Genomic DNA, 144,179 nt, shown 5'->3' with positions numbered 1-144,179 from the left:
AAGTAGGTGAAACATAGAGAATTCTGAGGGCAGGGAAACTATCCTGTATGATACTGTGATGTGGATGCTTGACTCTGTATATTCACTCAAACCCATCACATGTACAACACCAAGAATGGATTCTAATATAAACTATGCACTCTGGGTGACAATGACATGTCACTGTAGGTTTGTCAATTGTAACGAATGTACCATTTTGCTGGGGGATTTTGATAATGGGGAAGGCCACGCATGTGTGGGGCAAGTGGTACATGGGTAATGTCTGTACCTGTTGCTCTATTTTGCTGTGAACCTATAGCTGCCCTAAAAACTAATGTCAATTTTTGAAATGCAACTGAAAGCATAATTTCTTGCTAGTCTCCTTTTATTGTTGTTGATGTGGACACTTAACATCTTCACCAGGGCCTGCTACTTTATTTAGAAATTTTAAGGCTAATTGTCTGGTTAAGATACAACAGTCTGAAAAAAAAAATCCCATGCTTTATCATAATCAATTCCTTATTTCCATTGCCTGAGGCAGAATCTGAATTAGATAAAACTTGGGGCTGACCCAGGGTGACATTTCTCACCTTGCCAAAGTAAAAGTTTCATCAGGAAGCAGATGCATCGGCATGTCATTTAGCAATAGGAAGAAGTGTTCCGAGTGATGTCAGAAAAATTATTCTTCTCAAATGAGCTCATAAGCCGAGTCCACACACCACAATGCCAAAACAACTCACTAAAAACTAAAAATTAAAATTGATCAAATTGATTTTTTTGGCATAACTAAAGGACATACCTGCCACCCAAAATAGATAATCCCTCAACTGAATTCAACTACCTTCTAATGAATTGATTGGACACACCAATTTTGTTTTTGTTTTTTTTATTGGACTTTAATTTGCCAACATATAGCATAACACCCAGTGCTCATCCCATCAAATGCCCCCCTCAGTGCCCGTCACCCAGTGGACACACCAATTTTGTACCTAGAGCACTCTTGGTAAACTTACCTGGAAACTTCAAGAAAGGAAATAGAAATCCTATAAATGCCTTAAAAAATATATTCCAGGTCCTTGGGTTACTAAGTCTATATCAATCCCCATAAAGTCACATAGTGGTTTGTCAAAATAATGAGTTGCCCAGAAATTATTGACACAATTTCTGGATATTTCAAGCAAATGATTTTTAGGCTTAGATTATCCTGATAATTACTTCAAAATGCATTTTAGTTTTCAAAAAAATACAGAAGTTCATCCTAACATCTAGTTTGAATTCAACCAATCATGATCTGTCTGTTTTATCCTCTTTGTAGGAAAACAAGGAATGTTATTTCTAACATCTTTTACTGCAAGGATCACTTTTTATATAATATCAGATTTCTAAGGAAGTAATTGATTCATTTTCCTATCATTTGTAACAGGTAAAAATATTCAATTTAGGCTGACTTCATCAGATCCTAAAAATATCTATTTTTTCCCAGAATTCTTTATGCAGAAATGTCCATACAATCTACCATGGTCTGATCTCCAGGTACTAGAAAAAAATAGCAACACAAAAATACCTACAACTGGATGACTACAGTGTATTCTTTTTTTCTTTAAGTTTTATGTATTTATTCAAGAGAAATACAGAGAGAGAGGCAGAGACACAGGCAGAGGGAGAAGCAGGCTTCCTGAGGGGAGCCCGATGTGCCACTTGATCCCAGGACCCCGGGATCATGACCTGCACCAAAGACAGATGCTCAACCACTGAGCCACCCAGGTGCCCACTACAGTTGTATTCTTCAGCTTAAGAAATTCCTAAAAGGCAAATGTCTTTGGAGAGAGACTTTTTTGAATTAGTGCTTTCAAAATTTATCATGCCTTACGTATACCTAAGAAATTTGATAACCTTCGGATTTCCAGGATATCCTGATGGAGTGAGAATGGAAATCTGTGTTTTCAGCAAGCCTCTCAAATAACTCTAATGTAGATTGCTGTGGGCTGCATTTTAAGAAATAAGACATAGTATAATTGAGATATGGGTCCATTCCTGATGGCCTTTCTTGGGGAAAAAAGTAGAGGGAGTACAGCATCTCTGTGTTCCTACAGAGAGGGGAGAAATGGAGCCAGTAAGACTGGACAATGATTCAAAATTCAGTCTGGAAGAATAAGTAGCACAAATTTTACCCACTTCATAAGCTTGCCTCATGCTGGCGACACCCACAAATGGAGACCATATCAAAACTCCAAGAGGCTGACCCTTAAGACTCTGATACTGTCTCTCACACCACACCCTTCATTTCAAATTTAAAAACCAGGACATCTTAAATGCCAAACAATCTAGCACCCAAATAAAAACTCTGCTAATAAAAGTCCAGAATTTATAATGGTTTGGCTTCTTACATTAGAGTTTAGCACTAAATACTTTCTAGAATCCTAAGAAGCTTCTTATTTATGAAGAAAAATATGGATAAACAGAGGGACCAAAGTTGTGGCCAAGACAGTCTGCAAGTAAGATTTGTTTATGGAAGAGGCCAAATCTGCCTAACTTATTGTCCTCCAAACGCAACAATATTTACAGCACTACTCATGTTTTGCAACTAATAAAAATGACCGAGAAAGCATCCTGCACAGAACCCTATATTAATGTAAAGTTATTGGTGAAAAGCAAAGTGTAAATGAGTTAAGAAACTCAGGACTAGACAATAGCTTCAACAACGCCTGGAACTCAAATATTTCGTCCCTTCTTTGGGTGGTTTTAGAAATATCTGGGCTTTGTACACAGAGAGATACCATATATCTTCTGCAGGTAATTGTGAATGATTGCCAAAGTAAAGCATAAATTCAGGGGAAGCCTGGCTGGTAGAAAGCAAGGATTGTAAATCTGAACTTCCTGACAACAAAGGTTGAATTCTCAGCCATTGTATTTCATAGATAATTTTATAAAGGAAGGGAGTTATTTTTTAAGTTTCTTTATTAAATACTTTAAAGTATTATAATAATACAGTAACTCTGTAGTCTAGCAACTTACTTAACCAAAAAAATACAAAATCAAAGGACACTAAGAATCTCAAAGAGCCAATTCAGGAATTCTTGTATGGATTTCTTCTATCAAAGATGAATGGTGTCCTGAAACAGGTGAGTCTGGAAACTAAACACAAAGGGTCTGCTTCATTAGTTAGCAAGCCACTGCAATAACATCTACTGGTGTGTCATTTGGTATGGGCAGCACTGAAGTTTCTAATGCAAAAATTAAAAGAGCTACTAGTTATCAAGACTTACTATTTGCCAAGTAAAGAACTAAGAGCTTGATAGGTTCTACCCTAATCTTTGCAACATCTCTAGAAGAAAGAAGGTACTATTATCTTCTTTTTCTATAGGAGAATACTGAACCTCTGAAAATGTAAGTAAAACTGGTCAGACACACAAATATACATATTTTTTATTTTTATATATTTTTATATATTGATATATATTATATTTATATTATATATATTATATATAATTTCATATTTTTATATATTTATATTTTATATATATTTATATACATATAAAATTATGCTTCCTCAGTTTAGGGAAGCCAATAGTGCAAGTTTCACAAGCCCTTTAAGTAAATGCTTGGGAGGAAGAGCAGAAGGGCAACAAAATGACCACAATAAATGAACTCATCAACAACTAAAAGCTGCATTTATACCTACAAACATTAAAATGTGAACTAAAGTGGGGCATCCTAACAGAACTATGGCCATTCTTCCTCACTGATTCAAGATTTTGATACTTTGCTAAAGTATTTAACTCATGCTCAGCCATCATTCTGAGTGATTTCATTGTCCAAATGGAAGGCCCCATGACTTCACTGTTACTCAACCTCTTGCTCCCCAGTGATGTCCTCCACCATGGGTCTTCAGCCAACCATTTGCATGGTCACACACACCCTTAACAGCTTCACTTCCAAAATTATCAACTCGAATACACCACTCTGATCTCACCTCTTCTCCATGTAGTTGCTTCTACTTCAGTCTCCAAAGCATTGACACCCGCCCCTGCTTCCTCTGATCCATAAACCCTCTTTTTATTTCACTTTCATCCCTCCCTAGCTTAGATCACATCACAGATCACTTTGATAACACCCTTGAGATGATCCTAAGTGCTCTGGTCCTCTGTCTTTTTCACTGCATTTATCTAACAAAAGTTCCAACCCCGGATGAACACAAGTACCCACTCTACCCGCACCTAGCCCAAGCATCTGAATGCTGCTGAGAAAGTTTCACAACAAGGGGGACCAATGCAAAATCACCCCACTCAAAGCAACCTCAGCTCTGCCTTTCAATCCTATGATGCTAGACTTCATATACCTATTTTTAAATTTCTTTGCTCCCTTCAAACCTCTGAACTCTCTCTCCTCAAGCTCTCCTTTTACTTTCAACATTTGACTCTGCTGCTTTATAGAGACATTAGAAGCCACGGCAAGAACTCACTCATCCTCCAATAGCAAATAGACAAACCAGCTACATATGCCCTCATCCTATCATTCTTTTTCCAGCCCCCATCCCACTTCCATTTGGATCTCCCTCTCACTTTCTCAGGAATATTTCTCATAATAATCCGTTTTCTCCTTTATACATTCAGCCTCTTCCTCCTCAACTAGATTTTTTTCCTCAATGGCTTTCAAATATTTCCTATTGTCTCCAGTTAAAGAAAACTCACTTGGACTATTATTCTTGCCCCCAGCCCCAGCTTTTATCTTTTCATTCCTCTTCAGGCCAAACTCTTAAAATAATTGTTAAGTATTCACAGTCTCTCTTTCGTCATCTCCCACCCACTCCTCAAACTACCCCATCAGGCGTCCAGTCCCATTATGCCACAGAAACAGCTCCACATAAGACTTTTCACTTAGCCCTTTACGAAGACCACACAAAGTTCACATAAATGCATGTTCTCATTTCCCAGGCTTCCAAACATTATTGCACTTCCTCTTTATTGAAACACTTCTCTTTTAACTAATATGACACAGTCTCTTGTACCTTTCCTCCTAAAGTTTTGACCAGCTTTTTCTATCTTCTTTTTTGATGCACACTCCTCTCCCTGACCAAAAAAAAGTACAAGAGTTCCTGAAGGATAGGTCCCAGGTCCTCCCTTCTCACTCTACATTTTTTCTCTCTGGGTGATCATATTCGTGCACATGGCCCAACATACCAACCTGTATGTAGACAGATGAGTCACTATCATATTTCTTTCCACCTCCAAAAAGTCTACTTTAAATCCCATTCTGTCCAATTGCCAACCGTTCACCTACACTTGAGTGCTTCAAAAGCACCTCAGACTCAGCTTTTTCAAAATGAAGGTCATGGCATATTCTCGATAATGTTTGTTGAATGAATGCTCAAAAATGACAACACCTGTGAAAAATTCTATCCATGCAAGAAAACTGAGCTGGGTGGCTGTGTCAGTTAAGTGACTGGCTCTTGATTTCAACTCAGGTCATGATCTCAGGGTCGTGAGAGCAATCTGGGCATGGAGTCTGCTTAGGATTCTCTCTCTCTCCCTCTGCTCCTCCCCCCACCCAGCCTCAGGCTGTCTCTCTAAAAATTAAGATAATAATAATTTTTAGAATTAAAATTTAAAAAGGAGGGAAAGAGCAAGTTGCAAGAATCAACTACCAAAGATCTACCAAAGCAGATCTCTGTGCACAAAGAAAGTTTTTAGACTAAACTGAGTGATGCATACACATCTCAATTTAACAAGAGCAATAAACTGATAATAAAAATGATGCAGATGAGGTAAAGGGGAAATGAAGGACTGAAAAAGAGACTGGATCTAGAGAAAAGAATAGTGTCCAGCTAAAGATGGGAAAGCTTATTGATATTTATCACCTGATAATCACAAATGAACTTCCAATTTATATTAATCAACTGATACTGGCATGACCTATGTTAATTTAAAATTATTTTCATGGGACACCTGAGTGGCTCAGTCAGTTAAGCATCCAACTCTTGTTTTTAGCTCAGGTCATGATCTTGGAGCATTAAGCTCCAAGCTCAGAACTCAGCAAGGAGTCTGCTTGCCCTTCTCCCTCTGCTCCTGCCCCTGCTCACTCTCTCTCTCTCTCTCTCTCTCTCTCTCCAATAAATAAATAAAATCTAAAAAAAAAAGGAAAGAAATTGTGTGGCATGTATCATACATCTGAAAACCACCAAATGAAAACACACACACACACACACACATACACAGACATGTATGTGCATGCATATCCATACCTATACTTCCAAGCTTTATCCCGTAAGAAGGCAAGAAGGAGTGACATCCCATTAGCAAAAAGCATGTCTCGCATGGTTTTAAAGATCATTCTCCACCAAAATGACCCAGGACTCCTTGAAGAAAGGATGGTTCTGGAGCTGAGGCAGGGGAAGGAAGTACAAAATGCTCCTGAAACATCTTTTTTGTAGAAGAAGGTAAGGAATTGCTCTAAGAAGGTTGGGGACTTTTCAAAAGGATGGAAATCTGGCAGCAAGGAGCTCCCACTAGCCAGATCTGGGATAATTTGAGGGTCAAAATAAAATAATGATAGTGACTGATTATAATTCATTGAATAAACTAGAAATGAGTATATAATGATACAGCCCTTCCTCATAGTAGGTTCCAAACTAATGACACTTTTTAACAGATACAGCTTATGAACTTTGCAATGGAGAAAACGTGAAAGACCCCATCCCCTGAGATGACACAGAATACATCCTTTCTGCAGAGCCCCTGACAAAAATGCATAATCTCACTCCTGAGGAAAAACATCAGATAAACCCAAATGAGGAACATTCTAGGATGTCCTTGACCAATACTCTTCAAAAAAGTCAAAACCATCATAGATAAGACTGAGGAACTGCCCCAAACTGCCTCTTAGTTAAGAGGCATTATCGCTAAATGGAATGTGTAACCCTGAGTAGGATCCTGGACACCATTAAGACAAGAGGAAAATTTTGAATGGGTTTATTGAATTAGATAATAGCAACGTATCAGTGTAACCGGTAATCTTGACGTCTGTGCAGCAGACAGTCCTTATAGAAATCTACCCTAAAGTATTCAGAAGTGACAAGCCGCACACTCACATGATTCGAGGAAAAGGAGAATAATGATACGTATACGTACTTACAGAGAGAGAGCCACAATATAAAGCCAAGTGGCAAAAAAAAATGGCAACAGTGGAGAATCCTAGTGAGGGGCATCCTTTCTGTAAGTCTGACTCTTTTTTAAAAAATTAAAACAGCCTGCAAAACTGATATGAACAGAAATGTCAACCTCCAGTTCACTCCAAGTGAGATGGTCCCATTCTTGACCAGATTGGGTTGAAACCTACTTTAAATGACAGGAGAGAGTTGGTGTGTGTCCCTGACATTTCATAGGAAGTGTGAATTTTAGGCAGGATCCTGATGCAAACCTATTTTCTTTTTTGTTGCTGTTGCTTTATGCATTTTTCTTTTAATTTTTTTCCTTTCCCTTTTTAAATTTTTTTACCTGAATATAGCTGACACACAGTGTTACCTGAACTTGATTTCTTTTTAATCATGGATAGATCTCTTCCTACCTAGATTTATTTTCAGGCAGAGTGGTAACGGTATTACTGTCATTAACATTTAAATGCTTACCCTTTCCAACTGTGAATCATAATTTGGAAAAAAAAAATTTCCTTTCACACATTTTCCACTTATTAACAGTTTAATTCTGTAGCAGAATATGCAACATGCTACAGACAGATGGAAAAGTCATTTTCACTGTGGGCAGAGAAAGCACCTAAACTTCTCTCATTTTTAGCAATGTTATCATTAAGATTTTTCTTCTCCTTTGAGGGGAAATAAATATGTTTCTGAAAAACAACCCAAAAAAATACACATGCCGCCAACTCCTGTATATCTTGATGATTTGCTAGAGTTTTCTCCTAATCATGTAGACAAATTTGTTCATTCTGCTTGCCAAAATAAAGGTTTATTATGACTTGCAATGTAGTAACTTTCCTCCAAAAAATTTTTACAGCCTTGCCCAACTATACATCTTTATGCACCGAGCAAAACACAAATCACTATCTTGGGAGTCACTACATAGAGATGTTAACACACCGGGTCACAGATACAATTGACTTAAGTATTTTTTTTTTATCTGCCTTGTAGATCCTGCCCTCTTTTTTATGCCCCTATATCTGCAAATCACGTTCCTATAAATTTCAAATCCTGACATACACTAAGGAATAAAATATACACACATGCAATTGTAATTCACTAGAATAGCATCTTGGAGGGGAGTATTTCTTTTTGTCAGTGTTATTGTTTTTATTATTATTCTTAAGCTGGTAACAATTAATATACACTAAAGTTTTGAGTACCTGGGTGGTTCAGTTGGTTAAGCATCTGCCTTCAGCTCAGGTCATAATCCTGGGGTCCTGGGATCGAGCAAGCCCCACGTCCAGCTCCCTGCTCAGCAGAGAGTCTGCTTCTCCCTCTTCTTCTGCCTCTGCCCCTCCTCCCTACTTGTGCTCTTCTCTCTTTCAAATAAATAAATAAAATCTGTTTAAAATATATTTATACACACACACACATATTCTGAAGCTTCTCTGTCCTTTAAACATTCTGCTCCCCCAGGGTCCCCAGTCCCAGCAAAACTTTTTAACCAGTTGCCCAAAAGAAACTTGGAAGTCATATATCTTCTTCCCTCTTGTCTATGGCCATGTCGTGAAAGGCTAATATCTGTTAATCTGTCTTCACAAGAGCTTTTTCATCTAGACTCTCTTCTTTATTCCCCATTGCCCTGATTTGGTGCAGACACTCATCATCTCAGCTCTGCATTAGCCACATGTCTCACCTCCGTCCCAGCTGTCTGCCCACCCTCCACATTAGGGTCAGATTTTCTGTATTCTATTGATCACCTCAGTCCCTTACTTAAACATTTGAAGGAAGGACCCCCTTTCTCTACAAACCACATACTCCTTACCTGATATAATCTTATTTCCATTTCCCTCTCCAATCCTGGTTCTTACTGTATACAAGACCTTAAAGCCGTATCCCCTATGCCCTATGTATGACCTCAGCCATAATGAATATCTTGCCTCTTCTTGAATATGCCCTTTCCATGCTGTTAGTGTGTCTGCAATGATACGTTTACTTTTTGTCTTAAGTCAGGCTGCTATGATAAAAGTACCATAAGTGGGGTAGCTTACAGAGAGAAAGAAAGAGAAAGAAAGAAAGAAGGAAAGAAGGAAAGAAAGAATAAAGAAGAAAGAAAGAAAGAAAGAACGAAACAGAAAGACGAAAGAAAGAATAAGAAATACTGAAGGAATTCAGTAATACGGGAACCCACCCGAAGGCCGGCCTCCCGGCCTTCCGTCTTGCCTATCCTTCCTGTTGGCCTGCCTGAATTAGAAAAGACAAACAAGAAAGAATTTTTTCTCACAGTTCCAGAGGCCAGAGGTTTAAGATCAGGATGCCAGCATGTTCGGGTTCCAGCAAGAACTCTATTCAGGCCTATACACTGCTATCTAACTATGTCCTCACATGGCAGAAAAAGGGTAAGAGAGCTCTCTGGGGTCCCTTCCATAAGCTACTAATCCCATTCATGAGGGCCCTACTCTCATGCCCCAGTTCCTTCCCAAATGCCCCACCTCCTAATACTATCACATTGGGAGTTAGGATTTCAATACATGAATTTTGGAACAGACACAAACATTCAATCCATTACACCCTTCATCACTAACCCCAGTCCATTTATATAGTTTTGTATTACACCATTTAGTCTACTTCATTGCACCTAGAAAGTAAAAGTATCTTATCATCACTTTTTAATCTTTACTACCGATAACAGTGCCTGGCATCTATTAGTCATTCAACACAGATATACCAAATCAATAAATTCTGGATCTCAAAGTCCAAGCTAAGCGTTCCCTAAGTGACACTAGTGCCAGGTGGGAATATAGAGAGTGGCCGTGTTGGAGGCACTAGAGGTGTTCAACCAAGATAACAACAGGACACCTCAGCCAGGAGTCGGGGCACCCAGGGATAACAACTGAGAAGTTTCAACTCGACAACAGAAGCCCAGAAATAGTAGCCAAGGACTTCGCCAGGCAGAAAATCAAATAAGAAAGCAAGTAAGATGCATGTAAAGGACAGAAGCCAAGGGATTGCACCAATCTGGGAGTACAGCCTAGACCACACCGAGCACGAGACAAAGCTATGAACTGTTTAAAGCCAAGAACCAGGAAACTGAGGGAGGGAGTTGTCCAGAGGCAGCAGAGGGGACAGAGAACCTAAAGACAAAGACTTCTTTTGAGGTGATGGCTCAGAACAGTCAATCCCACCCAATAACCCAGTTCAAAAAACCCTTCACCTCAGCTCTAGCTAAATTACCTTCAAAGTGAGGATTGGATCTTCACCCTTGGAAACTCTTCCTCCCTGACTTTGCCTGGGATTATAATATGCTGAGAAACAAAGGCTGAGTACTTACTATCACAAAGTGTTGTGCAAAGAAGCTTCCCCTTGGAGAGAAAAGACAGAAGTATAAATCTAGTTGGGGAGATAAGCCATACACTCCTACCTAAGGAGATTGCCCCACAAATTCCAACCAATAATGATGAACGACCATATCCATTACCTGTTGCCACAGTAATGATGCTGCACAAACCACCCCAGAGCACAGTGACTTTAAACAACCAGCATTTATATAGCTCCCAGAGCGCTGGTCAGCGATGTAGACTGGTCCCAGCTGGACTAACCCCCATGTGTGACCATCAGCCGCAGGTCAGCCATTCCAGGATGGCTCCTCTGGGATGACTGGGGCCCCCTGAGCCCCCTTCATGTACTGTCCTCCAGCAATTCTCATGAAGGGTGCAGGGGGTAGGGGACAGAAAATCAAGAGAGACCCCCAAAACACAATATGTGCCTTCTCAAGCTTCTATGAACATTCCATTTGCCAAAGCAAATCACACGACTGAGCTCAGATGGAAGGTAGGGAAATGGACTCCAGCTCTGTGGGAAAAGGTCTGCAACCTCATGTAGCAAAGGGCTCAGAGACAAGGAGGGAGACGAACCGAGGCCTCTGGGAGATCGATGCAGCCCAAGAGTCAATGGTGGCCACACTGGAATGTTTGAGCATTGTCAGTGCGCAGAGCTCTACCTAAGCAGCTCACATAGTCTCAAATAATTGTCAAAGCCATTCTATGAGTCAGCCGTCACTACCCCATTCTATCGATGAGGAAACAGGCCTGGAGAGGGTAATTTATGTAGCTGGGTTGATGATGAGGCAGTAAATGGCAGAGCGAGATTTAAACAAGGACATACCTGACTCCAATACTTTTCTCCCCCCTATTTGGGCTTTAGTGAAAATTATTTAAGAGAAAAATAAGAGGCTGCTTTGAAATTAAAAATAAGTTTGAAAGACTATGAAATTTTGTATAAATTCCCATCATAAGCTCTATATTTCAAGAAGATATTTCACAGCTATTCTGTGACAATATTTGATCAATAGACCAGCCATTGAGCATCTCTGTTGGATATAAATACATCACCTTATTTGCAAAACTCCTAATGAGGATTCATGAAAACAATAGTAAACCTAACCTAAATACCAGCCCTCGCTCGCTCGCTCTCTCTTTTTCTAGAAGCTAGAGACTTCCTTAAATTTTATGTTCTTGGCAAATGATTAAAAAGTACTTTGACAGGATGTGCTGTCTAGTATGGTTTTGCATGTTCAAATTCAAAAAGATATTACAATTTCTCTTTCTAAGCAAGAGCAAAGCTTCACGAGTGATTAGAACACCGCTGCGTTGAGTGGAGAAAACTGTAAGTGGGACAGTCACAAACCGTGTCATTTGCCAACACAGTCCATTACATTGTGCTCATTACTGCAGTGCATTTATTACCAAGAGTAATAAATCATGGAGAAGTCCAGGAAAATCTGGCCCCTGAAACAGAGGCAGCAGCAAGATTCAGCACAAGCTTTGATCGAGACCGTCTCCACAGCTAAGAAATTGTCACTCCCGTCAGCAAGAGTACACCTTGGCTTCCCTTCCAACCTTGTGTTCCTTGCAGCTCCTACCTGGGGTTGTCTCACTCGGATGCCCATCAGCGTCCACCCCCAGTCTACCTACCAGTGGGGGGAGGCGAGAAGAGGGAAATCTGAAGAGGCATGCATTCCTGGCCTGGTGAGGGGTGCTAGAGCCGGGCAGGGGCAGGCAGGACTTTCCAGAAAGGGAGTAGGGCACCGGCTCCCTGCTTGGACACCTGCTTAGGCAACAGCTCGGGTGAGGAGCGCAGCGTTTCGGACAGCAGGACAGGGGCAACTTGGCTGCGGAGCAACCAGCATGCCCAAGGTCTAGAAGAACCAGGACGAGGGTGCCCTTGGGCACGGTGGACAAAGTGGGTGCTCAGGGGTGACAGCCTGAGCCATCCTGTCAACACGCCACCCAAGAGGCCTGGGCGCCAGGCAGATGCCACAGAAACACCTACAGAGTAGACTGCGGCCTGGGGCACCCGACAGGCCACAGCCCGCTTCACTAAATCTCACGGAATCCCCCAACGACTCCCACCCTGGGCCTGAGGGAGCCGCCCAGGCAGACGGTGTGGAGCCAACACCCAACACAAGGCTGCACTCCGCTGACTGGTTAAGTAAACAAAAGAATGGGTCTCCATGCCCTCCTGCCACCTGTGACCCCAGGAGCCAGCTCCCCAGCGGAGGGAGGGGCGCAGGTGTCCTCGGGCCTGCGCTCCCTTCCCAGGTCCTGCCAAGCAAGCCCGGCCTGGGCCACAGGCAGAGCCGACCCACAGGTAAAGTGTGTTAAGATCACTTTAAACCAGCCGAGACTGGACGAAAGTTCCAGAAAGCCTGAAATGTGGCAGAGGGATGGGGACAGGAGCTCGGCCGGAGGCGGCGGCCAGAGGAAAAGAGAACTGCACGGCCAGCCCTTCCCAAAGGAGACTTTTCCGTATCCTGGTTCCTCTCCAGGCCAGACTTTTCTCCTCTGGTGTTGGGAACTTTCCAGTCCCAGGACGCTCTCGCAGCCACGCTCTCTCCACGAGGGGCTTTCATGCAAAAGGGGGAATTCCGACGCTCTGGGCCGTGGGTGCAAGAGCCACAATTCATTGCCCAACTGGGGCTCCGCTGCAGTCAACGAAGCCCCAGAACCCACGTCCAGAACCATCAGAAATGAGCCAAGAGCGTTGGGCAGTGTCTACATTGGGAGTGTGAGGCCCTCACCCAGGGGCCCACAGGATTACCCTTGGCCTTGCCTTAGAAAGGCTATCTCTTAGTTTCTTTTTCTCTCAAGTCAGGTCAATATATGTGGTCAGGCTTCTGACGGCTGTTTACCAGGTACAGGGACGTTTACGGTGCTCTGGTTAAGTCGCCAGTAATACTTGCTGGGCTGAGGGTTGCTGCGGGCCGTGTTTCCGGCCTTCGGTGGGAGGGAGCCCATGACAAGCCAGGTCTCCACGCGTCATGAACAGATTCTTGATGACTTTGGCCCTTGTTAACCAGAGGGGAGACCAACCATGAGAGACTCTTCCCTGTAGGAGACAAACTGAGGGTTTCTGGAGGGGAGGTTGGTGGGGGTTGGGGTGACTGGGTGCTGGGCACCAAGGAGGACGCTGATGTGATGAGCACTCGGAGCTCTACACAACTGTTGAATTACTGGACTCTACACCTGAAACTAATGATGTGCTAGATGTTGGCAGTTGAATTTAAATAAATGAATAAACAAACGGTGACAACAGAAATTCTGTTGAGTTCTGATGGGACCCTTTTACTGGTGGGAGCGTAGAGCTTTTCATGGAGAAGTCTAGCTAATGGAACAGTCAAATAAGTACACTCGTGGTTGCGATTTAAAGGAATCCCATGATGGGCACCTGAGTGGCTCAGGGGGTTAAGTGTCGGCCTTCAGCTCAGATCATTGTCCTGGGGTCCTGGGATGGAGCCCCATGAGCAGGGAGCCTGCTTCCCCCACTGCCCTCCACTTGTGCTCTCTCTCACTATCTCTCTCTCTTAAATAAATAAATGAAACACTTTTTTAAAAAATAGAAAATATAAGGAATTTCATATTAAATTATTTTATTTAAAAAATCCCTGGTTTATCTTCTTTTCATAAATTCTACTTCCCATTCATTAAGATGGCAAAAAAAAAAAAAAATTTAAGTTCAGCTGATTTTTTTTGGATGCACCATTCTTGATTGAGCTAAGACGCACCAGCACCTTAACTACAGAGGACATCGTTCTGCAGCAGGGGTGCCCCCCAGGCTCTGAGGGGCCTGAAACAAAGCACCCTGGAAGGGCAAGTCTGAACTGTGTTTGCTTTCCCAAACCTGAAGCCTAAGAGCTAAAAAAAAAAATTTTTTTAATAAAAATAAATAAATAAATAAAGCCTAAGAGCAGAGGAGAAGTTCATGACAGCTTGGAAGACAGAGTTCTTTCTTTAGAAGGTCAGTCTTGGAGCAAAAAGCATTGAAGGTCGTGGCCTTAATGAAATAGAATGATTCACTAGATGAGCCTCACGTCAGGGTAAGCATGAGAGTCTTACCAGGCTGCGTCACGGAGGGACTCAGAGAGCAGGGGAATAATCAGGCCCTCGTTTCCGCTCGATATATTGTGGCGCGTGAAACAGCCCAATTTGTACGGTGATCTAAATTTTTCTTCCTTAAAACTCCAATCTAAATTATGCTTGTTATTTAAGCGGACCTTGATTTACTTCTTGCCATTTAAGCAAGTGGTAATAGACTCTCAGTACATTTTTATTGAATGAACAGTTCACTCAGCCCTAGGACCTGGGCCAGAAAACTTCTGCAGTAGGAACTGGAAGAGGAAAGCTCTGTTTCTCACCTACTGGAGGGAGCGAGAGCCAGTCTCCCACATGCTTACCCCCTGCACTCTCAGGGAAAAATTCTCTTAACCCTCAAAGGTCAACTCCATCAAGGAATTCATGGGCCTCAGTGAGTTGCAAACATTTTCCAAACACGTAGCTAGGATAGGTAAATTTCTTAAAAGATGACATGTGCATGGTACTAGGCCCATGACTCAAGAAGCGTCCATTCAGGCACAGCAGGGGATTGAGAAAATCCTCCTCCCTGCATGTGACGTACCCTTTACTGCTATGAGCTCAAGGAGAACATTTCCATCCAGGAATACCAGAGGGTGTCCGCTCAAGGCTGTCCTCTTATTGTCTCTTTTTCAGTCTCCCTGGGTCACTCTGAATAGCTACTCGGAAAGTATTAGCACGGCATCCAGACCGTGATATCCAGGTGCTACTTTTCAATTACCTTAGTAGGTGAGGCTAAACCAATTGGAGGCAGTTGGCCAGAGAAGGGGGGGCAGGACGGCGGAGGAGGATACTGTAAACACAGAGAGAACCAAGGAGAGCTCATCCCCTTAAAAGTAAGATTCTAAGTGAGCAAGGCAACACCAGAGATCCTACGAACCAGAACCAGCGCAGCTACTGGATGTCCAGGGCAGTGGACTACGGCTTCCAGGACTGTGTTGCTAGACCAGAGGTTACCACTTGGGGTCACCCTTTTGCTCCAAATCTGGAAGGACAGCATCAAATGACCCTCGACCTACAGTTCTGGGGACTGTGGTTCTTGCCAGCCCGGAGTGGTGATAACCAGGCCTCCCCCACACACCATGGACACTTCGCCCTCATAGGCTTCTCACTTCCCAACATAGAAGCTTCCAGGCCATAACCACCCATCTCTACCAGAACATGTGCTCTCTGAGTGTGATGTAAAACCAATCTTCCAGGGGCACCTCACTGACTCAGTTGATAGAACATGCGACTCTTATCTCGGATGATGAGCTTGAGCCCCACATTGGGTGGAGAGTTTACTTTTTTTAAAAAAATGTAAGTTAACTTAGGGGTGCCTGGGTGTCTCAGTCGGTTGAACATCTGGATCTCGATCTCAGGGTTGTGAGTTCAAGTCCAGCGTTGGGCTCCATGCTGGGCATAGAACCTGCTCAAAATTTAAAAAATTAAAACTTTTTTTTAAAAAAACTAACTTAAAAAAATGATACTAACACCAATTTTCCAAAGCTTCTCGTTGATTTTTCAAAGTGAAACGCAAAAACATAAACAGTAAGCCCATCATCCAACACTGGTAATACATATCGGGAGTGTCACATCTAATCTGGGTAAAAGCCACACTTCAGCGGGATCTGGCTTGAGTGCCAACAAAACAGAGTTGAGTTTTATAGCTGGAGAGGACATCCTCATTCCTGTGAGTGAGAAGCCCGTGTCCCACAGGGGTAAAGAACGGTGTGTGCTGCAGGAGAACTGGAAGTCTGGTTTATGCTCCATCACCCCTAAATGCCTGCCACCATTCCTGGTTGGCTCCCCCTGTTCTCCTGTTGGATCACCCCCTTGTTGGTCGAGATGTCAGTCTGTCTCCTGAGCAACCTCGTCCTGCCCTGCAGTATATCCTGAAAGTCACATTATAGGGTCAATCCCTCCTTCTATGTCCCGTAGTCACATTTCCTTAAGACTGTACAGATCAGTGCCCATATGCTGAGAGAGGAAGGAATATATTTGATTTCAGCCCTCGTTCCTGACCTGGCCTCACCAGATTTTTCACAACTTCGTGATTTAGCAATACCTTCACAAAATTTTCTTTCATTATACTTCATCATGACCCTTGGGTTCAATGAATATGAACACTTATCCTGATTAGGTTGTCATTTCACATGATAGTAGGTCTCTCCAACTCATCTCAAGTTAATACTGTTCCCAGACTGACCTTGTTCCGGCCTTATCTACCCGACTTTTCTGGTCTGGTATTTTTTCTTGGCACCCCACCCAGGTCGCCTGGGTGTACCCAGGTAGACCTGCCGTCATCTGATACACCTGTCCTGAGCTGATCCCCCATCCTAGCTGCTGAGAGTATCGAAAACTAACAGCTCACACTTGTTCTTTGGATAATTACCCAGGAATAAGAGCCTATTCATCTAAGAGGTGAAAGGGGAAGGAGAAGAGGTCAGTCCAAAGCCAGTGACTGATCGATCCAGTGGGTGAGTAAGGTCAGCCTATGTACCCCAAGAAGGAACGATGGTGATGTGTGACTTGATTTATTTTCTCGGCCCTCTCCCCCACCATGACCATGTCAACACTAGACGTTGCCTTAGACCACATTTACACTAGGGGCCCCTCTCCTTCCCATCCTGCTCTCCTCCTTCCCCCATAGGCTCTTCCCTGAAGGGTTCTCCATCATTAAATCATTTGTCTCCAAATCCCATCCTGGACCCTGCACCAATGGATCTCAACCAAAGATACTTGGCCTTGAAAATCAGTGGCCTGCAGGGCCCACACATCATGGAGTGAGCCTGGGAGGGATTTAGGTTCAAATCCACTCTGGGATTTACTAGTTACCTAAAACCAGCCAAATTATTTAATCTTTGTAAGCTTCAATTTCTTCCTGTCTAGAAGCGGGTACTAGTGTAGAACTGTTGGGCAGTGAAAAGTTAAAATGTTGCTAAAGTCACCGCTGCAAAAATCCCTTGGCTAGTGTTGAACACATTGCCTCTAATATGTTAACTAATAATCGGAGCTAATATTTTTTGGACATTTACTATGTCCCAAGCTCTGTGTTTAGCACATTGCCTTTCTTCTTTTATCTAACACTTACATCAACCCTCTGAGATCATTCTGCTTTTACCCCCACTTTACAGATAAAGAAACTGAGACTGTAAATTGATCCACGTCTCCATTTTGTGAGTTGCAGAGCTCGGATTTGAACCCACGTGGTCTGAGTCCAAACTGCGGGCTGCCTTTTGTCATCAGCAGCTGTACATCTTCCCTCTTACTTCCATCCTAAGCCCCTCTACTCCTGCCTCCCTTATGACAGCCCCCCCCGCCAGCCGTGACATCTGTACCACTGGCAATTAAACACCCGCATGCTCTTGGCCTTCATTCTCCAACAAAGCTCAACACTCCTGCATTCTGTCCTGGATCAGCTGCCTCTGATGGTCCCAAGCTCGCAGCTAGTACACGACTGAGGACAATGGCTTTATGTATACACCAAGTTCAAATAACCTTCATGCTTTAGGCTCGCCCTTTGATGACATTGCCAGGAGACGTGCATAATGTCATAACGTCAGGCATCTTGGTGAGTCAGTTGGAAAAAAATATTTGTGGGCGGGAAGTGCATTCCCAATATCCCATAAACCCTCCCACAGTGGTGACTGCCACCTTCTCTCTCAAAAAGACCCAGAGCTGAACCCTGGTCTCAGAGGGATTCCACACGTGATCACTGGGGGATCAATTTTCTATTCGTACCACTGGACCGCTCCCATTCAGGCATTACTGCCATCACAAACACTATGTGTTCTTTTTATTTAGGCAGAAAACAAGTTCTTATTTCTGAAAAACACCAGGGTCAGCTGGAAAATGGAAAAGGGGAGAGAGAGAGAGAGAGAGATGGAAAATAAAGATTAGATAATAGCCTCCTCCTCCCTAATATGTCTCATTTTAGTTTAGTCCACTGGCCTGATGATCTAGATTATGCTTCAGCAGCAGAGCTTCCTTCTTTTGAATTTTCCTTGCAGACTTTTACACTACACAGAGGGAAGAAAGGTTAAGAAAAAGTTCCCCTGAACAAATGAGCCTTTAGATGAAACTTTTCATTAGGCACACAGCTCATTGAATCTAATCGGAGAGATTCAAACGAGGGTCACACTTGACCTCAGCCCTCCTCCACCGGGGTGGAGGGTGGGGGCTCAGCGTGGCCTTCAATTTCTGAATGTCAATTAGAGCAGAAACATCCGGAAGACGTGTTTACCTGGATTATGCATAATGAAATGGGGCCTTTAAATCTGTTTCTTTTTTCTTTTTCATCCCCACAGGGAACACAGCAAGTTTCCCTAATAATCAGAAAATACGCTGAGAATTCAAAAAAAAAAAAAAAAGCATTATAGGATCACATTTCAGACACAATGGCTGAAAAGCACTATAAATAAGCCCAAAAACAGGAGATGCAAAGTGAAACAAGAGAAAACAGACACTGAAAGTTAATCAGGTCATCACTTTAGATCATTAACTTAGGAAAAAAAAAGCAGGTACAAAACTTAGGGAAAAAAAAGCAGGTACAAAAAAAAAAGCAGGTACAAAAATATACTATATATATATATATATATAGTATCATCTCATTTTGGTTAAAAACTGCAGTATATACATATGCAGTTTTTTAAGATGAGAAAAATATAAGTGTTATCTGTGGTTATCTCTGAGCAGTAGGAATGTAGTTGCTATAGATTGAATCATCCCCAGGCAGATACGTTGAGATCCTAACCCCCAGGACTGCAGAATGTGATATTTGGAAACAGGGTCATTGAGGATGTAAGTAGTAAAGAAGTCGTCCTGGAGCAGGTGGGTCCGTCACCCAATATGCTGCTGTCTTTATAAGAAGTGAGAGGCACATGGGGCACCCGGGGGTGCTCAGCAGTTGAGCGTCTGCCTTGGGCTCAGGTCATGACCCTGGGGTCCCGGGATCGAGTCCCACATCAGGGTCCTCGTGGGGAGCCTGCCTCTCCCTCTGCCTGTGTCTCTGCCTCTCTCTCTCTCTCTCTCTGTGTGTGTGTGTGTGTGTGTGTGTGTGTGTCTCATGAATAAATAAACAAAATCTTTAAAAAAAAAAAAAAAAAGAAGTGAGAGACACTGAGGAGAGGTCATGTGAAGACACATAGAGGAAAAGCCGTATGTAAGGAAGGCAGCAGAGGTCACAGGGAGGTGGCTGCAGGCCCATGCACACCACGGGCCAGCAGCCACCAGCAGAAGCTGGACGAAGCAAAGAAAGATCCTCCCCTCCTGGTTGCGGAGGAACATCTTGCCCACACCTGGATGTTAGACTTGTAGCCTCTAGAACTGCGAGAAAATAAACTTCTATTGCTTTAAGCCACCCCGTGTGTGACGCTTTGTCACAGCAGCCTTGAACAGATAGGGTAACAAACACTGCTCAAACTTCTGCTTCACCTTGAGTTTTTACTTTTAACAAAGCATATATATTGATTTTGTAATTTTAAATGGTCATTTTAATAAAAGGAAGGCATGAAAAGGAAAAAATAAGAAAGAAAGAAAGAAAGAAAGAAAGAAAGAAAAAAGAAAGAAAGAAAGAAAAGAGAAAGAAGAAGAAGAAAGAAGAAAGAAAGAAAGAAAGAAAGAAAGAAGAAGAAAGAAAGAAGAAAGAAGCCGGCTCCGCCTCCCTTCCGCCGTCCTTCCGTCCCTCACTCCCTCGCCCTCCCCCCCCCCTCCCCCAACCCCTCCTCCCTCCACCTCCCTCCCCCTCCCTACCCAATCCCTCACCGCCCTCCCTCCCTCCCTCCCTCCACTACCCCCTCAAGAAAAGAAAGAAAGAAAGAAAGAGCGGGCAGTAGTGGGACTGATTTTTTTAATTGTTACCCCCCTTGGATGATGCCAGGGACTGTACTAGATAAAAAAAAAAATAAGAAAAGTGAAGGCTGTCGACAGGAACACTGAGAATCAGCAACGCAGTCCCTCTCTCTGCGTCCTTCAGTCACTCCACCCCCTGCTGCATGGGGGAGCCTTGGCTTCTATTAAATCCCCCACTGCTGGCAAGTGCCCCCCTTTTGCTACTTCCACCCGCTGTACCTCCACCCAGTGCGCCCTCTCCGCTCTCCCAGGGCCCGTTGCCCCAGGGCCCTTCTCTGGGTGCGACATCCTTTTACTTATTCGTTCATCAATCATTTATCGAACATTACTCCGGGCCTGGCGATGGACAGAAGATGTAAAAATAAATCAGAGTAGCCCTGGCCCAACAGTTTACAGAGTCTGGCGCAGAAAGACAAGGAATGGGGAGGAGGGTGGGGGGGGTGGTGACTGGGTGACGGGCACTGAGGGGGCCACTTGACAGGATGAGCACTGGGTGTTATTTTGTATGTTGGCAAATTGAACACTAATAAAAAATAAATTTATTATTAAAAAAAAAAGAAAGAAAGACAAGGAATGGGAGGTTGTGGGAGTGTGGGCAGGGCCATGGGGGGGGAGGCTTACAGGGGTGAGGGGAGACGTGTGCTGTGAGAACACAGGATAAAGCCCCTGCACCTGGACTCAGAAGGGGGTGGGGACGAGGGAAACAGCCTAATTTTGAAGCACATGTAAGGACCAGCCCAACAAAAAAGAAGAGGACTCAGCAAACACAGGAGGAAGCAATGCTACGCTGATTTGGAAGTGGGGGAGGCCCTCAGTCACCTTGCAGGAACCTTGGGGTTCACCCGGGCGTTGGTGGGGCTCGCTGCAGGAGCGGGGCCTGGGCCCATGGCCCACAGAGGCTCAGACGTGGCAAGATAGGGGCTCTTACTGGACTCTGCATTCCAGCAGGAAATAGGACGGAAGGTTAGCAGGAAGGGTTATATGATCAGGGTCCTAGTTTAGAAAGATTACCCAGGGACGGGGTGGGAGGCGGTTTGCAAATAGTAAGGCTGAAGACAGATGGGATCACCGGAAGGCAGGTGCGAGCCAGGAAGGCCTGTAGGAAACTAGGGGTGCAGGGAGGCCCAGGGCAGAGGATGGGCTGGAGAAGCTGCACGAAGCACAGTGGCTGAGAAAAGGGGTGGCCAGAGCACATCCAGGAATGACCCCTAGACCTCCCTTCTACTCGTCGTGCTAACTGGAGCAGTTATTTGACATCTTTGTGCCTCTGTGTTTTCACCTATAAAATCAGAGCAGTGTAGGATTTACCTCCTGGAGTTGTGACGTATTCTAAATGTGTCAAACGCCAGGAAATTGGGGCTGCCTGGCTGGCTCAGTCGGCTGAGCGTGTGGCTCTTGATTTCTGTTCAGGTCATGATCTTGGGGTCATGGGATCGAGCCCCGCATCGAGCTCTGAGCTCAGCACTCAGTAAGGTGTCTGCTTGCCCCTCTCCTTCTGCTCCTGCCCCTGCTCGCTTGCTGTCTCTCTCTCAAATAAACAAAATCTAAAAACAAAAAAAGAGCCAAGAAATTGTGCGGCATGTATTACACGTCTGTAAATATTACTGTTCTTATTCATTCATACACACCCACATACACACACACACCCCATATGTATCTGAGTCAACAAGCTTTGGGGATGCAGATGGGAAACAAGGGCTAAGGAGCAACACTCGCATAATGCCAAGTTTCAACCTAGGCACTGGAGTTTACCTGCCCTACTCCACTTTGAAGCTAACTTCATTCTGGTCTTATCTTATATGTGACTTTCTCTCGGAAGTCCTCCTGACTGCTCAGGCCTGGATTAATTAATCCTCCCGTGTATACTCCCAGGGCGCCATGCACTGCCCGACGCAGCACTGCCCGCGTGGTGCTGTAATGGCTCTTCCCCTGTCTGAATGCTCCACTGGTTTATCAGCTCCATGAGGACAGGGCCAAGCCCACGGTGTCTGTCACGGTGATCCTGGTGCTGCCATGGTACCAACATTGAGTATAATCATGATGCGGGTATGAGCGAGCGAGTCATTTAATTAATTAATTAATTAATCTAGACGAAGGGGAGAGGATGGTGAAGTCACATGGAAACAGGTCCAGATTGAGGTGCCTATAAGATATCCAGTTGAAATTACCCTATTGGCAATTGGATATGGGCTGTGGAGCTCAATTTCATGTGTCCAGACCGCAAATAGACCGTCTGCATTAGCAGCCTCTACAACAGAACAGAATAACGAGAGGGCCTAGGAGGGAGTCGTAGACGTATTTATTGGAAGAGGTTGAGTGAGTGGCAGTGGGTTGGTCTCACATCATTGCCCTCCCGATGTGTTGCCCTGACAATCAATAAAACCACAAACTCTCTTGGAGTTTTGTAGATGGAAATCTCTTGGAGCCCCTCAGAAAACACCATGTAGGTTGCCATATCCCCTCCTTGTACCTTAGCCTACTCTGGTAGCTAACACCGGCTGAGTGCTTACCACGCACCAGATATTATACTGAACGCTTTACTTGTATTATCTCATTTAACCCTCGCGAAAATACTATGCAGCAAATCTAATCATCCCCAATTGAGAGATGTAAAAACCAAGGCACTGAGAGCCAGTGCCTTAAACATTAATGGTAGCTCTCTGGGTACATTAGAAAAACCAAACAGCCTAGTTGCTAGAGCCCGCTGACCAGCAGATGAAGAAATTCCCCAAGTTGATAAGACCCATGTGGTTCGTGTAAAAGGTCTGAAGGTTTTATCCATTAAGAACAATGCCCTATCCTCCCTTGACAGAAATGCTCCTCTTGACTTTGTTTGCTGGCAAAGCCTCCCTGGCACTCATTCCTGGCAGTTGATTGAATACATTAAATCAGCCCACAGGATAAGTCAAACTCTATTAGTCACTCTGTAAAAATGCTAAGTCTATTTATTTATTATGAGTTATTCATAAACATCAAGACTAGACTCTATAATTTAATACCACCTGCAATGATTCCTGAAAGTGGCAATATTTTAACACCACGATCTGATTAATTGACCTGTTCAAACAGAGCTCCAAATCAAGCATAACTTCCCTTTGACAGAAGTGTATTCATCTTCATCTCAAAGCCAGCCTTCTCGACTCATCAGGGGAGAACAAAACAGCTCATCAAAGGGAATCAATTAAAATCATCTGAAATAATACGTACGTTCCACTAAAGAAATATTTATAAGTTCCTAATACTTCCTTTTTAAAAAGATAGACACAAGGGGGGGCACCTGGGTGGCTTAGTTAAGCGGCTGACTCCTCCTGATTTCGACTCAGGTCATGGTCTCAGGATCCTGGCATCTTGCCCTGAGTCAGGCTCCGGGCTCAGTGGGGAGTCCACTTGAGGATTCTCTCCCTCCCTCTCCCTCTGTCCCTCCCCCTACTCTCTCCTCAAATAAATAAGTAAATCTTAAAAAAAGAAAAAACACATATACAAGGAAGTACATACTTTAGGCTTTCAATTTTATAATGTTTGAAAAGACAGAAATGTAATATTTGGTATCAAAACACGGGACAATGGTTTTCCCTAGTGGCCAAGGTGGGGAGACCCAACACCTGGGATGGAGCATGAGTGGGGCCTCTAAGGAAGTGGACATGTCCTGGGTGTTGCTTTCATGCTTGTGGTCACTTTGTGAAGACCCATCATATGAATACTTTATTTCCACATGTTACACTTCTCTAAAATGTTTGCCAAAAACTAATTTTAAAAAGGAGTAACTCATACTTGGGCAGCAACATCAGCCAGAGATTGAACTAAAAATGATGCTATCCAAACCCTTCCACCTCGTAGATGCGTTGGTTGGGCAAGTCACATTAAATGAGCTTTGACTTGCTCCCTAGTAAAATAAGAATAATGTCCATTTTTTGGTGGGTTAAATAATTACTACATATATAAAACTATATGCATTTCTATTTATATATATATATATATATATAACGTCCATATGGACAAGGTGTCGGTTTGTAACTTGCTATGCACACTAAGTATTATTGTTATCATTATTATAATTATCACACAACCCTTACCTCCAACAATAATGCATGCCACTCCTCCTGACAAGGAGTCAACATGCTGATTTCATTTTTAACTCCTATTCGAGTCGTCCACTCAATCATAAGAGGGTTAAACTAATTAGATGTCACAATTTTGCTGTTGTCTACAAACCCTGAAATCCCACGGTCCGTGAAATTCCCAGGCAGGGCCAGGAATGAGTCAGCAGCCTCCTGTACAGGGGTCTTTGCCTCATGCCCTGAACTAAAATTCAAATGTGAGTTCTGCCTTTTTGTTTTTTGTTTTTCTTTTCTTTTTTATTTTTATTTTATTTTTTTTATAATAAATTTATTTTTTATAGGTGTTCAATTTACCAACATACAGAATAACACCCAGTGCTCATCCCGTCAAGTGCCCCCCTCAGTGCCCGTCACCCATTCACCCCCACCCCCCGCCCTCCTCCCCTTCCACCACCCCTAGCTCGTTTCCCAGAGTTAGGAGTCTTTCTTTATGTTCTGTCTCCCTTTCTGGTATTTCTGCCTTTGATTGACAGTAGAGAACACTGTTCATAACCCAGTTACCCCGAAGAGAGAATCCAGTAGACTATTCTCAGCCATCAACACCTTTTCTTAAAAGACCAACTTCTCCAGACACTTACCAGGGAAGCAGGATGCTGGGGGAAGGAAGCCTGGAAGGGCAGTCTCGTATCTCTAGGATATCAGACGCTCCACCGCTGAACGCGGGATGTGTAGGGACAAACACTGTGTCCTTTTCATTCTTAGCTCCTCTGTCCACAGGGACTCACATCCAGTCTTGATAGAGAACACTGTCAACTCCTAGGCTCTTGTTTCCCATCAGGAAAAAAAATCACACATTTAATGTGACATGAGTCAGTTCTCTTCCAAGGTGTCGCCAAGAAGGCCCCAGGTGAGGCAAGTGCTGCCGGCAAGGGGCCAGCACTTGGTGAAACACTAGGACCTTTGAAGATATCTAAGTGTGTCCCACATGAATGATTCTGGGAGACGCTGAAGTCCCTTGATGGGGACGACTCTTGGAGACATTGGTAGGATCTGAACCTCCATTTTGAAAAAACAGTAAATGGTTTCCAGGAGCGCCCTAGGGCGTTCCCCAGGCCTTGGGAGAAAGACTGGAAATAGGTAAAAACAGACACAAGCCTGAGGTAGACACTAAAAGGGAAGAAATCATATGGACAGTAACCCTTGCACTGCATGATTATCCCACTCACCCTTTACGTAGTCACACCAGAATCTAATGAGGCTCAGTACCAAATCAGGGCCATGGGGGCAGGAGGGGCGGAAAAGGCATCATATGAATTCAATATTTAATACAGCTGGTTGGCTTAACACATCCATCCCATACGGTGGAAGCATAAATATTCAAACCCCACATTCCTCTGCATTAAATTCCGATAGGAAGGTAGCCTTATGCTTGGGATTAGAAATGCTCAAAGGCCTAAAAGTCCTTCAGAGGGACATATGCCAAGGCAGTTTCATCACAGACAACTGCCTTTCGATTCGTTCTTTTTAATGATATGTTAATATAGTCAAATAGTTTACATTCAGCAACACTCATTGCACAAATAATTAGGAATATGTTTCAGTTGCTGAGGGCATAGTCGAAGAAAACCGGGAAGCTCCTACCCTCACTGGGCCTCCCGTCTAGAGGAGACTGTGAAGGGTGTCGCAGCCAGGTTAGGATGGTACCTACTGCGACTAATCCCCTGGTCAGAGCCTCACAATGTTCTACAGGAGTAAATAAACCCGTTCACTCTCTCACCACCACGTCTCAGTCTCACTGGATACATTTATCGTGGCATACCCATTAATTCTTCTTGACCCCAAGATGCAGCGATAGAGATTAAAATAGTGCCAAGAATTTAATAAGTAAAATAAGAGGGCGGTAAAGACAGTAATCGTCAGAAAGCCTGAGAGGAAATGAGGCTTGCCTTGGAAGGTGGTTCTTATTTTAAGACAAGCTTGCTCTCATTTAAGATGAGTTTTGAGGGCACCTGGGTGGCTCAGTCGGTTAAGCACTTGACTCTTGATCTCGGCTCAGGTCTTGATCTCAAGGTCATGATAGATTCAAGCCCCGCACTGGCCTCCACCCTGGGCATGGAGCCTACTTTAAAAGAGAGAGAGAGAGAGAGATGAACATGGTCTCTGGTCTGCTAAATACTCCAGGACAAACAAGCTTGGAACTTAGCTGGTTCCTCAAGAAGGTGCTTGACCCAAGTTCACCTGCATTAGAGAGTGACCATCTCTTAAATCTGCAGGGAGGCAGGAATCAGAAGGAGGAGGCTTGCCAAGGAGGAGGGGGAGATTATGCAAACAGGTATCCCCTACTCCATGACTCGCCCTGAATCTGGCCTGGAGGTCAGGGAGGCAGTCACTAAGGCATAGGATTCCAGAAGCTAATGGATTTCCCACCACACCTGAGATGCAGGAAATAGCCTTCTCCTCTAGTTGATTTTTTCAAATATGCTGGTGAGTCCCATTAAAGGAAGGAGCTATTCATTCACTTGAATGAATTTTCTTATTTAAGAGCAATTCCATGATCCCTCATTATTCTACGTAAGAGTTTTTCTATCTAACAAAGAAGACCTCACACACCATCTAGCCCCGTGTTTACGGAACTTTGATTGCAACCACCTAGGAGTGAAATCAATTCAGTAAGTTTCAATCAACATTTTTCTCTAAATGAAAGAGACTAGAATGGAATAGATAGAAAATATCGGGGCATCAGATAGAGCAAGAATATTTTTTTTACAAAATGTTTATGTTTAGGTATCTATGTATATATGTGTACTGGATAATAATGTAAAATGTATGCCTTACCGTGAGTTGTAACTGGAATTATTTAAAAGCTAGTTATTTTTAAATGCTAGTTATTATTTAAAAGCTAGTTATTATCAAAATGCAGCCTAATGCCTCCATTGTATGTATGTGTATATTGAAGCCCAGAGAAGTAAAGCCACTTGCCCAAAGACACACCGCCAGTGAGGGCCAAAGCCATACTTAGACCCCAGCAACTCTGAATCCTTGTTCAGTGCTCTTGGCACCAAGCCAACTAATTTTTGTTCAAAAGCAAAATTACGTCTCATCTCCACCTTTTCAAATGCACATCCCTGATGATAAGACCTCTTCAATGATGGATGTTCAATAACTTGCTGTTCATTGTCTTAAACAAAACTCTAAACAAAATCCTTACGTTGTGCTTCTCTGAGATCTATGCCAGACAGAAATGGAGCCTGAGGCAAAACCCGAAGGTGTTTAATTTTTTACCTTGTAAACTTCCTCACTAAATATGACAGACGGGCATATAGCCAGAAGCACTGTAAAATTCCCATTAAACAATGTATCTCTTAAACAGGTACTGCTTACAAAATAAAGCTTACTGTCCCATTTTCTCCTTATGATCTAATTTTCTTGTCAGCAGAGCTTAGGTATTTTTTTTCCCTGAAGAAGAAAAAGATTACTTCAGCTGCAGTAGTGACCTTACCCCCTAACCAATGAGAGCTTGTTATAAATAATAACAATGTGATCCTCAAGTTGTATAATAGCCTTTAAATTGCACAGCATACTCTCAAGGGATTTGGGTCAGGAAAAAAAAAAAACAGAAAACAGTATTTTCAATTAAGCTACATACTAGAAAAGTTGGTAAAGAGGAAGAAAATAGACATGAGTTTTCTTTGTTGTTGTTGTTGTTGTTTTTATCTTTTTCTTCTTTCCATCTTACAAGTAATAAGGCAAGGAACTTCAAGTTATTTACATTGAACTCTGAGCCTACCAAAAAAAAAAAAAAAAAAAAAAAATATATATATATATATATATATATATACTCATGCTTCTGAAGAGAATCCTCTAAAACAGTAACTGGCACATAGGAAAATACATGCTGACAGGTGTTTCAAAGACAACTTTTATTTTTGTTTTGTATTTTCCCTGCAGGGCGACTTTGCGAGCCATCATTTCTCTTGAAAGACTTCTCTCCCCGAGGTGTTCCACTATATACTATAATAATAAAACGAAACAGATGCAATTCAGAATGTATGTAAGAGAGAATGCGGACAGAATAGATCTTGTAGGATCCCATGGCACTGGCTTGAGTGATGGGGAGACTTTCCACTGAAATGCCCTAGTCCTCTGAGTTCATGTTATGTCCGGAGGAAAAAGAACTGTCCACCTACGCGTCTCTCCTGTACCAGTTTGTGGACCCACCAAGCAATTGGGTTACTTAATACGACAAGATGATTTTGTATAAGTCACTCATTAGGCCCTGACACAGCTCTGAGAAAGGCAAGTCCTGATTTACCAACATTCACCTTTCACATATTTGCCTTTTAGTTCAGCCAGGACCTCATTTTCCCATTTAAAAAAAAAAAAAAAAAAAAAAAACAACCCAGTATGGTGCTCCTTAATAATCATTGTAATAATAATTAATACATATTACTTTCTTTGTGTTGACCATTGTCCCAACTGATAAAATAGATGAATGTAAGTTCTAAGAAGGCAAGGATTTTTCTCTATTTGGGGTTCACTACCTTATCTCCACCATTTTAAATAGTTCTGGGCATATAGTAGATGCTCAGCTATTGCTGTTGGAAATCCCCATTACACAGATGAGAAAGTGAGGCATAGGAAAGGTTGCTCGTCCAAGGTCACAACAGGTAGGAAGTGGCAAAGCCTCGATGTAAAATGAGTCTGCGATACATATGTAATGGCTCACGGTGTTAGTTAGTGGTGGCTTGCTGCCAGTTAGTTATTTCTACATGCTGTGTTTTTCAGGGAATCATTGGTAATGATATTTGGGTTTTTCTAATTTGAAAGTTCTCATAGAAATTTTTTTAAATTCTGAAGATACAACAGAAAATTTTAAAAACTTGAACCCACTAATTGACAGGTAATCACTGTTAACATTGTGTTTTAAAATCTCTGATAAATTTCTATAGATGTAATTACTAGATTAAAAGATATCATCTGAAAAATGTATAGTCTGAGCTCAGAATTGAAATGACAAAGCATTCTACCCACATAAAAAAGGCAGGGATAGCCCTGCCCGGTGATGATGCAGAAGGTGTTCAGTTGCCAATAATTTGCTAAATGTACATGAGATATGGTATTGTAACAAGATATTATAATTATATAACAACACAGTGTCTTCATGTTATCATGTGTTCTGTCTTACGCAAGAAAAGGTATCCTCCCCTGTAGTCAGACTCGCTCTCCCCTCAACCATTCATGTGTAGAAGACATTTTTTTAAGATTATTTAGAATGGGAATACTTTGTTGACAAATTTAAATAATGTGAAAATGCTTTTTCAGTCTCTTGCCTAAAAGGACTGGGAAAATCCGATATATCAGCTGACACTTGGGTGCTTCTGACTCCAGACCCAGTATTCTTCCCACAATCTTGCTTTATTTTACTATCGGATTCACTAGTACACAAGTTATGGCACTTGGGAATGAGGCCCAGATACACTCTGATGGGTATCAAAGAAATCAAAAATGAGGTCTAGTGCTTTGAGATTTCCACAGTGACCAAAAACATGACAAAGACCTGGGAACGGCTGGAGTGATGAGGAGAGCAGGAAGGAGGGGGAGAAGCATTTTGCTCTAAGCGCTGATAGCCCTTAGCAGAGTCCCGAGTGTGCACAGCCAATGAGTAAGAAGCTAAGGGCAACTTTCAAAGGCAGAGATTAGCACCCATCCAGAATGTTCAACCTTCCATGACCCACCACACCAGGAGGAGCTAAAATTGGATGGCCAAGTAACTGGATTCAAGTTACAGGAAAACTGAATCCGTACAGAGATATGCACTGAAGTAAAGGAAATGCCTGAGAATGCTCAACACCAGATGGCCTGAGACAATGAGACCAGTGGCCTCTATTTTTCTTTATTTGTCACCATTACCAGGAAAGCAATTTAAATATCTACTTCGGGGAGCCTGGGTGGTTTAGTCAGTTAAGCATCTGCCTTCAGCTCAGGTCACGATTCCAGGGTCCTGGTATTGAGCCCCGCGTCGGGCTCTCTGCTTGGTGAGGAGCCTGCTTCTCCCTCTCCCTCTGCCAATTACCCCCGCTTGTGCTTTCTCTTTCTCTCTTGTTCTCTCTCAAGTAAATACATCAATTCTTAATAAATAAACATCTTCTAATAGAGGTACTTTTATTACAACTTGTGTGCATGTATCACTGTAGTCATATATCATAAACATTATAAACCATATGCAAAAAAAGGTGTTTTTAATGAAATAAAATTAATTTAAAAATAAATGTTCATATTCTTGTTCCACCCATCAGTGGATCATTTCACATCCTGAACTACATTCACTCTCCTATTTGGTAAGTTGACTGAGGCAGCCTATGTTTCTAATTATTGTGTCTTCTTCTTTTTTTTTTTTTCTTTTAGATTTATTTACTTATTTGAGAGAGAGAAAGAGGGAGCATGAGTGGGGGAGGGGTAGAGGGAGAGAACGAGAGGATCTTCAAGCAGATTCCCCAGTGAATGTGGAGCCTGACACAGGGCTCAATCCCAGAATGGTGAGACCATGACATGAGCCAAAATCAAAAATCAGACACTTAACTGACTGAGCCAACCAGGCACCCCAATGTACTTTTCTCTTTTTGACTTGCCATCTTTGTCTTAAGGGAGCCTTGCTCATGATGATAACTGAAGATTAATTTTTTTCCTGTTCACAATTTTGCCTTACCTAGATTTTTTTTCACATGATAGCCAATAAAAGATAGATAAAACCAAAAAAATAAAAATATATAAGTAAATAAAATAAAAAATAAAAAAAAAGATAGATAAACCCCCAAATGTTATGCTGGGTTTCACATCACAATCTCATTTCATGCCATTCCCCAAAGCCAGAAGAGATGAAGAAACTTCTCATTTCACAAAACAAATAAATAAATAATTAGTTACAGATATTAATAGGCAGTTCAAAAAAGAAAGAGAAATACTCCATGAAATCATGAAAAGAATAGCTAAAACAATCTTGAAAAAGAACAAAGTTGAAGGACTTGTATTTTCCAACTTCAAAACATACTACAAAGCTACAGTAATCAAAACACAGCAGGGGTGCCTGGTTGGCTTGGTTGGTAGAGCAGACAACTCTTGATTTGGGGGTCATGAGTTCAAGCCCCACATTGGGTGTAGAGATTACTATATATTAAAAAAAAAAAAGACAATATGGTACTGGCATAAAATGGAATAAGATTGATGTCCAGAAATAAACCCACACACTTACAGTCAATTGACTTTCAACAAGGGTGCTAAGAAAACTCAGTGAGAAAATAATAGTCCTCCCAAAAAATGGTGCTGGGACAATTGGATATTTACACCCCAAAGAACGAAGTCATATCCCTTCCTCACATCACATAGGATACAATCAAATTAAATTGGCCCTTAATGTAAGAACTAAAACCATAGAACTCTTAAAAATCATGGAAAGGTACTTAAAATCACTAATAATCAAAAAGTAAAAATTGAAGTAATTAGTAACTATTTTTCATTTCTCTAACTGATGAAAGATATTCTGAGTACAGACTAGGAGACTACAGACTAGGTTTGGAAGAAAAGTACCCTGATGCATTTTGATGATTACATAAATTGACACCTTCTAGAAAGGAGTTTGGTAACATAAATCATGTTAGACTGTATATACAGTTCACTCAGTAGTTCCACTCAAGGGACATCCTTTTGAGAAATCTAATAAGTATACACAGTTGTATGTGCAAAAATGCTTAGAAAGCATTGCAAAGAAGAGCGGAAAACTGGAAGTATAAATATAAAAATTTATATAAATATGTAAATGTCCATCAGATAGAGTTTGGTAAAAACATACACAACGAAATAACAAGCAGCCATTAAAATTGTTGATGGAAAAATAAAATTGTTGATGGATATGTATATTTTATTGACATAGAAAGACAGGGACAATTTATTATTAAGGCAAAGAAGAAAGTAGGCATCCCCAGGCCAGATGAGAAATACAGAAAAGGGAAATTAATACTCAAAGGGAATACCCAAAGTGCTAAGGTTAAATTTTGTGTTCCTCTCTGCTTTCTCATAGATCAGACCTGGCTGTATACTTCCTCCCATATGCTGAAGTTTGATTTTTCTCATATAAATATTTCCAAGAAGTACATCATGCATGCCAAACAGCTTCCTGGACAGAAACAATTTAGACATTGGAAATGGCAGTTATAGGCTAATGTAACAGTTGTAAATGGGCTAATAGATGTTGAGAAGCCTGGAAGCATCACGAGACAGCTTCTTCCAATGACTCTAGACAATGGCAAGAGGTTCTAATCTTTGGATAATTGGGATTGATAACTCTGAGTTACTGGATAATCCCCCAAGTTCCAAATCCTTTTATGCAAAAGAAACAATAACAGCCAGCATTCCCAACTAATTAGTAGCAATCTTTGTAGTATAAAACGTGAGTCTGAGGAATCCTTCCATCTTCACTCTTAGTTAGAACGCTCTGGGAAAAGGACCTGTCTGACCCTAAGGTGTATTTAATCTTCCCAACAAGTTTTCTGGGGACAAGCATCTTAAACCTAACCCATCCAAAATGGAGCGAAAGTCACCAGCTTTGCTTCCCAGCTCCTTCAAGATGGTGCTTACAGCATTATAACAGCCCATGAAAGACAAGAGTTCAACTGTTTTATCTCTTGTCAACTGCTTGAGCCACATTTCTTAACAATTGCGATCACACCGCCAATAACCACAAAAAAAGTTCCCTAGACACTCTATGTTATGCACAAGTCCATGGGACCAAGCAGTTTGTAAAGCCCAAGTGAGAAAATGCAGAGGACCCAGTCATGCCTCAAAAACTTCCCTTCCCTCGCTGGTCTCAGGCCACAGCTCACCTCTCATCAACTATCCATGCATCACCCACGCCAAAAGGAGATTGACATTCCAGGAAATCAATCAAGTGTGTATTCAATTTCACTTCTGAAATGCTCAGTGAAATGTGTCTGTAAGTCCTCAAAATTAAAAACAACGACAACAATCGAACAGGCTTGAGTAAAGTGAACGATTCCAGCAAGTCTCACATCTCTGAGCACTAGCTGCTTCCCAAGGAGGAGGACGAGGACTACCTGTTATGAAACTCCAAGAATCACTAAGGAAGAAACCTTAACTTTCTACTCTGTCCCATTCGCGAGAAATCTGGTGCTTCTAGACCAATGCTAACGCCAGCTCAATCGTACCCCCACTATATTTGATCTTCTTCTGCATTTTGCTCTTCTGCACTCTTGCCACCAACTTTATTTTTGAAATCCTGTGGGATCGGGATGTCTGGGTGGCTCAGTGGTTGAGCATCTGCCTTTGGCTCAGGTCATGATCCTGGAGTCCCAGGATCGAGTCCTGCATCAGGCTCCAGCGTGGAGCCTAATTCTCCCTCCACCTATGTCTCTGCCTCTCTCTGTGTGTCTCTCATAGATAGATAAATAAATAAATAAATAAATAAATAAATAAATAAATAAATAATAAAAATAAAATAAAATCTTTAAAAAAAAAGAAAGAAACCCAGTGGGATATTGGGTATGGTGTTTTTGAATAGAATCACTCCTTAGTTGCTATAATTGGGGGGGGGGGACATTTTAATGTCACATGGGAAGCACCTGGGCGTGTACATTTCTGCCCAAAAAGGGATCCATTTTGAGCTCTCACTCTGACCAGAAAGTTAATTTTCCTGTCAACAGTGGGAAATCATCTCCCTCTGAGCACTAAAGGGTAGATCATGGAAAACACAAGGGCAGATGGCCAAAGCCTGACAACAACTGGAGTAGAGGATGAGAAAGCTCTGGGAATAAACAACCCACATCCCATTCTTGGGAAAATAATAATTATCAAAAAATGACAGTTTTGCTGGAAGTAATAGGCTTCATGATGAATATAGTAGATAAATACTATAAATAAAATAATCTTTTGCTTCTTCTTTACAAAAAAAAAAAAAAAAAAAACGGGATGCCTGGGTGGCTCAGCAGTTGAGCATCTGCCTTTGGCTCAGGGCATGATCCTCGGGCTCCCTGTGAGGAGCCTGCTTCTCCCTCTGCCTGTGTCTCTGCCTCTCCCTGTGTGTCTCTCATGAATAAATAAATCTTAAAAAAAGAAAACAACAGTATTTTCAGCCAACTGGGGCCATGATAGAAACAAATCTCTGGCTACACCAATATGGAAAATTAGCACTATAAAAAAATATTTCAGATAGCCACAATTTATGTAATTGAAGAAGAGACATCCTACGAGACAGGAACAGGGCCCCTTCTGTTTACATCCACTCATCATTTCCTTAAGAGGAAGAATTATACCAGAACCTGATATCACCTTTAATCTGTTGTACATAATTATTTTTCTAAGTGTACAGAAAGTTTGTGTAATTTTCATCCCAAAGGATGAGTTCTATCATTCACAAATTTCTGAAATCAAGACCACCTCCAGATAGCATGGGAAGGAGAGATCTGAAAATGGTGGGTCCAAATGATGACAGCAGGCAGGACTCAAAAACCTGGCTGGGAAGTCACTGACTACACAAAGAACGGAACCCTGGAAGGCCACCTACCTTCTCATATGTCACCTCATCAGATTTCTCATGTGCCTGGAAGTACTCTTTGCATTTACTTTGCTACTTAAATGACAAACATGTGATTCTGATTCTTCTTCCTAAGCAAGACCTAGAAAAAAGGAGTCCTGGTTTTTTAAAACTTTATCTGTTTTTATTAACAAGCAAGGGAGGTTCCCAGCAGAGTTGACTTCTTTGTTCTGATCTAAGAAATGCCTCAGTTCACCAATAGGATTAGCCGGAGGTGTAAGAGGATAGTCAAGTTGTCAATGACATAGGAATAGTGTTCCCCCTCCCTGCCCCCCTCGCCCCTTACTTTTCCTTCTTTTCTTCTTCCTTCTCCTCCTGTTTCCTGTTGTCTTTTGGTGTTTCCAAAGCTTCATAGTTCTTATCATCCAAAAATAGCCACAGTTTCTAAGCCAAATACTAGTGTTTATTATCTACTATTTCAGATGAATCATGTTACTGCAGCCTTGGTGAAAAGAGGCAACTAACTGATCAGTATCTGCCCCACTTTCTATAGATACTGTATTCAGATGTCAAAATCTTGCTCTTTCTAAAAGTATCAGTAATCACGTAGTAGATTACTAAATCTTTCACTCAACACGCTTTCATGAAATACTATTATACGGTGGGCACTGGATACATAAAGGTGAAAAAAAAAGCAAAGCTTCTGCCCTCCAAAAACTCCTAGAGGAAAAATCAAAAACACAGCTCGCACTATAGAAACCTAAGTACAATTACAGAGATGTAAGCAAAGGCCATGAGAACACGAAGGACTTGGTGATTTGGGTCGTTGTTCCAATGTAGTTTACCAGTTGTCGATAATACCTTGGGGCCTGAGGAACATTTCCACGCTATTGCTCAGTGTTCTGCAGGAATGGATCCACTTGTCAGGGTTTTACTACCACAGAGGATCTTCCAGGCTCAGATCAAACACCGTACCACTATTACTATTCATCAGGCTAAAGGGTCATTTTTCCTTGGATTCATCTCTCGGTATCTTCTCCGCTAATTCAAGCTCAGTGGAGTCCTTGCTTCATAGGAAGGACTGTGAAGCAATTGAGTTACATATGAGTTGGTAGATGAATAAAAAGAAGTCATTCCTCATCGTAGACTTAGAGAAATTAGAATGAAATGGGAAAAAGAAATGAGGGGGGTAGTCAAGGGCTCTTCCAGAAATTTATTAATAATATGCCCAAAACTGCTATCTCTGCAATCGTGCCTCCATTTATGTATTATGTGCCATCTCAAAAATAGGATTGTGAATCAACATTCGAGTCAGATTCTATTTCACACGTATCCCAGAGCAATTTAAAGAAACAATTTAGTAAATTTCCTTGTAAAGCAGAGACTATTTTACAATGTGAATAATCACTCCCTTGTTTTATGTCTTGTAAGTTGGAGTTTTGTCAAAGTTCGCTTAATGCAAGGCAAGTATAGGTCCGCACCTTATACTGTATGCTAAAAGAAGTATAAAGAATGTTCAGTTAACCGGCAGACTTCATGTCCGTATGCATTCTAGTCGTCACGTTCATGACATCCGTGGTTCTGCTTTTGGATAACTTGCACTGGGTAGACCAGTATCCCAGCAAATAGGCAGAATGAGAAAGGGGCAACTTTGCTCTACAGCGCCCTGGTTAGAGAGAGAGAGAGAGAGGAGTGATAGATGATGATGATAGATGATTAGATAGATAGATAGATGATAGATAGATAGATGATAGATAGATAGATAGATAGATAGATAGATAGATAGATAGATAGACAGATGGACATCTAAGCCAACACTTCTCAGAGTTTAATGCGCACATGAGTCACCTGGATTTTTTCTTTTTAAATGCAGATTCTGATTCAGGAGGTCTAGGGTAAGGCACAGAAGCTCTGCATTCCTAACAAGTAGCTGGGTGATGCCAATGCTGCTGGTCCATGGACCGTGTTACATGGCAAGAATCTAAGTTCCTAAAATAGACGCTTAGAAGTATATCTTGCAGCATACGGTTTGTCAGCAACTTGAACATCCAGGCACAGCGTCTTTGAGGTCTCCAACCATATCAGGGAGGGGAAAAGACAGAGAAAGAGGAACCCCCCTGAGACAATATTTCCTGTTCCTCATGTTTCCTTCCAGCACAACACTCCCATCCACCTTCCACTTTTGCTTGGCAGGGAGGGGCACTGGGGAGGGGGTGGGGGTTCTGTTTGGTGCAGGGAGTCAGCCAGCATTACATTTTCGGCCGAGTCTTTGTTATTTCCTAACAGCAATGAAAAAGCAGGACATACTGGAGATGGTCAGAGGTTTTAGCTTTGATCTCAGGCAATACCGTTCCACTGAGCCACCCTATGTTCACCCTTTCAACAAAATTAACGTAATGCCTTTACTCTGGCTCCCTTCCTCTCTTGAGATGGTCCTGGAATAGTGTGGATATGTAAAGTTTTTCCTTTGAACTAAGGCAAAGGGAGTACATGAGCCCCAGAACACCTGTGGGCTCTGAGCACTGGATCAACTTTGAAACTAACTGTGAGACAACAGTTTGATATTTTTAGCAACACATATTTACCGAAAAATTATAGATAGGCCACTGCACCAACTTTTAAAAAGCAATGGCCCAAATAAAGGTATATAAAGAGCTTCTCTTTCGCGGGGCCTCGGGATAATTCCTACACCTTTTCTCAGCAGTCAGAGAGAAATCCATAATAGCACGTACCTCACATTGCCATTATAAGGCTCCCATTTCTATGTGGTTTAGAGAATTCCCTGGAACCACAAATTAGTCATAACATTCAGGATTCAACTCCTTTTCAGTTGGGGTAAATCAGCAAAAAGGATCCTCTAGTGCCACCTAGAAATTGCAGACAGCTCTTCTCCATCTGATAATAAAAATCCTGAAATAGAAATAGATCCGTATACCAGAACTGTTGTTTCAAAGACACATCAGACGAAAGTAGGATATGACATCAGAGGTTCTTGCAAAATGCCATGCCGTCCGTGCCAATTAATTCTACACTCATCTCTTCTCACAGTCTCCTTTGTGATGTATGGCTTATGCTTCCGAGGAAACCTGGCATAACGCGAAACACTTCCTCTTGCTAACTACCCTGTCCGTTCCATAAAACCACGATCAGTGAACGTTTAAGTTAAACCACTCACAACACACACACCCGCTTAGGACAGATAGCAACACTCTATACACCAACACGCCCCGTAGGCGCTTGTGGATATCAGGGATGTGCAGAGAAGGACACAGGAACATAATTTTTATGTCACCACTTGTACTAACGCGGTCTTCATTGTGAAACATGGCCTGAGTGTGTTTCAATAGACGTGACATATCTGCCCTCTGGTGGAAAGACGGCTCGAGCCTCTCCGGCCTCCCCGCTCTGCTTGCGGCCACAGAAAGCGGCCTGCAGCTTAGAGCAACGTCTTTGCTGAACTGGCAAGAGTATGGGTCCATCCTGATGGTGTTAAAGACACATCTGGGCGTGTGCTTCCAGGTAGTGGAGTCCCCTCCGCAGAGACGTGGTTACAGGAGACAAGCAGGAGCCCTGCGCAGGGGGCACCCGGGAAGCTGCGGGCCCAGCCTCTTGGCCCCACGGCCCCATCCGGGAATCCGGGGGTCCTTCACCCAGAGGGCCCCCGGCCCAAAGAGCTCCGGGCTGATGTTAGGGTTTTAGGAAGCCGATCACCACTTACAGACACCAGGTCTATTTTTTATTTCCATTGTTACTTTAGAAGCAGAAGGTCGCACTGCCTTGGAACCAAGGGGGGGTGACGCAAAACTGGGGGAAAGACCATCTCGTCTTCCAGGTCACCACGGCAGGCCACTGTCCCACAAAGGGAGCCAGGCAGCAGCTGGCTGCAGCACAATCGTGCCTTTAGCCCCAGGCTGAGGGCCCCGTGGGGTGGGGGGCACAACCTCGCAGCCTTGGCCAGGTGTGGGGGGGGGCATCAAGAGCAGCCCCCAGCAGCCGCGCTGGAACCAACAGCATCACCAAGAGCCTCAGCGGAAATTGCCAGAAGATGTTTGTCAGAGAAAAAGGAGCTGAGAATTGCCTTCCCTGCGGGGGCTGAAAGGGTTATTCTCGTGAGCAACTTGACATACTGTTGGAAGACTCTAGAAATAACCGGCTTCTGGAGATCCTCAAATTGGAGGACAGGAAAGAGCCAGAAGAAAGAGTATGTGTTGTCACAAGCATCTTCCTCAGCCCAAGCTGATGCGACCCGATCAGGATGGTTACATCAGTCTCGGGCACAGTCAGGAACCCTTAGACGGCGTCGGCGTCGTGGAATTAGGCCTGGTCACCCCTCATCAGGAGGCACCGTAGTGCTGCCAAACCAGCGACAGCTCTGATGAAGGAAGATAGACCGAGAGCTAAGGAAAGGGAAGAATGCTGGAGAAGCTGGTTTGGCGAAGAATGGAACAACCCGGGGGCGGGGGGGGCTCAGCGGGTGAGAGCCTGCCTTGGGCCCAGGGCCTGGTCCTGGAGACCCGGGATCGAGCCCCACGTCGGGCTCTTGCATGGAGCCTGCTTCTCCCTCTGCCTGGGTCTCGGCTTCTCTCTGTGTGTCTCTCATGAATAAATAAATAAAATATCTTTAAAAAAAAGAATGGAACAACCCAGACTCCACAGAGATTAAGCCCTCGAGGATCTTTGACTGTCTACATCTCAAAGACACAAGGAGCCTGTGAGCGCCTCACTGCCTTTTCTTACTCTGGGCCATGGAGCTCACGAGGGGCGCCCTGCAGGCGGCCTTTCCAGGGGGAGCTCACCTCTCTCTTCTCCAAACTCTGCACCACCACTCGCGTGAGGCTTGGTCATGGGTTTCCACCTGCGAATCTTTCCATGGCACTTTTAAATGCCACTTTCGGGGCGCCTGAGGGGCTCAGCTGAGGGTCAGACTCCTGGTTTCAGCTCAGGTCGTGATCTCAGGATGGTGACAGGAGGCTGGCCTGAGCCCCGCCCTTCCATGAGGAGTCTGCTTGAGCTTCTCCCCCCCCTTTTTTTTTTAGTTTTTAACTTTAATGTGCAAATAAATAGAAAAGGAAAAACTACATTCAAAACAGCTGCAAAGGAAGTACAAGCCCCAGAACAGAAATTCTTCAAAAACAGAAGAGATGCTCCCTAGAAGCATGCAGGGTGGGGCTCATTGGGGTGTGGCCCGCACCCCAGGGCCTCACGGAGGCACGGAAGGGGCCACGGGCTCCGGAGGATGGCGCTGGGAAGGTCTGGTTCAGGAATTCCGGTAAGTTCCCTTCTTATAAAACAAGGATGTGGACAAAGTGCCTGGTACACTTGAGCAAACATGGGCTAGAAGACCCTGGGCAGGGCACACTGGCCCTGGAATCGCCCAGACCCCGAGTCAAAGGCTTTGCAAACCTTGAGTTCCACAGGTAACTTCTAGAAACTTATCTCCAATCCCCAGAACTGCAGATTTGGCACAGCTCAGTTTTGGGAGGGTGAGGGCTGCTGCTGGGCAAAGGAGGCCGCATGGGGATGGTTCTGGAGCCCCTGTTGGTTGACCCCCTTCTGATGGTGCCAGGAGCCCGGCCAGGACTTTTCATGGTGCAGGAATTCTAGAGAGCTGGTCCCCCCCTTCCTCTGCCACACCCCCTCCCTGTGCACGTGTGTAATCACTCTGTCTCTCTCTTTCCAAACAAAAATGCCATTTCCTCCACAGTACCTGGCACCGAGTAAGCAACCCATAGTCTTTTTTTTTTTTTTTGCAACCAATAAGTCTTAAACATATTTTTATGAGTGACATATTGTCTAAAGCACAGAAGGCAAAACATTTGAAAAACTCGAACAGAAACCAGATCTCCCCTTCACCCCTCCTGCGGTTGCCATTTCTTCCTTCAGAATGAATACGCCATTGGGGACATCCCAGGAACAGGACATCAAAATCACAAGATGCCTAAATTCTTACCCATAATTTCTGCATCATCCGAGTTTTCTAAAATAAGTATGTGCCACTTTTGACATCAAAAACTAAAGGCAGGGCAGCCCGGGTGGCTCAGCGGTTTAGCGCCGCCTTCAGCCCAGGGTGTGATCCTTGAGACGCAGGATCGAGTCCCACATCAGGCTCCCTGCATGGAGCCTGCTTCTCCCTCTACCTGTGTCTCTGCTTCTCTCTCTTTCTCTCTCTCTCTTCTCTCTGTGTCTCTCATTAATAAATAAATATAAACAAATTTAAATTAAATTTAAAAACGTATTTATTTAAAAAAAAATAAGCTAAAGGCAAAAATATTTCAGTTTCCCCAAACCATTACCATCTACTTTTTGAGGGCGGCCACCTCCCAGTCACCCAGAGTCAAAGCCTCAAATTTTCTTGGATTCCCTTGTCCCCATATCTTGCCTCTCAAATGCAAACCTCCTCCAGGTTTCATTTGGGTTTCGACCCATCACCAAGCAAGTGGGTCTGTTCACAGTGATCTATACAAATTCTTAGATGTGCCACCATCACAGTCGTGCTCACTCCCTTTTCCTCACTGAACATATTCTCCTACCTCCTCTCACCACATCAAATCCTCCCCTTCCTTTGAGGCCTACATCAAGGCGCCCCTCTTCGGAGAGTCTCTCTCTGTGAACCCCCAGTTTCATAGTGATGACTTTCTTCCCTGAAACCAGGACATTTGTAGTCCATGGGACGTAGCTGACAGTCTTCATTAGTGTAACTATCTGTCCAGGTATCTGTGAGACAGTCCTGCTTTGCACCTACATACCTGGGGAAAAAGCATCTTCTTTCCCACTCAAAAACATCCCAGTCCGGATGATAAAATGAGATAACTCTACTTATTAAATCCACCGTTGCAAGAATCTCCCGCTACTTAGCTGACAGTAATGACCTAATGATGGCAACTTTGTCACATTCCTCTGTACCCATCTGCCCATGCTGCACGTTCACCTGTGGTAGCAACTCAGATAGCATTTGAACATCAACTGGTCTTATGATCTTTGACAGTGGGCAAGTGTGCAATATGCTTATCTTGCTTGTAAATAGTGTGCCCGACAGATACTTCTATGCGCAATTACCCATCCCACTGCCCAGCACCCTCCCCTGCACGCACAGAGTCTGACCAGAGTACTCATCCAAACTCTTCCACAGACACCACCTGTGCTGCTCATTCCAGGTGGGTGGAGCCAGGAGCAGGGCTCCCTTGTGCCTTGTAGCGCCCAGGACCACGCTTCTAGATTTTAAACGCTCTTACTAGGGACTGTCCTGAAGCAAAATTGTAACAAACAGTTTGTCATCGATGATGCTCATTTTTTTTAGCACATCCACGACCTCCTTCATTCACAAAAACCAGTAATGAGCATTTGCTATATCCTAGATTCCATGCGAGGTACTATGGACACCAAAAACAAGCAGACAGTCTTTCCCATAACACGTGCTATTTAGAAATGCATCATGCGCTAGGGGAGCACACAGCAGAGAGTATCTAATTCTAATTGGTCTACTTGCATGAGTTGGGGAAGTTTTCGCAGAAGTGACATTTGAGCTGAGTTAAGGAGGAAAGGTACACCTGGAAGATAATTGCGAGAAACGTGTCCTGGAAACTGGAACTAGTTCATTATGGGAAAAACATGCCCAGGCTAGGGAGCTGGATGTGGAGGGAGGAAGGACAATAAATATGGCTGGAAACATAGACTGGAACCAGAGCACCAGATAACATGCTTGGAGTTTGGGGCTTTATCTCATAGGCGAAGAGAAATAAGCAAAGGTTTGTTGGAGATGGTATGACTATATTTATGCTTCAGGAAGTTGCTCCTGGCAGAGGCACCAAAATTCACATGGAGGAGATTATGAGCCTCACTTTTCCCTAAAGAGGAGGTTTGATGGGGAAACTGTGTTTTCAGAGTAAATATGCCATTTATATTTAGTGTATGTTTACATGGGATGGCCGGATATGAGTGGTAGTTTAATAGAGATTATGAAGACACTAAAGTCTTCTCCACCGAGTAAGTGGTTCCACTCCTCTGGTGCTCCTCATCTGCACTCTCTGTCAGCGGTTGAATTTTGAGGGGAAAATGGTGGTGATGCAGGAGGTAGGAGTAGGAGGAGATTGCAAGAAAGGAAGAGAAGCTTCTAGCTTGAGCTGCTGGATGGATAGTGATGCCCCTAACAAAGTTAAAGAATACAGGAGACTCGGGTTTGGAGGGGTATAACGATGAGCTTGGTTCTAGACGTGTGACGTTCAAAGTGTTCCAGATGGAGAAATCTAATAGCTTACAGAACAATGGGTGTTGGAGATCAGGAGAAGACTGGTTCTGGAGCTAGAGACTTGGGTGTTTTTGGCATATAGTCCTCATCGGAGCTGTGGGAAGGAGGGTGTCATCCAGGGAGAGGATGGATGTCAAAATGAAATTCTTTTCATCGTAGGGAGAGGTGCAATGAAGGCAAGCTGGGCAAGAAGACATCCGTTGTGTCAACTTTGATCTGTCGGCAGTGCCTTTTGGGCTGGTGAGACTGGGGACCTCAAAACGGCCGACCCCAGGCCAGCAACCTCCCAATAAGGCCGTCTTGCTGCCCTACCCTAACTTAGCACACAGAGACCTGTAACCCTTGCCCTAATCAGAATGCCACTCTGCCCCCCATCTTCCCGCAGAAAACTCTTTATAGCCCCCCCCTGCGGTTTGCCTGGGCCCACTTCCCTGACTCAAACCCCTCCAAGTCTCAGAACCCCTCCTGGGAGCGCTCCCTATTAAGGCACCCTCGAACCTAGTGCCTGGCTCTGCCGTTTTTAATTTCTCCCCCGTTTATTTGGGAAAAACCTAACTGTGTCTACTCGGAGCCACCAAGGAAGATTCTAGGGCCACATTCGGGGAACCAGGATGGACCCGCAAGGTTGTCAGTGGAGGAAGAGAAGGTGTAGCCATAGTGGCATCAATACCATCTCAGATTTCCGATCCCGGGGGACCCAACGGTGCGAAACAACAGCAAAAAGCACATCAGAAAGGAATATTCGGGGGCACCTGGGCAGCTCAGTCGGTTAAGCATCTGCCCTCAGCCCAGGGCGTGATCCGGGGTCCCGGGATCGAGCCCCACATCGGGTTCCCTGCATGGAGCCTGCCTCTCCCTCTGCCTGCCGCTCCTGGCTTGCTCCTGCCGCAGTGGCCGAGGGCTCCCCAGGGCTCTCTAGCCAGGGTCCCCCACCTTGGTGAGCGCCTCCCCCCGTCCCCCCCTGCACACTCATCCTCCCCCGCACCAGGCCGCGGGCCTAACTATCCTTTGGTCACGTTATGAAATCGATTGGGACATTTCCCCTTTGGCAAAGGTCAGGAGGTCACCGGACCCGGAGGGCGCGGACCTGTGTCCCTGCGGGGCGGCCCCCCGGTCCCGGCGGAACAGGTGCGTCACCGCAGCGCATCCCCAGGCGGCCCCGGGTCAAGTTCGCTGACTGCAAACCTCAAACTCCTGTTAAGGAAACCGGTCGTCCAGGGGGCTGCGACCTGCGCGGGCTCCGCAGGGAGGGGTGGGGCTGGGACGGGGACAGAGGGGCGGCGTGGCGAGGAAAGCCGGCTCGGGCCCCGGGCTGCGTGGGGGGCGCTCCCCGGCGGCTTGGGGGTGCTCCCCGGCGTTTCCCTCGCACGCCGCCCCGGAGGCAGCCAGACCCGCCCTGCGCGCCCGCATCTACACCGCCCCTGTGTTCTCCGCCCGCTCCTCCGACCCAGGAGGTGGGGGTGCCGTCCCGCCAGTCACCCCGCGCGGTCTGGGGGGTGCCGAACTGTCCCACGAACCTTACCAACACCCTCCCCCACCCACCCCGCCCCGGCTGGAATTCCGTTTCCCGACTCGCGGGCCACCTGGGGTCCACCCCGGCCGTGGAGGATCCGGGACTGACTCTCGGGACCGTCGGTGCTGGGGGCGCCCTGCGGGGGCACGTGGGGGTCCGCCCACAGGGCCGTGGGGGCTCAGGGGCCCAGGGCGTGACCCTGGGGGCCCGGGATCGAGTCCCGCATCAGATTCCCCGCATCGGGCCTGCTGCTCCCTCAGCCTGGGTCTCTAACTCGCTCTCTGGGTCCCATGGGAAAACAAATAAAATATTTGGAAAAGAAAAAAAAGGAGGGGGGTCGAGCCCCCTAAAGGCAGCCGGTCCCGTCGGTGGAGCCAGGAGGGCTGGGCCGTGTCCTCGAAATCCAGTGATGCGCGGATTGGCCGGGAGATAGGCCGGGCGTCGCCAGAGGGACCCGGGACGATGGGGGCCTTTGGGGGCCGGAGGTCTAAACCCCGGCTCCAGCCTCCTTAACCCACCGGGGACGACCCTCCCCCTCGGAGGCCTGCCCTCCCGGCACCCAGGGTCCCAGGGGCTTCGCACCCGCCACCCACCTGGGCCCGGCCCCCCCACCGGCTGCAGCGAGCCTGTCCCCAGGGAAGGCGGGCGCCCCGGAGGGAGCACCCCGGGGGAGGCCTTCCCCCCCCCCCCCCCGCCCCATCGTTAGCTCCCCAGCACAGCAGCCTGTGCAGCCGCCGCCCAGCCGGGGGATGGAGCGCGGGGAGGGCAAGGGCCAGCGGGCAGAGGCGTGTCCCCGTGGCCCCCGGAGGATTCGGGGCTGAGCGCCTGGGGCAGTTGGTTCTTCCGCAGCCGCAGTGCTCGGGGTCGGGCCGGCCGGGAGCCAGGCTTTCCGACCTGGTCCCCTGACTTGGCCTCGGAAATGCAAACATGGGATGTCGTGAAACAAGCCGGGTCCCCCTTCCTGCTGGCCCCCACTGGTCTGGACACCCCTTTCCTGCACGGGCACCCCAACAGTCGTGGCACACGCGGGTGGCTTGGACCTTGCAGGTATCCCTTCTTCCCCCACGGGGATCTGAGCTTCGGAGGAGGAGCAGCCTCGCGGGCCGCCCAGGGCCCCACAGCCTCTGCAACACCCAGACCGCGCTCTGCAGATGCCCAGCGGTGCCATTATCCTGCTTTGCTGGGGCTGCTGTTCGTGAACATTCCACCGTGGCCCAGGGGCATGAGGCCTTCCTGCGCCCGGGCTCGGGGGAGACAGCAGAAGGCGGCAGCTACTCCCCCCAAAAGGCTGGGGGGGTGATGGGATGCTGCGGGGGGGGGGGGGGGGGGGGGCTCCGCCCCCGGAGTTTCCTGGTGGCATTGGACATGGGCCCCGTGTGCAGGGCCGGGCCGGGGGGCATGGCACTGCAGACGGCCGGTGGCAGCCGCCACAAGCAAGGACCTCTGTCTGAGGCCCGCCTGGCGCTCCCCAACAGCACACGTGGGCCCCGCCCGGGTCGTGTCACCACGCACAGCATGCCCATGACCTCACCCCGGGCTGCGACCCGGAGGTGACCGCTTCTGGAACGTTCACCCCAAGAACGGGAGTGGGCCAGGTGCCTCCCGTGCCTGGGTCCAGCCCCGGGGTCAACTGGGGACACGCGACCTGGTCCAGCAGTTTCACTTACAGGTGCCCGGCGCTGTTTGGATGTGCGACTGGGGACACACAACCTGTCCTCTAACAGGGGCGGAGGCCAGCGACACAGGGGCTGTCAAGAGGCCTCCACACACCACACAGGCAGTGGGCACCCCGAGACGCTCCCGGGGCGTGGGGTCAGGACGCGAGCTGTGTGCAGGGCTGCTAAGGCGCCGGCCGGGGCGCAGATGCCCCGCAGGAGAAGAGGCGCCCCCCACCCGGCCTGGGCCACTCACCTGGGCTGCTCACCTGGCGGCAGCCCCCCTGCAGGTGCCCCCATGCCGGGCCCCCCACCTGGGGCGCTCACCTGGGCGGCTCACCCGGCTGCCACCCCCCCTGCAGGCGCCCCCCCCCCCCGCCCCCATTGGTGGCACTTGCCTTCCGCAGCCCCAGCAAAGCGCCAGCAAAGCAACACTCGGGGTCGTGGGAGCGGCGAGGCCGCACGGAAGAGCTGGGAGGGTCGCAGAAGAGAGGAGGGACACTTATTTCTCGACCCTGATGTGCGGAGATTGAGACACTCGAGGAACAGCTGCCGGGCGGCGTCCGGGAGGCCTTGCTCCAGTGGCCGCCGCTCCTGAAATTCTCCACCTGCCGCGAGCGGCCGTCGGGGAGGCCCCGAAGAGGCAGCAGCAGACACAGAGCTTCCAGTCCCGCTGGATTCAGTCCCGCGGTGGGCGACAGGGACTCGAGGCAGGTGCCGCCCCGCTCGGATGATGGGGACGTGGGCTCGGCCGGGCCGGGGCTGGCGTCCTGTGCCGGAGACACTGGCCAGAGCGCAGGCGGCACCACACCGGGCCGTCGCCCTTCGTGACGGGGGCGGTGCCACGGCCGCTCCGCAGGTGGAGGGGACAGGGATGTGGACCCCAAATGCTGGTTCTGGGAAAACGGTAGCCCCATTCCGGGTGCCCCCCCGCCTGGTCTTCGTCCCTTAGGACAGGGCCTGAGGCAGCTCCGCGTGCGGTGACCCGGGGGGCAGGCGGGGCAGGAGCAGCCCAGCAGGAGCGGCTCCTCGACGTGACACACCCGACCCGGGGAGCAGAGGGACACGACTCCGAGGGGCCGGGCGACGAGAGCTTGCGCAGAGCTGTCCTAGGGACTCGCCCGGCTCTCAACACCGCCACGTGGCGCGCGTGTCAGCTGAAGCACGAGGGGGCCCAGGGGCTCAGGCGGCCAAGGCTCGTCGGGGAGTCTCCTCGAGGAAAGCCACTCGGGAGCAGCTGGCGAACATCTGGATCCTGCGGCTCGCAAGAACGTCGCATTCAGGCAGTCCGGGCAGTGGACGACTTGGTCCCAAGAGCAGGGAAAGCTCCCCGGTGACCCGGCCTGGCCCCCCGCGGCCCCCGCGGCCCATACCATCACCTGGCATCACTCACACCAAATGAAGGGGAGGAGGCCGCAGCCCCACCCACGGCCGGGGAAGGTGAGACGTCGAGCCAAGCATGCCATTCGGGCACACGTGCCTGTTGGCGCAGTATTTTCTAAAATACCTCTAAATGGGGCTTCTTTCCCCAGGGCGCTAGTGCCGTGACCTCCTCTTGGACTTTGACATGAAGCCTCTTCTTGGCATTTTCCGTCATCAGTCCCTGTCGTCCTCTCATGTGCACACATCCACTGCTTTCCAGAATGATGACGGTCCTTCCGGCTGCTCTTCCTGTGCATGTCCTGCTTGTCCCCATAGCCCGGCCAGGCGGGGCGGCTGTTGTCCCACCAGCAGCCGGCACCTGGCTCTGCCCGGGCCTGGTGTCCACCAGCTGAGCAGGTGCTGACGTCCTCTAGGACTGTGTTTTGTCCCCTGCGCACTGGGGACACTAATCCTTCTCCTGCAGGGGGACTGTGAGCCTGGGATGTGCCGGGGTACACGCCCGGCATCGTCGCCTATGGTACCGTGAGCTCCCCCTGGAAGTTGTGCCGTACAGCAGGAAGAACCGCTACGCTGGAAGTAAAAACAGACCGTAAGAGGACACAAAGGACCTATCCTGGAAATGATTGATCTGTGTCGCTTCTCTCTGCACTAGGAGAGAGTTCAAGACGGTGAAGTCCAGTCATTGCAGAGATCAAACCCCTTTTCTCTTGCGGCACCTTGATTAATGTGACCATAGCGGTGACCCTGGGTTTATGCCCCATGGATCCTTTCCCCTTGTCATTTGTATGTTTACACACAGTTGCCAAAGTAGATCGTCTGAAAGCACATCCCTAGGTCAGACTGTTAGCTATTTATTAAGTTCGCTAATCCGGCCAGCCAACTTTCTATTCTTTAACGTCATCATAGATGACGAAGTCAGGGATGTCTGGGGGGCTTCATAGTTGAGTGTGTTCAGCTCAGGTCGTGATCCTGGGGTCCTGGGATCGAGTCCCACTTCGGGCTCCCTGCATGCAGCCTTGCTTCTCCCTCTGCCTGTGTCTCTGCCTCTCTCTCTCTCTCTCTCTCTGTCTTTCATAAATAAATAAAATATTAAAGAAAGAAGAAGAAGAAGAAGAAGAAGAAGAAGAAGAAGAAGAAGAAGAAGAAGAAGAAGAAATCAGATGTCAGCATTTTTTCTTCAGAAATTAACCAAAATCTGTCATCAATACCATCCAACGAAACAATGAGTCAGCCACCAAGGAAGGAAAGAAATGGAAAAAACTGAAATTTACCATAAGGAAGATGCTACAGTAGCAGAAGATCCACATTTGACCAACGCTGACCGAGATCTGCCCCTGCAAAGCCTCGGGAGGCTCACACCCTGATAAAGGACAGGGGCAGCACCCCCGTTCCCCGACGTATCAGCCGGATCCGTTCTGTGCATCAGCAGGTAGATGCTGCAGCCCAAGCTGCATGTTTGCATGCATGTTTGTTTAATCCATGTTTGTTTAATGCTACGAGAGCTAAAGAAATTCTCATCACTAAGGGTGAAATAGTTGAGTGTGTTTCCCAAAAGGCAAGAAAGAAGTTGTTCAAAATACTAAAGAGCAGTTCAAAGGAATGTCAGGATTCAGCTATGAATCCATAAGAATATCATCAATATTATATGATAGCATTTTCCTCTTCCACTGATGGTGACAACCACGCAAACAGCATTGCCACATGACCCTGGAGTAGGCCAGAGGACAAAGATGACGCCTGACTCACGCGTTTCATTTGGGGAGTGGTCTGTATTTGCATTAGTGTGTCCAGCACACCCCTGAGCATGTATTCAGGCGAAGGAATACAACTCTCTGAAGCAAAATACGGAAGGATCAAAAACGGAGCGGTTGCTTCATGTATGTATCTGACTCATATTGAATTTAGAGCTTAGCGATGCACGGAACACGAGGCTACTCTTTTGTTTGATCCTCTCAACAGTAAACAAATCCTTTACTGTGCTAAGTTTTTTTTTTTTAAAGATGTGTAGGGATCCCTGGGTGGCGCAGCGGTTTGGCGCCTGCCTTTGGCCCAGGGCGCGATCCTGGAGACCCGGGATCGAATCCCACATCAGGCTCCCGGTGCATGGAGCCTGCTTCTCCCTCTGCCTATGTCTCTGCCTCTCTCTCTCTGTGACTATCATAAATAAATAAAAAAATTAAAAAAGAAAAAAAATCCAAATTCCTAGCATGGCTTAGAAGTCTTAGAAAAAATAAATAAAATAAAATAAAAAAATAAAATAAAAAAGATGTGTAAAAAATAAATAAATAAATAAATAAATAAATAAATAAATAAATAAAAAGATGTGTTAAGATTACCAAGTCGTGATCTTGAAACAGTGGAGTAACGCCCTTCAACAGACGAATGGAGAACGGTGGATAAACAAACATCCAAGGGCCATAAAAGAGTGAACCATGACTTATTCTCAACTGCGTTATGCTAGATGGAGGGAGCTAGTCCCACACAACTCTACACTGGGTGATTCCATTCCTGTGACATTCTGGAAAAGACAAAGACTATGGGGAATAGAGAACAGATCAGTGGCTGACAAGGGTTTACGGTAGGGAAGGGGTTGATGACCAAGGGTAGCACGCAGGAATTTGGGAGGGCGGTGGCAATAGAGCCCTCCCCTATCAATTATGGAGGTGCGCATGTTCATCAGTCAACACTCATGGGCCTGTACATCCAAAAGGTTGAATTTTAGTGCATATGATTCTTTAAATCATTATTTAAAAAAAAAAAAAAAACCAACAGAATGTTATGTGACCTTCAGGCACGTGGAGGCACTACAGAATTCTCTACCCGCCTACTCCCATTCACTTCTGGTGAGTAACATTTACCTGAAGGGCAAAATAAAAGCTCAGATATCTCCATAAATCCTTTTAAAAAAATAAAATAAAATAAAATAAAAGGTCTCTTTCTTCACACCAAGGTTTGGCACTATGGACATTTGCGGGTGCTATTCTGTACCTCGTGGGATTTTTAGCGGCATCCCTGTCCTCTACTCATTTGGCATCAGTAGCAACTACACCCTCTTCCTTCTCTGTAACAACCAAAATTCTCCAACGTTGCCACTCGTCCTGGTGGAGGGAGCTGGGGAGGTGGGCAAAATCACTCCAGACTGAGAATCGCTGCTTTAGGCTGGTTTTTAGAATTACTTTATGGAGTTGTATATGTCTACGTATGGCATACCTTATAGGGGATTTAGAGTTTTTGAGGGTGACTTTGAATATATGTATTTTCACTTTTTTTGATGACTTTGGGACCTCAGGCCCCCCCGGATGTGATAACTCCATTGTAGAAATAATGCATCAAGACTTCTGTTCTCCTGTCCTGTGGACTCACTGAGGTGGTTTACCACTTTTACCAGAGTTGTAAGTACAGAATCAAATAAAAAAAAACTAATATGATATAGATAAAAGGATACATGTTTTAAAAGTCTAAAAAGTGTTAAAGGTAGGAAAGACCTATGACTTTGTAATTGCGGCAGTCATTATCATTGCTAAATTTAATGGAGACTATTGCCTTTTCTTTCCAGGAGGTAAAGTGTTCGCAAGATTACTCAGTCTGTGGCCTTGGTTGTTTATTCTTATGCCATTTATTTGCTCCAGAGTAAGAAAAAAGAAAGCAATTATGTCTTAATTATCTTATATAATTTGTGAAGAAAGAGCAGCAGAGAGATTCTTTTGCGTATTTTATGCGATGAGTACGACGAAGTATTCCCACGTAGTAGTAAGACTAAAGTTGAAAAATAAGGCTTTAGTGGAACGGCACTAAATGCTAATTGCTCTTTAAGGATGATCATTTTTGAATACCTAAATATCATTTTGATTATCAACAGAACTTTGCTGAAGATCCTGGTAATAACCGAGTTAGTATCTGCTACCACAATACTTAGCACAAAGAATAGAAGAATAGAATAGAATAGAATAGAATAGAATAGAATAGAATAGAATAGAATAGAATAGAATAGAATAGAATAGAATAGAATAGAATAGAATAGAATAGAATAGAATAGAATAGAATAGAATAGAAATTTGGCCTTGACCGAAAAGGACTAGGGACACCTGGGGGCTCAGTTGGTGACGTGTCTGACTCTTGGTTTGGGCTCAGGTTGTGACCTCAGGGTCCTGAGATGGAGCCCATCAGGCTCTGTGCTCAGCTCAGAGGCTGCTTGGGATTCTCTCCCTCTCCCTTACCTTCTGCCCCTCATCCCACTCTCTTGCCCCCCCCAAAAAAAAACTTTAATAGAATTCTTAGAAAAAAAAAAAAAGACTAACCATGGCCTTCAGCTGGTGGCATACAATGTATGCCATCCCTGATAGGAGGGTCTCTATCTTCACTAAGGGTTTTAGCTGGGCGTGTCCACAGGGAAGCTGTGTGGACCAACGACAAGGGTGTCACCTGAGGAGTCAGACCTGGTCCCACTATAAATGTGACTTGGAGCATCAGATAATCTACGAGGCATTTGAGAAAGACCTGGCAGCAATATTTAAAATGGCATGAGGCTGGGCCGCCCAGGGGATAGGATCAGCGGTTGAGCGGCTGCCTTCAGCCCAGGGCGTGACCCCGGAGTCCTGGGATCGAGTCACGCGTCGGTCTCCCCGCATGGAGCCTGCTGCTCCCTCCACCTGGGTCTCTGCCTCTCTCTGTGCCTCTCATGTATAAATAAATAAAATCTTTTTTAAAAAATCAAAAAATATAAAATAAAATAAAATAAATAAAATAAAATAAAATAAAAAAATAAAATAGAATAAAAAAAATAATAAAATAAAATAAAATAAAATAAAATAAATAAAATAAAATGACCTGGGGCTAGCAAAGCCAGAGGCAAGGGGAGCAGAGAGGAGCCACTGTAGTCATCCAGCCAGAGTTCTTAGCAAAAGCCTACGACAGGAGTAACAGAAGAAAAATGGTAAGGAGACAGAAACCTTGACAGGACTCCCGGTGACCAGTTGAATACAGGCGCGAAACGCGAGGCCTGCACCTGGGCGTGCGGGTCAGCAGGTTGGCAAAGGCTTTGAGAGAGAGAGACAGAGAGATAGAGAGAGAGCTTCGCTCACTGCAGGGTGGGGTCACAGGGTGGGCCGACAGCTCTGCTACATCCTCGCCCCCCACCCCGCACCTGCTGGTGCACCTGCTGCGTCCCCGCACGACCCCCGCCCCCCCCCCGCACCTGCTGCGTCCCCCTCTCCACACCTGCTGGCACACCTGCTGCATCCCCCTCCCCACACCTGCTGATGTACCTGCTGCGTCCCCCCCCACCTGCACCTGCTGGCGCACCTGCTGCATTCCCCCCTCCGCACCTGCTAAGTCCCCCTCCCCGCACCTGCTGGCGCACCTGCTGTGTCCTCGCCCCCCTCCCCCCCGCGCACCTGCTGGTGCACCTGCTGGTGCACCTGCTGCGTCCTCCCCCCCCCCCCCCCCCGCCGCACCTGGTGAATGCTCTTATTCATGCCCTAGACACCTGTGTAGACACGCCCCTTGTCAGAGCCGCGCTCCTCCCGGCCTCCCTGGGACCAGCTGCGTCTTGCTGCCAGACTTCCCACAGCATCAAGCTCATGAAGCAAAAAGCCGAAAGTACTACAGTAGCAGAAACTGCTAACCCCCCAGATAAAAATAACTCCCAACATTCTGTGACTAAGTAAGAAACTGCACCTGTCCCCACTTCTTATAAAAGAGAAGTAATCCTAGTAAAGATGGCTCAGCAGAAGAGATCAATGAAACAGCTTTGACTCTCCCCACATGGAAGTAGGGTTCCTATAAAAAAGCACTGCCCTATATAAGCTTCCAGGCCACAGTCACACGGTACTTAATAAACCAAACCGTGTGTTTTCTGTCACAGAAAGAAATGCAGCTTGAAACCCAAGTGAGGAAGAGCACTGGAAGGTTGCAGGGCATTCTGGAAACAGAAGATCTCTGGGCCCAAATTCCCTTCTCTGCACCTTCCTGGCTCAAGTTGAGCCATTTAACTTGTCTGCTTCTTAGACTCTTCAGCTCTTGAGCGGGGATGACACGTGCATGTAACACAGTTTAAATCTAAGTTAAAATTCCAGCCCGGCACGAGTGGGGGTGAAACTGCTCTATAAACTATGAAATGGGGATCCCTGGGTGGCACAGCGGTTAAGCGCCTGCCTTTGGCTCAGGGCGCGATCCTGGAGACCCGGGATCGAATCCCACATCGGGCTCCCTGCATGGAGCCTGCTTCTCCCTCTGCCTGTCTCTGCCTCTCTCTCTCTCTGTGACTATCATAAATAAATTTAAGTAAATAAATAAATAAACTATGAAATGCTATATAAATGAAATAAAAACCCGTCTTCCAGCTATAAAAACAAAAGCTGAGTAATTGACAAAGTAACTTACCTGTGCCCTTCTAGAGAAATCAGCGTGCAACTTAAATTTTTGAAGTCCCACCCAGACCCTTTGAGACACGCAGACTGAGCTCCTGGCTCCAGTTCCCAACCCCACAGCTATTCCTAGCTAACCCTGCTGCAAGTGACCAGTGGAACTGGAAGGGCAGCAGAGGCCACATCGGCATCCCAGGAGGGATGGCAGGCAGGATGAGCGAGCTAGGACAGCTCCAGCGGGGTCTCGGGGCTGTGGCCTCTCCAGGTCTAGCGTGGCCGTCTCTGCGTCTGTGGAGAAGCTTTCGGCACTCTCCGCTCAGTCAACATCCTAGCATAGGAGGGAGCAACTGTCTCAGCAAATGAAAGTGATGTCACCGAAAAGCTCCGAGAGCTTTGGGGACCCAAACCCCCATCTAAATCCCGTGTCCAGGAAACACAGGCCAGAGATGTCCCTCACGGATCAAGTCACTGAAGATGACTTAGACAAACATTTTTAAAGCTTCAAAATTTATTGCTGTACATTTTCGCATAGCATTTACTATGGAAATACTAATAGTGCAAATATTTATTTTGGACTCGGTAGCATTTGAGAGATCACAAAGCTTTTTGATGTCTTTTGCAATCATTCACGAAGGTCTATATTATTCAACTTATCTTTGAAATTCAAACAGGTAATCTTATATTCAGAGAGATTACATAATGCTTTCTAGATCTCTTTTCTAGAACAAAGAAATACACTGGAAGCCACCAGGGGCATTCCTTCCCTTGATGATACATCCGCCTCGCGACACTTGTCCAACTGCAAGACTCTTTGCTCATTTACAGATTCATTCAACGGATATTTCCTGACAGAACTACTACGTGCCGGGCACTGTGCTAGGCTCTGGGGTCCTGAAGGAGGAGAGGCGCCATCGCTGCCCTCCCGGTGCTTACAGTCTCCAAGTAGAAACAGACATGCACACGAATTTACAATGCGATACAGTAAAGTGCTTCCACGGAGGTATTTACAAAGTACAGTGGGAACTCGGAAGAGGGAAGAACGTCTGCCTGGGAAATGAGGGGCAGCTTCACAGAGGAGGTGGCCACTGAGCTGAGACTCGACCAGTAACCCGGAATCTGCCGTGTAGACAGGCAGGCAAAGGGAACGACAGATGCAAAGACACGGAAGCCCAAGGGGGCACTTCAAAGGACCAAGTAATGCGGTTTTTCTTGAGCTGAAGGTGCAGTGGGGAGTGGCAGGATGAGCCAGACAAATAGGCAGGTATCAGATCATGAAGAGCCTTTTGATCATTCATCCATTTATTCAACAAACATTTATTGAGTGCTTACTGTGTGCCAGGCACTAGGCTAAGTGCTGGGGTCATAACAGGGAACAAGACAGACACATCCTCGCTCTCACGGAGCTTACATTCTAGTAAAGAGAGAGACAAAAAAAAGTCAACAAATAAATACAGATTTAGAAGATTTCTATATAGGAAAAAAAAACAGAGTGCTGAGGCAGAAAATGAGGATTGTGGGGGCAGAGAGCAGTTACAGTTATCAGAAAATGCCTCTTGGTTGTGACATAAAACGGACACCCGCAGGGGTTATGACAACGGCAAGCCCCAACAGGAGCCCTCACTGTGCACCAGGCACTGTGCTACACACTTTATAAACAGTATCTCATTCAGTCCTCATGACGACTCTATGAGGTAGGTATTATTATTCCTATTTCACTGAGGAGGAACAGGCTCAAAGAGATTAGGTAACCTGACAAGTCACACAAATGGCAAAATCAAGGTTCAAACACAGGTTCTCTTCATTGCAAAGTGCTCACTCTTTAAAAAAAAATCATTCTTAAAATAATTCTTAAAAATTACCCAGAGAAGTGAGAAATTTCAGAAATTACACGGTCACATTTGCTTTGAGGACCATTCTGATGGCTATATGGAGGAGAAAAAGGAGAGATGGAGAGAGAAGGAAAAGGGAGAGAGGGAAGGATGGCTGGGTGGGTGGAAGGGAAGGAGGAGGGAGGAAGGGAGCCACCGAGAGTCCAGAGGAGAGGAAAAGGAGGTTGGTTGCAGAAGGCAGGGATTTCAGGGAATGGAGAAGAGGTATGGGTGTGAGAAGTGCATTTAGTAGTTCTAACGGGTCTGGGGTCTGATGGGACAGTGGAGGGAAGGGGAGGAGTAGCGTCTGGGATCACTCACAGGCATCTGCCTTGAGCAATTGGATCAGAGGATTTAGGGGCTGCAAGATGGTGGGAGATTCAAGGGATAAGATAATGAATTTAATCCTGGACATGTCATCCTGTGGAAATCTTGGGAACACCTGGATTTATGGGATGGTCCCAGCTGGACACCATGTAATGGCTTTCACACCTTGTTCTCTACCTGAGCAAAGTACATATGAACAGAAATCAAAGTTGTGTATGTGTGTACGCTGTGTTTTTGCTTTTACAAAAGCTGTTTACAAAAGCATGTGTATCTTGGTTGGATAGCTTTGTAAAAAGAACATGTGATCACCAAGGTGAAGTTACCCCAAGCTTGAGTACAAAAGAGAAATCTTGGACTTAGGGGGTCTAAGAAAAGCCTTTGGACATCCATTCTAAAGTAGTCACACCAGTTCTTACAAAGAAATCAGTATTAACTTCCCACTGCCACCCCGGCTGGGGCAGTCTGAGGGGCCAGGCATCCTTGGCCAATGCACAGCCCACAGTCTACAAGCATCCCTGTTCATGTGCCAGCAAGACTACTCTGAGGGAACTGGTGGCCTAAGGCCCAGAGATCAAAGCTGAACATAAATCAGGAATTCCAAGAGGGTGTTATTCATGTAGTTTGGCTTTAGGTCCGGGAAGACAACAGCCCAAACCTCGCCAGTCGTATTGCTTTGACTACTTTTCTTTCCCTTCCTCAGGAACTGGAAGGGTGCTGGAGGTAGTGGTAATGCAATGTCCAGGTGACATTTACATGGAATTGGTCACACGGGTGACCACATCATTTCTGGGTCTAATTTTAAAAGAACTCAGAGTGAAGAAGTACATAAACCCTTCCCAAAGAAAGATATTATTTCCCAAAATGTGTTTCAATTTGATGATAACCACTCCCTCCTTTCCTTGGCAGATTAATTTAAGTATGTTTTGATTTTAAAATTCATTTAATAATGTGCCAGTTTTAGTAATTAGGTATCAAGGAATTTAAGTGGTAATGAAGTTACACTGAAGAGTTTCAACAACAACAACAAAACGTTAATACTGTGGAGGGCGGGTACTGATTAGTAAAGTATCACAATCTGGCTCATTTAGCGCCTCTGCCTAGAAAGCTGCCTCTCTCTGTGGCAAAGGGTCTAACCTGCACCTGTTCTCAGCAGGGTCAGTGGACATGCGAAAATGCAAAATGTCCTAGAAAAAAACAACAACAATCATGGACTCCAGTGCCATCTGAAGGGTATTTGTGTACCTAACTCACACCCAAGGGAAGAAAATGCTTTATTTTTATAGCACTAACAAAAGTACTAGTCACAGGCAAGGAAAAAAAAACAAACAAACCCAAACACATGCTAGATGGCAACTTAGAATTCAGGGAAAGGCGGCTCGGTTTCCACGCTTTCCGGAGGAAACTGCAAATGTACCAGCTATTCTCCGCCACCTCCATTTGAAACCTAAGGCCCAGGGGTCACAGCTGACTGAAAATCAGGAATCCTAAGGAGGGGGTGGGGGTGCTATTTATTATCTGTGCTCTTTAACAGAAAGAATTCCAATCAGTCTGTGAATATAATCATTTATTTGTCTTTACAGTGATGATGGAAGAATGTACAGGTGTCCTCTTTCAATAAAGTATAAAAATCTGTTTATATACAGTGAAGTCACAATAATCTTTAATTGGGAGATTTATTTGGTACTCCTGATCGGTTCATATTAAAACAGGGGGGAAAACAAATATTTCACGCGAAGTGCTACATTTCCAGTAGATTGCACCTGGCATCGAAAGCTCAGCTTCATCTTAAGGGTCCTGCTTGATATTACAAAAGTCTAATTTTAAGTCCTAGGACTCAAAATAAACATCATTTTTTGAATAATAGATATATACATCAAAAATACATCTAAAAAGGCATTGGTTAGCACTATTAAAAAGCTCTATGTGCTCGGGTACTTTTTTTCTTACAGGCAAAACCCAGTGGAAACGCTTTTGTTCAATTCTAGAAATTTGCTCTTGGGGAAAGTTGGTCGAAAGTTACCTGTAAGGAAAAACAAACAAACTTAAATAATGCAATGGTTCCTCAGGTGAGGTCAGCAGAACTTTAAAAAGTAGTTAGAGGCTTAATTTCACTTAGAACCACACTTTTAAAGCCTTGATTAACATTTAGTTACAGCACTTTGTACATTAAAAACATGTCCAACATATCCCCTCATTATTTCAAGCACTTTGATAATAAATTTATACTCCTTTCATTTTCAAAAATATCATGTACAGTTTTGTATGCTAACACAAATATTTTCTATCTTTAGTCAAATATGTATAAAGAGAGAAATCATAGGGCATACAAATAAAAAAAAACCCGTAAGAGACACAGCCAAACCCAAACATTTTTGCAAAAATGTAGAAAAACTTCTACAACAATGATTTATTTTACTTCAGAGCATTTATAATAATAGCACGCATTATTATTTAATCTAGCTGAAGCTGTATGGCGCAGTTGTGGATACAACTATTTATACGTCTGATCCTGGATCTCGTTTGTAGCTAAGTATTTGACGCCTTTGTTTTCACGGTTTTCACCCTCTTGCAAGCAGCCCTAAAATTCGGATAGCTCGAGTAGCCCTCTGTGATCGTACGGTTTTAACCGACGCAGTAAATCTGTCATCGAGGACATAGATGGATAAGTATAAGGGGCCATGCTGCTAGTAAGGGACGTGAGGGACAGCCGCGGCACGACGGGGCTGGCAGGCCTACACCACGTGCTGCAGGTTCCATCTCTCACCAGCCACGTCAAGTTGGCCACCGCCTACCCTTTGATCAAGCCACGTCCTATCTATTCTACAGGTTGTTAGGAACCAATTCCATCGAGCGGGGCAATGCTCTGGTTTATGAAACACTTCAGGTGCAGAGGGGGCAAAATGAGGGAGTCAGCCGAGTTTAATGTTGGAAACAAGGGCTTCAAATTCCTCCACGGCCCTCCAGTCCAGTCGGCTGGCCTAACAACACCATGTTCAAGTGTAGGATGTGATACACACACTATGACTCTCTCTCTCCCCAACATACCAAAATAATGGCTCTTTTAAGTATGTATTAAAACCCTAATCACTCAATATTAACTACCTTGTTCCACCGCTAGCCGCACTTGTGCCAGGCAACGCGCAGTGCTGGCTTCCATCTGAGCCTAGTGCCCAGTCCCCCCACCTATGCTCACTCGCGTACATGAGGGCACAGCTGCCCTGAAATCCATCTGCAGTCACCTGTGAAATAAGCAGGGCTCTAGTGACACCTCAGTTAGATGACCCTTGATTATCTTAAACTGTTTTCTGAAGAAAAGTCTGAAAAACCACCAAAAGCTAAAAAGCTTTCCTAGAGCCGGTCGTGAGCAGCCCAGACGCGACCATCCCGGGGCCCTCCCCGCGCTCCAGAGACCAGGTCGCTGAAGCCCTGAGACAGGAGACACGCCCCAGACTGTGGCGATCACTGTGTCCCCAGGACTGGCACCGATGCAAGAACGACTAGTGGGATGAGGTGCGGGTCCCCAGGCCAAAAGGGCCGGGAGGACTGGTTCAAAAACAAATAGAGTCGATTATTATCCTAGAAAATGCCCTGCCCAGGCTCTCTGCATCAAGTCTATTGCCTACTTTACAGCCATAATTCTCGGGGGACAACAGACCCCAGAACGACAGCTGGGGATGAAGCCACTTCCATCTCCTGCGGCCACTGCCCCCCACACCTGGCAGTCCTTGCTCTCTTCCCCTGAGTTTTTCTAACGGCACCTTGCAGGTTTTCCACCTGGAGTTAAAGGGAGGTTAGAGCCCTTGCAAGTGGCGGCAGGGCTGTGAGAGTCTTCACATCAGGAGGACAAAGGATAGGTAGGGTCCTTAATGGAGAGGAGGCCAAGCGACAGCACCTGCCACCTCTGCAGAGGAAAAGCTTTCCTTACACCGCCGAGGCGGGCCACGAGGAGCAAAAGCCGGCAACAGCACAGCGGCAGCTGCAGCCTCTCAGCTTACCTGATCATACTCTTAGGCCTCATCTCCACTGTCCATTTCAATGTCCATCTCTTCCGTATCAGCAGCTCGCGACAAGATGTCTGCCATCAGGGCTTCTTCCAATTTTTTGCGTACTTGCTGTACTCGCTCTTCCTGTTTCCTTTTACAAAAGAGAGTAAAAGGACACTGATAATCTGGCAACTAACGGAACATGCAGCTGCTACTACAGTGTATCTGGAGTTCGAAATCATGAAAATTCCTGAGAAGAAGACGTTTCCTTCGCCTTAGACTTTGCAAGGCTTCTCATTCACCCACAAAACCACAGTGCACAGGAGCAGAGCCCCGCCAAAGAGAGGAATATTCAGACAGGCAGGTATCCCACGCCTCACAGAGAATCCTGGTAGGACGACACTTATTTCAATGACTTTTTCTTCGAATTCAGACCTTTCAAGTATGTGCAGGTTTGGGGTTATTGCTATAAAGGATATTAGGAATAACTTGAAAGCAGGGATAAAAGAAAGAAGTTATACTGAAAATAGAGAAGGAGGGCCAGCCTGGGGGGCTCAGCGGTTTAGCGCCACCTTCAGCCCAGGGCCTGATCCTGGAGACCCGGGATCGAGTCCCACATCGGGCTCCCGGCATAGAGCCTGCTTCTCCCTCTGCCTGTGTCTCTGCCTCTCTCTCTACCTGTGTCTTTCATGAATAAATAAATATTAAAAAAAAAAAAGAGAGAGAGAGAAGAAAAGAAAATAGAGAAGGAGATGAGATTTGTTCAATGAAGCATAGAGAGCGATGGAGGAAGTGTGGGCATGATAAGGGGGGGCACGGCAGAGCCTGGCATTCTACGGCTAGGTTAAGGGAAAGCCAGACAGAGTCCCTCCCGGGTTCACAGGGCTGCTGGCAGCAGGCCATCCTGAAGAAACCAAGACCACATGACCCGATGTACCAATGAAAGAAACTGAATGGCATCTCTGAGATGAGCAGAGTAGTTAAGAACATGCCATGAGTTTCTCTGTGTCTTGGGGATTGCAGTGGGACCTCAAAAGTGAAAATTAAGGGATCCCTGGGTGGCGCAGCGGTTTAGCGCCTGCCTTTGGCCCAGGGCGCGATCCTGGAGACCCGGGATCGAATCCCACGTCGGGCTCCCGGTGCATGGAGCCTGCTTCTCCCTCTGTCTGTGTCTCTGCCTCTCTCTCTCTCTCTCTGTGACTATCATAAATAAATAAAAATTAAAAAAAATTAAAAAAAAAAAGTGAAAATTAATAAGACCAAGTCATAAAAAAAGGTTCTGAACCATCTGATGAGAAACAAAGCACAGAAAGAAAGTCTACTGGTATGTACTTTATGTTTAAAAATCAGAAAAAAATTCAGAGTAGCTCCCTGACAGTACAAGAGAGGATTCCTAAAACAGTTCTGAAGAGCCAAGACGGTAAATGGAAATTCACATCCAGAGCCAAGTGGAGAGGCCAAGGCTGAAGAAACACAGGGAAGGGAGAACATTGGTAAGTAAGAGTCTTAGAAAAAAACACGAAAGGGAAAGCTGCACAGGTGCAGGTAGAAGGGTTAGCCTTGACTCGAAGCAGGACAAATCACCTCTTGAGACCGAGGAAAGGTGGTTAGGATGGAGGGACAGAGGGAGATGGAACAGTCCAGTGACACGTTAAGAGACACAACGATACGGAGGGCTCTGCAGGCTGGAAAAGAAAAAAGTGATTTTTCTCAGAGCACAGCACTGCCTCAAACCTGGAAAAGCGGGAGGGTAGGAGGACAGTGTCCTGGAGGTCGATGCGAAGCTTCACCGACTATGCACTTCCTGCGTACTCGACCACTTGTAAAGTTACATTTACTACATGCCAGCCGACGTGTCTCTCTGTCTCCTGAGACTGTGCCCGTGGTGAGAAGCTAACATAAATCGTACAGCCACCCAAACTGTAGAGGTCCTCTTTACTACAGTCCGAAACAACACAAGACGTTAAAACATATTATGGGCTTCCATTTTTTTAATGAATTTTCACGGAGAGAGAGAGGCTGTCACTGAGTCAGTGTGAACTCTCCAGACTCTGTCGTATGTCTCGAGCATTACTTCCCACACTGAGGGAAGCTGAGATTACCGCATTTACCCATTGTGGCAAGCAGAATTCCAACGTAGTCCCTGCCCTGGAGAGACTCCTTGTGTAATTCCCTCCCCTTATGAACAGGCCGAGCTTGTGAATGGGCTCAGGTGTCCCTCCATGATTAGGTTACTAAACAATGGACCTCGAGTTGATCAAAAGAGAGAGGCGGCCTGGTAGGTTAAGAAAAACTCTTAAAAGGGGCTATGCCGTTCTTGAAAAAAGTTGGAGAGGAAATGTGGAGCGGACCTTGGGGCAAGGAACCGCTATCAGCCTCTCAGGAACACAAAGAACAGCCCCCCCCCCCCCCCCCCCCGCCACATCCAGCAAGACACCAGGGACCCCAGTCCTACAACTAAAAGTAAACGAACTCCGCAACAATCATAGGAGCTTGAAAGAGGACCCTGTGACGCAGAAGGGAATGCAGTCTAAGCCACACTTTAGTTTCATCAGCCTTGTAAGACCCTGGGCAGAGAGGCAGTCATGTCCGGTCCCTGCTTCTAATCTAAGAACTGTGAGCTATAAATGAGTGTTGTTTTAGGGTGTTAAGTTTGTGAGAACTTGTTACACATATTAAAAAACAAATACAGGGGCTCTTGGGGGACTCAGGAAACTCTTGATTTCAGCTCGGGTCTTGATCTCAGATCCTGATATCGAGCCCTGCCTCCAGCTCCCATCTCAGCAAGGCGTCTCCTTGAGATTCTTTCCCTCTCCCCCTACTCCTACTCCTGCTCACTTGCTTGTGTGCTCTCTCGCTCTCTCTCAAATAAACAAATAAATCTTAAAAAAAAAAAAAAAAGAAGAAGAAGAAAAAGAAAACAAGTAAGGGGGTGCCTGGGTGGCTCAGTTGGTTAAGCATCTGACTCAATCTCAGCTCAGATCTTGATCTCAGGGTCATGAGTGCAAGCCCCTTTGGGCTCCATGCTGGGCATGGAGACTACTTAAAAAAAAAAAAAAACCCTGAATACATCCATGGATGAAAATATTATCAAATATACTGAAAAAAATGTACTTAATGTTGAGACCTTTAGTTGAAGGTTTAATATAAACAGAATATTGGCTGCACAATTAGAGAAAGGGCAACAATTCCATATGCAGTAATTTATTTTGAACCTTCACTAATTCAATGAGAAATATTTGCTTAATAATTTGTTATGACAATTAAATCAAATGGACAATTTGTTAAACAAGTTTACCCTAAAAGGATATCATGCAGGTCTGGCTGTGCCACAGTTTCCTCTACTATCAAAAGACCTGCTGCAGAAGCCACCGGTACTCCCGGGACATCACTCAGAGTCCCTCAGTCAACACCCGTGATCACCTGGCAGGAGCCCTGCTGATTAACTGGGTGTTCATTCCAACACAGGTAAGAGTTTGTCTCGGGTAAGAATAATCCAAAGAGCAAGTTGATTCCTCCCCTTGATTTTACATTTTGTTTTTCTTAAAAAATAAAGCTGATCATAAATTCCATGCAATCAATACACACGAATGCAACTTTGAGCCATTTTACATCTTTGCAAAAGGAACTACTTTAAAACCCAGGACGGGCTTTCCAATTACAAACCCAGCTAGACTCATTCATTTAAAAACATTTTCACACAAACTTCTTATGGATTTAGAAAAAAAATACAAATATAAAACATATTTTAGAATTATATGATTCAAAAGTGCCACCTGCTGGTTTTGTCTAGGAATAATATCCAATAAGACCTGATTTAACATTCAGAGAGTAGAAATAGTGAAGTGCTACACATTGTCCTATTGTTAAAGAAAATACACTACAGTCTTATTATAAGGTAATGATACTTAAGTTCATAAATTCCATAGAAGAATTTCTTTCTAGTCTTAATATCTGAAATAGTCTGCTTCATCTGATCAATGGTTTGCTTATATTTTTCTGGGCATTATCAATCTGAGTTGCATGTTTTCCTTCCACTATTTCTAACTAAAAACCTAATGTGTGGCCCAGTCTTAGAAAGTAAAAGATGTTATGAGATGCAGCTTGGGCCCTGTCCTTACTCCTGACTCTGTTGTATTGCTTTAGGGTTTACCTTTTGCTTGATCTCTGCCATTTCCTTCTCATCTGGCTTTTGTGTGTGTGTGTGTGTGTGTGTGTGCGCGCGCACGCACGCACGCGTCTGTAAAGCCACCTTAAATCTTTACTTGAAACAAGATGAAGCAGAGATAAATTAAGTCTAAACTGAACTTAAGAGAATAAACATAAGATAAGCAAACAAATCAACACAGCTCAAAGCAGCATGGTTCTGATCTGCTTTAAAGAGAGATTGGTTTGCAGACAAACCAACACAGGAAGCAATCACAAAAGGCATCACTGAATGAAGAGGATTCTTTAGAGCAGAGAGGCCACACCTGAAAGTGCAAAGGACACTGCAGTAACAATGTGGAGAGAGTGCAGCTGATGTGACCTTCGGACATGACTGTGATACTTCCACCTTTTTCCAAACTTGCATTTGTTTTACATGTTCTAGATCACCTTCCATTAACTTCACAGATGATCCATTAAAAAAAAAAAAAAAAAAGTGTAGCTCTCTGACTGATGCATCATTTACTAGATGTGCCACATAAACGAAGAGGCAGTATAAAATGTATCCAAGGTAAAGAACAAGTTTTTGCAGTTATGTTAGGCTGCCTTACCTAATGTCTTCATCTGTGACAATAAAAGGCTTGCAGAGGGGTTGAGATGTGTTCAGCCAAACAGCGGGATTCTTTTCCACAGCAGTGGAGACCTGCCCTGTGATGGGTGCAGAGCTTGTGTGCAAAGCACTGGCAACAGCAGATAAGAGGGTCTCATCGTTACTACCTGGACCAACTCCTGTAATTAGAAATATATGCCAGTTAAATTTTAGGAAATTTCTAGATGTGCTAAGCCAATCTTATGTAGCCTAACACAACTGATATTTTTATGTTTGTTTGGGATCATATATTTAAAACTGACAGAAGCCAAAGTAAAGGATAATATCGTATCCACTTCACAGTTGCTGTACACCAAAAAATTAACACTTAAAAAATAGAAACAAGAGACGCCTGGGTGGCTCAGTCAGTTAAACATCTGACTCTTGGTTCTGGCTCAGGTCATGATCTCAGGGTCATGGGATCAGGCCCTGTGTCAGCTCCATGCTCTGCATTGAGTCTGCTTCACTATCCTCCTCTCCCTCTGCCCCTGCCCTCCTCTAAAATAAACAAATAAATCTTTAAGAAAAAAAATTGTAACAAAATGGCCAAGCATTTTAATAAAACTTTACAACAACTTCAAGATGCCTTTTCCAAGGTAATAAACTTTTTAAAGTTGGCTACATTTCCTCAAGCAAGGTCATTTATTTTAATGACCTAAATCCCTTCTAAAGTCACATTATACTCAAGTTTCCCTATGAATGTATCCCTGGAGTCCTAGAATAGCTCCTCTTACAGGTTTTAACATTAATTTCTAGCAATATCTCAACGCTTTCCTTTGTTTTGGGACTTCGACGGAAAAGCCAATGCAAGCATGCTCTACCTGCAGCTTTCACATCTTTTTCAAATACCTAACAAAATATCCAAGTTAACAGAATTAATAATTGCACATCTTGGCTACTTGTAGGAGATTGGCAACATGGCCAACATTTAAACGCATTGCTTAAAGTCCTACACTTATTAAACCAGTTAGAGCAATAATTTCCAAGAACATAGAGGGATGACACAATGTCTTAACCATGAATTATGAGAATTTTGAGCAATCCACACTATACCAACAATTAGAAGCCAAAGTTATAATACCTGAAGAATAATGCTTCTCTAGAATTGGAATTAACATGTGATATGACAGGCACACTAGTTAACTGAGTTCTATACCCCAGCCCCCACTTGCTGCTGTTCCTGAACCAAAGTGCATCTGTCCCCAGTGCTACATGCAGCAGCAGTGCATGCAGCGAGAGGCAGAAAAGTGGTTAGCGGTTCCTTTGGTAAGAGGAAGAGTGAAAGAGCGGTTGCTGGAGCCAAATGCTGCTGTGAGCAGGAAGCTTGAGAAATTCTGCTATTTGGTGCCATTGGGTTCTAAAAGCAGCACATGGGCTAATTTATATGATGAACCTAACCTAAAGCCAAAATCTTTAAATAGAAAAAAATCTAAAACATCCCTGCAACAAACAGCTTTTCAGGTACATTTTCCCTGGGTTTACTAAAACACAAGGGGGACATCATCCAGCAAGGCATACAATTCCCCCAAGTAAAGACCCTGTCTTAATCATTTCTGACTCTACAGCATCTAACACAGAGCCTGGCACACAGCAGGTACCGCTCAACTGAATTTGGGTAATACCTTGAAGACCTTTAGGTAGTTCCATGGTTTTTATAATTTGTTCTGTTACATCTGATGCACTAAGTCCTTGTAGCCTCTTCTCCCAGAAAAGCTGTAAGGCAAAACATCACTGTTAATATACATTCTTGGGACAAGAAAGTAGCGCATCGATGCTGCTGAATGATGAAATTGAAATCATTTCAATAGTTTCCTAATTTCCCCATTTTTTCCTTACAGACACTACATGACACTCCAAAGATGAATTATTCCAACACATCATAATTCTTTCAAATGATATTAATCAAAAAATGGCTTATTTTATGCAATCTATCACTTGTTACAGCACTGAGGATTTTTATATGCTATATACTACACATAGTACTTTATTTTTTTTTTCACATAGTACTTTAAAAGGTAGATTCCAAAGAATAAGACTTGAATTTTTAAAGATTTGGTATGAAAATTTAATGTTATAATTTATCAGGGAAAAGAAAACAAATTATATTATGTAACACTCTTTTATCCAGAATCATTTAGGGAAAGAGCTCCTCCACCTAGGTGATATTTCCACAACACCGAAGTTTAGCCCTCTGGCATACTTTCAAGGGGTAAAGAGCCAGTTTTAATGGAAACGTTCCAAAATGTTTTGCCTACTTCCTTGCTCTTGAAACAAGGTGTCACGTTCATGGGCGACTCTCTCCCTGTTTTGCAGAGCCCAGATCACTCACTGGCCCCACGTCTTCATTCTGGGCATGAGTCAGAACACTGAAGGTTCCTCATGCTCTATGGGGCCACTGAGGTAAGCAGTTGCTTAGTCAAATACTCAATGTTCCAAAACAGTTCTGCTGTCTGATTTTTATATCCTTTCTATACTTTGTTTTTCTCGCCTAGTTAGCTATTACTTCTCAATAACGTCATTCATCCGTTCCACATGTATTTCCTGAGCTCCAGCCAGGAGCCGCCCTGTGGATGCGGCAAGAGATGAGATACACTGTGTCTTTGTCCTCAAGCCTTATCTCTTTTCTCTTATTTACTGCAGCCCCCAAAAAAACAGATACAGGAATTCCTTAGAACTCTGTATATCTGTCTTTAATCCTGGATATCTGGGGCCAGTCACAAGGAGGTACTGAAAAAATACTGGGACTGAAAAAAATATTGAATGCCTGAATATGGGAGTAACAGGACTCAGAATGAAGATCCTGAGGGACACACAAACCCAAGCTGAAACCCCAGCTCTAGATGTCAAAACCTGCAATGGCCTCTTCTGTAAAAAGTGACAGCAATGAGCACAACAGGAGACTAATGCAGCGTTTAATAAGGCAATATACGTAAAGTGCCTGTCATGGAGAAGGCACAAGGTTTTTATTTACTTTTAGCAAATTTTGACCACATTGAGGGCTTATATTTTGACTTCTAGATGTATGAAAAGTATCAAGTAATTGCCCTCCAGACTAATGAAAGATATAAGAAAATCTGTTATTGGCCGAAGAGTAGTATATTGGATCTTGAATAACCTCAATGCTAACACCAAGAATAACTCGCAATAGAAGGCTTCACTCTCTTTTGAAGACCTCTGGTATACGGTGACTCCTTACATCTCCCTATAAATTATGTCACTGGCAGAAAATATGGTCAACATATATGAGGACATGAACGCATTAATCATCATGGGTGAAAAACGGTTAGGTGAAGGTAACAGCTGATAAATGTGATAAATGTCCCAAGAAACCCCACCAGCTATTTCCTTTTTGTGGGACATAATATCTATGCATTGATTATCACAACTATGGGGAAAAAAGCAAGGAAAACAAAAGCCAGTTAATTCCTAACGAAAAAAGGAAAAAGTATTTGGAAAAATCAGTGGATATGAGATTGTTAAGTCCTTTTATAATAAAATTGTAACTTAACTTTCAAAATAAATCAACACTACCAAAAAACAAAGTATAGAAGTTATGTACAGATGTGATTACTAATATTTTACAGATTAATATTTTACATAGAAATTCCAATTCTAGATATCAAAAGTTTAATTTTTTTATATTCTATAATTTTTAATTCTCAACTTTTAAATTCTTATTAACTTGAAGGAAAATGGTACAGAATTTAAGAGGAAAATTTTGCAAAATAAACCTCGGTCTGAGAGATGAGTGTATGGCTCTAGGTTACAAGTCCTGGTATCATCATCACATGCCATCTGACAGCCCTCAACTAAGTCTGAAGTTAAATCAGATATGCACTGATGATCTTTGTGTAAATGAAATGTTTATGCCACGAAAATGGAGATGCACAGATATACATATGTGTATGTGCCGAAGTCCTCACTCAGCGCTCCCCAGAGGAGGTAGGGGATGTGGGAAAGGTCAGAGAAGGACGAAAAGGCTAGTTTGATAAAAGAAAACACATGTTGGGTACAGGTCACCAGTGCCCTGCTCTCCAACCTTTCCACCACTCATTCAACACTGATCGGCTCACCTAATTTCCGTGAGAACTGAAACAGTCTTCACGAGATAAACGTCTGTTTACAAATCCCCATGTTACTAACTTGCCTTCCCTATGTTCATCTTCTCAGGCCCCCACGTGTTTTGTGTGTTTGTTTTGGGGCCAGGGGCTTCTTTGCCTTTTAAAATATTTTTTAAATTGACATAGGCATTATGCCAAGTGAAAGAAACTAGTCTTTTATATACTGTATGATTCAATTTATGCTAGTTTTCTACACACTATGTGGTCCATTTATATGATAGTCTGAAGAAGAAAAAACTATAGGGATGGTTGCCAGGGATTAGGGGTAGAGAGAGGGGGGTCTGACTACAAAGGGTCAGTGTGAGGGAATTCTTTGGGGTACTGAAATTGAACTGTTTTTTAACAAACACAAACTTTATCCAGCTGCTAGAATTACCATTTTCTTTATGCTCCAAGCCAGTTCCTCAGGCAGTGACTGATTCGCACTAACTCCAGCCCCCTGGCCCATTTCAACTTGATCACCCGATCCCCTTCCCCATAAATCTTCACCAAATTTACTCTAGGAAGTAGCTCCTCTCACCAGATTCAATGACCTTTGCTTTTTCTCTCTGATCATTTTATAACCCTGCACACTGTGGAGAGGTTAAGGGAGGGGAGAAGTCTCCCTCAGCCTAAATGTAAAATTCCCTGATTTGCTCATTTAAGAATTCCATGTTTTTACTAGGTGACAAGTTGTGGCCATCTGGAATTCTTATTACATTACTTCTCCAGCTTTTAAAAGTCTAAAGGCAAAAAGAAAAGAAGAAAAGAGAAGTGAAACGAAAAGAAAAGAAAGAAAAGAAAAAGAAAGAAGAATCTCCCTAAATTTGTAAGGAGTCTCCCTCTACAATAGCTATCGGGTCTCTTGCACCACACCTTCATAAGCACTTTAGCTTTCATAATACCTGACCCACCCACTGAAAATCTGACTTCACCTGCCAAGTCCAATGATATCCTCAGAGTAACCCTGCTGCCCGTGTGAGGCCAAAGAGTCAATGTAGCACTTTTAAGGAGCAGTGATTTCATATTTGGAGAAACTCCCAAAATGTGCTATCACCCCCAGTTATTATATCCCTTCCTAATCCCCACTAATTAGATCCTCCAGGTGCCTCTAATACCTCGTTCTCTGTCACCCTCCAGTACATGAGAAAATTGGATCCCTTCCTGTGTGCATTACATTACATTGCCAAAAATCTGAGCAATGTCCTATCCAGTTGACTAGCTGATGGAGAAGCAGCAGCTGGGATTAAAGGTCATCCCAAACCACAGAAGGGTCTAAAATATCAGTGACAGAAGCAATCAGCTTCGAAGGGACCACCTTACTGGACACTCGAGCACATCTCTGTAACTTTGCTCCTCATATGGATGTAGGACGTACATCCACGACATCAGGCAAGTGCGGATGCCTGTACTTCATCTCTCTCAGAGTCCCCAGGGACAAACGGGATCTTGTGTTAGGAAAGCTGCTTCTTTAGTGAAATGATCAATCTGTCTTCTGAAAATAAACCCAACCCACGATACAACTGTAGTAGCATTTTCTCATCTTAATTGCTGTGGACTTAACTAGAGATTTGGGGGATTTGTTCAACCCGTCTTACAGAGAATATCCAAAGAAGAGGTTGAGGAAGAAACAGGGATTGCAAAGCAACTCCTCACAACCACAAGCACACATCTCCGTGTTCTGATGCACCAGGAACTCGGGCTAGTCATGTTTATCGGTACTCTCCTCCATCACCCTGAGCTTGTACTTCCTGAACTATGAAGGAATTTGTGCTTTTCTGGGGAAGTCAGGGTAAGACATTGTACTGGAAAAAACTAATCAGAGGATCGATTCAAATTCAACAAATATTTTTTCATTGCCCATTATGGGCAAAGTATTTTGCTAGGCACCGGGGATAGTTATTAGGGTAACTGGCAATCACTGCCCTCTCAGAGCTTACTGTTTGGTGGAAAACTAGCAAAACGCTACAAGACAGACAATGACAACCACAACAGTGAAGATACAAAATTAACTTCAACTTGGGAGAATCTGGGAAGGCTTTTAAGAAGAGGCAGCTCTTAAAAAAAAAAAAAGTGTGAGAATTCAAGGCAAGGAAGTAGGTTAAGTGGGCAAGGAGGGGAGACAGAGCACTGGTCAGTATTTCTAAGTGTTTTAATGCAGAGGAATAACCAGAGTGCCTTACTTTAAATGTATATCCCAAGGTCTCAGCCCTAGGGATTCTGTTCAGTAGGTCTGGGATATGTGGCTAGATGTATTGATTTATTTTATACGTGTCTTAGGTGATTCTGATGCAGGCCCAGCAATCTCAGTTTGAGAAAGACTGGTTTGGTTTGTGTTGAAAGAATGGCAGTGCATACATAGGGCTGGTGTATACTGATCACCAAGGTTGCCGAGTTTCATTCCTGATTACACCAAAAAAGTAAAAAATATATTATTCCATTCTATCCTTGCAGAGGACCGGAGGAAGATATCTGCCTTTCTCTTTTTCACTGCAGGAAGACATGCAGCAAAGTATATTGAAGAGTATACCAAACTGTGTGGGCATAAATAGAGAAAGAGCTGATGCCCAAGCAGCACATTCTCCTGGTGGAGTAAGAGGAGGAGGAAGAGGACAATCTACCATTTACCCACCATGCCCCCTTTCCAGAGGCCCAGCACTGTGCTCAGTGCTTTGTGTACAGAAACCCAGTTAATCTTCCCTACAGCACTTCGAAGAAGACGTTATTAGTCCCATACACAGTCACTTACCAAAGGTTGCATAACTAGTCAGTGGTGCAGCTGGAATTAAAACTCAGATCAATGTGATTAAATAAATGGTCCTCAGCTTAACACTAAAAGCTCTAGAAGAGTATTTACATATTTGGCTCTGTGTTAGGTGGTAAGGTACCAGGCCTCAGACCCTTCCACTCATGACATCAAAGGCTGAAAAAGTTCAATAAATGTGACAGAAACTGTCAAGTTACTCTTAATCCATTTGCCAATAACTAATACTGTGTCAGCCTTCAGTTGTAGGCAATCTGTGCTGATGCCTGTCTCCTCCTCATGCAGAATTAAGAGGCCCAGCCTTGTAATATGTTTAGACTAAAGCTAGCATAGAGCTTTAAAGAAGGTATCAGACCACAATTTGGGGTAGCTTCCAAGATAAAAACCAAAGAATTGATGTAATATATATTCCTTGCAAATTAGCTTTCTTAGAATTGCAAATATCAACCCCATCGAACACCAAATTTTTATTTGGTGGGTGGAAAGTAAAGTCTGAGACCACCTAATCCAAGAAAATGCTTTCGGATGAGTCCCACTAACAACAGAGCAGAAGTAGGCATTTCATCAGGCAGGAGTGGGGGAGTGTTTTACCGAGCATACAAAACTGAAGACTTTGAATTTTTTCTATAAGAATACTATTTTAGGTTAATTATATTAGTATCTATTTCTCATGAAACATTGAAAAACATGTAGACCAAATATACCAGTATTATATATTCATCCATTATATTTAATTTGAAAAGCACTGATCCATCTGTGTAGTGTTCAAAAAAAATTCACTGATAAAGAGAAATTAACCTATTTATATTCATAACATCAACTTGACAGTCAACTGTCAAGAGTAGGAAGGTTAGGAAGATTTAACTTCTGAGTAGCAGAGTGAATGACAGTGGGCTTGAGTTCAAATCCATGCTTTGTCACTGGTTTTATGAAGTTAAATAATTTAACCCGTCTCAATATCAGTTTCCCACTCTATGGAAAAGAACAATAAAAACAACCTCAAAGGGTTATAGAAACTAACTGAGGAGGTTTTACAAACACTTGAACATGCCCAGTACAAAGCAAGTATCATTTTACTACATTTTTCACCCACGTCTTTCACCACACTGATCAAACAACAGCATTCAATAAGTAACCGGTCATCTTATTAAAATTAACAAATATAAATAAATCAAAAAGTAATCAACTCTGAAAGCTGAGTATTCATACATGAAGACAGAGCACATGCACATGCATCTGCCCTTCCCTCCCAGGTTTTCAGCTGGGGTTTTCTTGCTACAAGTGTCTTAAAACTCTTCCTTTTCATCTTCTCATCCTAGCCAGGCTGCTTCTCGCCTAGACCAACGTTGGTTGGAAGAATTCTGGTGAACAGGACCGTCCACATAATTTGCAGGACCCAGTCAATGAAAATAAAAATATGGGGTCGCTAGTTCAAAAAATATTAAGAATTTCAGGATCACAACAGTGAGCATTCAATGAGGCCTGGGCCGTTCTAAGCACGGGGCCTGTGCACCTGTGTTCCCGTAACTTCGGGGCAATGGTAGGAAGCATAGTGCAGGGGGAAAAGAGGAGAAACTAGTAGAGAAAGGAGACCTTCATGCCATGCAGTAGGACTTAGGAAAATGCTGTAATATAATCTCATTCAGTGGATTTCATAGAAGGAGGGCAACACAAAGTAGTTCTGGCTGGATATATGCACAAAGGGAAGTATTTATAACCTTCCCTTCGCTCCATGTTAAAATAACCCAAGGGCTTTTCATCCCTCCGGCCACTGCTCATGTGGAGGACCCCGAAAGGATCACTGCCAAGGCTCTCCACAGATGAGCAGTATGACTGAGGAAGGAGGGGACTCAGGGAATGAGAAAACCACAATGGGAAGAACAGTAGGAAGCCTAGAGAAGGATCAGAATTTTGTTCTATTTAAAGGCCAGCAGATAACATGGGTAGCTTTTAATTAAGATTTCCTGAAACTGTCATTTTCTTGTTATTTTTACTCCATCTGTTTCCATGTTGTGAGGACAGTAAATCCCTTAGAAAACCGCAAAAGGGCTCTGTGCTTATTTCAAGAATAGAAGGTAGGAGAGAATCAGTGAACACAAACTACATTTCTGCTCTGCAGTGAAATAAGAAGAGAAAGAGGGGGAGAAGCAAACTCGAACGAGGAACTATGGTTTAAAGTAGTTTCCCAATCTTGGCATTATTAACATTTTGGGGTGGATAATTCTTTGTTGTGATGTTTAGCAGCATCCCCGGCCTACACCTGCTGCGTACCAGTAGCACCACCCCAGCTGTGACATTGCCAAATGTCCCTGCATATATGGGGGAAGACAGGACAAAATCAGGTCTAGGTGAGGGCCACTGGTCCAGAGAAAGAGAAAGAGGGTCAGGAGGAGGTTTACCATGCTAGGGGCCCAAATCTCACAGGCAAAACACACAGAAGAGCCCTCTGTTGGCATATGCCATGAGTGCAGCCGCTCCTTTCTCATCTTTTGAGTCTCTATCCCAGGTCCTCAATGCGGGCCTTGTAAGAACTACTCTAGGTGGCTTGTTGCTGGGTGCCTCTTTTGTCAATGCCAGATGACGGTGTAAGATAAAGCAGAAGTGGGAGAAACATTCTTACCCTAAGAGTTGAAATTTAAGTAAGGCACTTCCAGATACAAACATGGTTATAAACAGTAATTACTTTTAATAATTCACACACACCTAAGATAAAGTGGTCTTTTATAGGCTGATCTGAGATGCAAGAACCATTTCTAATATCATTTCTGCTGGAAGATGTAGAGTTCCAAACAACCATGACATTTATATCCCAACCTGTAAGTTAGAAAGAATCTGTATGTACAGATGTTAGAAGGAGCTGTCTATTACTAACAAAGGATCAGAGACCACAGGCATGTGCAAATCTGCCACTGACTACTGAGAAAGGCACATCTCCATGCAGAATGATTTTAGGTATTCAAGTACAGGTAGAACAACAAAATAGAACAAAAGGCTGTGGGGCGCCTGGGTGGCTCAGTCACTTAAGCGTCTGCCTTCAGCTCAGATCATGATCCCGGGGTCCTGGGATCAAGCCCCATGTTGGAGTCGGGGTCCTTGCTCAGCCAGGAGACTGCTTCTCCCTCTCCCTCTGCTGCTCTCCCTGCTTGTGCTCAATCTCTCTCTGTCAAATGAATAAATAAAATCTTTAAAGGAAAAAAAAAAAAGAACAAAAGGTTGATCTCGAACATTAATTTCCATAATTTCTTAATGTGTAGCTATCGTTAGGGTCTGGTCAATTCTAAACTAAAACCCCAGAGAAAAAGCCATCTCATCAAACTGAGCCACACAAAAACTTATAATTGATTTGGGCTCTCATATATTATCTGAAAATGCACCCTCCTTTACCTTTTGAAAGTATAATCTCCACTAAAAAAATTAACTGATCATATAGAAATACACTGAAACTTCAATAATGGAACTAAGTAAATTTCACCTAAAACTCCTATATATCTGAATTCCTATTTCTCATCGTTTATTTCAAATATGTGCCACAAGCTGAATGTCAGCTCCTACATCAAGAAGCTATAATGATGGACTCTTGTGATGATCAGGAAAGCCAGGAGCTCAAGCCAAAGGGTCCTGAGCTCATCAAATATTCCTTCCACAGTAAATTCCATCTGCACCATTTACCCTTTCCTCACTTATCTCTTGTCTCAGAGGAATAAGTATCCTGCTGCCTTTCTTGGATTTATCTCTTCACTTGGCTCTTGGTCGTATCTTTTGTCTCCACCTGATCTTGTCCGAACAATTTGCCCAACTTCTCCTCCCACATTTTCCATGTTCCTTCTTCCTTTCATTGGGCTTCTTCCTCTCTTTGGGCTTCTTCCCCAGAAGAAACATATACTTCAACACTGATTACTTTTAAAAATGTCCCTATACACTCTACTTCTCCCTCAAACCAGCTCTATCTTCTGCTTTCTATTGGAAGAGAAACTTTCTCTCGTTTCCTAACCTTCCATTCATTTCTTCCTTCTAAATTAAACTCTACTCCTATTATTCTGTTAACACTGACCTGCCCAAGGTCACCGTAACCTTGCAATTACCAAATCCAGTTCTTGATTCAAGCCTCTTTTGCCCTACCTCACTGTTGAAATCGCCTACTATCAGAAGACTTATTAAAAGTCTGCCCTTTATTTTTCTGTATGCTTCTGTATTTTCCATTACTATTAAGCAACAAATTAAAACTAATGGTAAGACTCAAAGAAATTATAGTATGAGCAGTTTTATCTAACAAAAACAAATATTTAAAATATATAAATGTCATAGACCTTTTGTGGTATCTGAGGACAGAAGTGTTAATATTTTGTAAAAGAGAAGAACCAAAAGTTACCATTAAAATTTCACTACTTAAAGAGTTTTAATCTGCAGAGTCTTCATCTCTATCAAGAGCAGGATGTTGAGACACAACGGTGGCACTAAAATGTTTTAGAGATGAATTTGTGGCTAGGTAGGAGTACAGGGTAACAAAAAGATACTGGTTTGGAAGCTGAGTGCTTCTTTCTCGACTCAATTATTAAATAAATGTGATATCTTACTTAGGCAAGTGACTTAATCTCCTTGGATGTAACTTCACTAGTAAAATAGAAATACCAATCATTTATCCATCTCAGAAGGTCATCAAAACCCTAATTTAACAGAATGAGAAAATGCTTTGAACATATACAATTTTTATCTAATTTCTCATTTTCTAATGTTAGAATTTCATAAATTCGATGAATATTTGATTCACTTCTCTAAGGCTTTTACTAAATCTAATCAAAGAACAAAGGGCCTTGTTATGTATTTGTAGACTAAAGCAAAATCCAGAAAATGTGCACTTTATATTCACTGACTCATGAAAAACTAAATATGCAAGACACTAGGTTAAGGCTATACAGAGGAATGATGCTTCCTGCCCAGAAGGAATTCACTGTCCAGTTTATAAAACGCTCTATTTCAAATCAATCCCATATGATATCTGAGTTGTCTAGTTCTGGTCAGCAAAAACAACTTAACTTAAATACCATGGACTGCAAACATCAAAAGTCAAACCCTAGCTACCTCCTTATTTTGTGAGAGTGGCCCAGGAAGAAAGGGCAAGATCAGGACAAGAAAATTACTATGTAAATCAAGGAAAAGTTTGACTCATGTGGCTGTGCAAACTACAGTGAGATGGCTTGTTAAGGCAAAAGATAACAATTTGGGCAAAAGAAGCTGGGAGAATGAAGCAAACAGCAAAAATCAGAAGTTGAGGGAGTTGAGGGGGACGGACATGCAGTACCATCTGCTATAGCTGCTTGTCTAGATTTTGTCATAAGCACTACACAAAGTGAGCATACAATACTTGTCAAAATGTTATGAACAATCTTAAACCGCTAAGTTTGAAAATTATGAAATATACAAATTCCTAGAAAACATTCTCAAATTTGATATAAGAAGAAATAGAAAATATCAATACTCATCCACATGCCTATCAAATAAGTTGAACATAATTTCAAGCATTCCCATTTTTAAAAAGGGCGGGGGTAGATGCCTCACAATTAATTCTTCCAAACATAAAAAGAAGTGTACCAATTTTACACAAAGTCTTCCAGGGAACCTTAAAAGAAGGATCACCTCCCAGCTTATTTTACAAAAGCAGCAAAACCTCTATACTAAAATATTGAGAAGAAAATTAGGAGAAAAGAAAAATGCAAGTCAATCTCTCTAGGGAATATAAGTGCAAAAATCCTAAATCACTAACAGCAAATCAGAACAGCAGTAACAGTGATAATACATCATGACTACATTGGGCTTAATCCAGGAATTCAAGGTTTGTGTAACATTCAAAAGAATCAAGCAGTACAAACTACCTCATAAACTAAACACTATAATTTGCTATATTAACAGAATAAAGAATAAAAACCACTTCAGCATTTAACTAGGTAGAGAAAAAGAATTTGATAAAATTTAATACCCATTCATGAAAAATATTCTTAGTAGACTAGGAAAAGAAGTAAATTGTATTTCCTTTATTTGACAAGAAGTATTTACCAAAAAACCCTACAGCAAGTATCATATATAATGGAGAAATATTACATTCCCTGGTAGCATGAATGAGAGAAGAACACCTGTTATCACTCCTATTCAAGATTATATTGGAAATCCTAGCTAGTGAAATAGAAAAAAAAGAAAATCAAAGGTTTAAAGGCTAGCAAGAAAGAAATAAAACTCTCATTTGCAGATGACAGGTTTGTCTGTTCATGTATAAGGTTGAAAAGGCTCACTGTTAAAAAGTGAATTTACAAAGATAAGTGAGTACAATCTACAAAATCAACTTATTTCTACATAATAGCAACAGATTACTAGAAAACAAAAAAAAATTAATGTAATCACTTGGAGTGGCATCCATATACATCAAATATCCAGAAATCAATTAAAGATATATAAGATCACTAGACTGAAAACTATAATTTTGATATAATTTTATATTTTAATGGAAGGATATATAAGATTTATGAACTGGAAGACTTAACATTGTAAAAATGATAATTCTCACCCAAATTGTCCTATAGATTATAATCCTAGCAGGTTTTGGAGAACAGTAGACAAGATGAATCTAAAATTTATGTAGAAATGCAAATAGCCATAAACTAACCAAGATAATCTTGATCCAAGAATAACAACGGTGGAAACATACACTACTAGATAGCAACACCTTTTATAGGGATGCCTGGGTGGCTCAGTGGTTGAGCGTCCACCTCAGGCTCAGGGCGTGATCCCGGGGTCCTGGGATCGAGTCCCACATCGGGCTCCCTGCATGGAGCCTGCTTCTCCCTCTGCCTGTGTCTCTGCCTCTCTCTCTCTATCTCTGTGTCTCTCATGAATAAGTAAATAAAATCTTAAAAAAAAAAGTCCTTTTGCAAAACTATAGTAATGAAGACAGTGAGGTATTAGGAAAGAAACAACAGACCAATGAAATAGACTTGAGTGTAGAAACTGATTCACATTTACAAATAGACCAAAAATAGAACTGGGAGCCCAAAAACTAACTTTCATAAGACTTCCACACTTTCGCGTTTCATTTATGACATGATAATGCAGAGCAATGAAAAAAAATGGTCTTTTCAGTAAATGATGCTGGGGTCAAACCTGATTGTGTCCAGAAAGAATAAAGTTATTTCTAATGTGCAGGTTCCTATTCCCAATATATTTTATGAGAAAGGTACTGGAGGATTAGCTATAATTAAGGGCGTATACAGAGACAGAGGAAGACAGAAATCCAGGAAAGTCCAGTGCAGAAGTACAGCCCAGGAAATCCCTAGAGCCACAGCTACACAGCAGGACCAGAGAACGAATCCAGCCTAAGGCCAGTTGAGGTGACTCCAAGAAAAATACAAGACGGAATCCCATGGATTTCAGCAGAATAAAAATATTATTAATGGGCCTGTGGCAGAAATATTAAAGCATTAGGAAAGATTAACTATAATCATAAAGAAACCTAGCATACAATTCTTAAGATTAACAACAACAACAATAAATTATGAAAACCATTCTGATGATGATAGGGCATTATTTGCCCTACCCATGAATATTTTCAGTCATAATAATGTAAACCCTGACTATCCTATTTAACTAAAAACATGATACAACTATGTTGGGAACATGAGAACAGAGAGAACTATGTACTCATCTACCATTGTGAGAAGTCAAATGTCAAAAATTAACAAATAAAGAAATAGTGTATTATTCAGAAACACAGAGGTAATTATAAAGGAAAACAGCCAGAATTAAGAAAAAATCCTCCTGGAAATTAGAAGACATAAGAAGTAGGAAACTACTCTTTGAAACAGAACATTTTTAGTATTTTTTTCATCTATATTCCTGTGTTACCTAGATATTAAAATGTCAAAAACTGTCATGGATCTCCCCACATGATAGCTGAAATATTTTTAGATGGACCAACCACAAAAATACATGATGAGTAGAGGTTACTCTGAATGAATAACCCATGGATTCATTAATTTTTTTAAAAAATTTGTATCTAACCTCTCAGCTGCGACTCTTACCTCCATAAAGACTGACAAGTCTTCAAACCACAGTTTTCTCTTATGGGCTCTAACCCATCATCTTTTACGACTTAGAGATCCCATGATTGCTAGAAGGGTACAAATTTTCTAATACTCATATTCATATTTTATTATAAAAAGAACTGAGCTACCCCTCAGTATTTCCATATTCCTGTCAATGGCATCATTCTCCCAGTTATCTAAATTCTGAGACTCCTTCTTACAGGCATGGCTGATAAGTCAACAAATTTTGTCAATTACTTTATGACCAACATGAAATAGATCTTTCATTTTCGCCCTAATTTCCTATAGTTTCTTCAGTGTTCTACTAGCCTTAAGTCATTCCTCATATTACATACAGTAACCAGATTAAGACCTCTATCTAGAATGTTCTCCCCATACTTCTCTGCTGTTGAAGACCATATAGGCTCTCCTTTGCTTTTTTTTTTTCATTGCACTTATCATACCATGATAATTATATATGCGTTTGTCTGTCTCTCTCCCTGTTACATTAGGAGTTAAGAGCCATGAAGTCAGGAGCTGTTGTTTTGTTCACTGCAGTACCCCCGCCACTTAGGTAAGTATCTGGCACAGGTTGAAGGCTCAGTTAAAGATTTTTTAATTTAAAAATTTCATTAATTCAACAAATGCATATTAAGCACTGACATAATGGAGATACTGTGGATAAAGGATGAATAACTAATACACTTAGATCAGAAAAGAATAAAGGAGGGATGCTAAGGAGGATCTCTAAATCCAGATTTTTCTGAACAGGTAAAGTGAGTTCAGACTTGAAGGAGGAGTAGAAAATAGGTAATTAAATGTAGGAAAGAAAACAGCATGGAATATGACCAGAGAATGCAAGAGCAGGATGTGGGCATGGAGTGGGGAATGGACAGCACATTCAAAACTCTGAAAAAAGTTTCATGTAATTTGAGTGTAGAATAAGGAAAGAAAGTAAGGCCAGAGAGATAAGTAAAAGCCAAATGATGAAGTACTTTGTAAGTCATGTCAGGTGTTTTTTACTTTGTACAGCATTATTTAGGGTGTTTGGGGGTTTTTTTCCCTTAAAATTTAACAGGAATCATTGAAACATTTTCAGAAGAATAGAACTATCAGATCTTCATGTCAGATGGAGTTTCTGGATGCAAAATGAAGAAAGAATTGAAGAGAATAAGACAGGAAGCAGAAAGATGAGATGAAATGACATTTACCTGGTATGGAGGAGATACAGCAAGTGAGTATTTACAGAGGCAGAGTCAATGGGATTTGTTAGCTAATTACATGTTTCGAGTAAATGATAGGAAGAGTCTAGGATAATGCTGAGTCAGTGGGAATTTCACTGGGAAAAAGCACATAGAACAGGCCGGTTTGATAGGATGATGAAGGAGACTATAAGATAAATTAGAAGTGCCGGTAAGACTTCCAAGCAAACAATGTTAGTAGGTGGATTGATACAAACAACTGAAGCTTAGGATAAAGACGTAAATTTGGAAATCATTAACATTTAGATGATAAATGAAGCCATGAGAATGAATGAAGTCCTCCATACAGATACAGAGAAGAATGCACTGTATTCCCTGGGAAATCTCACAATTCTAAAAGATGGAGAGAGCAAAAGGAAACTAAGAAAGGGAATCAGAAAAAAACAAGGAAGGAGGAAAAGCAATAAAGTACAGTGTCACAGAATAAAAGAGTATTTCAGAAGCCAGGAGTAGTCATAGTACCTAACGCTAAAGCAGGTCATGTAGTGAGTGCAATTTAAGGACTGAAATTTATCCATCCAATGTAATAAGGATCATCAGCAATCTTCATGATAAGAGTCACTCAAATGGCAGAGCAGAAACAAAAGTGGTATTTCAGAGATATAAAAACTAAGAGGGCAGCCTGGGTGGCTCGGCAGTTTAGCGCCGACTTCGGCCCAGGGCGTGATCCTGGAGACCCGGGATTGAGTCCCATGTCGGGTTCCCTGCATGGAGCCTGCTTCTCCCTCTGCCTGTGTCTCTGCCTCTCTCTCTCTCTCTCTCTCTCTCACAAATAAATAAAATCTTAAAAAAAAAACCTAAAAGATAAGGTGGATATTAAATACACACCTAAGAAGTCTAAGAAGTTTGACTGTAAAAGGAAAAGAATTGGGGAAGAGGCTGTTTAGAGAGAGAAGTCAACGGTGAAATGTAGTGGACATAATCCATTGAGCGAGATCTCGGAGAAGGTAGGAGGGAATGCATCTGGGGAGCACAGATGTTTGAATTAGCTTTAGGTCACAAGGAGATATGTTCACATTCGGTTAAGAGGGGTAATAAAAAAGCTACTTAGTCCCTTATTCAAATACCTCTAAACATTTCTCATTTGCAAAGTTAAACACAAATGCTTTAGTTTGTTCAACTACAGTAGTATTCAAATAAATGCAAATTTTAAATGAAAAACCATTTTTTATATATTGAGTTAATACTCAATGGCAATAAAGGTAAGCTAAAACTGGAATGCACATAACTTATCCATAGACTTTTAAAGTGGTGCAACCCTTTGGCAATCAATTTGCCAATATGTATCAAAAATCATAAATATTCACACTATTTGTATTTCTGGGAAATAAAATAAAATCAGACTAGAGTCTGATGAAACAATGTAAAATATAGGAAGGAGCTTATAAAGAGACTCACTGGAGTACTACCTATAATAGTGAAAAACTGGAAATAACACTAAGTTAATAGTCAAGTAAATTAGATGCTACCATAATACACAGTTGTTGGAGCAATATAAATTAATTATAAAATCATAGCACATAAACTATATAAAACATGGATAAATGTATATAATATAATGGCATGTGTACATATTAAAGTATGTATATACATATATATTCTATGACCATGATGTTATCAAAAGTTGCATTAAAATATTGAAAGAATATTTAAAAATGCTAAAACACTATTGTAATTGCATTATAAAAAAGGAATGAGAAATTTTTTCTTTTATCTATCCCAAATTTCTTTCTCTTATAATATAGCAAATGATAACAGTTTTAAAACTTGTAAAGATTGACATTTAAGGAAAGCCATTATAACATTCTCAATTCCCACTCCTTCCCATGAAAACCCTGATCTCCAAATTTACCTCTCATTCCTTGTTCATTCCCATTATAACAGCTTTGATAACACTACTTTGCCTAACTGGAATGTCCTCGCCCTCCCATCTGATTTTCTAAATCCCACTCAATCTGCAAAGTCCAGCATATGTCCCGTATCTTTTCTAAAGATTTCCCCAACCCTCCCAGCCACAGTAAAACCACCCCCTGGAACACCTACAGCACTGGTCTATACTATTTATATGACCCTTTGTACATGGCATCTTTCCTCCATCACCCAGAATAATGTTTTTAAGTTAGTAGAGGACAACATGTCACCTATTTCCTCTGCCCAGGCAGCCACTTTTTCTAGCTAGAGAAAAGGAATATAATATCTTCCATGGAACTCTATGCTTTAGCTTGTCTTTTTCTCAATCATAAGAACATTAAAATAAGACTATACTAGAAATAACCCGCTGAGGTTAGGAAGAGGTAAATGCTGTTAGAATATCTAGAATGAAGAGTAATCTTATGGGTGATAGTAATCAAATACTGAAAGATTTTACAAACTTTTATATATAAGGTCTTCAGACATTTAGAGTACACGTTTTTAAAATTTAATTTCATTTTGAAAGTTTCTTCTAACATTTTAAAATATTCACTCTTGGTTACTATCAAAAAGACAAGAGATAGTAAGAGCTAGCAACGATGTAGGGAAAAGGGAACCCTCATGCAGTGTTGGTAGGAATGTAAATTGGTACAGCTGCTATGGAAAACAGTGTGGGGGTTTCTCAAGAAATTAAAAATAGAACTCTCTTTTGATCCAGCAATCCCACTTCTGAGTACGTATCCAAAGGAAATGAAATTCCTGTCTTAAAGAGGTATCTGCACCACCATGTTCACTGCAATATTATTCACAATAGCCAAGGCATGGAAACCACCTAAGTATCTACCAACAGATGAATGGTTAAAGAAATATTACCAGCCATAAAAAAAGAAGGAAATCCTGCCATTTATAACAACATAGATGAATCCTGAAGGCATTATGCTAAGTGAAATAAGTCAAACAGAGAAAGACAAATACTACATGATCTTACTTATATGTGGAATCTAAAAAAACTGAACTCATAGAATCAAAGAGAAGACGGGTGGTGGCCAGGGATGGGGGTGGACGGAGAGGTGATGGTCAAAGGGTATAAACTTCCAGTTATAAGATGAGTAAGTTCTGGGGACCTGATGCACAGCATGGTGAATGAATACAGTTAACAATACTGTATTGTATACTCGAAAGTTGCTAAGAGAGATCTTAAACGTTCTCACCATCACCACCACCACCACCACCACAATTATAGGAAGTGATGGCCATGTTATCCAACCTTACTACATTATCATTTTGCAATGTATATGTGTTTCAAATCACCATTACACTGTAGACCTTCAACTGATACAATGTTATATGTCAATATTATATCTCAATAAAGCTGGGGAAAAAATCATTCTAAAAAAAAAAAAGGCTGACTGCTAGAAGAAAGTAAAGTTTCATATCTTTTGAAGAAGAATAAGCAAATAAAAGAAAAAATCTAAGATTAAATAGAACATTTAAATCACTTCGCTGATTTTCAAATATTTATTTTTCAGTTAAAAAATTTTGAATATTCTGTAAGGAATGTAATTAATTCTCAAAGACTATTAAAAACACCTACAGCCTATTAGCACCCTATAACATAATAATTAAAAGGAAGTATTAATGGCTCAAAGATGGAAGTTTCTTTGAATTGAGGATAAAAGAAAAAGCAAGAGACCAGAAAGTGTCAAAGATGACAGCATCAAGAACATAAGAATGAAACAGAAATGTGAGTTCTTCAAATATTGAAGGAAGAAAGCTAGGAAAGACACCTTAATAGCAAAATCATAATTCAATTAGGTTAAAAAGATTTTTGGACATGATCTTACAGTTTGGGATAATAGTCTTATAGTTGGTAGAGTTCGCTTCACCCCACTGCAGATTTCTTTTTAATCTAATGAAAAGATAAGCACTTATCAAATATGCTGAGAGTATATGTATAAATATCTAGCTATTCACCCTATCATAAGGTTTTACAAATTCCATCCCTACCATATGGCTTTAATTATAGGCAGAAATCACTGCTGAATTCTGTTTACTGCACTTTTGATTACATGCCCTAATTTGGAATTTTAAAGTTAAGGCATTTTTCAAGTAATCAATACATTAGAAATTTATACGTCATCTACTTTGTAAATTCAAATCAGACTGCCATATAATGATGCAGGCATAGGATGTTTGTTATACAAGACAGAATTATCAATTTCTATGATAGCTTCACTTCAACCTAATCTATTCAAGGTAGAACCTATTAAAAATCCAAAAATCTAATCCTAGTTCTAGGTCTCAAAATTCAACCCTCTAAAACGAATTATAATACCACTAGCTTGAATGCCTTCTTAAAAGACTGTGACATGGTTAAGAAATAAAAACATTTATATCTACAGGAGTCTCAAAAATAGAAACCTCTTTGTCTAGTTTTTTTACTGAATGATCAAAATAACTTCTCCAAATGGAATATCTGCCAATTTATACTGCCAATCTAGTTCAACGAGGCTGTGTAAAAGCACAATTGGAAGAATTATTTTTGTCTATTTTTTGGTCAACTATCTCCTCAACAACAACAGTTGATTAGCACACATCTGTCAAAATATAATTTAAATCAGCATCTTTCCTTTACTTAAACACCTGAACCTATACTGGAATAATCAGAATGACAGATTGTTTTTTTTTAACAGTAGTATAAAAGTTGTCTCTGCTATTTTCCTATAGTTGGCCAATGCCCTGTCCTTTATTTTGAAATCCTATTAGTGAGACAGAAGCCAAATATTACCTCAATTCTTATGTTGAAGGTAAAGACAGGGGAAAGACAACTAATGCCTTGGTATAATCAAAAACAGCAAAAACTGTCAGGTGACATGAGGATAAAGGGAAAACAGTTCAAACTTTTGGAGCTCTGACCTCCTAAATAATTTTAACACTTCCTGTCTCTGCAAGCTGAAAGGAAGATAAAATCCTCAAAAGATCTGGGTTAAAATGACATAAGATTTGGTGCAGGTGGGGAGGGGAGGGATTTAGCTTTTCTGACATGCTCTTTTCATCTGAGAACAATGCCACAAACTTTAATAAAAGAAGAAAAATGTAAAACGACTCAATGTATCAGTGAATAAGGAACAACTGATCTGATTACTTCAGCTTTAAAACTCTCTGTTACCAGTGTTCTCTAGAGCCAGGTAAATACCCAGCAAATACAGTTAGTACAGTTGTTAAAATCCGTAACTGAACTTAGGTACAGAAAACAATTAAGTTACTGTTTAAATCACCATAATTTGCTACTCAATTGGCCTGTAAAATATGTGCGTTTATAGACTATATTGAGAATGATTTGGCAAAGAAAAGATGAGGATAAAATCCATCTACTACCTATTCTCAATAAGACAACTCCAGTTTCCAGTATGGAACTATTATTAGTAGTTATTCCACTTTCTTTATCTTTTGGGCTTTTTTGAGGCAAACTGTCTTACCCAATTACATGCTTTGAAAATTTCAACTGATAAAAATCTGTACAAGGAAATGATTTAAAAATCACCAAAAAGCCAAAGGACGAGATGTTCAAGACTTTAGACAGTATCTAAGAGAGAATACAATCAGGGAATGGCTTTACCAAGGCGGGCAGAGGTCAGAATGGCAGAATTCCTTCCCTGTTGTAATGAATATACTAAAACCACCAGCGGTTTGGTGACTATCCCTGGGTACAGTAGTAAAACAGAAGGGGAAAGCCTGGTACAGAAAGCTGAATGGCCCAGAGAAAACCTAAGTGGTGACAAGAGCCTAAAGGCACATGCAGGTACGCATCTTTTATATTGGATGTGATACACTTACATGGCCCCTGTTGAATCTCTTGGGGACCAACAGTAAAGCAAGTTTAGAACTTCAAATCTTGAGACATCTATAGCAAGATGCTGATCCAATGTGGCTCCAAATATCTTCTGTTTTCCTGGCTCACCTGAAGAGGAAAAAACACTACAGAGGATGTGGGAACTGAATTTCTTTATGTAGTTTCTTCTAGAGCAACTGTCTGAAAGTTTTGGCCCAATCCTTTATGAAGTCTGGAGATGAGACACTTGAGGGACTAGTGAACAACAAAATTCAAATGAAAAGGTGGAGTGAGGCATCTAAATGGGGAATACGAGAGCAAAAGATAACCGTCGTAGGTAAATCAGCATTTCTACTCTGTAAGTGGGAGGAGGCAGAGAAAGGAGAGAAAAAATATGCACAGATGTTTCTCCCTCCACTCCCTCACCCCAATTGCTACTAAAAATTTCCGAAGTACCTAAACTTTTTGACCACAATTAGGGAGTGAATAAGCAAGGTTATTTGGAAAGGTAAGCATTTTGTCAAGTCTCCCTCCCCGGGCTATGTGACATTATTAAGCAGCAGGGAGGCCTCTCAGATAATACTTTTTTCTAAGAACAGATTCTGGTGTAATACAGCTTGAAGCAATAAGAAAGAGAAATATAAACTCAATTTCTGCAAAAATGGAAGTCACAGGACAATATACCATATTGACAAAGTTTATTTAATTCTGTTTTTCAAAAGGGGAGGGACGGCTTTCATATAATAAGAAATAAGAACAAAAAGTAGTTTCTATGTAATAGAAAATATTTTTAAACTAAGCAACACAAACTGCATGCTTCATCCCCTTAGGAAATATTATCCCCTGGAAAGATAATCTTAAAAAAAAAAAACAAAACTAAGATTAGCAAAAGCAAATCTGATGTACATTACCACACAAGAGCATAAAAATGTAGTCCATAATATTTAGATTCATTTAGTAACTTTTTTCTTAAAACATTTTACCTAAATATTAGATTATTCTCCAGCATTCATGTAATAGCCTAGAACATAAAACAATTTTCTTTCCAAATATTTTCCATTTTAATCAGTTTACTTGAACTATGTCTGATAAAAATACCAGAATTTACTGACAAATAGGATTGGAGAACCAATTAGATCCTTACCTGACGTGGCTGCTCATTCATTCGTTGTGGGTCTGATTTCACTTTATTACTAGGATGATTTGTGACTTTGGTTACTGGTTGTTTGAAAATTGATGCGGTTTGTCTAATTGGCAATGTTGTATTCAAGTCTGGTTTACCCTGTGGATATAAGCATGTTTTCATTAATAGATATTACATATAAATATAATTTGGTGAATTTTTTATTAATTATCCATTACTTTTAAGTTTTTATTTAAATTCCAGTTAGTTAACATACAGTGTAGTATTAGTTTCAGGTGTACAACACAGTGATTCAACACTTCCATACATTACCCAGTGCTCATCACTAGTGCACTGCTTCATCCCCATCATCTATTTAACCCATGCCCAAACCCCCTCCCCTCTGGTGACCATCAGTTCTCTCTATAATTAAAGAGTCTGTTTCTTGGTTTGTCTCTTTTTTCCCCTTTGATTTTTAAGTTTACTTATTTAAATAATCTCTACACCCAATGTGGGGCTTGAACTCACGACTGTGAGATCAAGAGTCACATGCTCCTCTCACTGAGCCAGGCAGGCACCTCCGTTTTGTTTCTTAAATTTCACATATGAGCAAAATCACATAGATGGAGCTAGAGATTATTATGCTAAGTGAAATAAGCCAGAGAAATACCATTATCCATTACTTTAAATCATATTATACCAAACTTCTCAATCTCAGTATTATAAATACTCTAAAGGACACTTTTAGCACTTCATTATACAAGACATACATGAAGTTTTCCTATCATAAAAAGCCTTATTTTTTTTTTATAAAAAGCTGTGTATTTTAAAATGTAAGGAAATTATCTATACGTAATTCATGATTAATTTGATTAGCAAGATATTCAGGACTTTTAAATGAACAAATTGTGCTTATAGGTAACACAAAAAGGAGCATTTTCAGAACAATCATCAGGACAGCAATCATCTCAACAGTTGAGAATGGAGGAAAATATGGTATACTTGGCCTTTAAAATGTGAACAACCTGGTCACCTATTAGGAGGCTAGGTTTACATAAAACCATATAAGTTAAACTTCACTCTCATATCAAAAGATAATTAGAAATGGAAGTTCTAACAAATAGAACTCAATTTAGCAACAAACATATCTTTTAATCAACCAGTAAAGAAAATCTAAGATGTATTCTAGTAAAGTCCAAATGTGGCAGAGTTACTATTAAGTTCATTTGCGATGGAGGAACAGAGGGGCAAGGAAGGAGAAGAAAAAAAAAGAACAAAATGTGATTTAATCATTGTATATTCTGATTCTGGCAAAAATATATATATATAAACAGACATCTGTATCTGAAACAATATACATCTGGTATTTTTGATAAATACGCTTGATAAATCTACAGGATATTCAATGAACTTTTGTCTTTACAACTATCCCCAGATAAAAATTGTACTATCAACTTCCAGGCTCCAAAAGAATGGTTCTCAAACTTCAGCACACATCCCTACCACCCAGAGGATTTATTAAAACATGATTCCTGGGCCTCAGTCCTAGAGATTCTGATTCAGGAGAGATGAGGTGAGGCCTGGGAACTTGCATTTCTATTAAGGTTGCACACGATGCTGATGCTACTGATCCAGGGACCACCTGGAGAACCACTACTCTACAACAAAGATTACAAACTGGTTGCAGAAGAACCAAGTTTAACCCATAGGTGTAATTTGTTCAGTTTTTAGTGTATTAAAATGAGTGAACATCTATAAGATCTGGAGATTTCACATAAAATCCAGATTCTAGTTTAAAAACTCAAAGATCTAGAAATACTGGACTTGATTTGGCCACAACAGGCCATAATTAATTAGTAATAGCTGCTCACAAGGGTTCCCCTTTAGCAAAATTCCTCAACAACTCAGTTTGCATTACCCGTCTAAGCCTGAGGTGTTGAGCTTATGACCTCTGCTTAAAGAATGTTACCAATGCAAGAAAGGTAAGCAACAGAATAAATCAAACTGACAACTAGCACAATCATGGTATTACTTGGACACATTATGTGTCCCCTCCCCACATCCCTTCTTTTCTGTATGTATTGGGCATGCTTGACGTTCCTCTATCTCACTTACTTTTCTCCGAATGTACGTGCTCACCTTTAGGAGATAGATTCATCTTGTTTGTTTGCTTTTAGTAATCTCTACACCTAACATGGGGCTTGAACCCACAACCCCAAGATGAAGAACCATCTGCTCTTCCAACGGAGTCAGCCAAGAACCCAGGGACATATTCGCCTTAAATAAGACTAACAATATTTCTCAGGTATTTAGCTTCCTTATCTTTATAGATTTTCAAAAAATTTTGATTTAGAAGTGAGCAAATTTGACCAACAGGCTACAAAATAATCACTTAGGATGCCACTTTAAAGGTGTGAAACTTAAGAATGTGTATTTTTAAAAGCTCTCTTGGATGGGGCACCTGGGTGGCTCAGTTGGCTAAGCATCTGACTGATTTCTGCCGAGGTCATGATCTCAGGGTCCTGAGAATGGGCCGACAAAGGGTTCTGCGCTCAGCAAGGAGTCTGTCTGCTTCTCTGCTTCTCTCTCCCTTTGCCCTTCCCCCAACTCGCATATGCATGTGTGCTCTCTCTCAAATGAGTACGTAAATCTTAAAAAAAGAAAAAGAAAAAAAAAAAGCTCTCCTAATAATTCTGTGATGCACAGAAGGCTTGGACACCTCTGATTTATGACATCTAGACCATTCTGAGGCCCTAAGTGAAGCCATTCAAATTATAAAATGTTTAATATTCAATCCTAAAGAAGCTTACCGAGAACTTTTCCTGTCACTAGCTATGATTAGTATTATCACTAAATCATACTTTCTTTGGTTTTTAAATGTTTTCATTCTTAATAAAGAACAATATACTCTGCTGGTATTAATAAGATGGCATCAGTGGACACTGCCACTGTTTCTATAAGTCTCTAAGATTTTCATTGTTACAAAGGATGACTAGAGACAGTGGGGACTATTCTAAATGAATCCTGAATCTACAAAGACTGGAAGGAAGCATGAAACATATAAAACTATTGGTGCTATAAAAGTAAGATTGCCTTTTTTTAATTAACTTATGTTTTTGGTGCGAGAAGTAAAAATTAGAAGAAAAAGCCGGCTTAAAATATTCAAAATACACAATTCCCACTGTCTGAGACAGTGCATTCCTCGGTGGAATGGAGTAAGAGATTATCTTGACTTTCCTTGTTTTCTCCTTTTAACTAACTTGAAAGCTCTGAAGAGAGAATTTGTTTACTAATTAATTTTGTATTCCAAAACAGTGGCATGTAATCTGAAAAACTGGCCTAACTGGTTCTCTCAGAAACTGTCACAAAAACACTAAATTGTATTAGCACTCTCACCTGAGGAGTGCCAAAGTTGTGCCCAGTTGTGTCTGAGTCCTTGTAAATAACTATCAATCCTCCATAAACTTAGAAGTCATAAAGCAAACACTTTTTTAATGAGCAATATTAAAACTATTCCTATAGTTGTAATCTTCCCTTTCAGTGTAAGAAAAAGTAAAGCAGAAGTTTCTTATATCACATAATTAAAATGGCAAACACACACATTCTAATATTAGAAAGAAAAAGTTTCCAACCTTGATAAATCTTCTCAGTATACAGGCTATCCCTCAAATCAAAATTTAATGTATTTTATAATAATGGGTATATTAGGCTGGAAGTACTCAACTCAATTTCTGAGACTCTTCTACCCCATTAGGTGCTGGGAGGAATACAAAAATAAATCTTTAAATTAAAAAAAAAAGGCATTTACTTCATCTCTTTCCAATAAATATCTGAGGTGGATCTATGTATACTCAGAATGAATATGCAATAAAAAAAATCAATTTTTAAAACAGAGAATCAGTGACAGGGAGAAAACATATTTCCTTTTGAAAAGATTAATAGTGATCAATACTAGAGCTGAGCATCAAAAATGGAGTTGAAATTTCTAGAAGCCTGGGTGAAAAGAGAAGCATTAAATCATGTAGGTATCAGGTCAGAGAAGAAGCAGCATACCAATTAATAAGGAAAACAAAGTGTCCTGCTATTAAATCTAGAAAAAAATTAAAGACACTGACATACAACAAATATTAAGCAAATTTCAAATGCTTTTTCGTTTTCAGTGACCTTCTTTAAAAGCCAAGAACATATAAAGGAAACTTAGAGAAGGTGATTCATAAAGGGACTAAACACCAGTGTGGTCTAATTATCATGTACCTTTCAGTTGACCTAAGTTGACTAAGGCAAGAAATGAGGATAATTATAGAGGTAGACAAAGAGCGTATGTCATAAACGAGTGATTTTCAAACATTTCTGCACTCTTAGCAGCTAAAAAACTTTTGAAAATATGTATACCTCACCTACATTTCAAAGCTGACATCAAACTTTAATTGCAAAAAATGCACTTACTACAAGTTTAAATACTGACACTTTGATAATAAACATACCAGAGATGTATCGAACAGAACCTAAATATACCCACCATCAATATACCCACTTACACATGAACAAAATCTTCAACTGTTATATTTTATTTCACTTTCTCTTTGAATACTTCCATTCCCAAAGTTATTTCCTATTTTTAAACTTGAAAACCTTTAATTGATCATTTATAGATCATGACATTATTTTTTTTAAACCTTTTGTGACCACAATGATTTTTAAAAAAAATAAATTTCTGGTTTACTACATCAGTAGTATGTAACTGCCCTCAAATAGTAAATTACATATTAATAAATGAAATAAAAATTAGACATATTAAAGAAGAGAATTTTTAATTCAAAATTAACTTCATGGGCTTGGATGAGTATCATTAGCTGCTAGAATGGGTCAAGATTTAGTACCAATTCTGTTCCTATTCTTCATTTTTTATAGATGGAACACCAAGAAATCTTGTTCACATAAATGAGTAAATAGAATGAGTTTTATTGTCAGTCTTTCAATTTCTTTTGAGTTATATGTCAAAATTTACATAGTGAACCACCAAAATTTTTTAATAATCAACATCTACATTAAGTTCTCTATAAATTTTAGATAATTATATTGGCAGAAAGACTTGACTATTATCAAGTAATTAATTTTCTTAGCATCAATACCAGTGTTTCAAATTATTCCTTTACTAGATCTCAAACATTTTGCACAACGGTAATAAGGCAGACAAAAAGCGTGCTCTTCTGTAAAACGGGAACTGAGGGAAAAAGAACCTGTACCTCCATCTCAGGTGCATGCTCACATCAACTGCAAGAAAGAGTATATATGAAAGTTAAGGATACAGTAATACTCCTTTAAAATCATCCTTATTGTATACTATGTAAGGTTATAAACAGCAGGAATTTAATTTTTTTATCCTAAGTGTCACTTTTCCCAGCCTGGCTTTGAAATAAAGCTGAGTAACAGTTCGGAATTGTACATATTCTAGGACAAGAGTCAAAAGGAGCCATTTTTATTTTTAAAATTCCTGCAAATTTTGCAGTTTATTTTAAAAATTAGCCGTTTGTTTTAGTGTAAAAATGTTGCCCTACCTACCCAAATGCTCAAATAAAACGGATACTTTCAAGTATCATTTTAATTCTTTGGCTTCCCATATAGTACATACCCCCACAAGAGATATTCATGCCCCAATCTGAGAAGCGAGGACTTTATTTTTCTAAGGTCACTTTCCTCATCTGTAAATGAGGATAACAATAACCACTCATAAGATTCTTACAGAGATCAAACAAGATAATGCATGTGTGATGTTTCTGCCTAATGCAGCTATTGATCACTGAACAAATCCTGAACAAATTTGCCTACTATGTGCCAGGCACATGCTGGGGATACGGTCATCATCAAAACACAAAAGTCCTTGCCTCAGAGCTTACATTCTGGGGGTAGAAGAAAGACAACAATTAACATAACAGGTGTGTATTTTATAGTCATGTTAGCATGTAAATTCTGAATAAATAGCTATTTCTATCATGAGCATTAACATGTTTTTGAGCATGCTATTGAAATTTAGGAACTTAAACCTATTAAGTTTTTCCAGGAGGAAAGCCATCCCCTGGTTCACAGAGAGGGGAGACTGAATGGCATCTTTACAGCAAACCAATATTATCGTCAAAAAATAATTTCAGGTTTGCTCTAGAATATGTACAGTAGCCTATAGTTAAAGCTTTTTCACAAAATCAAAAACCAACAATGTAAAAAGTGCTTGACAATCTTTCAGATGTTTAAAAAATTGAGGTAAAATTCACACACCATAAAATTCACCATTTTTAAGTGCAAAACTCAATGTTTTTTAGTATATTCACAAAGTTGTGCAAACTCCATAGGCTTTCACAAAAGTAAAGAAAAATATCTGAGATTTTTTATTTTGTACTGAAAATCCACTTAGTAGAATATCCTAAGTGAGAAACAAGATTTTTTTCTTTAAGATCAATGGGATATTTAAAAAAAAGACAAAAAAGACAAAAAAAAAAAAAAAACCAGGTGTATTACACATTGAGCTCATTAAAAAAGACTTGTAGTTAAATGAAGGAAGAGATGGAGGATTAAAATTCATCATTGAACACAAGTTTTGAAAAGTTCTACTTCAAAAATAACTTCTTGCAGCTTTAGTGAGTAGAGGGTCATTAAAGGACTTATGGCAAAACATGGGAATGGGAGTTTCAACCCAGTACTTAAGAACAGCTCTACTCGAATTAAGACAGCTACTATGTGGAACTCATTATCTCCCTTTACATCTGGTTAGCACTAGCTGTGTACACATCCTTGGGAGAGTTGTGGAAATAGTCACACATTATTTTCTGTAGGTTTCTTTTGCTGACCTACAGTCTACAATGTCAGGGAACTCTTCAGGACCCTATATAATAGTGAAATAGGCCTCGATTGTCAACAAAAACCTAGGCATCCAAAATAAGTCTTGCCAAAGCCATAGCATAGGCAACTTTGTCTCCAAATCTATCTTATTAGCATGAAAGCCAATCCCAACCCTCTCAAAAGGGCCTATCTTTCATACTTGGATAAATTTAAAGCACTAACTTCTAATGATAAACCTAGTATCATACTGAACAGATTATTCTCATCAGCAAGCCTTTTTGCCAACATGTAAAGTTTTTCTGTTTACTTTTTGCTCCCCCTTAGCGATCTTTGTCCAATCAATATCTAAATACAGATGATCCCTGAACAATGGTGCAGGAGTTAGGGGCACCTAAATGCCTCACAGTCAAAAATCCACATATAATTTTGATTCCCCAAAAACTTAACTAATAGCCTACTGTGACTGGAGGCCTGACAGTTAACATAAACAGCTGATTAATACATATTTTTAGTTTGTATGTACTATATACTGTATTCTTACAAATAAATAAGCTAGAAAAAAGAAAATGTTAAAAAATCATAAGAAAATACATTTACAGTATTGCACTGTATTTATCAAAAGAAATCTGCATATAAGTAGACCTGAGCATTTCAAACCTGTGTTGAAGGATCAACTGTATCTGCTGTCAAATTAGCCAAAAGAGTAGAATGGTGTTGTTAGCTAATAACTTTTCCTCACTTGTTAGCTTTATCAAGTATGTTTCTGCATATGAAAAAATTAGAAGTACTCTGGGCAAAATACTAAAGGGTTCTGAGACGAGAGTCCTTTGCTTTTATCCTTTCTTCCTTTATTGATTCATTAAACAAGCACATCACCATCATTCCTGCCTCGATAAATACAACAGCCTCCGAAACTGGCACCCAACTTCCACTTCTGCACCTCTACAAGATATTCTCCGCACAGCAGCCAAAGCGATCCTATTGCTCCTTACACGGAGTCTGAAAACAGCATCCCATACCACTCCTTGTTCTGGCTTGACAAGCCTTGTGATTAGGTTTGTCTACAGCCTTGACCTCACCTAGACCCCTCTCCCGCTCACTAAACTCCAGCCACTGTGGCCTTCACTGCCCTTACAGGCAAAATGTATCCTGCCATAGTGATCTTGCACTGGCTAGCTATTCCCTTTACGTGGCATGCTTTTTCCCTGTGGTTTTTGTATAGCTCACTCTGTCATTCATATGTCAGCCAAAAAAATCACCCTCTTGGAGAGACTGATTGCTCAACCTAAACAGCCACCCAATCAGTCTCAATCACCCTTACTTAATTCACTGTACCACATTTAATATTTATACTGTGTATTAGTTTGTCATGCCACTAGAATTAAAGTTCCATAAGCACAGAAACTTCCTTTACTACATTCCCAGGGTCTGCAATAACACCTGAGCATAGAATATGCTAAAAAATTTCTGTGGGATAAATGGATGCATAAAATGTCTACTACACATAAAATCTTGTTATGCAGACCCTACCCTTCAAAAGTCTCATTTTCTGCTTTAAACTTACAGGTGCTACATAGATGGAAAGTAGAATTCAATGCAGTCTACAATATCCATCTCGAAACTATTAGGTAAAGAATAGAGCCATCTTTATTATCTGTCTTGAGATTATCAACATAAGAGAAGCAGTCCCAAGACTTACTCCATTTATTACTATTCAACGAATACTTCTAGGTATCTGACCAGGGTCTTCCTCTGAGTCACAAAGACCGCCCACAGCCAGGACCAAATATTTTAACTGTGTACTCTGTTCTAACTATTATCAAAATTAATACCACTGCACATCACATTCCTATCTCAGTAGTAACCAAATAGTTAAGTTCCTCCAATCCTACATTATCACCCATCACTCATCCCCGTAATATTCTTTACATCCACTCATCTACCCCATTGTTCAGTGGCTTTCAAACTTTTTTGACCCATCCCATCCCCAATCCTTACACTATAACTCCTGATGACTGACCAAACTTTCCTACATCCTCAATATTTTCTCTATATATTCTCTGTAGCTCCGGCACTTAGTGACTTGGCCATCCCTTGAAGATACTATCTCCCCTCAAAAGGTTCTCTCAAATGAAGCTTTTTCTCTTTTCTCTTTCCATCCCTCCCTTCCACTTCCCCTTTCTCCTTATCACTCTCAACTACATATCTAAAAGCCAAGAGATGGTAGTTTTCTCCTTTCTCCCATTTTTCTCAAATAATTTCTCCATTTTTGATCCTTCAAAAACACCAGTTCTTTGAAACTCATGTCTGGCTGTACTCATGTTTTCCTCTCCTCCCTTCCTCCTTCATTCACTAGACTTTAGTTTCCCTTAGTCTTCCTTTCCATCCCAACTCCTGTCCTCATTCTGGGAGACCTCAATGTTCATATGGATAACTCACCCAACATCCTGAGTCCTTTCACCTAATCGTCTGCCCACCTTCACTCACCTAATATTATAGCCACAGGCTTGTCAACACTAGTAACTACGTCATCTCCAGTATCTCAATCAAGCATCCAGCTCTCCAATTCCTACTTCCTATCCTTGCAGCTCACTTTCTCAGAACTACCCTCTGCACTTCTTTCACCCCAGCTGATATCTCCTATTCATTGTCCTATTTTCTCACTCTGCCTTAACCCCTTTCACATTCCTCCCTATCCAGTACAGGTTCTACGTCCATCATTATAATGCAAATGTGCTTAACTTTCTTGACCTCTGTGGTTTCTTCATTTGAGCTACAGACCCCATTCTTCTTAAATTTTTCAAAGTCGTCTAACTTGGGAGACTGTCTAAATCAGCATCTCTTTCACCTACCATGCAGTGATTCTCTTCTCTATCCAAAAAAAATTTATTGAATGACTTGTCCACGCTAATTTTATCTCTCACTTTCAACCCCATCCAATCTGGCTTCTGTTACCAATGTAAACCAAGGTTATTAATTAGTTTCGTGTTGCCAAATTCATGGAAGTTTCTCAGTCGTCCTCCACTCAACCCTTCAGCGGCATCAATACAACTAACCAGTCTTCTTTTTGAAGCAGTCTCCTCTCCCTTGTCTTTCCTACCTTACTGGCTGTTCCTTATCAATCCACTTTGCTGATTCTTTCTACTCTAACCTAGTTCTAATTATTGAAGATTTTCAGAGCTTGGTTCTGGATCCTATTGCCTGGGTAATCTCCTTCGGTCCCATTACTTAGACTACTACCTATGTGATGACTTTCCAGTTGAGATCTCTCAATTAGCACACTAACTGCATACAATACATATCCATTTGGATGTTTAATAAGCAATTCAACCTCTTGCTTATTCAAAACTTATTTTATCCATCCATATAAACTCTCCTAAGGTTGACCTCAGTGAACGGTAACCCCATCTACCCACTCATCTAAAAACTAAGGTCTTGGGACACCTGGGTGGCTCAAGTGGTTGAGCATCTGCCTTTCAGCTTAGGGCATGATCCCAGGGTCTTAGGATTGAATCCCACATCAGGCTCCCCATGCCTCTGCCTATGTCTCTTTCTGCCTGTCTCTCATGAATATTTTTTTTTTAATTTAAAAAAATAAAATAAAAACTAAGGTCTCACATTTAAGTCTTCTCTTTTCTGTCATCTTCCCCCACCCAATCAATAGCAAATCATGTAAATTCTACATTCAAAACAGATCAAGAAACTGCCCACCTCTCTCCACCACATGTCCAGACCATCACCATTTATTAGCACACCACTATAGGTACTTGCTGCTCACTTCCACTTTTGTCCGTTTCATTTCAAATTAACAGAAAGTAGACTCAACAGTGGCCCACACTTAAGGGAGATGCCAACAATCCTTTATAAGGACTCCAAGGCCTAGAAATACTAGTTTATCACCTGTGATCTGCTCACTCTCCCTCTCCACCCTAATTATATCCACTAGAGAGATACAAGAAGACACTCCATTCAACAAGTACTTAATACACTGATAAAGAGGACACCAGCAAGCACCCTTGGAAAATATCTTACTTTCTCTATAAGCCAAGAACGTTGGTAGAAGGAATGAGATCACTATTTTCAGTGTGGAAAGAGTCTAGGAAGAATCCAAAGGGCAGTTTGGATAGAGCACATAGTGTGCGCTATCAGGAGCTTGTAATCAGAATTGATCCTACCACAGAGTTCATTAGTACTGGTTAGTACAAGCTCCCAAGGACAGAAATAAGTCAGCCCACTAAGATACTATCTTCAATAACTGAAAAATCCCTAATTTGTTCAACAAAGGCCTAATTTGAGCTACAGCAAGTAAGTGGATCCCTCATATCTTGCCAAGGCCTTGCTTCCTCTCCTGCTTCTAAACTGTGGTTATTAGCTTTCTCAGCTACATTTTCCTTTGAGAATTTGATAAAGATAATAGACTCTCGGGATCTCTGGGTGGCGCAGCGGTTTAGCGCCTGCCTTTGGCCCAGGGTGCGATCCTGGAGACCCGGGATCGAATCCCACGTCGGGCTCCCTGCATGGAGCCTGCTTCTCCCTCTGCCTGTGTCTCTGCCTCTCTCTCTCTCTCTCTCTATCATAAATAAAAATTTAAAAAAAAAAGATAATAGACTCTCTCCTCAGAAAAAAAAAGCATAACAGAAACTACTGCACTCAGTTCAAAGGTTCCTGGAGGCCTTCTGAAGAATGTACTCTCAGGCTGGACACCGGGCTGACTTCTCTATTGGTTCTCTATTGGCCTCTTTCATCCATTAAAGGAAAAAATAATAATGATAATGTTCTTTAGTAATGCATTCTCTTCTAAATACTGTCCTTTCTCCTCCCTCTCTCATTTAAGCTCTGTAAGACTAGTCTAACCATTTTTATGGGGAGAGAGGTAAAAATGCACATATATGTACATGTTGTAAATGCACAGAAACTTTGGAAGGACATAGAAAAAAAAAAAAGATTAACAATAATTTCCTCTCGGGAAGAGGACCTTAACAGAGAGGCTGGAGAGGGAGGGAGGCTTTTTTATTGAATATACTTTGACCCTGTGTACAAATTACCTAATCAAATAGTAACAAATCAAAATTTTAAAACTTTTAAACAAGCAGGCTACATTTTGCTTCTAATTTCTCATTTCCCAGAAACTTTTCAGCATTCTAAATAAGACTTCTGGTTCCTCAAAATTGGTTATGAAAGGTCACCAGATGCCTTCTAATTTGGAAATCCAATAGATACTACAAAGTCTTTAGCCTCCTTGATCTTGCCATGTCACTTAACAAAGGTTTTCTTTCTTAGGTTTTTAGTACACTACATTTTCTTGATTCTCCTATTACCTTTCTAGAAGAAGTTCCTTCTTACTCCCCACAAGACTAATTTACTTCATTCATTCACTACCAACAATGTGACAAGATACTTTTCTCCTATTTGCCCCTTTGTTAGGCAATCCTAACAGTTATGACAAACCACAATGAAAGGACTTCTCAAAGCATGACCTGGGAGTTCCTGGGGGAGCAAGAGATCCTTTCAGAACTCCAAGAAACAAAAATATTTTAACTCGGTCTTCTTCACTTCATCCCCAAACTTGTTCTTCCTTCCCTAGCCTTTATTGACCTTCACCTCAAGTGACTCAAGCCAGAACTGCGGGAGCCATGAACACTTCTGCCTCTCTAAAATCATCAGCACTTATCTACTAATTTCTCAGTTGAATCTCACACCTTTCCATAACTCCTGCTATAGCATTAGTTGCCATCACTGCTTTTCTAGACTACAGCAGCCCAACCACTATCCCTAATTCTAGTTTCATCTTCTCCCAAATCCATTCTTCATACTGCACCCATTCTATATCTAATAGCCAACCTGATTCCTACCACCAAAACCACCACCACCTATTCACTTAAGTTCTCAAACTGCAGAAATTGCCCCCAAGACATACTAGCTCTCTACAGGAATTTTTATCACTTTGTTGAGGATAATTAAAATGATCACATTTTAGATCATTTGGTTACATACCTAGGTCACAGACACATAGAATCCAAGGCTGTGTTTTTAAAATCACAATAGCATACCATACCATAAACCAAAGTAATTCATGAGAAATGAATAATGGCAGACTTTTACAATTGATTCAAGACAATAGGATGCTCTTTATCTCCAAATGTATCCAATCTGTGTGAATAGAGAAATGTGATGAAAGAACTTAGTCTTTCCAAGGTATTAGTAGCACTGACAAGCCAACCTAAAAAGTAACTTATCCCATGCCATATTCCTATTGTGAGCATTTTATAAAATATATACATTACATTAATGTTAGGGAACTTAGATATTATGAGTTTTGTAGCTTTAATTTATGTTTAGCATTGTTAAGGACTAGGACAAGGAATTCAGGTTAATGTTTACAGATCTGAAACACTGAAACAATAGGAATTGCTGGCAACAAAAACAAACTAGCAGAGTTCCTAAAACATAGTTTGAACTCAGAATCACTATACTCTTTTTTATCCAATCCTAGTCTTTCCAATTACATTTTTTAAAGAAACTTACCTTTTTAAGAAATTAGCTTCATTTTTAAAATGTTGAGGATCATATCTTTGAAACCTTGGAACATCTCCCCTCTTTAAAAGATCAAAGCCTGCATGAATGCCTAAATATTTAGCTCTCGGGGCACCGGGGTGGCTCAGTGGTTGAGCGTCTGCCTTTGCTTCAGATCATGATCCGTAGGTCCCGGGATCGAGTCCCACATCAGGCTCCCCGGAGGGAGCCTGCTTCTCCCTCTGCCTGTGTCTCTGCCTCTCTCTTTGTGCCTCTCATGAATCCATCAATTAAAAAAAAAAAAAAATTTAGCTCTCAAAGCAAAGGTTTTGTCTTATTTACATATTGAGAGGCATAGCTCTCAATGCTGCCCAATACGGTAGCCACTAGAAATATGGGGCTATTTAAACTTTAATTAAATAAAATTAAAAATCAAGTGATTCAGTCTCACTAGCCACATTCCAATTACTCACCAGCCAGCCACAGGTAGCTGCTGGCTAAAACATTTCTATCACTACGTAACTAATAACTTCTCCCTTTGAGTAAGCTTTAAGAAAGTTGCTCATTACTTCAAACTTGATGACTTCCAAATCTTTGTCTAGTCTTTTTCCATTAACCTAATGGAATATCTTCAGTAACCTACTTGAAAATACTTTATCAGTTAGAAAGATGGAGGTAGCAACTAGAAATAATTATGGTAGTAGCAAATCAGTAAGGTACAATATAATCAAGAATGGATCAGATTTTCAGGGTAAGGTTAAGACTGAGACAAGCAGGAATAGGTACTGTAAACAGCAAATATTAATCAAAAGACAAGGCCCACTCCACTGTATCTGCTCATTCTAAAATAATTACCACTTTGCAAAGATCTTCAAAAGATATTTTCTCAACCATACCTGAAATATTACATACCCAGTAAACTCACTTTTGATATAGAACATGTATTAAGGTCTCATTATAATCAGTCATTATAAACTACAATTTAACCTGTTTCAAAGTTTATTTTTGTTAATTACATTTCAAATTCCTTCAAGGGTTTTTAAAAACCTCAAAAACAACACAATCAATAATGCACTTCAGCCAAGTTTATAACTATACAGCAAAACTAGCTAACATTCCTTTTACTAATGGAGTGTTCCCCATACTACATTTTTTAAAAAGATAGAATACATAATTAGCCACGAATACACGTTCTGCTTTATAGAGATATTAAATGTTGACATTACTCCAAGAGAGCTTATTTTTAAACCTGCAAAATTCCATTTTTGTGATTGGTTCATTAAAATAAAATCAACTGCAAATATAAGACTAGGGCCCCTCCCCCCAAAAAAAATTCAGATAAACTTCAGAAAACAATGACAATGAAAGGCACTTTCAAAATAACGTGTGGAATATTAATTTATTCAATAAATATTTATGGCCACTATAAAATTCTGGAATGAGGTGGATATTAACGCAAATAAATATGAAGCAAACATTTACTAAGTACCTACCGTGTGCTAGGTTTTACACTACCTATACAGAAAAAAACAAAACAAAACAAAACAAAACAGACACAGTCCTTGCCCTCGTGGAGCTCACAGTCTAGTTGCAGCAGACAAACAGTAACAGGTACAAGGGCAAAGCACTAGGGAGGCATTATGGAAGGAGGGACTGGTTCTGCCTGGAGAACGCAGGGGCAGGCTTCCCAGAGGTGGAGACAATGGAGCTGGGCCTTGGATGAGGAGCTCACCAGGTGGAGGGGAAGGGGGGAAGCGCATTCCAAGCAGAGGAAACAGCACATGAGCAAGCAGAATCTTGAAAGCACATGCCATGGTGCAGGACGACGGGCGGTCCAGCGCAGCTAGAGCATAAAGGTGCACACGAACTAAAGAGACGAATTAGTTTTTGGTTTTTAGTGAATCATAACTATCAGGAATATATCTTCATATTATACTTAGTGTAGTTTAACTCTGACACTGACAACAATAAGGCAGTTTTGAAAGCATTCCATTCATTTCATAAATATTTGAGCCTTTTGGATAGGTACCCAGCGTTGTGGTTAGTTTTTTAAAAGGCACTTTTAGGAAACTAAATCTTAATTTTCTTCTGTATATTTAAGCAAAATGAACCCAGAATAAAGGTTTTCTTAAACTGAATCACAGAGCTATACACACTACAAGTCCTCACTTTCAGTATCTGAGCTCCCTTCTAGCACCACTATCTTTTACCCTTAACACCTTCATAGCTATTGACCTAAAGTAACCCCACTGTTAAGCAACAGAGAAAGCAATTTCAGCCTTCTCTTCCCATTCTGCCTATAAACAAGCTATTTGACACTGTCCCTGTGACAAATCGATGCATGGTAACCAATGCAACAGATGAAAAAACAATGTACTCTGACCCCCATACAAATTTTTGGAAATTAAATGATTAAACCATTAAGCTGAATTCTGAATAAAGAGAGATACGAAGCAGAGACCCATATCCTTCAGGAAAAGTAAAAAGATACAGAGGAAGAGATCTTGGGTCAAAAAATGTCCATGTACAGTGGCCACCAAGCAACACTGTTCACCAAGGAAGCCTGGTGCTTAGGAAGGTACAGGGGGGAAAGGAAAGGAACTCACATGGGTCAAATACTTTATTAGATGTTTTCATATAAATTCCTATTTACTCCTTGCAATAATGCAAAGGGAAAGAGTTCATTACCTTAGTTTTACAAATGAGAGATCTGAGACCATCGAGGCTAAAAGAGTTACCCATGACTGCCTGAGCCAGTCAGTAAGTGGTAGAGCCAGTATATCAAATCATGCCTGCCTGGTTCCAAAGCCCATCCCATCCTACACACTGCCTCTGGGTTCCTAAAATGAACACAGTACTCCCAAGTGGCATGCAAGGTTGTATCAAGGTTATATATGCCCTGGAAAGGAAAGCCCTTACTTTTCCCTCCACTATTTTCACAGTCAGTGTGAAATGACAGGGGTGGCAATACACATATATCTCTGAAATTTAGAGGAAGAAAAATTGTGGCAAAATGGTTATATGAGATTAGTTGCCCTCATGGATGTGGGAGAAGCTTTCTTAGTAAAGATATTGGGTGCTCTAATACAATTAAATTAGCATAATAATTCAAATGCTACTTGTTTAAATTCCTATACAATAAACCATTAACTAAGTAGCTCAATTAAAGGAATGATAGAAAAATCTCCAATCACAGTTATTAGAACATTATTGCTAAGTCATATCCTCATCATCAAAAATAATAAAAACTGCCCTTTCTCAAATCCTAATCCTGAAAATTGATAGGCAAGCATAAACTATGTGGTAAGGATATTTGCCACATTAAAATTTTGCCTCTTTTTGGGCAACGGGAGCTATTTTAAGAAAAAAAAAAAAAAAAATGAGACAAGTAACATCACACAGAAATCTTTTGTAAACAGTCCCAGTGGGCCAAAAATGTGGTGTTGGCCTAGACAGATCCTGAAATACTATTTTCAACTGTGCACAATTTACTTATGCAAAGTACTGCCAACTACCAGAAAATTAATCAGATTTTTAAATCCAAATGCTTTGGGGGGGGAGGGGGGGAGGAGAAGAGACTGGGACATTCAGCCAGCCAAAATTCTAGTGACATAATTACAATGTAAAATGCTTTGTGGAGAGCTTCTGAAATAGCATCCATATGCTCTAAGTAAATTCACCAACCTTATTTTGATTGAGAGGATCATTCCGCAGTCTCTGTTTGTTCTTCTGTAATTTACTAGGCATCATCTTTCCAGTTCTGAAGTCAAAACTGCTGAGGTCAACAGTATTTCCCAGGTACCTTGCCAACTGAGGTTTGCTTCTGAACTTCTTACCACTTGGACTAGAAGAAAGAGAACATTCATTGTACAAAAGATAACAATGTTTCCTCTAGATCTCTACATAAACCTTTCTTCACATTTCTTTCTATCCCAATTGTTACACCACATTTTTACTTTTTTTTTTTTTTGAAAGGTATGGTAAAGTTTTTTTTTTTTTTTTTTTTAAAGGTTTTATTTATTTATTCATGACAGACAGATGCAGAGGGAGAAGCAGGCTCCCTGCAGGGAGCCTAATGAGCGGGGACCCAGGGGTCGCGACCCAAGGCAAAGGCAGACACTCAACCACTAAGCCACCCAGGTGCCCCAAAAGATACGGTAAAGTTTTAAAGGAATGTCATAACTTCCCTGTAAAAAGAGATAATGTGTCACTGAATTATTACATTCCACTAGGTACCCCACTGGAGTACATAACAGATGTTACTGCAGATTATCCCCCCCTTCCCCGCCCTGTCACTCACTCAGCAGCCTGGGACAGAAACCCCATAAGAACTGCATGCACAGCACAATAGGCACACTACAAATGTCTTCAGTATTACAAACTTATTTCCAAATTGACTTTTGAAATGCTTGGGGGGAGGGAGATAAGTATTACATATACACAATGTCAGTAGTATTTAGAATTTCAGGAAAAACTCTCTGAAGTCAACAATCCTTATTAAACACACACACACACACACACACACACACAAATACTTGGAATCCATGTATACTCTTCGGATTATCAATTTGAACTCTGAATATTTACAATAGAAGAAAATATTGAATTCCAACAATATTTAAATGGCTCCCTAATGAAACTACTTAAAGGAGAAAACTAAGGCAAACATTTGCAACTGTTTTTATACACTGCTGACATGAGTTTTATTAGCCAAACTCTGACCTTGGGAAAGCTTATCAAGAATTACTTACTTCTCATAAGAAATATTGTCAAAGCTGAAAAATTATAAAAGTGCCAGAATTATACAGAAAGCTAAACCGTTCCTTCCTAAAACTTTTTTTTTTTTTGCTGTCTGGCATTGCTCTATAAGAAAATTCTTCTAGGGGATCCCTGGGTGGCGCAGCGGTTTGGCGCCTGCCTTTGGCGCAGGGCACGGTCCTGGATATCCAGGATCGAATCCCACGTCGGGCTCCCGGTGCATGGAGCCTGCTTCTCCCTCTGCCTGTGTCTCTGCCTCTCTCTCTCTCTCACTGTGTGCCTATCATAAGTAAATAAAAAAAATGAAAAAGAAAAAAAAAAAGAAAATTCTTCTAGGAAAAATGCCCCTGTCTTATCTAAGAAGTTTTCTGAGCCAAATGTGCTAAAATCAACTGTTAAAGGTCGGCACAGATATGTTACCAGAAGAAAACTCTAAGAATTCTAAAATAGTTCTCCAAAAAGCCAACGTGTCCCATTTAGAACTTAGCCTTGTACCAATCAACCACAATAAAAGAAAAATAACTGAAGACGACGACAACAGAGAATTTTAGCTGGGAAACCAGCAATAAAATACTGCCCTGGAAGAACAAAACTTCTCTCTGGGTCAAATCCAAAGCAACACACCACACTTTGTCACAAACTCTCTGGTATTCATTCCGCCACCACTGACTTTAAAACAAATGATGATCAAATCAGCATTTTTTCCACAATCACATAATGTAAGTATTCCTGAAACACAATTCAAGTTCTAAAATTCAACCTACAGATGGAAGTAACAACTGACAGTTCTCAAGCAGCCCACTAATAAGACATCTCATTAGTGCAGTAAAAGCTGAGCTTAAAAGTGAATTTAGTTTCGACATACTAGTGTTCCAGAAGATGAAAAACTAAGGTAGCAACTTCTACCAAAAAGATAAGCACCATTATTTTTAAGGATATAGCTTAGAGACAACTAGAAAGTAATTTTTAAAAAAAATCAATTGGGACGCCTGGGTAGCTCAGCGGTTAAGCGTCTGCCTTTGGCTCAGGGCGTGATCCTGGAGGCCCAGGATGGAGTCCCACCATCAGGCTCCCTGCATGGAGCCTGCTTCTCTCTCTGCCTCTGTCTCTCTTTCTCTCTCTCTCTGTGTCTCATGAATAAATGTTTTAAAATCTTTAAAAAGAAAAAAAAAAGAAATCTACTGATTAATTTTGCAAATGAGCCCTACAATGAGTCATTCCTAATGGAACAGTTGGAATGCCATTTCCAAACTGCTGTTGAAAGCATACTATAGAGCCTCACTACGACATTCCTCCATAGACCAAAACTCATTAGAGATCGGTTGTAGACACTACTCCCCAAATTAAGGAAATCCAAATACTTAAGAACCCAGTTAAAAGGCCATACTCATGAAATGTGATTGCCCAATTTATGATCTAAATTAGTACTGTAAGGAATCCCTGGGTGGCTCAGAGGTTTAGTGCCTGCCTTTGGCCCAAGGCGCGATCCTGGAGTCCCGAGATCAAGTCCCGCGTCGGGCTCCCTACATGGAGCCTGCTTCTCCCCCTCTGCCTGTGTCTCTGCCTCTCTATCATGAATGAATAAAATTTTTTAAATAAATAAATAAATAAATAAATAAATTAATTAATTAATTAATTAATTAATTAGTACTGTAATATGGCTGAAATTGTTCCTATATTTACCGATTTAAAAAAAATCAAATGGAAACTGAGAAAGGCCTTGAGACACTCTACTAATAAACTTAATCAGTAATGAAGTAAGAGAGGTGGAAATCAAGTTTAACTATTAACATATCTCAAAAAAAGGTGGATTATCAACTGGTAACCAATCAGTCATTCATACCAAATCACTGTGCCCTGTCATAAAGATGGAATTCTACGAAGCATCTATATTGGATAGCTCCAAGTACTCCTCATACACACTGCTGCCTTTAGAACAGTGGTACAAGCCATTGCCTTCTCTGTAACTGCTGTAGCTTGTGCTTGATGCTTTAAGGAAAGTCTACCTGGCTGCCCCAGAAGATTTTAAACAAGGGCTCTTCCTCTGCACCAGATGAAGGCAAGTGCACAGAAAGGTAAGGCCAGCGGAATGGTTCATTAAGAACTCTGCCCATCAGATCTAAGATATCTGCGTGGCACCAAATGATTCTGGAAGTGGCAGATGAAATAATGCTAGATGAAGAAATGATGCGTGTCATTTAAGCTCTGGTCTTAACCCAGAGTGCCTAAGTTATCTGTCAGCCCGTAAGATGGCTGCGGTAGGTCCCAGTTTCACACACACCAGAACTTAACGTGACTAAGCTTTTATTCTAAAAGCAGCAAACTATAACTTAGGGAAATTACTTTCAAAAAAAAATTTCTACTAGAGTAGGGAAGGATATTAGTCATTTTCTGTTTTCTCTAACCAAAGTGATTACTTCTAATCCCAGTAATGAAATACTAATATTTCACTTTCAACCACAAAAAAAAATTCCCTACCAACTGCCCCCTCGATATGCCAGCCCTGAACCAACTTGTGATTTCACCTTTAACTTCTCCTACCCTCCAAATACCCTAAAGTCATGATTAAATGAAAACCAAAGACATGAGTTTTATTTTCATATACGAACATTTCATCATTTGAGCTACATGTCTTTGCCAGCTTTCACTCTGGTTGAACTGTCTAAAGCACTTCTTAAGCCTAACTCTTAGAGGTTTCTAACTATAGATTATCAAAAAGAAAGAAATTTTATTTGGCATCTGACTTTCAACTCTACGAAACTTTCATTGAGATACCAGAAACTACTTAGATTATGGTTACCTTAATTTAGTGACATTCACATTTTATCACTCTATAAACTCACCTATAATCATCATTACCTGAGCTACTCAACTGTAACATGCCCTGCTAGTCTCCACGTAAAAATTAATTCTTCTGAGAACCTATGGCTTGCCTGTGCACTCTGCAAACTGCACTCAGAAAACCCTCCTCTAACAGAGCAGAACCTATTTTTTCATGTTACCTGGGTAACATGGATCATCGTGACATTTAGTCAAATATTATGAGGAGACCAGAGTCTGAGCAAACACAAGTATATCTTCAAACCAGTTTCCAACAGGATGAACTGTGGGGGTGGCAACAGTCCGAGTGCAATAAGGTGAAGCTGGCCTATGAGGGACGAGGAGGAGTATGGACAGGAGACAGCAGCTATGTAGCCAAAGATCATATTCCCAAGGGCATCACTCTCTACTTTGTGAGGAACAATAAAAACCTCCACACTAAAATTTCTCTAAGCTACAGCACTGGAAAAGTTGTGAGAATAAAGAAACATCAACTTTCTATTGTTTTCTGCCTCTTTAAATGTTACCACTTACTTGTTAAAAAGTATTGGAAGAAAAAGATTTCTCAAGTGTCTCCGCAAGTTTTGGCGGAGACTAAGATCTGAAATTGAAATGATCTTTTTGTACTTCGGTATAAAAATATATCATCAGAAAAGTGCCATATCAATTAATTCAAATAATATTTGCCACTGCTTCGAAGCTGTGACCCATTCGCACAGAGAAATCTAATACAAATTAGCTCCTAATCCCTCTTTCTCGAATTCCTTTCCTCCCAACCCTCACATGCAGGCCTTTCCCAAAGTGACTCCTCTGCAGATTTTATCTTCTCCTGTCGTACTGATATCCTCCCATCTCCTGTCAGTTATTAAATCCAGTTCCTTCATATTCACCTCTGAATTCATCCTTTTGGGGCGCCAGGGTGGCTCAGTCAGTTAAGTGGCTGCCTTCGGCTCAGGTCATGATCCCAGCATCCTGGGATTGAGCCCTGGGTGGGGGGAGTCTGCTTCTTCCTCTGCCCCTCCCCCCTGCTCATGCTCTAATAAATAAAATCTTAAAAAAAAAAGAAAAAAAAAAAAAACCACCCTTCCTGTCCAATGCCATTGCCTAAATCAAGTCTTTATCAGCTTGAGTCTAAATCACTAGGACAGGCTAACTCTAATGGTGTCTGCATTCTCCACTATCCAAATTACTCTTCCTACAACACCACTCTGACCATACGGTTCCAGTTTACAAGCATTTAATGACTTTACCCCATTAGCAAAAGGGAGCCAAACATCTCAGCCCTGCATTTAAGATCCTTTTTCATCTAGCCTCCTCTGAACCCTTAAACCCTACTTTCCACTCCTCTTACCCAGTGACCTTTGCTCCAACTATACTGGCTTATTCACCCTGTTCTGAACAGGCTGGACGGTTCCCCTCTTGGGCCCTTTGCAAATCCTATCTTTTAACCTGATCTATAACGCAGGAGTCCAGCCCTAATCCCCAAGAGCCCCAAAACACCAATGCACATTGTATCTCCTCCATAAGCCTTCCCAACTGAAGTAGTGAAATGTCTCCTTCCTCTGAACCATAGAGCGATTGCTGCCAGTATCAGGTAAAGAATCATGAACTGCCCGCTGGCATCTCTTGGATTCTAGTTTTGAAATACTGAGCTTATAAAACTTCTACAAGTTTAAGTCTTCACAAACAGCGCACTGAAGTAATTATTTATGAATGAAACTATATGATGTCAGATTTGCTACAAAATAATGAAAGTTGAGTCAGGGATAGTGGACTGGGATATAGAAGAAATAAGATAAACAATTGTTAAACTGGGTTCTTAGTAATTTCCTATATGATTCTCTTTACATTTCTATATGTTTGAAAATTTCTATAAATAAAATGTTTAGAACATAAACACTGAAGTATACAAACAGGATATACTCCCTGAAAATTGGAAAGTAGATTTAAAAAAAAAAGGGGGGGGGGAGTTTGGGCAGATTTGAGCATTAAAGAATTTCCTTAGCAGTTGGGGGAGGAGTAGAGAACTATTTTTAAAGTATCATTAAGGAGAAAAATTCACTATTTGGCTGCCGGTAAATTGTGACAGCATTCCACTTTCTCCCTTGACATAAATGTTTAAGGAATCATCAATGCAGTTTTTTTTTTTAAAGATTTTATTTATTTATTCATAGACACAGAGAGAGGGGCAGAGACACAGACAGAGGGAGAAGCAGGCTCCACGCAGGGAGCCCGATGTGGGACTCGATCCCGGGTCTCCAGGATCACACCCCAGGCTGCAGGTGGCGACAAACCGCTGCACCACCGGGGCTGCCCTGCAGTTTTTTAAATGGTATAAAAGACCTTAAGTATAATTCAAATTCTGTACCAATCATTCTTATGCCATTAACTATCATTTATGTAACAAAAATTACATGCAAACAGTGTATCACTGGTAGATTCTATTATCTCTATATCATAGTTTAAAAAATATAAGCCAACATGATCCACTAAAAAACAGAAAAGTGAATAAATGTAGAATTGTACCTAATCCCATCCTACTGCCTTAAGGCACTCACTTTTTGAGAAAGGAAAAAGGAAACACTGGTTATTTTGGTTGAATTGGTGACTGGATACTGTTAGGGAAATGTCAGAAATTAAATACACCTGGGAATTATTTCAAACTATAACGGGAAAAGGGGTTTAATACTGATGAAGTAAGTTTGGCCAGGAGTTGATAACTGTTAAAACTCATTGATGAGCACATGAGAGGCTCATTATATTTTTCTAACTACTTTTGCTCTTGCATTTGTTTGAATTCTTCCATGATAAAGAAAATAGGCAGTAAGTATACCCCCAAAACAGACGATGTTTTGAAAAAAGGGCCGGGGGCCTCTGGGAAAGGCCTTTTTTAAAGGGATGCATACAATACTGCGTACATGTTAAAAATAATTTTAATAAGGACACTTATCCTTGCTCTAATCTATGGATTCTTCCAGTATAAAAAGAACAAAGAAGAACATAAACACATATACACACAGGAGGAAGGCAATGTGTCCAAATCTTAACACTGATTCTCTTTAGGACTATAAGGCTGATTGTCACTGCTCTCTCTACACTCTTCCATATTTTCCCAGTTTTCCACACTGAGCATGGGTCATTTAATAATCAGGGGAAAAAATTAAATATTTCTAAAAACTCTGATGAACAGGTACAACAACCTAAGATCTACCATAATCACATCTCAAAATAAAACAACATACTGTGAATCTCCAGGTAATTAACAAGCACATACCTCTTTATGTTAAGTGAAGGGAAAGAAACTACCAACTTGTTGATCTACTGACCATCTATTACATGCCAAATGCTTTACATGTTTCATTTCGTCTCAAAAAACTCCATGAGGTAGATTTCTTACCTTTGATTTACATATGAGGAATCAGGGGCTTATTTATGGAAGCTTATAAATCTGTCCCAGTTAAAACAGTAAAGCAAGATTCAAGACTCAAGTTCCAATTCTCTGACTCAAAAGTCTCCATTCTTATTCTAAGCCAGTGCAACAACACAAGTGTAGTCTACTGACAGGTTACTGGTCTTCAAATAAGCAGAAGTGGAGAGAAAGCATTTAGAAACTGCTATGGTAATCTGACAGGTAAGCAAGCTTAGGACTGTAGGATCTAGCAGTAAAAAGCTGCAACATGTATTTTGTATGTCTACTTTTACATTATTTTTATCTTTCATTATAAACTTCCTACCAGATATTAAAACAATTTCATAATTACAGCACAAAGAAATAATAAATCAGTTAAAAGTAAATAGAAATATATTATCCTCTCAGGATGATACAAAGGCAATTTTTGATGGTAGATGTTTAAAGCAACGGATAAAAGGATTTTTTTTTAATATGAAAAGGGACACCAAAAGCCCTACAGAGATCCCTCCAGGTCTAAAAATCTATATACAATATATACACACACACTAAACACACATAAGAATGTTTACTTCAGCTATCCAATATTTGCATACCTGGTATAGTGCAAGACAGACAGGCTGCTGGGCGGCACCACCACCAAAGAGATGGTCTTGGGTCTCTATTCACAGCCAGCAGTAACCAGAAGTTTTTTTGTATCACTTAGTAGAAAAATGTATGAATTACTAACTTCATTCAGCAAGCAACTCTTAAGAGCTTTCCGTATAGCAGGGACTGTGGGTGATACTAGAGATTTAAAAATGAATCAGACTCAGCCACTGACCTTGAGGAGGTTCAGAATCTGGTGGTCAGCAAGACGGTCAACCATTATAGCAAAGGTGGTAAAGGTCAACAGAATTATGCTTAGCTCAAAATGCCACAGCACTTGGCCCATTTCTGCTAGAGGCCCCCAGGAAAGTCCTTTTTAAAGAAATGCATACATCAACATATATATGTTAAAAATAATTTGAATTCAGACTTTCATCCTTGCTTTAACCGATGGATTCTTCCAGTACAAAAAGAACACCAAAATATACCTCAAAAATCTGTAATATGTTCTTCTTCCTCTCACTTGCAAATAGCTCATAATTATACCTGACAAATGTGAAATGCTGTTTTAAAATCTAATTTTTATATTTACTATTATTTATATTCATTTACAGCTCATGCAATCAAATTCCCAAACAAATGAGTTTGAATTTATATTGTAAGACAAGGCAAAATCATAAGATCCACAGATATTGGGACACCTGGGTGGCTCAGAGGTTTGGCGCCTGCCTTCGGCTCAGGACGTGATCCTGGAGATCCGGGATCGAGTCCCACGTCGGGCTCCCTGCATGGAGCCTGCTTCTCTCTCTCTCTGCCTGTGTCTCTGCCTCTCTCTCTGTATCTCTCATTAATAAATAAATAAAATCTTTAAAAAAAAAAAGATCCACAGATATTACTTAAATCATTCTATTCCATACTTTTAGTCTTCTTCTTTGGGAAGTTTTGGTTTTTAGAAGTTCTGATAAGGTTAAGCAAAACTTCATTTTACAATTTGCCTAGTCATTTCTTAGTGGAAATGGCAAATAGCAGTAAAAGACCAATAAACAGGGGATTCCTGGGTGGCTCAGTGGTTTAGTGCCGCCTTCAGCCCAGGGCATGATCCTGGACACCCGGGATCGAGTCCCACGTTGGGCTCCCTGCATGGGGCCTGCTTCTCCCTCTCTCTCTCTCTCTCTCTCTGTCTCTCATGAATAAATAAAATCTTTAAAAAAAAAAAAAAAAGGACCAATAAACAAGGGCTGCAAAGGAAATGAATACTCCAAGCCAAAAAGTAAGTCCATAAAATAAGAATTGGTGATTTATTCATTCATTCGAGACACAGAGCAAGAGGCAGAGACACAGGCAGAGGGAGAAGCAGGCTCCAGGCAGGGAGCCCGACGTGGGACTCCATCCCAGGTCTCCAGGATCACACCCTGAGCTGAAGGCAGACACTCAGCCACTGAGCCACCCAGGCACCCTTGGTGATTTACTTCTAATTCATCATCAGATCTAAAAAGATCTCAAACAAAGGCTAAAAAGTTGTGAATTTCTATTAGTCCTACCATGAAATCTAAAAAAACCAGAGACACAAAAACACAAAGTATCACCTCCTTTGCAAATCACCAGCTTCTGTTCCATTAATTAAAATCATGAAAAATTAAATTATGGCTCTACATCTCACAAATGAAATTTTAAAAGCAATTTGACAAAATCATCAATTTCTGTTTGAGATTATTTTTAGAACATGTGTATCGGTTCCTTCTGAGCTATGTATTTCCTCTACTACAGGTATTATGGGTGTTCTGGCAGGTGAGACTTTGCATGTCAGATTTAAAGAATCAGATGTAGGACAGATGGCAATGTTGCACCCTAACAAAGTTTCCTACAACACAAAAAACTGCAACGGTACAGCTGAGAGAGAATTATCAGAGCACCATCTCCACCACAGCTGCGGATCTTTTATTTCCAGATCCAGGCTTCAATCAGGTAATATCAAGAAAAAAGACTAAAAGCAAGTCAAACGTGCAATTATGCAGTAAGCACTTAGTAATAAACATTACATTTCATTCCTCTCAACTGAAGAGATTTTTTTTTTAATTGGTCTGTAGGGCACATTTCAATTGTACCTCAACTCTGAAAGAAGTACATGAGCTTTTTGCAGGAAACACATAAAAGTATCTGATAAGCTACATTTAGCCCTCAAGTTACAATTTGATTTCTTCTAATTTAAGTGAAAGCCCTTAAAATGAAGATGACCTACAGCTTGCTCTTCAGGGAACATGCTGCCTCTATGAATGGGCAGCCCGGGTGGCTCAGTGGTTGAGCGCCCGCCTTCCGCCCAGGGTGTGATCCTGGGGTCCTGAGATTGAGTCCTGCATTGAGCTCCCTGCAGGGAGCCTGCTTCTCTCTCTGCCTGTGTCTCTCTCTGTGTGTGTGTCTCTCATGAATGAATAAATAAAATCTTAAAAAAAAAAAAAAACTGAGAAATAACAGGGTCAATCCTCAGTTAAACAAAAATGGAGACAGCGAGCAAGAGAAAAGGCAGGAAACATTTCTGAACAAAATGAACACTTCTATTACTCAGAATAAAACTGCTTTAATTTATTTATCGCAATTTTTCTATTTTTTTCTCTCCAATATTATATTGAGCTGCAAGATCATCTTTTGATACAACAGCTCCACCACCAAATAGTATTTAAAATTTACCTTTTGTCAACATAAGGGTGCAAGTATAATAGTAATAACTAATTACATCATTTCAGTAGGCCACCGAGCTCAATAAAGTAGATGAGGCATGAGATGTTGCAGTATCTAAGAGTCACAAGAAGAGATCTCTTTGGGAGGCAGCAGAGCAGGGGGATAAAAGTTCTGGGGTTAAATCCCCTGCATCAGGATTCTAACTCTCCCCTTACCAAAAGTACAACCTCAAGCATATTACTTAACTTCCCTGTCCCAAGTCCCCAAGTCTCTGTACAACGGAGACAACTGTACCTATAGCTAACAGGGTTATAAGAACCCAATAAGATAGCACTTAGCAAAATAATACTAACAGCGCCAAGACTATGAGAACTATGACACAATACACAAACAGAGGGGCACGGGGGGGGGGGGGGGGGGGGGTTCAGTCGGTTGAGCATCTGCCTTTAGGTCAGGTCATGATCCCAGGGTCCTGGGATGGACCAGAGAGTCTGCTTCTCCCTTTGCCCCTCTCCCCGCTCTGATCTCCACACATTCTCTCTCTCAAATAAATAAAATCTTCAAAAATGAAAAAACAGCACATAGAATTAAGACACATAAGACCCAATACTAAAAAAGACCCTTTACTACAAATTCAGTGAAATTCAAATGTTGATTTCTCACTTGTCTCTTTGCACTATGAGCATTTTACTTAACATTTCACTATATCTCTACAATGCTTTCCAGACTTCTAAAATATCCTCAACATTAATGATGAAAATAGGGAACTGGAAAATTTTTGGACCGAATAAAATATTTCAACCAATTTCATCCCAGCACACCACCAGATAATTTAAAGCAATAGCTAAAAAGTAATTTAAGACTTGTTTCACAAATTTTTAAGAGTCACATCAATTGGTAAACACTTACTTAATGGCATCTATGTGTTCAGGATTGTAGCTGGGGGGGGGGGGGGGGGGTCCGGGGGGGAGAAGCTATAGGTTCTATGGAAATACACAGGAGAGTAACACAAAGGACACCAGGCTGAACTACATAGGGACAGCCAGAGAGAAGATATTAGGGGAAAAGAATTTATTGAAAGCCAAAAAGACTTTACTTTTTAAGAAATGTGACAATGAATCTCTCCGTGGGTCCATTCAGCTAGTTTTTTCCAAGACTATATGGCAGACTAAATTTTTTTTTTAAGGCAAAAGACCAAAAAAAAAAAAAAAAAAAAAGAGGGAAAGGCCTGGCTGAACTCTGACATCCTCAATGATTCAGAATTCATACCCTCAAGGCACCATACCAGCCTTTGGTAACAAGTCAGATATACCTAACACATTTTTTTTTTTTAACCTATTTATTATGTTCAGCCCATACAACTTGATTTAATGAATTGTTTTCCTTAATTAGTCCTTAAACATATCCGAAGCTTCAAGAGATCTACGTATTCATTTAACTGATCTGAAATTGAATCCTCGTAACACTATGTAGAGTACAGGTAAAATCATATGCACTTTACAAACCGACAAACCACAGGACCAGGAAGTGTGAGTGCACCAAATGGTTAAGCACAGTTAGAATAGCACCAACTCTAGACCTCCTCATCCCAGAGCTCTGCTGCCTTCCCTAGGGACTTCTACGTTTATCCTACCACTCATGATTTACAGACCTCGGTTACACTGCCTCTGAGTCCTCTTCTTTCCAGATCAAAGCGAAATAACTTTAGTCTCTCTTCATGCACCTGCTCCCTACGATTATTTAATTGTTCTCTAGTTCCACTGTATCCTTTTTTCAGGGATGTGATAGGGTACAAATGCATCATCATTTTGATACAAGAATCAAAAATATTTACTATTATGTTTCCAAAATCCAACCACCTATTTCGTGGCAGCAGCTTAACAGTTTACCATGACTCCCAGGTCTTTAACCCTTATTATAACCAAAAATCTAGAAACCAACAAGTTTAGACTTGATAAAAACGGCATGAGTTGGTTTCTACAGGGTCCTATGCAGAGGAAAATAATATTTCAAAAATACCACTCAGCAAGTACAAGGAACCAAAAACTAGAACTGACAAGAGTCGAGGAGGCCAGTTAGAAAATCATTGTTCAACGTAATGGGTTCATAGGATGGCAACAAACTTTTCAGAAACTATTACCAAGGATCTAGCACTTTATCTAACCACACCTTTTTTAAAAACACACTTTGTATGATAATACATGAACTGCCACAACGCTATCAGTAATCCTGACAGAAGGCATAATTATATTGCTTAACTGGCAACTCGAGGCACGCCTTCCTACTAGAACTTGGCAGTCTCAGGAAACAGCCAAAACACCATTTTACCAAAATCTGAGGCTTTCCCAATGAGCTTCATTTCAGCCCAATTAATAAACGTAAGCCACACCCTACGTTAACAGGCACAGATTTGTTTAATCTCCCCAGGGGCAGGCTAATTCAGGACTTAGCATTATTAGAATCTGTGTGAACAAATGGGTGCAGGTGTTCACATTACCAATGGGAACGTTAACTCTTAACCCACCTATTAACAGAGATGGCCCGTGTTTTGTGAGCTACCGGTTTTTTAACGGGCGAGGCCTATATGGGGATGCTGATATGCAAAGCTGCGACAGTTTGACTGAAAAATAATGTGTTCACCTTCACTAGGAGTAGGTGCCCTCCACCACTCGTCACTGCAAGCAGAAGTCAAAGTCAGAATAACTGCTGTATCACAAATACGTCATGCTACCCTGCGACCCAGAACTTCAGAAGGTAACTGGAGGTTACAATCCTGCAAAGTAACTAACATATCCCAGGTAGTCCATGAACATTTAGGCAACATTCCTTCCAACCCTACACTGAACACCCGTGGCACAAATCTGTTTGTTCAAAATGTCTTGTCATTTGGTATAAAGAAGTAAAAAGCGAATCATGCTGCACTAATAAAAAGACTCTAATCTGGAAAATAACTATCACTACACTGGTTTTTCATTTATTGAGAAATGAATTTGTTTGGAAAGTTCACTTTAAAATGATTATATTAGCTTTTCTACCAATAAAATACTTACTGAGTTTACATTTAAAAAAAAATTTAAAAACTTAAAATACATTTGAAAAAAAAAAGGGGGATCACAAATCAAAACGAGCACTACAGCAAGATGACCTTTTGAAATAACGTTTCCAGCTACTGAAAGGAAAACAAAACAAAAAAAAAAAAAAACTGCAATAACCCAAAGTCAGTTTGAACAAATGCGTCATCCCAAAACCAAACAAACTATATCCCAGGAGAAATGACATAGAGAGTGAAACTCAAAGGCTAAGATGCTCCACTGAGAATAGACTAGTGTCCTGTTCCTCAAGGAGTTCAATCCCCAGCACAGACAACTCTCGTAAAACACGACTGTCTACGAGGCATCAGCACACAGCTCAGAGAGGAGGCAGCGAACTACCTGCTTAGAAAACAGAACTTGTTAAAGAAAGAGCGCGCAGAAGTGATTAACTGAACAGCACTAAATGGAACACGTGACCTTGAGGAATATTAATCTGTTCCACAGTGACCCTTTGAGCGTCAGTGGAATAAACTTAATATTTAATAACGGGGAAACAGAAGATCATCACTTTTGAATATTTATAATGTCTGCCATCGTACCCTCTAAGATTCCAGAACAAGTGGTCTCAGATCGATTGACAAAACGAGTTCTAATGCGACTCCACTTTCACTTTTTTTTTTTTTTTTTCCTTGAGAGGATGACATAAATTCACGGAAACTCTTGTCCCGTACGTGTGACGACGGGACGATCAGGACATCGGGGCGACGTCCACACTCACATAGGACTCCGGGGACCACATCCTCACGAGGACACACACACACACACACACACACACACACACACACACACGGTCGTGTATTTTTCAGACCGTTTTCAAGCCTGGTGGGAAGCACTGCGCGGGGTGCGGGGTGCGGGCTGCGGGCTGCGGGGTGCAGGGTGCGCCGAGGGCAGCGTCCCGCCGACTGGCACCGGGGCCTCCACCCCCGGGGGCGGCCCCGCTCACCGCCGGACAGCACGCTCACGTTCTACCAACTGGATGCTTTACGTTTTAAAGTTAGCGAGTTCGGGGCCGCCCGGGCGGCTCAGCGGAGGAGCCTCCGTCGGCCCAGGGCGTGACCCCGGGGTCCCGGGATCGAGTCCCGCGTCAGGCTCCCCGCAAGGAGCTTGCTTCTCCCTCCGCCTGTGTCCACGCCTCTGTGTCTCTCATGAACAAATAAAATCTTTTAAAATAAAAAAATAAGTAAATAGACGAAGTGAGTAAACGTGTCAAGGAAGTTCCACCGGAGTCCACAGCCGCTGGCGGGGCCGCGCGCCCCGCGACCCCGGAGCCCCGGGCTTGCCCCGCCGGTGACCTGTGGGCGCGGCACGGGGTGCGGCGCGGCGGGGGCGGGTGACGGGCCCCCCGCCGAGGCCCCCGGCCCGGGTCGGCCGCTGACCCCTGACCCCGCCTGACCCCCGACCCCGCCGCCCGCCCCGCCCCCCCCAGGGCGGTACCTGAAGTAGTAGACATCGCTCTTGCCGGCGCTGAGCCCAGATTTTCGGATCACTTCCTCCTTCTTCCATCCGGGGGGGAGGGCCGGGCAGTCCATCCTCTTCCCGCTCTCCGTGGCCCGGGGTCCCCGGGGCCCCGGCCCCGCGCTCCCCGACGGGAAAGGGACCGGCTCCCGCCGGGGGGCGCCGCCGCCACCGCCGCCGCCGCCGCCGCCGCCGCAGCCGCCGTCGCCGCCAAGGCCGCCGCCGCCGCCGCTCGGGGGACGGCCGCGGCCCCGGCCCCGGCCCCGGCCCCGTCCCCGGCCACGGCCCCGGCCCCGGCCACGGCCACAGACGCCGCCGCCCCGGCCCGCCTGCTTCCACCGCCCCCGGCCACGGCCGCCGCCCCGAGCGCCTTCCCTGCGCACGCCGCTCACCGGGGACGGGGCGAGCGCGCTGCCCTGGCCCCCCTGCTCTATGGCGGAGTCGCCGCCAGCGCCGCTGCCGCCCGCCGCGCTCTCCCCCTCCTCCTGCTCCGGGCAGCAGCGGCCTCCCCCCGGGTGCGCGCGCATCCAGCCCCCTCCCCAGCCGGCGCTGCGCTTCTTCCGTAACCGAGCCCTTGGAATCCCGGAGACCCGCCCCGCCCGCAGCGCGGCGCGCGGGGGACGCGCGCAAGCATCATAGAGCGGACGCGCACAGAGCGGCCCTCCCGCCCGGGGCGTGGCCGCGGCCGCCGCCTCTCAGGTCCTCCAAGCGCGCCGCGCCGCCATGCCGGCCCCGCCCCCGGCCCCGGCCCCGGCCCCGCCCCCCTCCGGCCGCGCCCTTCCGGTCCCGCCCCCGCGGCGCGCGCGGCGGCCGGAAGGCGGGGCAGCGCCCGAGGGCCTGCGGTGAGGCGGCTTCCGGCCGGTGGGCGTCCTTCCGGGCGTCGCTGCGCTTCCCGGCTGCTGAGGGCCCGGCGTGCGCCCGCCGTCGCTGACCCGGCCGTTGGCCTGAGCAGGCGGTGGGAGCCCGGCGGCGCCCGCTCGGCGCGACCTCGGGGCGCCCCCGGAGGTGAACGTCGCGGCGCCGGGGTGCGGCTCCCTCGGGGTCACCGCCTGGGGACGCCTCCCCTGCCGCCCGCACGTGACTCCTGGCGTCGCGGCCTACTCGGGTCGAAGTCCCAAGTCGCCCCTCGGGCCGCAGTCGGAGCGGATGCCTCAAATCGGATTCAAATCCGGCAGCAGCGCGCTTCGCGTGCGACACCCCAGAGCCCCGGGAGTGAAGCTCCTGCGAGTGGAGACGACGGCGTGCGGCACGTTAGGAGGCCGAAGGGCGTCGTGCACGTTCGAGCAGAGCGACCACAGCGATGGATGGCGCCTAACGGTTTTTAGACACACAGGACCTAAAAGTCGAGGGCCGAGCTTAATGTCTAGAAAAAAAAAAAAAAAAGTGATGGAAAACCCAGATTTCTCTGACGGGCCTTTGCAACGCGCGCAGACACGGACTCCGCCCCACGCCCTGGCCGGTGTCCGGGCCCGGCCGCAGGGCCCTTCTGAGGCGTGGTTGGCGATGTGCCAAACGGCGGCCTCCGCGGGGAGGCCCCGACACGTGCCTGCAGAGCCGAGAGCGGGGCCGCGCCGTGAAGGGAAGTCTGCAGGCAGCCGGGAGCCCCGAGGAAGCACTTACCTGGTAATGACGATCATAACAACGATGACTTTTTCTTTAATAAAAATAAAAAGTGGACCAAGAATTTAAAGCTTAAGGAACACCTGCATCTTGGCTCAGGTGAGGGCGTTAAAGTCAGAGAAAAAAATGAGATCAACGTTTGGAAGACAAACAGCCTGTTTTTGTTGTTGTTGTCCCCCCCCCCCCCCCCTTTGTGTAAAGGCTTTACTGCTCATCCTGGGGAAGACAGAAAATAATAAGAAAGTAACAATTTGGGAAAATGGTTGAAGTTCCAGAATACCCCGAAGTCTTACAGGTTTCATTTCGGTTATGGGGCTACTGACTTCCCAGGACGCACTGCGTAAAAACCGTGTGATTTCTTGATCTGTTGTCCTTAGGTAACTCCTCCTTCCCCTAAATTTAGCGGAATTCTTTAGAGCCCATGAAAAAAAGAGTTATAAATGAATGCACCCCCAGCTCACAAATAAGCGATTTAAGTCAGATGTAAGTGAAGGACAACAAGAGCTCTTATTTTCTCTGCCATCTGGGCAGGAACCAACTTCCTATTGCTATTACTAACATTAAAATTGTACCCACAGGGGTGCCTGGGTGTTTTTGTTTTTTTTTTTTTAATATTCCAGCATTTATTTGATCAAAGTAAAATACATTTTCCATCACTACAAACTGAGCACAACGAGTTTACACATCCATATTTTTATGACGTGCCAACATTTTGCATCCTACGTGAAAAACATTTGGTTTGAAACAAATCTTAAAGTTCTCGGTCTCGTTTCCTATCTACTCTCCTGTTGTCTCCCATTTTCTGAAGATATTCTGTACTAATTGTGTAAGATTGATTTTCCCAGACGCCTAAACAGTATGGAGGACAGCAAGGAACAGCACAAGATATCCTGTGCATAAGAGATGGCAAACCCAACTTTGACTAATGGCATTGAAAACAACCCAGAAGGGCAGGCAGAGAGATATTCCAGGAGGCGGCGGTGAACCCAGATTCCCATTTATCAGAAGCAAACCTGGAAGGTTACATACATAAGAAGCTGTTGAAGGTTCAAGGCTTCAGACACAATCACTAATAAAACCACCATGCATCATGAATATCAGTTCGCTATGTAGTGTGTATGTGTAAATGACTCAAATATCCACCTCTAGTATCCCGACTCTGTTATTACAGTATAGGGGTCATTTGTTCAGCCACCAGACCTCAGCAACACAGGTTAGTAAATACTGACTTGCAGGGAGAAGGAGATAAAGCCTTTAAGGCTTTAAGAGAAAAGGCCTTCGATTTTCACACCTAATTACACCTACAGAGTAAACAAGAGCAAAAATCTCAGTAAAAATGATCGTCGAAACAATACATGGGAAAAGATACACTTTTGGATTATTCACCCTTGCTCTGTCATGGAAAGGCTATATAGATCAAGTGGTATAATGGATACAAAAGCACATTTAAAGGAATAAAATTACTATGAATCCAAGGTAATCACTTTGACTTCTGCCAGATTCCATTTACTAGATCATAGTTTAATGTTCCCTCCATTAAGAGAAAGCTCACATAGGTATTTCAAAAGCTTTCTTGGGGTCACACTTGAATTTTCCTGCTCTGATACCATAAAGTAAGAAAAAAAATTTTTTGATTTTTTTTTAATTCTCCCAAAAGAAGAAAGAAATCTAAATAAGGAAACATTAAATTCTTACAGAATCTGGATTGAGACCCTAAAAGTATTGAGAACAGGTTGCTAAATACCTGCAAGATAGCTCACTTTGTTTCCCTTAAAATGTAGGACAAATAATACACCACTTATAGTAATGGGGAAAAGCATTTTATTTCACTCCTTGATGAATGGCAGCATTGTTTTTCCTCAAGCAGTAGGGTTGTGACCAAATTTTTCAGTTTCATCTCTCTCAAAGCGGACAAGGTCTTGCTAGCCTTACTTTATGGCAAAAGTGAAAAATGACAATGGGCGAGAATTAAGTATGAAATCGGGTCCATTAAACAAACAATAGAGATTTAACCTCTGCTGATCTCCACTTCCCAGATGTAAAAGCAGGTGCTGAAACACCAGCTGTCACCCCTGGAAAACTATCCATTCTTTTCCCCTCTATTGTGTGCCTGGGAAAACTGGGGTTAAGCCGTTAAAGAAAAAGTAGTTCCCGAGAAAAACACCATGCGTGTTAGTTTGTGTTTCCATTAAGAAAAATAGAACAAATTTGGTGAATGAAACTAAAAAGACCTGTTGGGAGGTAATGCCTGTTTTGAGACCTGTATATTTTATTGACAAATAAATAATGTACTTTTGAATTTATGAGTGTAATAAGATACCCAGTAAAAGAAGGATCTAAACGTCGAAAAACCTTACTTTTTCCAAGGAGCATATTTGGATCAAGTGACGACAGGGGCAACCACTTTCCTCTTTCACAGAGTTCAAGCAGCATGGTCAGAATTTGTCATAGTATTAAAACAGGAGGCAGGGCATAGCCAAAAAACATTTTCCAGCTCCAATTAGCAGGTTTTATGATTCACTGAGTTGGCCCAACTACTGTTCACCTAATTCCCAGCCAAAATGAAATGCTGCTGGCATGGCACGTCAGGAAGCTGATTGACACTTTCAAGTACATGCAGTATAAATAAAGATTTTTTTAATTGCTTTCCACTTGGAATGACTACAGAGGAATCTTACACTGCATAGTTCAAACTAAAAAGAGGAGAGTTAATTACTTGGAAAGCAAGAGAAAACAAGGAGAGGTAAATTTTGAACTGAGGAGATTTATTTCAGAACACATCGGGTGCTTTAAAATTTTTCTGCTTGTTGTTACATTAGCTATAGGCAAGTGGCTAGTATTAAGTGGTCAGGATTAAGGGATGGAGAGATGCTGATTTGATTTAACTTCCTAAAAATAGAAAACACAATACTATCAGTAAAGAGAAAATGCTCTTTAGGTTTCAGAGCCCAAGGTACCACGTAACACACTAAACAGTAGTTTTTAAGCTTAATTCGGGCTGCAGAACACCAAACTGCTAGAACACGTGATCCTAAGAGAAATAAGGGCTGAATGTGGCTGGTATTCACCACAGGGGGAGGGGCAGCAAGCGAGTAAATAGATAAATGCCTCTTGCCAGGAGATTTTGTGCTGTAAGTGGCTTTCACATGTTTCTGGAAGTAGCAGAGCTAGGACTAGAACCCAAGTCTCTGCTTTCTCACGCTGGAGTTGGCTCCTTTGTTTCCACCTCCACTCCTACCTCTGTGCCTCTCTTTGGCTGACTCCTACATATCCATGAGGTCTCCTCACCTTTGATACCGCCCATGGGCTCTGTGCTACCATTAGGTATTAGCCCTGTCCATTTATTATAATTAGATGTTTCATTGTCTTTCCCCCTACCAACCTAGAAAACTGTTCTTCATATTCACCCCAGCATCCCCAGTGCAAAGAAAAAAGTGCTGTTCTAGTCAGAAAATGTGATTAGGTTTCCAGGTCCCAAGAGATATTTAACAATAAATTTGACTTAATTAAAGGTGAGGCTTAAATTCACTTTACAAACATGTTTGATTGTAAGACAGTTTAACAATTTCATTAGAGTGGTCTCTTCTACATGAACTGAAAGTAATTTTATTTAATCAGTTCCTCAAAAAGATTGTGGAATATGTACCATAAAAGTCTTAATCACAAAATGAGACTGTACTTCTAAACAACCATTTCTGAGTTTGTATATTTATCTACATTTATGTGTCTGCTCCCCGACTACAAACAAGTTGATTCCTACTGTTATCTGAAATAATATATTTTGTTATGGTGGAATCTTTTTACAAAGTTTTTCTCAGAGTATTTTCTTTTTGGCTTTGCTAATTTCTAATTTACCCCTAGTCTGTGGTTTTAGCATAGCTTAGAAAAAAAAAAATAATAGAGAGGAGTGCCTAGGTGGCTCAGTCGGTTGAGCATCTGACTCTTGGTTTCAGCTCAGGTCATGATCTCATGGTTGTAAGACTGAGTTCTGCCTTAGGCGCCACACTCTGCAGAGAGTCTGCTAGAAGATTCTCTTCCTCTGCCCCTCACCCAAGCCACTCGCTCACTCTTGCTCTCTCTCAAATAAGAAAATAAATCTTAAAAAATAATAATAAATAATAGAGAGCCCATGATCCCATTCTGAAGGACTTTCAGACTTTATATCCCAAACTTTCATCTCTCTTGACTTCCCAACAAGTTCATCACAATTGCACAGTTAATCTTGAGTGCTCTTTTTGCTTATTTCCAGGATCTATTATTTATGTCACATATTCTTCTGCATAGCTTGGAAGGCTGCTGAGGTGGAAGATAGGAAGAGCAGTGATGAGGTAACTTTCTCGGTCACCATCTGTGAGAGACACATTACTTACTTAGTCTAACCCAACACCCATTATGAGCCTACATCATAGAGACTAGGAAATCTAAATAGTCACCCTCCCAGTCTAGGTGAGAAGAGGGGAGAGCTGGGAGTGGTTCTGAAAAAAGTTTCTACTTCTCTATTAAAACAAAACAGAGCAGCCCGGGTGGCTCAGGGGTTTAGCGCCGCATTCAGCCCAGGGTGCGATCCTGGAGACCTGGGACTGAGTCCCACGTCGGGCTCCCTGCATGGAGCCTGCTTCTGTCTCTGCCTGTGTCTCTGCCTCTCTGTGTGTGTGTGTGTGTGTGTGTGTGTATTCTCATGAATAAACAAAATATTTTAAAAAGCCCACAAGAGGAAATCACTAACAAAAAAGAAAAGAAAAGCAAAACAAAAACGGTTGGCCCTATCCTCTTCCCTTTGTTCCTGCCTTAAATATGGACATGATTTCTTGAGCCATGACAGCCATCCTACAACTATGAAGCAGAGATCACAAAGATAAAAGGCAAACACCATAAGAACAGGAGAGCCAGAGGATGGAGAACTTGAATGAACTTCCTGAGCAGCTGAACCAAGTCTTGCAACCATTTATTTCCAGGTTGCTATAGTACATGAGAAACTAGACCATTTTTGGATTAAGCCACTGTCGGGTTCTTAGACAATTGCAGCAGAAAGCATTCTTTACTGAGATGCAATTCCTTCCCTCAATGAGTAGAGTATATCTTACTGAAAATTAGGCAGCTCACAAGCTTAAAACCTCTGAGTAAGAGATTGCAAAGAGTAGAGAGTCAGGGATCCCTGGGTGGTGCAGCGGTTTGGCGCCTGCCTTTGGCCCAGGGCGCGATCCTGAAGACCCAGGATCGAATCCCACATTGGGCTCCCGGTGCATGAAGCCTGCTTCTCCCTCTGCCTGTGTCTCTGCACCCCCCCCCTTCTCTCTCTGTGACTATCATAAATAAATAAAAATTTATTAAAAAAAAAAAAGAAATACTGACCAGGACAGACCATATGTTGGAAAATAAAACTATAATCTCAATAAAAATTTAGAGATTTTAAAAATTAAAAAAAAAGAGTAAAGAGTCAGTGAGAAGGGGAGAGAGCAAAAGATCAAAGGACAATAGTTGATAAACTGTGCCCCTAGCAATAACAGATCAAGAACAATCTCCCTTTCACACTCTGATGGAAGGGAAAGCATTCCAAGGGACCACCTCTGTCTCAGCTTTAATTTTTCTTGTCTTCTCATTCAACACTCTCTCCCTTGGCAATGTCATCTACTCACCAGATTTAGCCACAGGAATTGAGCCCTATCCTGTGATGCTAGTATGGCTTAGGCAGCATTGGCAAGATCATCCTACTATAAATACCTTATGGTGGTTCTTCAGATGAAAAAGAGAATCATACTTGTTGGCTACTTTTGAGGTCTTGAGGGATCCAAAACCTGGAACCTCATCTATCATTCTTGAGTAGAGAATCAAATCAAGATATATGAAAAAGATGGGCAGCCCCAGTGGCCCAGCGGTTTAGTGCTGCCTTAGGCCCAGGGCCTGATCCTGGAGACCCAGGATCAAGTCCCACATCAGGTTCCCTGCATGGAGCCTGCTCCCCCCTCTGCCTGTCTCTCTGTCTCTGTCTCTCTCTCTCTTTCTCTCTCTCTATGTGTCTGTCATGAATAAATAAATAAAATATTTTAAAAGATTAAAAAAGAAATAAGAAAAAGAATATGAAAGGTGATGTCCAATAAAACTCCTCTCTCACTGAGAAAGCCTAGGTCAGAGGACATATCGGAGTGTGAGAGTTTAATAGGCTTGTTACTGAACCCAAAATGTAATAGACTAAGCTGGGAGATTAGGAACAGACTCCATAGAGTCTCTCCCTCCCCTCTCCAGTGGTCTGGTCTTCACTGTTTTTGTTTTGTTTTGTTTTGTTTTTAAGTTTATTCATGAGAGACACACACAGAGAGAGGCAGAGACATACGCAGAGGGAGAAGCAGGCTTCCCTCAGGGAGCCCGATGTAGGACTCGATCCCTGAACTCCAAGGTCACGCCCTGAGCCAAAAGCAGAGCTTAACCACTGAGCCATCGAGGCGTCCCTTTACTGTTCGTCTTTATAACATGGCCAAGAATAATCAAGAACAAATGGGCTGAGCAAGCAGCAGAATGCCAAGGGGAAGAAAGAGAAGAAGGAGCTGAGCTGCAAAGATCCTATTCTTTCCCAAATTTCCCATTCATTCTATCTCTTCCGAGAATGTGAATTTTCTTTGCCAGAGAAATATCATTTTAGACTACTATTTAATTATTCAAGATATACATGAATGGGGGGGAGGGAATAGAGGGTGTTGCAGGTAGAACTTTTTGCATGTCCCTTGCTGAGATCATTGGATTGTAAAATATAGAGAGAGAATCAGAATACCAAATGTTAATATTCCTTTATTCTATCCGTACTTTGATAATAGTCTTGTCTTCCTAACCAGAGGTAGACCATGCCTATGTCATTTCCACCCCCATAGAAGCAATACAATGCCCAGACTACTGACTTTTCTTTCTTGCTCTAAGGTTAAAATATTATCACTGGATTTTTCAGCCTAACAGTCAATCCTTAATGCACTTCTAAATGTTTTCTCTTGCTATCATTTCTTTTTTTTTTTTTAAGATTTTATTTATTTATTCATGAGAGACTTCTAGAGAGAGGCAGAGACACAGGCAGAGAGAGAAGCAGGCTCCCTGCGGGGAACCCGACATGGGACTCGATCCCAGGACCCCAGGGTCACGCCCTGAGCCGGAGGCAGATGCTCAACCACTGAGCCACCCAGGCGTCCCTCTTGCTATCATTTCAACAACACCACCCCATTCTTAGGCTCTTATGGTTCTTTCTCACTGCATCTTAATCAGATAAGATCTTTCAACTGATTACATTTCAACTGTTTTACCAGGTTGGTCTAAGCACCAACCTCTGGTTTCTTCCAATCCTATTTCTTCTCAAAAGATATTATTCAACTCTTCAGTACTTATCCCCAAGTCTTCTAGGTAAATGCCCTGTTTTCTCTGTATTATACTATTTATTTATTATGTCAAGACAGTCTTAAAATCTTTCCTGTACAAGAGCACAGAGCTTCTGAACAATTTTCTCATATTTTAGTCTTTAATATGGGCAGCCTAGAATCTCTAGACACTTGAAGAAAACCCTTAAAAATAGGGGGGAAAAATGAAAAAAAGTAAAAAAAAGTAAAAAAGTTTTTCTTTTTTGAAAGAAACAGCAATGAAATGAATTGAATAAGCTTTTTTAAAAAAATCTAACTAATATACTGAGAGATTTACTCAGATGTTTCAGGATGAACAAGATGATATTAAAAAGAAAAAAATCAAAAAACAAAAATAAAAAATCAGAGAACAAGAATGAGCTCTTAGAAGTGTGACTATGATCACAGAATGCTTTTAAAAATCAGAAGTAATGAAAAATTAAGTTAAGAAGATCTTCCAGAAAAATATTGAAAAAAAATCAAACTAGCAAGTTCAACATCTGGCCAATAAGAATTTCAGAAATAAAGATAGAAAAATCAAAAAGTTAAATAACTCAAAAACAAATATTTAAGAACTTTCCTAGGTCATGAATCTCCAGACTGATATAGGTCCCACCACAAATGAAAAACACAAACTCGCCTCTAGATAGAGTATCGTGAGATTTCAGAGCATCATAGGTAAAAGAGAGGTCTTAAAAACTCCCAGAGAGAAGAAAATCCACACATAAAGCATTAGCAATAAGAATACTACTGAACTTCTCAACAACACTTAAAGCTGCGAGAAAAAAAAAAAAAAGCCTTTAAATTCTTAAAAATTTATTTTCAAAATAGAATTCTATACCCTGTCAAAAACCGTTTTTCAGGGCAGCCCGGGTGGCCTAGTGGTTTAGCGCCGCCTTCAGCCCAGGGTGCGATCCTGGAGACCCGGGATCAGGTCCCACGTCGGGCTCCCTGCATGGGGCCTCCTTCTCCCTCTGCCTGTGTCTCTGCCTCTCTCTCCCTTTGTGTGTCTTTCATGAATAAGTAAATAAAATCTTAAAAAAAAAAAAAAAAAAAAAAACATTTTTCAGAACTGCAAGATAAATCTCAAAACGTGAATTACCCAAGAGATCCCTCCCAGGAAGCCACTGAAGGATGTTTTACTCAGATTTTTCAAAGCCTATGATTATGCAATTCATGATCTATTAAAAAAAAAAACTATTAAGCAGTTAGTGAAAGCACAGAAAGGAAAAATGATATAATTTTACAGTTTTTAAAATAAGTTGAAAAAACTGTATGGTTGCCATATAGATTAAAGATAGTTTTGTTTAATATTGTATCCATTTTGGAGAAAAAAACAAAACAGATTTTTTAAAATCAGAATTCCATAAGAAGCACTTTAGGGATTCCTTAAATGCATACTTTTTTAAAAGTCCCAAAGTTTTCTGTGTACCTTTGATTTCTGGAATCAAACTTCCAGAAAACTTTTAAGAACATTTTTTCCTCACTTTTTGAAAGTAAATTGCTAACGTAGTATTGTATAACCTCAAATACTTTAATGTGTAATTCTAAAAAATAAGGACATTTTTCTTTACAAGAGCCACAATGAAACAATCAAATCAAGAAATTAACATTGATACACAACCATGATCCTCAGCATCCAAGTTCTACCAATTGTTCCAGCAATGTCATCTACAGTAGAAAGAACTGGTCCAGAATCAAACAGCACATTTGATTGTCATGTAGTTTTGCTTTCCTTCAATTGTGTTACAGTTCTCCAGTCTTTTGCCAACTTTCATGATCTTGTAGCTTTTGAAGATTTCAGGTTGGGTATTTTGTAGAATGTCCTTCAATTTGGGTTTGTCTGATGTTTCTTCACGATTAAATTTAGGTAACGTGCATCTTCAGTAAGAGCATCACAAAAGTGACACTGTGTTCTCATTACAGCCTATCAGCTGACACAGGATTTCTTTTTGTCCCATTACTGGTGATCACTTTGATCACTTATCTAAGGTGGCATCTGGAAAGCTCTTTCACTGTAAAGTTACATTTTTTACCTTTGTAATTTATACATTTTAGGTGTGTAAACTAAAATTTTTAAATGATAATAAAACACACTTGAATATGTTATAAATCAGCTTTTAATTCATTGGAGGCCATTTCAAGTTGGTAGCTTAACTCATGTTTGCGTAGAGTTTAGGATGTTGCTTACTATATCACACGGGTCCCTATATAATTTTGAATACCTCTTCATATTTTTTTTTCTTCAGTTGATTTGAGTTTTCTGAGCTGACCTGAGATTCCTCTCAGCTACACTTCTGAGCTTAAAGAATTGTTAACACTGAATGATGGCCCTGAAATGTTCATGGTATTTATCTGCCTGGGAATAAAGTATCTGCATTTGTTTTCTATTGCAGGAGAACAAATTACCCAAACTTTGCATCTGAAAACAACACACACTTATTATCACATGGTTTCCATGGATCAGGAGTCTGGGCGCAATTGAGCTAGGTCCTCTGCTCTAGAGAGTATTAAAGGTGTTGACTGGGGCCAAGGTCTCAATCTGCGGCTTTGGTCTTTTTCTAAGCTCACTTGGTTGGCAGCAGCATTCTTTCCTTGTAGCCATAGAACTCAGGGTGGCCTATTTCTTCAGGACAACAGAAGAGTCTCTGGCTTCTGTTTCTGATCTCTAGACCCTCTTTTAAAGGGTTCACTTGGTTAAGTCAGGCCTATCAGTTATAATCTCCCTTTTGATCAACTCAAAATAAACCACTCAGGGACATTCATTACACCTGCAAAACCCCTTTGCCATCTGGATTAGATACTTGAACTTCTTGTGTTACTTCACTGGCTATTGAGTCTGTTACTCAGTTCTGACTCAGCTTTTTCTTTTTTCAGTTTGAATTTAGAGTCTCACATGTCTAAACACATAAAACTGTACAAGCAAAAGCACTGTTGCAACATGTGTGCACCATTGTGAAATATCAGGCGAGACTTGGATATGTGTGCTTTACGTGTGCTCACCACAGAGTAGAAGTTGTATGATAACAGGAAACGCACAGCACCTTGAGTTCTGATACTTTCATATTAAATAATTTTGACACTTACTGCAAATTTTTAGTGCTTCTAGACTGCTTTTTTGGGGTAAGGAATGAAATCAGTTGTTAGATATTATTGGCGATTCAACTTAGAGGTAAGTATTTATTAACATCCTCTCCAGCTTCTGGATCAGTTCAGTTGAAGAGAATACTCAGTTTAAATTGGGCACTGATAAAAAAAAAAAATGTTGTTTGAAACGGCTTATCTCTATGATTCTGGAATTTCTGAAAACCCCATAATCCAAACAAGATAAAGAAATAGATGCTGAGGTTGATATATGAACAACAATCATCCACTAACCATAGGTTGCATTCTTTAGTTGCATTGCACTAACTGATAAGAATTACAAAACATAATATTATAAAATAAACATAGAGTCATAAATTTTTACTTTATAGCAGGGACAATGATTGAGGTGGTGTTTGGGGTGAAATTTTACTTGATTAAAGAGTCTTGCTTTTTTAAGTTTTATTTATTTATTTGAGAGAGAGGGAGAGAACAGAAGTGTATAAACAGGAGGAGGGGCAGAAGAGGGAGAAACAGACTCTCTGCTAAGGAGGGAGCCTGCCATGGGGCTCCCCGGGACATGGGGCTTGATCCAGGCTCCTGAGATCATGACATGAGCCGAAGGCACACACTTAACCGACTGAGCCACCCAAGTGCCCTAAAAGTCTATTGCTTTAAAAGCAAGTTTGAAAATCACAAAAAAGTTTGAACAAAATAGTAATGGGAAAGCTGAGTCTACAGCTAATGAATGAATCCAGAAAATTCAGAACTTATTCAAGCAATAATTTCATTCAATGATTTCTTTAGAAGGACTAGTGCAACTGCTATATAATTTGACCATTTGTACATCCACTGTATGTAACAGGACTACCTACATCACCTCCCCCAGCGAAGGGCTTGTTGTATCCAAGCAAGACCCCGTTCATGCTTTCTTACAAAGATGTGCAATAGCTCAACTTGTGTCCCTGAGTAAAGCCTATATCTGAATACATGAGTCTCCTACCACCACCTGACTATATGCATTTTATCAGAGAAGGCCAGTTCCCTCAATGGTCACTATGGTTTTACATAACTGTAGGCTGCGTAAAGTCCACGATACAATTTTCCAAACAGAACAGATTCTTTGGTATATGCCTCCTAAATGACTAAGATTTCTTCTCCTGGAATGGGGCCAGGTAATGACCTAAATCTAAATGTCCTAAAGTGTTAGGTCTCTCAAGGTGTTTTTCTCCCTAATCTTATTGAAGTGTACCAAATCACACACGTATAGAGAGTACACTTTGGTCCATCTTAACATATGCACGTACTACAACCAAGATAATGAACATTTCCAAAAGCCTTCAAAATTTCCTTTGCCCATTGGTAATTCTTCCCTGCCTTCACTCCCTTCAAGAGAGAACCACTGGTCTGCTTTCTACCAATATGGATTAATTAACGTTTTCTGGAATTTTATATATGTTATCATGCAATTGCTCTATTTTTTGCCTGGCTTGTTTTACTCAGCCATTCATTTTAAGATTCATCCATGTTGTAATGAACATCAATTGTCCACTCCTTTTTATTTTTTTAAAATTTTATTTATTTATTCATGAGAGACATGGGGGTGGGGGGCAGAGACACAGGCAGAGGGAGAAGCAGGCTCCATGCAGGAAGCCCGATGTGGGACTTGATCCTGGGACTCCAGGATCATGCCCTGGGCTGAAGGCGGCGCTAAACCGCTGAGCCACCCGGGGCTGCCCTGTCCACTCCTTTTTACTGCTGAGTAGTGTTCCACTGTATGGATGTAACAGTTTTGTTTATTTATTCACTACAGATTGACATTTGGGTTGTTTCCAACTTTCAGCTATTTCAAATGAACCTGATAAGAACTTTCATGTACAGGTCTTTGGGCATCCATTTTCATTTCTCTAAAGCAAATAGCTAGGAATGGAATGACATATGGCAATATTACGTTTAACTTTTTAAGAAACTGTCACACTGCTTTCCAAAGTCATTGCATCATTTTGCATTCTCATGAGTAATGTATGAGAGTTTGAGTTGCTCACATCCTTATCTACATTTGGTATAGTCAGTTTTTAGAACTTGAGTTTTTCTAATGGGTCTGCAGTGGTTTTAAGTTACATTTCCCCAATGACTAATGATGTTAAGCATCTGTTAAGTGTCTGTTTAAATTCTTTGCCCATTTTCTTGCTAGGTTGTCCAGTGTATTTTTAATGAATATGTCTGGAAAAGACTTGGGCTTTATTTTTTTCTCTTTTTTTAAAGATTTTTATTTATTTATTCATGAGAGACCCAGAGAGAGAGAAAGAGAGAGAGAGAGAGAGAGGCAGAGACACAGAGGGAGAAGCAGGCTCCATGCAGGGAGCCTGATGTGGGACTCCAGGATCATGCCCTTGGCCAAAGGCAGGCGCTAAACCACTGAACCACCCAGGGATCCCAAGACTTGTGCTCTAAATAACCTATTTCCATATGTTGAACATTTTGGCTCTGCAAATGATAAGTCAATCATTTTGATTTTCACCAACTTTGAGGCAACTGCTACTTTCCTCTCTTATAACAAGAATCTGTTCTGTGCTGCTTGATCTGATTACTTAGTATATTAGATGTCCTCTACCTCTAGATTTATATCTTTCATATCTTGTAACATATATTATTATAGGAGATATGAGCACTGGAATTGGTACAATCAATGTAGAATGAGAGAAGAGTTTTTGTGTATGATTTTATGATTATCCCTCCAGGGAGAGTATGTCAACTTAAATGGAAAACTTTTCTCTAACTAGATCACCAAATAAATGAGGGGCACCTGGGTGGCTCAGTCACTTGAGCATCTGCCTTCACCTCCATCATCATCTCCTAGTCCTGGGATGGAGCCCTGCTTGGGCTCCCTGCTCAGAGGGGAATCTGCTTCTCCCTCTCCCTCTACCTCTTCCCCACTGCTCATGCTCATGCTCTGTCTCTTTCTCTTGAATGAATAAAATATTAAAAATAAATAAATAATGAAATATTGCCAGTACAAATCTAAGGGAAGCCTTATATTTACCCTTGAATTAGCACTATTTAAAACAAGAGAGATTGAAAACCAGTTTTAGCTCTCTTTGCTCACTACCATCTTCAGGGTAGATATTTTCGACTCCATAGACAGTGACTGATACCACTTTACTCTAAATCTTGAATAGCTTAAATCTCAAAGCTAAGTTGTATGTATAATTGGACTTTGAAATCAATATTGCCTGATAAAATACAGATAAAAGAATGGAGTCACACCCAAAATAATAGTGGTTACCTATTTTTCCAACTATTATAGATTGGGAGGTGGTGTTACACATTTGCTTTTAATATTTTAGTAACGAAAAGGACCTCTGCTCTACTCCCCCAGAGGCAATGTATTTACTTTCTCTCTTTTTCTTTCTTTATCCTCTCTTTGCTCTTCCCCAAGGCCAGAAGGTATTTACTTAATTAGTGAGGAGGAGGGCCCAGCAATCATAAGGCCAGGTGGGGTTAACGTGCTAAGCCTTTAGAATCCCTCCTGGATCACCTCCCCTGAGGCATTGCTGGCACACTGCTTCCAGGTTCTAATCAGTCAACTGGCAGGTGAGTTGGGCCTCCTGCATGCCCCGACAGGCCTCTGCTGTCTCAAAACTAGCTTCTTACCCTGTTACTGGGTGGGAAAGTCAGGTTGGCTATTCACATGGGGCTATTTATCTTCAATTCACTGTGGGTAGGGGGATCTGGGAGGTAGAGGGGGAAGAAAACGTCTTTTCCTTCAAACCTCGTTTTGCCACTAATAAAGTTAAGAATGAAAACATCTTCTGTCTCCTCGGGTCTCTTTCTGAGTTAGTAGATTTGGAGGGAATTTGTGCTATGGGCTGTGAGATTTTAAAAAAAAGAAAGAAAAGCTTGAATTGACTTATATAAATGTGTGACTCTGTTCTGTTGCCTTCATGGAAGTATTGCCCAATTCAGAGGACACGTACTTGATGTGGTTCATGGTGAGCTCTGTTTTTGCCCCACACTTTTGGTATATACCTTCAAGACTAGACTCTCTTCTCCAGGCTAATACTAAGGTATTGAGATACTTTGTAAAAAGACTGCGTGTTACACAAGCATTTGCGGAGACTTGTAGAAAATGAGGGAAAGCATAATAAACACAAGGATAAATAAAAGAATTTTCAAGGTAGAAAGAGCTGATTTGAAAGCATTAAAAAGAGTTACAGTCTGAGAACATGATGTTAATGTGAGAATCTACTTAGCAATTTTTCCTAAACAGTGGATAAAGGTGACACAGGACAAGGGTGACCCTACTGAAGCAGATATTTAATGCTAGCAAATCTGGTTTGTTGCTAAAGTAGATGCATTCTACTTTATTGAGTTAATTAAACACGTGCATATTTCTTCGGGGTGCATTTGCTCCTCACGCTGTGTGTTCTTTGTGATCAAGATTTTAGCAATACTTTTTTAAATGGCCAGGTCAAAAATCGTGGGCTTTCAAATTCTATCGTCTTGGAATTTGCCTGAGATATAGAGAAACAGAGCAGTACCAGCCTAAAACTAACTTTATCCTTCTCGTGTTTAAACGTCCATGACTTGTGAGCCAGCTAGAGGCACAGACTCCAAAGAGGCCATCTGAGAACTCAATAATTTTCATTTTTATTATGAATTTATTATCTATTAAAATATGTATAAAATCCTGGATCTGGCCATTGAAACTTCAGTGAGAACCGTGCATGAGATTACAGAAGCCCAACCCTGACAAAATTTGGGAGGCCTTCACCATTCTAATATCCTAGGACAACTGTTCTAAACTTTGCCCACTATAGTCTTTTCTGATTTGACACCTAGTAATACTTCCTTATTTACTTGAATTAAAACTTTGAATTAAATAAGTTATAGAGAGAAGACTTTTGTGGTCAGAACAGTTCAAAGATTTGATTGAGATATAAGAACTCTGAAGCTCACCAGCTCTATCTTAAATTCTACCAGTGAGACTCTGTTCAAAGGGACAAAGAGTGGATTCAATCCAATGTCCAAGAGAGTATGCTTCCAAAATTCAACACCAGAAACAAATTTAATCTCTTGTCTATTTCATCTAAAAATTATGTCAGTATCCCCTTCAACAATTCCAGGTCTAAATTTTTACATCAATTTGAATTAAACTTCAGGCAGGACCATTCCACTATTAACCTGTTACCCCATGTTTAACATCTTTGTAATGAAATCATTTGAAAATGATGATCATTGACAGCTTGTGTTGTCCATTTATTGACCCTGAAGCAAAGGCTAATCTGTTTAAACTTAACATAAATCCTTGTTGTTGATACTTTTATAAAACCTGCATCTCAGTGAGCAAGAATCATTTCCAGACAGATACTTCAAATAATGTCAAATAAAATTCTAAGTTATCTATAATCCTTGTGCATTTATCTTTGAATTGTCTTGCTCTTTGTAAACTTGTGTATTTACTTATGCCATGCAGAATTGGTGCTTTAAAAGTATTTGGCTCTTAGGATTGTGCTTTTCACACCATCAAAGCATACAGCTGAACACCCTGAGAGGTACATTCTGTCTAGGAAGAGTTTGTTAAAATTTAAAAAAAGCACCGGTTTAGGAACCAGGAAACCTGGCTCTGCTAAATAGTTCAATGACCACAAGCAGGTCAGTTAATCTTTCTGGTTTTTTACTTTCCTCATCTGTAAAATGACCCAGTTGGACTGGATAATTTCTATGATCTCTCCCAACTCGGAATGTTTGAACAAATACAGTTTTAAAATATTCTGGGATTTCTTTTAAAGCCTTTTCACTATACTTTATCATTGTATCCTTCAAAAAAATCACTAAAGTAGGCAAAGCAGGTCTTTACAGGATAGATAGAGGAGTGGGTATCATTTTAGATGTGGTAGCTAAGGTTTTAGGAAGATTGGTGATCAGAAGAGATTACCTATGTGATAAATAGGAGGACGGGAACATGAACTCAGGTCTTCCAATTCCCACAAATTTCTGTGTAGGCCACAAAAAGACCTAAGAGAAAGCCTATTTGGAATCACTATATGCATGAATTACTTCTGCCACTGATACTGCCTTTAGTTAGTGAGACCATGCTAAGCTCAAAGTAGAAGGAAGTAACAATAAAAGTAATAAAATCACCAGTGCTCTACTGTAATATGAATATGGGGGTAATTATAGGAGATTGAGAGACAACAGCTGTGCTCTGGGAGGGTAAATTTGAAGTGGCAGTGTGGAGCAAAGTTATGATTCGGTTATGACCACTCCTTACCAGAAATGTAGAGATAAAGCATAGGAGGCAGTAGGAGAACAACACCACAACTGAAGACAGGGAATTGGGAAACTCACTAGTCAGTGAGGTAAAATGGGAAAACTCATAGACTGAGAGTATTTGAAAAGCAAAAGCATGTGAAAAATATAAAATTTGTACCAGATTAGAAGAACTGAAACCAGGAAAGGATATAAACTCAAGGGTTAGACTGCAATAAAAAAAGATCGGTGAATACATGCCAAAATGAGTTCCTCGATTTAGGAAATACACACTGGCATGGTAAGGGGTAAAAGAATATGACACTTGGTTCCCCTTCTTCAACACAAAATTTTTCTCCCAAAGTTACCAAACCAGCTTTAAGAATGATTTCAATTATGAAGTAATGGAGTTCAACTGTTTGGGGGGGGGGGGGCGGAGCTGTATTGTATCAGAGGTTTACAAAGAGGACCCATGGGCCAAATCCAGCCTACAGATGACTTTTGTAGGGTCCAGAACTAAGAATGGTTTCTATTTTTTTAGTTTAGTTTAGTTTAGTTTTTTTTGTTTTAAGATTTTATTTATTTACTAATGAAAGACATGGAGAGAGAGGCAGAAACATAGGCAGAGGGAGAAGCAGGCTTCCTGTGAAGACCCCAAGGCGGGACTCAATCCCGGGACCCTGGGATCACACCCTGAGCCGAAGGCAGATGCTCAACTGCTGAGCCACCCAGGTGTCCCAAGACTGGTTTTACATTTTAAAATGTTTGAGGGAAAAAAAGGGAATAATTTTATGACTCATAAAAATTATGAAATTCAAATTTCAGTATCCATAAATAAAGTTAGGAATATAGCTATGCCCATTTGTTTATATATTGTCTATGGCTGCTTTCACTTATAAAGGCAGAGCTGAATAGTTGTGTTAGTCATTAGACATCTTATTTCTAAAAATCTTCTAGATATCTACTACTCGGCCCTTACAGGAAAAGCTTGCCAACTCCCATGTTATATAAAAACCAGTCTGGATTATAAATTTCAGGAAACTCAGTGACTTCTGTGCAGACATTCAGTTCAAAAGGAAAGTGGCCTTTAAAGTCAGCTGGATTAGCTGGGACAAGCCCTTGAATTCAATCAAGGGAGGTAACTATAGGCTGCATTTATTCATCCTTTCATTATAGGTATCATTTTTAAGTCGATTGTAATTGGGGAGTTAATCTTTGTCCCTTCCCACAAATCTTTGCCTTTCCCCACACAAGCACCCAAATGAACTTCTCCTGTCAAATCTCTAACTTCCTGAAGGGATATTTGCCCTGAACAAAGGAAAGGGCTGTACCAGAATCCAATTTCAGGGACGTTGGTAGTACGGTGGAGATGTGAGACGGTGTGAAATCCTTAGGTAGTGACCTTCGAATCTCACCAATTCCATACAAAGAGGTCCTTAGGTCCACTTCTCCCTTGATTTGCCAGCCAGCCAATTTCTGCACAAACCCGAATAGATATGTTCTGCTTTCTGTTCCTATCTGACACAACTATTCCCGACCAGGGTTGGGGGGCGGGGTACAATCCTACCCAGTTCCATAAGGATACGGAAGATCATCAGGGCTTATAGACAGGACATATTAGTGAAGTTCCTGGTACTTGGCTCCATGCTTGAAGATGATGTGCTAAGCTCCCGTGTGGCTCAAGGTTTAACAAATAAGAAAATATTTTCCAACGATAATGAGATCGCACAAGTGAAACCATTCCTGAACTGTGGCAGGCAATATGACCATAATAGGTACTATGGTGATAATAGACCTCGTTATGACTCAGCAAAAAGCAAGCCAAGGTTAGGTCGGAAAAAAAAAAATCCTATGGGTAGTCTTGTTTTATACTATAAGCACATTATAGTCAGTTTAGCCGCCCTAATCCTGACTGATACAACATCCCGTGCTGTTTGCTCTTCCCAGGGACTCAGGAAGTGTCTGAGTTTGCTAGGGCTGTCGCAACAAAGTGTCACAGACTGGTGGCTTCAAATAGAAAGTTTATTGTCTCACAGTTCTTGACACTAGGAGCCCCAAATCAAAGCCTTAGCAGGGTTTGTTTCTTCTGTGCAGTACAAATATGTCCCAGGCCTTTCTCCTTGACTTGATAGATGGCCATCTCCACCCCATGTCTCTTCACAGTCTTCCCACGGTGAGTGTCTGTGTCTAAATTCCCTCTCCTTAGAAGGACGCCAATCATATCGGAGTAGGACTCACCCTAGAGAGCTCGTTTTAACTTGGTTACCTCTATAAAAACCCCATCTCTAAGTAATGTCACATTCTGAGGTGCTGAGGGTTAGGACTTCAACAAAGGAATCTGGAGACAATACAATTCAACCTATAACATGAAGGACAGTTTAATTGGTGAATTTAGGTACAAGACCCTTTTAGTTGAAGACCTAATTCTTTGGTGATCCATTGATCCTAGTGTAAAATGTTTTCCCTAACTTTCTCAATTTCTAGACCTGTCTCGCCCTCACTACTGAATCTAGCCAACCAAAAGGGAAGAAGCAGATGAGCTTGCCCTCCACAACACTGCAAAGGATGAGTAGTGAATTCAAAGACCTACATGTGGAATTAAGGAATACTCAACTTAGTATTCAGGTTTTGAATATATGGATCTTTCCCCAAGAACTTGAGAACAGGTAAGAATGCATCTACCACTCTCTGCAGAGCGTAGAAAATATGAGAGGTGTGCTCCTGCTTGAGGTCAGTCTGCAGGCTTGGCTGGAGTATAGTGTAAGTAGAAGCCACCAAGGAAGGGCGTTCACCTATGTCAAAGGGAAAATCAAAAAGACTATTTTTATAAGAACATAGAAGTGATAGGACACAGATAAAGACCAGGGGGCACCTGGGTGGCTCAGTGGTTGAGCATCTGCCTTTGGCTCAGGGTGTGATCCCGGGGTCCTGGGATCGAGTCCCACGTCGGGCTCCCTGCATGGAGCCTGCTTCTCCCTCTGCCTGTGTCTCTGCCTCTCTCTCTCTCTGTTTCTCATGAATAAACAAATAAAATCTTAAAAAAAAAAAAAAAAGACACTAGCAAAGACCAGATTTCACTAAGTTCTGTTGGGGAGCAAACTTATGAAGAAACATAAGGCACTGAAGAGAGGACTTTCTTTTTGTGGCTAGAAAACTATATCTATACATCTGAAAAATAGCCTATTTATTTTTAAACACTAAACTAAGTTTATTTATTTACAGCTTTAATAAAAAAGCATTCCGGCTAAAATGTTAATTGTAGCAGCCGGCCTTTTCCATTGTTCCCTGAGTACACCCCTGACATTTAAAATACAGTTTTCATTTTCATTTGTCATGTACTAACATGTGCTGCTGCGCATCTTAATGCAGGCAATTACTGAAAATGTCTTTGATGCAGTAAGACAGGTTCTACCTAATTCTCCTCTTCTGACTCTGCAGGATTCAATGACAAACCTGGAAGTCAAAAAAAAAAAAAAAAAGAAGAAAGAAAGAAAGAAGCCCCAAAACCTTTGTATGAAACCTTCCCCAATTTCGTATTCAAGCAGTGACCAGTTTAATCATTAACTTATAGGCCTCCTCCGCCACCAACAATTGCTAAATGGTAGCAAAAAGCTGTGCAGGAAACTCTCAGCGAGGTACACTCAAGAAGCTCTGAAATAATACTTAGGAGACACTGTAAAATGCCTGTTGTCAGCTTCGTGCCTGGGGAAGTATGAAGGAGCAAACACAGAAATCCTGAGTTACCTTTTGCAGTAGCCCAATTTTAGTCCATGCATTTGTTTATTTACAGATGCCTTTCCACCGGGCAAGAGATGGAAGTGTAGCTGCTGGGCTGGGACTAACAAGAAGAAACGGTGGTGACAGTCACTGAGCCCCAGCAGAACTGAATTATTGGTACGACTGTAACGAGAAGAAAAGAATCTAGCATTTCCTGAACACTCACTCAGTGACTAGGTCAGAGCTTCACCAACTTTAATGTGCTTATGAATCACCCAAGACATCCTCTTAATAAGCATATACAGATTCAGCAGGTCCGGGGCAGGGCCTGACATTCTGCGTGTTTAATAAGTTCTCAGTGACTGCTAACTGCTGATCCCCCCACCCCCCAAAGAGTCTAGAGCCTGAGCAAGAGCCCAGATCCTTCATCTTTAATACTTACTATAAATTTAAGAGGTAGATGTTATGATTGCTTTTTAAAATAGACATTGGATTCGACATGGATGGAAGTGGAGGGTATTATGCAGAGTGAAATAAGTCAATCGGAGAAGGACAAACATTATATGGTCTCATTCATTTGGGGAATATAAATAATAGTGAAAGGGATCATAGGGGAAAGGAGGGAAAATGAATGAGAAATTCAGAGAAGGAGACAGAACATGAGAGACTCCTCACTCTGGGAAACGAACTAGGGGTGGTAGAAAGGGAGGTGGGCGGGGGGTTGGGAGTGACTGGGTGACGAGCACTGAGGGGGGCACTCGATGGGATGAGTACTGGGTGTTATTCTATATGTTGGCAAATTGAACACCAATAAAAAATAAATTAAAAAAATAGACATTGGAGGAGAGGTTAAAAAAATCCATAAACGAGGAAAACTGAAGTTTGACAAATAGCCTAAGTTCTACTATCCCCAGGGTGCCGATAACACCTGATAGGGGTACCAGATGCTTTATTTTATTTTTAAAAATTTGAGTCTCAAATATGCCTTGTCATCTGTGATATTTTTTTTTTTGTCATCTGTGATGTTTGTCTAAAATTCAGAACCGTAGGCCCCACTACAATCTATTAAATTACAATTTCTAGGGGCGCCTGGGTGGCTCAGTTGGTTAAGCATCTGCCTCCTGCATGAGTCATGATCCCTTGCTCAGCGGGGGAGCCTGCTGCTCCCTCTCTCTGCTCCACTCCCCCACCACAAACCATCCCCTATGCCCCTCCCCCACCTGTGCTTTCTCTCACTTCTGCTCTTTATCTCTCAAATGGGTAAATAAAATGTCTCAAGTGAGTAAATAAAAATCTAATAAAAAATCAGAATTTTTAGAAGACATGCCTAGGAAAGGGTATTTTATTTTTATTTAATTTTTTTTGAAAAGATATTTTAAATTGGCATGTAGATTATTCTTGTGCTCAGGAAAGTTTAGGGAACCGTGATCATCCAGGTGACATTGTAGTTTTGAAAACTCAGGTTGGGAGTACTGGTGTTCTTTGTTTCTTACATTCCTTGGAGAGAACGTGATCTGATCAGGCAAAGAGGATCTCAGAACCTCTTTACTGCATGTCGACTTCACTGAGAAGGGCTGCTGATGCACAGGGAATGAAACATGTTGGTTTTTGTGATGTAGGGGATAGGTTTAAACCTGTATCTTATAACAGGGTGCAAAGGTACAGTATCTAATTATGTCGCTTTAATTGTAAGGTGAAAGCCGCAACAGGCACAACGTTTTCCTTCCCTCTTACATCAAGTAAATGATCTTTGTCTACCAATCCAATTATAGAGCATCTGTATTCTAGAATAAAAGCTCAACTGAATAATATTTCCCATGTCCAAAGTCCATAATTA

General features: G+C 41.9%; 2 protein-coding genes across 2 annotated transcripts; one reads left to right on the top strand and one right to left on the bottom strand.

Moving 5' to 3' along the window:
• Positions 1-57,858: 57,858 nt before the first annotated feature.
• On the bottom strand, positions 57,859-120,885 carry MBD2 (methyl-CpG binding domain protein 2). The gene is made up of 7 exons (XM_038525969.1): positions 120,276-120,885; positions 105,183-105,342; positions 88,173-88,310; positions 66,713-66,803; positions 65,053-65,230; positions 60,308-60,446; positions 57,859-58,332 (listed from the first exon to the last, which is right to left on the bottom strand). Exons 1-6 carry the CDS (start codon positions 120,821-120,823, stop codon positions 60,320-60,322), a joined length of 1,242 nt encoding a protein of 413 aa, XP_038381897.1. The 5' UTR covers positions 120,824-120,885; the 3' UTR covers positions 57,859-58,332; positions 60,308-60,319.
• Positions 120,886-121,019: 134 nt separating this feature from the next.
• LOC102154410 (transcription initiation factor TFIID subunit 4-like) lies at positions 121,020-123,064 on the top strand. The gene is made up of 3 exons (XM_038525474.1): positions 121,020-121,113; positions 121,249-121,919; positions 122,762-123,064. Exons 1-3 carry the CDS (start codon positions 121,020-121,022, stop codon positions 122,840-122,842), a joined length of 846 nt encoding a protein of 281 aa, XP_038381402.1. The 3' UTR covers positions 122,843-123,064.
• Positions 123,065-144,179: the final 21,115 nt, after the last annotated feature.

Source organism: Canis lupus, chromosome 1, assembly GCF_011100685.1.
Source record: "Canis lupus familiaris isolate Mischka breed German Shepherd chromosome 1, alternate assembly UU_Cfam_GSD_1.0, whole genome shotgun sequence".
Classification (NCBI taxonomy): Eukaryota; Metazoa; Chordata; class Mammalia; order Carnivora; family Canidae; genus Canis; species Canis lupus.
This window is presented reverse-complemented; position numbering and strand designations above follow the sequence as displayed.

What these genes read in the sequence shown, in the direction of transcription:
- MBD2 (XM_038525969.1), bottom strand. Translation starts at nt 120,823, where the DNA reads ATGCGCGCGCACCCGGGGGGAGGCCGCTGCTGCCCGGAGCAGGAGGAG. An exon ending in TGAATGAGCAGCCACGTCAG is followed by an intron (nt 66,804 to 88,172) that starts GTAAGGATCTAA and finishes TTTGCCTTACAG; the next exon opens with CTTTTCTGGGAGAAGAGGCT. An exon ending in ACTACCTAAAGGTCTTCAAG is followed by an intron (nt 65,231 to 66,712) that starts GTATTACCCAAA and finishes TTCTAATTACAG; the next exon opens with GAGTTGGTCCAGGTAGTAAC.
- LOC102154410 (XM_038525474.1), top strand. Translation starts at nt 121,020, where the DNA reads ATGCCGGCCCCGCCCCCGGCCCCGGCCCCGGCCCCGCCCCCCTCCGGC. An exon ending in GCGCGCGCGGCGGCCGGAAG is followed by an intron (nt 121,114 to 121,248) that starts GCGGGGCAGCGC and finishes TGGCCTGAGCAG; the next exon opens with GCGGTGGGAGCCCGGCGGCG. An exon ending in CCCGAGGAAGCACTTACCTG is followed by an intron (nt 121,920 to 122,761) that starts GTAATGACGATC and finishes TGATTTTCCCAG; the next exon opens with ACGCCTAAACAGTATGGAGG.